The sequence below is a fragment of the Camponotus floridanus genome, unplaced genomic scaffold, assembly GCF_003227725.1.
Source record: "Camponotus floridanus strain SB8 unplaced genomic scaffold, Cflo_v7.5 scaffold96, whole genome shotgun sequence".
In the NCBI taxonomy this organism is placed as follows: Eukaryota; Metazoa; Arthropoda; class Insecta; order Hymenoptera; family Formicidae; genus Camponotus; species Camponotus floridanus.
This window is the reverse complement of record NW_020229867.1, coordinates 1-144,179: the sequence shown is the minus strand read 5'-3', so window position 1 is coordinate 144,179 and position 144,179 is coordinate 1. Positions and strand designations below refer to the sequence as shown.

General features: G+C 27.7%; 11 protein-coding genes and 2 long non-coding RNA genes across 20 annotated transcripts in view; 6 read left to right on the top strand and 7 right to left on the bottom strand.

Moving 5' to 3' along the window:
• Positions 1-5,826, top strand: part of LOC105249433 — a 9,615-nt gene extending 3,789 nt beyond the window's left edge. For both annotated transcript variants that reach the window (XM_011254893.3, XM_025415067.1), the window contains exons 4-8: positions 1-582; positions 887-1,236; positions 1,603-1,975; positions 2,806-2,876; positions 2,988-5,826. The exon at positions 1-582 is cut by the window's left edge and continues 286 nt beyond it. In XM_011254893.3, coding sequence (XP_011253195.1) covers positions 1-582; positions 887-1,236; positions 1,603-1,975; positions 2,806-2,876; positions 2,988-3,987 — 2,376 coding nt within the window. In that variant the 3' untranslated portion in view covers positions 3,988-5,826. The remainder of the gene's footprint in view (positions 583-886; positions 1,237-1,602; positions 1,976-2,805; positions 2,877-2,987) is intronic.
• Positions 5,827-5,948: 122 nt separating this feature from the next.
• LOC109609871 lies at positions 5,949-7,818 on the bottom strand. Its single transcript, XR_002192473.2, has 3 exons — positions 7,219-7,818; positions 6,795-7,131; positions 5,949-6,050 (listed from the first exon to the last, which is right to left on the bottom strand). It is a non-coding gene; the product is annotated as an uncharacterized LOC109609871 (long non-coding RNA).
• Positions 7,819-9,256: 1,438 nt separating this feature from the next.
• Positions 9,257-19,481, bottom strand: LOC105249434 (protein mahjong). Of its 3 annotated transcripts, none has more exons than XM_011254899.3 (16): positions 19,398-19,481; positions 18,080-18,347; positions 16,367-17,734; positions 15,944-16,153; positions 15,417-15,583; positions 15,047-15,287; positions 14,841-14,963; positions 14,452-14,751; positions 14,018-14,215; positions 13,538-13,779; positions 13,220-13,465; positions 12,900-13,089; positions 12,095-12,388; positions 11,527-11,938; positions 10,905-11,144; positions 9,257-10,095 (listed from the first exon to the last, which is right to left on the bottom strand). In XM_011254899.3, the coding sequence occupies exons 2-16, from the start codon at positions 18,338-18,340 to the stop codon at positions 9,875-9,877; spliced, it is 4,713 nt and encodes a 1,570-aa protein (XP_011253201.1). In that variant the 5' UTR covers positions 18,341-18,347; positions 19,398-19,481; the 3' UTR covers positions 9,257-9,874. The 3 variants fall into 3 exon arrangements, with proteins under 3 accessions (XP_011253201.1, XP_011253199.1, XP_011253202.1); XM_011254897.3 differs by having other exon boundaries at positions 19,365-19,473; XM_011254900.3 differs by having other exon boundaries at positions 9,257-10,092; positions 19,365-19,473.
• Positions 19,482-20,344: 863 nt separating this feature from the next.
• On the bottom strand, positions 20,345-21,934 carry LOC105249435 (cyclin-dependent kinase 2-interacting protein). Its single transcript, XM_011254901.3, has 4 exons — positions 21,704-21,934; positions 21,380-21,603; positions 21,120-21,228; positions 20,345-20,603 (listed from the first exon to the last, which is right to left on the bottom strand). The coding sequence occupies exons 1-4, from the start codon at positions 21,735-21,737 to the stop codon at positions 20,407-20,409; spliced, it is 564 nt and encodes a 187-aa protein (XP_011253203.1). The 5' UTR covers positions 21,738-21,934; the 3' UTR covers positions 20,345-20,406.
• Positions 21,935-21,966: 32 nt separating this feature from the next.
• LOC105249436 (coiled-coil and C2 domain-containing protein 1-like) lies at positions 21,967-30,906 on the top strand. Of its 3 annotated transcripts, none has more exons than XM_025415055.1 (13): positions 21,967-22,197; positions 22,438-22,582; positions 23,037-23,149; positions 23,241-23,583; positions 23,839-24,204; positions 24,521-24,865; positions 25,225-25,586; positions 26,035-26,210; positions 26,802-27,068; positions 28,087-28,125; positions 28,497-28,587; positions 28,659-28,861; positions 30,633-30,906. In XM_025415055.1, exons 1-12 carry the CDS (start codon positions 22,141-22,143, stop codon positions 28,776-28,778), a joined length of 2,424 nt encoding a protein of 807 aa, XP_025270840.1. In that variant the 5' UTR covers positions 21,967-22,140; the 3' UTR covers positions 28,779-28,861; positions 30,633-30,906. The 3 variants fall into 3 exon arrangements, with proteins under 3 accessions (XP_025270840.1, XP_025270839.1, XP_025270841.1); XM_025415054.1 differs by lacking the exon at positions 30,633-30,906 and adding an exon at positions 29,248-29,764; XM_025415056.1 differs by lacking the exons at positions 28,087-28,125; positions 30,633-30,906 and adding an exon at positions 29,248-29,764.
• Positions 30,907-48,215: 17,309 nt separating this feature from the next.
• LOC105249437 (circadian locomoter output cycles protein kaput) lies at positions 48,216-63,036 on the top strand. Of its 3 annotated transcripts, XR_889044.3 has the most exons (5): positions 48,216-49,717; positions 52,494-53,058; positions 54,203-54,528; positions 56,626-57,069; positions 62,712-63,036. XR_889044.3 is itself a non-coding variant. In XM_011254906.3 (4 exons), the coding sequence occupies exons 1-4, from the start codon at positions 49,634-49,636 to the stop codon at positions 56,998-57,000; spliced, it is 1,350 nt and encodes a 449-aa protein (XP_011253208.1). In that variant the 5' UTR covers positions 48,216-49,633; the 3' UTR covers positions 57,001-57,166. The 3 variants fall into 3 exon arrangements, 2 of the variants coding, with proteins under 2 accessions (XP_011253208.1, XP_011253209.1); XM_011254906.3 differs by lacking the exon at positions 62,712-63,036 and having other exon boundaries at positions 56,626-57,166; XM_011254907.3 differs by lacking the exon at positions 62,712-63,036 and having other exon boundaries at positions 49,711-49,791; positions 56,626-57,166.
• Positions 63,037-80,690: 17,654 nt separating this feature from the next.
• On the bottom strand, positions 80,691-83,244 carry LOC105249438. Its single transcript, XM_011254908.3, has 2 exons — positions 82,839-83,244; positions 80,691-81,312 (listed from the first exon to the last, which is right to left on the bottom strand). Exons 1-2 carry the CDS (start codon positions 83,195-83,197, stop codon positions 81,243-81,245), a joined length of 429 nt encoding a protein of 142 aa, XP_011253210.1. The 5' UTR covers positions 83,198-83,244; the 3' UTR covers positions 80,691-81,242.
• A 5,597-nt stretch (positions 83,245-88,841) lies between these two features.
• Positions 88,842-95,940, bottom strand: LOC112639877. The gene is made up of 4 exons (XM_025415059.1): positions 95,836-95,940; positions 95,600-95,655; positions 89,174-89,248; positions 88,842-89,039 (listed from the first exon to the last, which is right to left on the bottom strand). Exons 1-4 carry the CDS (start codon positions 95,938-95,940, stop codon positions 88,889-88,891), a joined length of 387 nt encoding a protein of 128 aa, XP_025270844.1. The 3' UTR covers positions 88,842-88,888.
• Positions 95,941-96,974: 1,034 nt separating this feature from the next.
• Positions 96,975-102,481, top strand: LOC105249439 (sodium channel protein Nach). The gene is made up of 8 exons (XM_025415057.1): positions 96,975-97,224; positions 97,788-97,994; positions 98,100-98,265; positions 99,711-99,859; positions 100,410-100,515; positions 100,861-101,167; positions 101,929-101,979; positions 102,217-102,481. The coding sequence occupies exons 1-8, from the start codon at positions 97,076-97,078 to the stop codon at positions 102,411-102,413; spliced, it is 1,332 nt and encodes a 443-aa protein (XP_025270842.1). The 5' UTR covers positions 96,975-97,075; the 3' UTR covers positions 102,414-102,481.
• A 1,416-nt stretch (positions 102,482-103,897) lies between these two features.
• On the bottom strand, positions 103,898-107,802 carry LOC105248277 (caspase-8). The gene is made up of 7 exons (XM_025415065.1): positions 107,523-107,802; positions 106,800-107,380; positions 105,555-105,814; positions 105,279-105,471; positions 104,799-104,924; positions 104,207-104,347; positions 103,898-104,128 (listed from the first exon to the last, which is right to left on the bottom strand). Exons 2-7 carry the CDS (start codon positions 107,344-107,346, stop codon positions 103,920-103,922), a joined length of 1,476 nt encoding a protein of 491 aa, XP_025270850.1. The 5' UTR covers positions 107,347-107,380; positions 107,523-107,802; the 3' UTR covers positions 103,898-103,919.
• Positions 107,803-114,381: 6,579 nt separating this feature from the next.
• LOC109610130 (sodium channel protein Nach-like) lies at positions 114,382-120,815 on the top strand. Its single transcript, XM_025415058.1, has 9 exons — positions 114,382-114,611; positions 115,202-115,408; positions 115,514-115,679; positions 117,182-117,330; positions 117,884-117,989; positions 118,352-118,658; positions 119,276-119,326; positions 119,579-119,774; positions 120,645-120,815. Exons 1-9 carry the CDS (start codon positions 114,463-114,465, stop codon positions 120,760-120,762), a joined length of 1,449 nt encoding a protein of 482 aa, XP_025270843.1. The 5' UTR covers positions 114,382-114,462; the 3' UTR covers positions 120,763-120,815.
• Positions 120,816-126,833: 6,018 nt separating this feature from the next.
• LOC112639874 (sodium channel protein Nach-like) lies at positions 126,834-140,938 on the top strand. The gene is made up of 9 exons (XM_025415051.1): positions 126,834-126,982; positions 127,465-127,671; positions 127,773-127,938; positions 128,891-129,039; positions 129,653-129,758; positions 130,167-130,473; positions 131,286-131,336; positions 132,032-132,221; positions 140,812-140,938. The coding sequence occupies exons 1-9, from the start codon at positions 126,834-126,836 to the stop codon at positions 140,936-140,938; spliced, it is 1,452 nt and encodes a 483-aa protein (XP_025270836.1).
• A 494-nt stretch (positions 140,939-141,432) lies between these two features.
• Positions 141,433-142,395, bottom strand: LOC112639873. The gene is made up of 3 exons (XR_003123711.1): positions 142,268-142,395; positions 141,854-141,929; positions 141,433-141,567 (listed from the first exon to the last, which is right to left on the bottom strand). It is a non-coding gene; the product is annotated as an uncharacterized LOC112639873 (long non-coding RNA).
• Positions 142,396-144,179: the final 1,784 nt, after the last annotated feature.

Sequence of the window (144,179 nt, the reverse complement as noted above, 5' to 3'; positions counted from 1 at the left end):
CGCTTTGATCTCTATTTGGCGGAAGACGGACTGTTTGGCAAACGGAACGGCCGGAGCGGCACGTGGAATGGTGTGATGGGCGAGTTGGTGTCCGGCCGGGCTCAGCTGGCGTTCGCACCTTTAAGTGTGTCTGCTCATCGCGCCGAAGTGGTAGACTTCACCACACCGTACTATTTCAGCGGCGTGAGCTTCCTTACGGCACCGAAGCTCCGTTCCGAGATACCGCTGTTCGCGTTCCTGTTTCCGTTTAGTACGGAGCTGTGGATCGCCGTGTTCACGTCTCTCAATTTCACCGCGATCGCCGTGGCGCTCTATGAGTGGTTCAGCCCATTCGGCCTGAATCCCTGGGGCAGACAGCGTAGTAAAAACTTCTCCATCGCCTCCGCGTTATGGGTGATGTGGGGCCTCTTATGTGGCCATCTCGTGGCCTTTAAAGCACCGAAATCCTGGCCTAACAAGTTCCTCATCAATATCTGGGGCGGTTTCTCCGTTATCTTCGTGGCATCCTATACGGCTAACATTGCCGCCCTTATCGCCGGTCTGTTTTTTCACTCTGCAGTGAGCAATTATCACGATAAAAGCGTAAGTATCTCGGTTCTTTTTTTTAATATCGGTAAATTTGTTAATTACTCAAAGGTGCTGTAAAAAAAAAGAAGAATAAAAAAATATTAGATCCTTTTTTATCTCCATTATATTCACTGCTAATTAGAGAGAGTTATTTTTTATGTTAATTATCGAATTTATTATTATTTATATAAAATATTACCAATTAAATAAAATGTAATTAGTACTAATAACATTTCAATATGAAAGAAAACTATATATTTCATTTAAACATCTCTAGTCTTTCAATCATAAATCTTTGAAACTTGTGTACATTTTACAGCTGCTATCGCAAAGAGTGGCCACGCCAAGAGCGTCCGCGGCCGAATACTATGTGCAAAAAGCGAATCCGCAGTTATGGTCTCACATGGCTCGATTTTCCTTGTCGGACATCGCCGAGGGGGTAGAAAGATTGAGGAACGGCACTCTTGACATCCTGATAGGGGACACGCCAATCTTAGATTACTATCGCGCGACCGATGACGGTTGCCGCTTGCAGAAGATCGGTGACACCATCAACGAAGACACCTACGCGATCGCTCTTACAAAGGGACATCCTTTAAAGGAGAGCATATCTAAAGTCATAGCGAATTACACGAGCAACGGATTACTCGACATTCTGCAGGAGAAATGGTGAGCGATGCGCAAAAAATAAGCGCAAAAATTGAATAATCGATATCGGTTCGCGGACAAACTTTCTTTTTATTTGCATGATAACGGGAGCGTAATAATTACGTTAGACTAAAATACATTAAGTGATAAATAAAGTCTATATTGCGCAGACTGTCCAGGAAAATATGTATAGCGTGCAAAGATCTAAGTTTCATTAATCTTCAATTGCTAATGCAATTCTCTAAAAAATATTTCTCACGCGTATGAAATATAAAATCAATCATTCATTTAGAGATTTTTACAAGAATCATCGATAAGCCACTAAAGAAGATACTACAATTTAGAGGGTAGCGTAAAACAGATATCTTATAAAACGAGTTTTTTCAGGTACGGTGGTCTGCCATGTCTCGGAGGTCGGCAAGGTATGGATGCAGGACTAGATTCTGAGACTGGTGGTCAACCCAGGCCACTGGGAGTAGCATCCGTTGCCGGAGTGTTTTGCTTACTTGGGATGGGCGTGGTGCTCGGTACTATTATACTGGCGGGAGAGCATCTGTTCTACAAGTACACGTTGCCGCGATTGCGACACAGACCGGAGGATTCCATTTGGCGCAGCCGTAACGTCATGTTCTTTTCGCAAAAGCTGTACAGGTTTATCAATTGCGTGGAACTAGTCTCACCACATCATGCCGCCCGGGAATTGGTGCACACAGTACGACAGGGCCAGATCGCATCACTCTTTCAAAAAAGCGTCAAACGAGTACGTGCTATCGAATTTTTTTTTTCATGTAGCATGTGGTCTATGCCAGTTCGCGAATATAAATCTTGATAATAGCAAAGAAATAGATTTTTTTAATAATAATTTAAGAATATAGATATTTACGTATTTTTAAAATAATTAAAATAGAAAAGCATGTTTAAAGACCTAATCTACTTTAGAAAAGTTGGTAATTTTGATGAATTTTTTGTGAAAAATATTAAAAATAGATTTTTAGCGTTTTTCACATATTTTATTGATTTTAATATATTTCATTATTGATGTATGAACAGTATTTTAGTATTTTTAAATCTTGAATGAAGCTTTTTGTGGTCAATATCTGTAATATAATTTTCTGCGCATAGTATTTTTAAAATGCATGATTTGATGATATGACATGCTGCTCCTCATGAAACTGTTTGAAAAAGTACTCGATCTAGTTTTATTCCATAGAATGTTTTTAGAAAACCGAATCTAATTTCATTAGAAAAAAATTGAAAAATAACAAAGTCGTGTTATTTTAAAATATATTTAAATATTTTTTATTTTTATATTTCAATTTTGCTAACATTTTTTCATTTCTTGAAAAAGTCAGAAAAATACTAAATTATAATTAGATTCAGTATGTCAAAAAAGTTCTCTTTCATTAAAAAAGAATTAAAACTATTTGGTTTATTAATTTTCAAGATATATTTGGCCCTCTAAAGTAGATTAAGTTTTTACAAATACAATCGTTTTTTAAACAAAAAATTATTAAAGATTTACACTCACGAACTTACGGACCAGTATGTTTATTTTAGTCTCTAAATATCTACAATGTTTCCATGTTCCAGAAGGAACATGAACAACGTCGTAGACGTAAAAGCAAAGCGCAGTTCTTCGAAATGATCCAAGAAATTCGAAGGTAAAGGAATATTATTATCAGACATTTCTTCTTAATGTACTCTCATAATCAATTATATCAAAATAGAAGAGAAATTAATGCGCCGGATATCTAATTAATCTAATTTTTCAGAGTTCAACAGGAAGAGAAAATCGAAACAGTACCCGAGGAATCTACGGAGACCACGAAGAAAGACGAGAAATTGGGGAAGGGTAGAGAAAGGAGTCGTAGCAAGAGTCCCCTGATGCCTCGTAGTCCGAAACGTTCAGAGAAAAGCAGGAGTTCGACCAATCTCTCAGCGTCTCGTCTCGGATTATCGCCGGTGAGTCTCGACGCGCCGATGAAACCGCGCGAGTTCACGCTCAGCAGCACAAACCTACGCGCAAGAAGCCCACTGGAGACGGTTGGACGTAGATTGAGCCACGGCGATGGCGGTTCGCCGCCGCCGCGTCTGGGCTCGCATCTCGGCGGTAGTGCCACATTACGTCCTACATTGGCGGCTACCAGAAGCGAATCAACTGGTGGTGGTACTCCGACCATCAGACGTGAATCTGCCGTAGGAGGAGGAGGTGTGCCGACCCCAAGATACTCTCGCAGCCCCGCCAAGCGAGGCCAATCCTTCCCGGTGTTCGCTACCCTGAGGCCGCCGCACTCGGTCAAGAGTCCGCTGTTGTCGCCCAACAGTGAGCTCACGTCCGCCATTGGGAGAAAACTATCACGTGAATGGGGATCTGGGACTATCAGTCTTACTAGATCGTCGGAGGCTATAGGTGGTGGTGGTAACAGTAGTGGCGGCGGCGGTGGCGGTGGCGGTGGCAGTGGCAGTGGCAGTGGCAGAAGCGGTGGCTCAACCCACACTCTAAATCAAGAAATGACGCTCTCTCTGACTCGTTCCACGGATGAGGAAAAGGCCCAGGTAGAAACGTTGCCTATCAAGAAACCTATACGGCGTGCTAGGAGCCATGAGAATCGTGACAGCGGCAAATTGATGGTGGATCTGCCATCGCCTAGATTGACTCAGCCGGTGGTGGGCGGCCGATCGGTGAGCGAGCGAACGAAGAAGCAGCTCGAGTCCGAGCTGAAAGCAATTTTAAGTGCCAGGGCTCATCATCGCGACCTGCATCCCCCTTGATAGGAGACCGCCCCTAATTAAAAAGAGAGTTCTCGAAAGAACGTTCGGCTTTGGATGATCGCTAAGCCTCTGAGGGGCTTTGATTTAAGCAATATCAGATTTATAGGTCAATTTGTAGAGGAAATTCGACACAGTTTCGAAGAAATTAAGAAAGAACTTAAATCAGAATCACAGCGGAAAGCGCAGGAGAAATTTTCTGCGTAGAAGGGACAGAGAGGATGATGGGAGGGCAACGGAGAGGAAAGAAAATCTCTTTGATTGTTCATACGTTGTTACGTACATTAATAATATAGAATAATGTCGATAAACAAAAGTGCTATAAACTTTAGTAGTGATGTCTTAAATAGTTAGCGAGATACACACGAGTACTAAGATATTTTCTTGTTGGCATTTTAACTCTACATTAACCGGCAGCCTGGGTGAGTCTCTCTCTTTCTCGATTGCTATGGATATCAGATATTGTACGCTACAGCGTTTCTCAACTCAACTTTGATTTTTTGATGCGATTCTTAGCGCGTAAAATTCTATCCTGAAAATTAAATTAATTCTTAAAGCATTTACTACTAGATCAGAGATCTGTTCAAGTTTATCGAAGCTTCATCATCCGCCTTTGTGTGCTGCCGTAACTCATAACGATCGATTGGCCGCACGAATACAACGAACATTTCTGGATAGCTTTAATATCTTTGTTTTCATTTCCTTCTATTTTAATAAAGTGGAGACGTATTGCTCGTAAACAAAAATTCAGATAAGCCTGTATTATCTGTTTTGAGAATGTAAATATCTCAAAAATAGACTATATTGTTCCTTCATCTCGTTATAACGCGAATATTGTAAATATAATGAAAAATATATGTGTATATAAGGATTTTTTTCGCATAAGACAGAATGATAATGGCAAAAAATAATTATCTCGTGTTGAGAAACGCTGCTTTAACGAACTTCGTCGTCGAATTGGACTGCATACTGCCATATTTAATAATTTTTGTGACTGCGGAAGGAGAGACTCGCTCGATGGACTCTCGGCGTAGAATGACCACTAATCGCGAGATAATATGCATTAATCTTACAATTATCATCGCGTCTGTCGAGGGAAAGGATTACAAAGTGAATGGAATTCTAACCCGAGTCTAATGTATTTGTATAATACACGGGTTATTCAATACGGGAGAGGAGGTGTCACCTGAGGAGATCCTCCCGATTTAAAATAAGACAAAAATTTCACAGCCACACACATGTGTGTATGCGTGTGGTTGCGAATTCTTCGCGTGACTTACGATTATTTCCTAAAGCAGTGCCAAAGATCAATATTACGCGATATAACTCAAATCTCTCCATCCTTTTGCTTTATCTTACACGAAAAAATGTATAATAATAGAACACAAGTTTTAGCAAAATAAGCGTCAGATACAGAGAATCGCGGTATATTATACTAATAATCTTTAATAATCGTTTGTTTTGCTGCGACTTGGTAAACTTCCGACGATTTTACTAGACTGATAGATGAAAATTTAATTCAGGAATTGTAAATGAAACATTATTGGAATTGAATAATTGTTACTGATCGATGTGTATGTCCCATGTTTTTGTCTATCGAATCACTTTGATGAAAGAGGGCGAATTCACACGTCTAGTCTCATTATTATTATAATTCGACTTAGAGGTAGAGCGTGGATGTGTATGGGACTAAATTTTAATTAATTACTTTTAAAAAAAGGAGGATTTATGAGCGAGGCCTTAGAGGAGTTAGTCGTATCCGCCCAAAAATATACTTTACTTAACTAGTACTGTACTAATACTGTACTCGAATATTTCACTACATTATATTACATAATAGAGTACATATATACATATATATATATATATATATATATAGACATTTAGTTTCACATAGTTTCCTTAGTAGAAAATGCTATTGTATTCAGAGAACTTACAGACTAAAAAAATCCCTCGAGTCCTTAGCGGGTAGATATATATCTTCGTATGTGTGAAAGTGTATGTGTGACTATTCACCAAGAATGCAGCATGACCGCCAGGTAGAGGTGTAAAGAAACAGTTTTTTCCTAACAGAAAACAAACGTTGAAAACAAAACATGTTGCAAATTTGTTTCTTTTTCGCGTTATTTTTTAAAATATAATATTTTTTTTCATTTTTTATTAATATAATAAAAAAAGTTAAGTTATATTTTTATTGTTTTTTCGAGAGTAATTTTAATAAATTAATGACATTTTTAGATAAATCACATCAAATATGATTCAGGGAATTTTCAGTTAAATGCATAATGGAAATTTTTGTTATGCATCTAATTGAAAATTATCCGGTAATCATCATATCATTTTAATCGCAAAAATCTCATTAACTTATTAAAATTACTTTCGAAAATAAATAAATTAAAAATATAAGAACTTTGGTTTTTTTATAATATAAAAGAGTAATTAAAGTACATTTTTAAAGATCACAAACGATATTTTTGTATCTATAATAAAGACAATTCATTCAACTTCAATTTTATTTTTGAAAACTTTACCTAATTAAAATAGTAATTATGTAACTATATAGCCAATTGGAATACTATTTACACTTAAAAATAGTGGTAATTAGTTTAAATCTATCTAAAAAATCAAAAATAAAGATGAAAAATCAACTTATAATAATCAAAATAAAAAATATTAAATATCTGAAAAAAATTTGAGAAATTTTGAAAGTAAATCATCAATCAAGTTTATCTTTTTTTTTTCACAGAAAAAAAAACATTTTATTCTTTCTATTTACATCTCTACCACTAGGTCGAGAACAGTCTACATACTTCGGTAGCTCATAGAAGAATGTCATTGTCTTTGTTAGTGATTGTGATTAGGTAGTTTCGAGAGAGAGTTTCGATTACGATGCGCCAAAAGCTACGATCGATGAAAGTGATTCCTGAATGATTGCACTAGTCGTGCCGTTTTACAGACACGCTAAATATGTAATCATTTCGCTGAGTCTCTCTCGTTCGCCTATGTTCCATTCGTAAAGTTCCCCATAAAAGCACCTCGGGTAACTCAAGCTAATAACTCCTTTCTCTTTCTCTCTTTATCTTCTGACATTTATCTCCTTTAAAGTACTGATACTGATTTAAATTATAATGTCGCTTTAAAAAAGCTCTGAAAAGTAAAAATTTTTTTTAAATTCTCTATAGCGTTTAATCTGTGTGTACTGCAATTAATTCAGGAAGTGATCAAAATACAAACATAGGGGGCCAGTCTAGAGTCACCCGCGCCTAAGGAAATCAAAGATAGACTTATCGAAATTAATTTATAAGCTGTAATATTCTTTATAATATGTGGGTTCTGCCGGCAATTTGGTTCAGTAGGGCTCTCTCTCTTTCTCTTTCTCTTTGTTTTCATTGCATGTTCTGTTTTTGTAAACATCTCGAGAAAGCCTGGCATCCTTCAAGGATCCCCCTGTACATATGTGTCTTCTACTAGATACCTGAAGGAACACTATTGCACTGAATTAAAGGTCGAGCCCCTTCCTATACAGCACAGAACATTGCAGCAACATTGTTACAATATTGCTACAATTTTCTGTACTGTATGGGCTACTTCTTTGTGCGCCAACAAGAGCCTGGATTAGTTACACATTATACGTACGGAAAGATGAGAGCAAACTGCACTTGTCTCGTTTGTGAGAAAGTTCCAAAACGGTCTCAATAGATACAATTATATATTATCATATGACAGTAGATTGAACACTTGAGAAGCAAATTTCAGATTTGCATTATATAATTTAGAGTTATTTCAATCATTATTTCTCGCGTTGGAAAAAAAACGATGTACAAAGTTTGAAAAATTATTTTCAAGACATATATTTTAAGAAAATATGAAAATTTTTCTTTAAATAATTTATAATTTATAAAATATTTTTTAAATTTATCTCTTAAGAGAGACGCTTACTATTATCTCATTGCAATGCACACATACAATACGCGTTATAATATGGGTCTTGTTATAAATATATATATATATATATATATCTAGAATTGCCGGCCTACATACAATACACAAGATTTACTATTTTTATATGAATCACGTATTTTTTTCTGCGAGACTTAAGTTTTCAAGTGCGCTCGCTCTTCTCTTTCCATCACGATTCTCTCGACGTATTGTTTTCCGACAACAATGCGCGAGGGAACAACTCGAATGTATTACTTGTGCAAAAAGAATTGCGAATTAATATCATCGAGAAAGTACAGACGTAATAGAGAAAACAAAAAAGAAATTCGTGAGAATGGGAAGCAAACGGATACACCAATTAGCGAAAACGAGAATTCATTGTTTCGAAGAATACGTAACGACAAGTTGAATTATCAAATTACACAGTTTATGCCTCATCATCTCTCATCTTGATTAACGGCATCATATTAATTCATTCACTAACCGGCAATAAAATTATTCTACAAAGCACTGCCATAATTTGAACTGTTGTTACGTTGATTTTAAAATCCTGCCAAATAATACCACTATTTGATATTGTCTAACAAACGGGTTTTTCCTGCGATAAGTGATGAATTAATATGCAAATGCCTCTGTGCTGTTATCAAAAATATTTTTCTATAGAATGTATTAACTTATATATTTTTTTCCGCAAAGATTATTTCTGTATCCGTCAATAATTCTTCATTATTTCTTTATATATATATAAAACATTTAGTTACATGTTTTTAATTCTTTAATTATTCTTTTAATACAATCTTTAATTACTGATTTCAGACAGTTACATATTTTTTTCTTGTTAAATACGTAGTAATTAAAAAATTGTAACGTTAAAACATTTTTTTTCTAATTGCAAAAAATTAAAAAAAATCTTACCACGAGATTGAGACATCGTCAGTTTTTATTCTGGCATGTGATATTGTTGATTTGTCACTTGATAAGCAGACATCGGCTATAACATATAATATAACGCATTAGAATTTTATGGAATAATTAAACATAAGAAGTTAACACATAGAGCATGGCTTCTCCATTTGTATGATTGCAAATGGGTTACCATTACGCGTATATCTCATTGTTTTTCACATATACATACTTGAAAGCAGACAGTTTAATCGATCACGCTGGACTGCACCAACTCATGGACAGCCTGCGAGTGAATAATGGGATACATTGTGTTTCTCATTTCGTTTCTCTCACACGTGGGGCTAGAAAATTGAATATTCTGCGTATGAACATTCGACTTATCGTAAATCAACGATAGCCATCGATATCGTAGACAACGTTTAAAAACTGGAAAGAAAAAAAACGAGGATCCCCTCCAATCGTGGTGACTTGTTGGCGTACGACATTAGGATAGGTTCCTCGTAACCTACCTACCTCGTCTCTCTTGTTACGCCTACTGCTACACTGTTATTGTTGATGAAAAACTCCATATTAATAAGAAATAAATATATTATCTCAAAGCTCTCTACAATGCTCTTCATCCTCGTCTCCAAAATCCGTGAAAACTCCATGAAAAATTGAAGAGTAAATTTCATTACAAACATACTTAAGATTTGATTGAAAAGAATATATAACAGGTTTTTATTTCAATAATCAAACAAAAAGCTGGTAATAATCATTTACAATTAATCACATCTGTAATTTTAGAGTACAGACACATATTTATATCCTCGTGTAAAACGAACAAGTATTCAAATTACATTATTAAATCAATTGGAAATATTTATACATTTAAAGAGTGCAAATAATGATACACTATAATAAATTTTTTTATAATACTTATTTGTATATATATTGAATGCGTGCGCGCGCACGCATATATGAGTGTGTGTGTGTGTATATTGTGTATGTATGTGTGTGTGTATGTGCGTATGTGTATGTATACACAAGGAATTATCAATGATATTCACGAAAAGAATATCTCCAAATCGTCCATGTCAGATAAAGAAAAATCATCGGACAGATCATGAATATCGACACTAGGATCGTAATCCGCACTATCATCGCCAGAATCATCTCCATCTCCGCCATCATCATCATCACCGTCATCGTCATTATTTTCCCTATCGTTTTGATCATTATCATCGCCATTGTCTTCTGCACCAGCATCTGCATTATCACCATCTGCTTTAAAAGTATGTGAATAAATTCTGGTCTCAAGTTTAAATGTTATATGTACAGGGTGAGACATTTTTAAAGTGTTACAAGATTTTCTCCGAACTTGACGTAGTAGTAAAAAATGTTTCAAATAAAATTTATAGAGTTCTGAGAGAGAAAAAAATTGATATAATCTTAATTTTAATTGATATAATCTTATGATCACACTTTTAAAAATCATGTAAAGATCAATCTAGTTTTTTAAATTAAAACTACTTTAATTTTTTCGATTTGTTTTATCGATTCTTTTATTTTGTGTATAAAAGTATTGAAATAAGATAATCGAGAAATAATCGAGAATAAATATCTTACGAGATATTTCGTAATTTATGTTAAACTATAAAATATTTCATAAATTATTCATTTTTTGGATTTCCTGCCCTTATAATTTTTTAAGCCGAATATTGTGAAGAACCGACTTATATAAAAAAATTCAAATAGTTTTATTTAAAAAATCTGATCTTTACATGATCTTGGTACCCAAAATTAAACTAATATCTGTTTCCTCCTTTTCAAATTAAACAATTTCTATCTAAAATATTTTTGCTGTAATGTATATACTTTCAGAAATAATAACTTGTAACATTTTAAATGTCCCTTTATATATATATATATATATATATATATATATATATATATAATTTAATTTAAAAATCCGATAATAATATAAAGATAATATAAAGATTATTGAACATTGATTGTAGAACAATGATACAAATCATAACAAATAATAGATCCCTGATACAAATCACAACAAATAATGCAATATCAATTTTTACCATCTGCATTATTATCGTCAGACGCAGAATTGGAACCATCATCATCACTGGCATCAAGATCTTCCTCTTCATCATCCTCATCAGCTTCATCTTCGTCGTCTCTTCGTCTTCCAACATCGTACAGTCTAACGCATGATTCCTGTATGCTCGAGAAGTCTCCTATATTCTCCACTATAGCAATCTGAGTGTCAAATTTGTTGCATGCAAGGCCATAAATCCCTCTTTTTACATCACAAGTTGCTGCAAATTGTATTTATAAAGAGAATAAGTTATTTATATATATAGTGTTCGGAAAATCGCCCGCAATACTTCGGGAAGTGATTCGGGACCCCAAAAAAAGGAAAAAAGCTATATAAACATAGATCCGGAAATAAGTCGTTTCCGAATTATAGTCACTTTTATGTTAAAAAAATCATAATTTATAGTCCATTTGGCTTTAAATTTAAATTTTTAAATTTAATACTTAATATTTAAATTTAATTTTATACAGTTTTTTTCCTTCTTTTTGGGTCCCGAATCACTTCCCGAAGTATTGCGGACGATTTTCCAGACACTATATAGAATAAAATAAAATTTTATCATTTATAAATTCTAATAATATAGATTTTTTTCTTTCTCTTACCAATATTACTATAATCTAAAGCATCTAGAGTCTTAAAAGAAGTCAAATAATGAGAATCATTTTCAGCCTCTTGTGCATCTAATGCAACTGCATATATAATATTGTTGACCGGCGAAAAAATCACTTCCATCTCATCAAGGGTAGATATTGTTTTAAGTAAGTGAAACGTCCTCAAATCCCATACTTCAGTATTAGAAACAACTTCGGTCCCATTTGGATGAAAAACTCCGTTTAATGTTTGATTTAATTTATCGAATTTATGGATTTCTTTGCCCGAATTAACATCCCACAATATGCCATCACTAAGAACCAATTCATCATTCATACTGAAAGTCGCACGATTTTTAGTATATTGATTTGAAATTGATGGCGTCAAGGTTGTTAATAATTTTCCAGTTCCTATATCATATATCTAAAATAGAAAGATACATGAAATATATAGAATTATTTTAAGATTTTTTTTTATTAAGATATAATGCAATTATAAAATTTGATATAAAATCCAATGTAAGTGCAATCTTTTTTGAACACCTTACATATATACACATAGCATATTTATAATATTTACCGTTGCGCTTTCGCCTTGCGTGCCAATTATTCTATCTTGTAACTTTCCGAATTCAACATAGTCTTCATTCTCTAAGGGTAGTTTCATTTCAAAAAATGCTCCTATATCCCAAAGTGCTGACATAGGGCTTCTCCAAGCAGTTGATGTCAACAAAAGATTACCACGTTGATTACATTCCATATGATATACATATGACTCGTGACATTGATAAGTTGCTTCCTCCATGCCTGTATGAATATTGAACATTTTGATGTCTCCAGCATGGGTGCCCAAAATGAGATATTGTGTACAAGGCTGCGTTCAAAGATACAATTAGAAAAAGATGTACAAAGTAGTAGAATTCAAAAAATAATTTACAGAGCTGGAAGTTAATTGCAATTTTAGGTCCCCAATTTCGTGATTAATGATCAGTGTCTTTCCTCCCTTACCAATATTTTAACAATGATTCAATCTTAAAAATGATCACAAATGCACTAAAATCGTACTCCTTTAGTAGAACTACAAAAATTCTTTTTAAAGTTTTTTTTCCTTTAAATATTTTACACTATTAATAATCAAAATATTATTTATAATGTTTCCTACACAAATTCTTGTACATACAAAGCTTCAATTCACTATTGCATTAACAAGTCTTTTGATTATTAATAAAATATAAAATACTTGTGAGGAAAAAAAGGAAAACGAGAACTTTTGCGATATTATTAGAGAAATATGATCCCATTGAACTTGCAATATATCTGTTACTATCAGGATTAAAGTTGCAACCAAATTTCCGCTCTATTTAGAAAAACAAATCAAAATTTACCGAGAAAGTACAACAAGTGAATATTCCTCCCACATCAGTAGGCCGAAAAGTTTTTATAGGACAGAAGCGGCTGTAAATGTATCTTCTATCTAATGTTCTACTATCCATTCCTAATGCTCGTCTTGTTAATCTCATTGTTACATTTGTAGGTGAAGAATTTTTTGTACACGGGTCTGGGCACTTATGTGGCCTATAATAATAATTAAAACATACTGATTACTTTATCTAATCTTAGCAAAATAATCACATTCTATATTATATAAATATATATAGCTTTCTTTATATATATATAAAAATTTTAAATATATTTTACTACTTACTCAAAAAGGTTGAATTGTGGACAAGTTACCATAGGATTTTTACAAAGTGCATGTTGATTGGTTAAATATTCTGTAATAATAGAATCAAGAGTAACAGATAAATTGGAGGTAGCTACACCAGGTCCTCCACCACCTCCAGGATCTCTGGAAATCTGTTTTTGTAAAGATCTACAACTGATTGGTTGAGTCATAGATTGATAACTAGTTGGATTGACTAGAAGTTGTCTATCGGACGATATTGATTTCCTACAATAATGTTAAGTCAATATTAGAAAAAAATAGATTATAAATATATATGAAAAAAGCTATACAACTTACTTCTGATTAATTTGTAATTTAATTGGTTGATTCACATTATTCGAAATAACATTTTGATTCAGGCAGTCTGTAAGTTTTAATCGGATATTATTGTTCACAGATGGTGCACCAGTGCATGCACCTGTATGAGATATAAATCGAGATGATGATGTGGGAGTAGCATTATTTCTGGGTTCTCTTTGTGTACATCTGCTTGTGTGGTATAAGTTGACAGGAGCACCAGGAGAAAAGCTATTTCTTGGCTAGAACATAAAAAAATAGTATTTGATATATATATCTAATATAATGATTTTACATAAAAAATAAAATTGATTATCTTATAATAATTAAAAAAAAGGATGCACATAATGATAATTATTAACATCATGCAATTTACATTAGAGGATCGAAACCTGGTGGTAAAATCTAATCTGTAAAAAGAGATTAAATAGATATTATCAATTTCAAAAAATTAAACTACTCAAAATTTTAACTACTCACAGTTACATTTGTAGGATTTCGGTATGTAAAAGGTTGATATGTTATTGTAGATCTCATAATTGCAGATGATTCCAAATTTCCCTCTCTATGTAATGTGTTAGCCGTTTCAATCAAACCTTTTGAAATCAGATGCTGATATATTAATTGATTAAGTTGTTGTTCATTATATTGTATCCTTGTTTGCGCTACAACATTCGCCTATAAAAAAAAATATATATATATATACATATGAATTTTTTTTCACTTAAAAATATTTCTGAAAAAAAAAAAAAAATTACAAGAAGAATACTTCTCCTTCTCCTTATCTCTCATCTCTCTTTTTTGAAATTATCATACAATTTAAAAAAAATAATACTAAAAAAGAAAAAGAAGACGAAGAAACGTTGCTTTGAAATATCCTACATATGTACAAATGTAAATTAAAAGTAGCTTACCCTGTGTAAACTAACTAAGGAAATTTCATACTCTGCGCCTGTTGGTTTTGCTTTACCAGAAACTCTTTCCATTAATTCGAGAGCGTATTTTTGAAAAGTAACATGTTCCTGCCGTTTCTCTTGTAAAATAGGATCTTTCATAAGTGACTGAATTTGTCCATTTGTGAACATTGGTAATTTGCTAATTATTTGCCTAACTTTCTCGCTACGTGCTAATCCAGCTAACGCACGACACGCTAACGCTCGTATACTATCGGCATCAGTGATAGGTGTTTTCACCATCATTAATTGCAATAATACCTAATTGCAAAAACCATTTTATGTAAATTGTGTAATTAAAATGACTATTAAAATAATTACAAAACATAATTATATACACACAAACATACCATTATTCCATTGTTTGACCTAATACTTTCCCATACTTTTTGTATTAATTCTTCACTATTGTGCATGTTTGCTTTTTTCTTAGTAGATCCAGTTACAGAATATCTGGCTACATTTCCTCCGACCTTGAAATAGTTACCAAATATTAATCTCATTAGCATAAAAATATAAAAAAATATAAAAGGAAAATATAAAAGGAAAAACGTACTCTGTTTATAGGAGCACATACACAATTAATTACAGCTCTAAGTGCTGCTCTCTGTACATCAGCATCTGCAATAATTTCACATTCAGCTGCAGCTAGCAAGAGATTGATCGCCATTGTCATTGACATATCCGGCATATCGACTCTTTCGCATAGTAGCAACATAACTTTAGGTACGACAGAACAAATTGCTATTACGTCCAAACATGATCGAACCGTTTCCGCACTGGATGTTGCATGTACCCTAAAAATATCAAATATTTAGAAATCTTAAAAGAAAATAATTATACGATTTTTATAGTATAAAAGAGATTCCTATAAATTATATAAATAATTTAACAAATTTTTCTTAATGTACATGTATACGTCTTACCGTCCGCTGTAATTCCATTCACGAGCAAAAGCTATGATTTGCAAAAGCAATGTGATACCACCCAAGCGATGAAGTTCTTCCACTGGTGGCCACACTGCTCTGACTGACATTAATTCTTGAAGGAGTTCCACCTTTGCTTGAACTTCTTCACTGCTAAGTTTGCATGCCTAGAATAGACATTTGAAGAATAGTAAATGTTCAATTTAATATAAAACACTTGCAAGTGTCCTTAATCTTGACATACATAATCAAAGTAGTAACTTCCAAAAGATAGCATTTGATTTTATTATAAAAAAAAATTATTAAAAATTTATACAAATCAAATTTCTTTCTCTCAAATAGATTAATATAACAGAAAATTTAAATATTAGATACAATATATTACATACACTTAATAACAAGCATAGATTTTCATATAAAATATTCAAAAATATCAAAAATTAAAAAGCGAATTTATGGGAGAGATATTCATATAATTACTATGTAATTAAAATCAAATGCATAATTACACAAAATATTTTTTATACCTTATAAGGTGGTAACGAAGGTTGCCATGTATCGCGTTCAGCCCTAACATTTTCTGCTCGTTGTAATTGTTCTGCTTTCATGTGCAAATGCGCTTCCATGTATCTTTTTAGAGCAACAGCTACATGTCGTACAATCTGTCGCGATGCACATTCTTCATCGTCGTTTATAGTCGATTCTTCTTCAATGTTTAAAATTGGTAATGTAGATATCTGTAAAATTTAATTTAGTAAAATTGTATCTTGTAAAATTATATTTTAGTTTTTCTTACATGCAAAGAATAGTTTAGATCTGTTTTTATATTCTTTTTTGCAATAAAACTATAATATTTTTCTTTTAAATAAAACAAGTAGATAGAAGGAAATAACGTAAAGTTTATTTTGCAATAAACACAAACATTGATTGATAATATATATTTTCCTTACCACATTAAATAATTTTCTCAAGCCATCTTGCGCATCAAACTCTTCCAATATGACTTTGAATGGAAAAGAAAAACCAAAGAACATAGTCGCATGACATCGCCCGGAATCGTGACTGCGTTCCAGTAACCACAATGCATAAGTTACAAGATCGGATATTATGTGTTTTGGCAATAAACACACTCGTTCCATAGCGTCTTCGCAGTACGCGAGATAATACAGACATATAGACACACCTGTTGCTGCGACGCTCGGTCTTGGCACGTCTAACAGCCGTTGTAAACCGCCGACGTTGAGAAATTCAATCGAAAACTTCTTATGACACAATAAGGACGCGAGATATTTAAGAGCCTCGAAAGCGAGCCTGCTGTCTTTAGTCTCTCGTACATTGATATATTTCAATATTAAGTCCAAAGCGCTGTGCTCGAATACGTGACCTAGGAATTCCTGATATTCTCCCATGGGAGTTAAGTAGCGTAGGATCAACATCTGTCGAGTCGCCAGAGTAGGAGGATACATTTGAACATTACCAATGACGTACGATTCCATTTCGGCCCAAGATGAATTCGAGTTACCTTCCAGCAATGTGCTGGAATTCTGCGACAGATTGGATAACTTCTGCAAATTACATCTGGCGGACGCCGGTACGTTCGCAAGCCTCAATTGCAGATTGTTTTGCTTGGATGGTGTCACCCCCGAGTTAACAGAATTGTTTGTATTTTTCGGAATAGACAGAGGCGGGGACATGATCTGGGGATACAAATCACTGTTTTTCACAGGTGTTTCACAACCAGAATTGCTTCTCTTCTTTTTTATGGCTGGCATATCGTTGGAATGGTGCGTAGAGTCATCCTCATCAGAAGAGAGCGATTCCTGCTTCCTTACATTTCCGTTTCTCCGCCACTTCTCTCGCGCCTTATGTTTCCCGGGGATAGCCTTATCTTCGACATCGACAATGCTGTTTCTATCCTGTCCGAAGTGAGCGAACGGCCTGGTATTCTTCTGACGATCTTCGTGCGCTTTCTGTTGACGATCCTCGTACGCTTTTTGCTGTAATTTGTGTAATCGTTGCAGCATCAACGGTACCATTTTAGCATTCTGATCTCTAAATCCTGTAGCGATATCTTGTACTTCCATAGCAGCCGCCAAAAGACCAGTTGAGTAGCTCTGTAACGGTTCGACACTTTTTTCCGACCAAGAGAATAATCTGTGTATAAGGCCTTCCATATCTGGTTGAAATACCGCTGATGTTTCTAATCCTGGAAGTATATCTAGCATCAAACGGCAGGCGGCGATATTCAATTTTCTGACATCTCTTCCAGTTATCCCTGCACGAGACCAGTATGTATCCCTCAAATAGTCATTTATTAACTGTAAATCAACGTTATGTTATTAAGACATTGATATAATGAAAAAAGGATGAAAATTTTGAGGTACTTATAGTGGGGATAATAAAAATAATTTAAATTATTAATCAAATCTTGCGTGCTATCTGTTCAAGCTATATAATTAATAAAATCTTTTTTTAATTATATTACATTTTTTGATAATTATATTATGTTTTTATTTTATTTTATATTAAAATAAAAAACAAATTTCTTTCATATAAGACTTGATAGGATAATTATTTTGAAAATATTCATAAATGTTGGCCTATATATTTCTGTGTATGTATACATATATGTGTGTGTGTGTGTGTAACATATAGACAATTACCTTTGTCATAAAATTATCCTTCCTAAATAAAATTTTTAATATATGCCCAAAATTACATTCTGGATCAGTGCGTGAGGGATGTCTTTCATCAAATGGATCTGGATCCATCTTCATATAGTTTTCTGTCTCGAGTTCTATTATATCCGCTAATCTCTGAAGAACAGGAATAGGATCATACATTGGTGAATTATGCTCATCTTCCCATTGTCGAAGAATTTGTACAACATCAGTTACTTCTGCAAGCGATTCTGCATTTGCCATTATTTACCTGGAAATATCAACATATTATAAATTTTATTTTAAAGAATTTTATTGCAATAAGGTCTTATCATATCAATTTTATTAAATTCTATTTTAAAGATTAAAATTCTATTTTCATTGCAATGAGATTTCATCGTATAACAAATTTTATTAAAAATTCTATATATATATATATATATATATATATATATATATATACTATATTAATTAATGAATAAATGTATAATACTATCTAAATTAATGTATAAATGAAGTATTTTTATATATCTAATATATAAAAATCAGCTGAAAACATTATTAAAAAATCTGCCCCTTACAAAAGCTATATATATGTGTGTGTATATGTGTATGTATAAATAAATATATAAATCAATTATTAATATATAATCAATTATAAATATATAATCAATTATTGCATAATACACGCATTTCTTTAAAAAAAAAAAGAAAAAAGAAAAAAATACAAAAAAGTTTCTACTAATAAAGTATCTTAATTGAAATTTATAAAAAGTCCAACAGAAGCAACGCGCGAATATATATTTCATCCGACTAAAGTACGATATAAAATTATCGTCCTAAAGCAAACAAAATACATTTTTATGGACAGTGACTTTAAGCATGTCAAAGCCACATCGAAGAGAAACGTCTTGCTAATAAGCGCACAAAAGATTCTCACTGTCAATATAACCATCGCTATTAATTATACATACGAATAACCTCAAAGTAACGGTGACAGTAAACAAAAAGCCCGACACAGACGGAAAAATGATTAGGAGACACTCGAAAGCGAAAAGTAAGATATGTCGCGCGAGGTAGATGAAATCGCGTGACGAGACTCGAGCTGTCAAACCGGCCGGCTACATCGCCAGGCATCCGCGTGCGCGCAAAATTGTACGATAACGATCTGTAGCGCGTGTCTTCCGCGGAGGTTAGGATCGTCGTAATTTCGCACTCGAAAAGAGAAATACATCCGACAACTTTCCCGACATTTCTACGAGTGATATCGTTCTATTTGGATACATACTTGAGTAATTTCAAGATTTAGAAATGCACGTACGTTGTTTTTTCGTTTTCCTCTCGTTCACTCCGATTCACGAAATAACGTACGATCCAGACGGATCTTTTATGATGAGTACGTATGTAAGGATTTTTGCACATTAATGCATGAAGCCGGGTCTACAATGAGTTTTATAATTCGTGTCGGATGTCGAGCATCCGATGATCCAATGAGAGAATTTCTTTTTGAAAAAAGAAATTTCCTCATTGGACTACCGATTACTCTGGCATACGAGTCACTAAGCTTGATGCTCATTGGTCCAGATGATTTTATATTATATACATATATATATATATATATATATATATATATATATGTTATGTCATTTTGTATGCAATAACTCTTAAAATTAAGAAATTAAGGAATTTAAAAAATTAAATTAATTAAATAAAGAAAATTTTATTCTTTCTATCTTCATTCGTCAATTAATCGAACAATTTGAAGCATCTCTAGCATCTTCCTGACTACCCGTGTCAACATGATAACCAATCATATTGCCGCAAGGACAAAGTTAAATATGATCCAACTTTTGCGCGATAAAAAAATATAATCAAAAGACATAATTTTCAATTATTTTATAATGGTAGAATCTTAATAAATATTTATCTTTACAACCAGCTATAAAAGGTAAGGCAATCGAAAAAAACGTATTTTAGGAAATATTTTAATAGTTTATGTAATTGTCGATTTGAAATATAAACTATTTCATAAAGTATTTCATATATATATTCAATTTTTGGCTATCCTTACAGCTATTTACACGTATAAAAATTAAAAGAAAAACTTTCCAAATATACAAATATTCAGTTTAATATATTAATATGCTCCATCAATATCAATTAATGTTTCGAGAATTTTTCTACAATATTTTGAGTTGCAAACTTCACTATATACATTTTTTTATTATCAAATCATATGACTTAATTTTGTCTAATTTATTATTTTAATTCATTAAATAATGACACATTAAAATAAGGAAAAATTAAATATTACTATTGAGAAACTGTCATCATCGATGACCAGTTTCAACAAGCAACGAGTTCAATAATATTGTTAAATTTTCAGGTAATAAAGGTTGATGTACCCATGCTGCAAGATGAAACATTTTCCAAGATTCCGTATGATGGTGAGCAATATTTTCAAGTAAATTACGTTTCTGTTTAGCTTCCTTATGATATGCCTCATATATAGTTTCTGCTATCTCACCTAAAAAATTTGAAGCATAGTTAAATTATATTTAAAATAGAAGAAATAATTTTTACATTATAATTAAAATATATCAGTTATTGAATATATTATAGATATAAATACAAAATGCTATCAAAAAGTTTCTGGAAGCTGCATGGCTCAAACTATATCAAATTTCACTTCAAAATTGACTGAAAGTTATAGGAATCTATAAAATGTTTAAACAAACATTTAGAAAAACTTAATGTATGCTCTTTTTGATAAAAATCTGCTGCTATATTCATAGTCATATTCATAGACAACATATGTAATGACACAAAAATGATATGACAAAATCTGTACTTGCACCATCTTATTAATCAACACACTGATATATCATAGATATATATTAGCTTATATATATATATATATATATATATATATATATATATATATATGTTTAGCAAAAGATACTAATATTATAAACAGTTTGAACCTACGTCTACAGAATCTTTTAAATTGCAAATTGTATAGTACAAGTTATAAATTCTTTACCAAATTTGTTTATTGGCCACGTTATGAACAATTTATTTGCAGTTTCCTGTAAGGCTGTTATAGCTGTCAATTGATTTTTAATTTGCTCCAAGTTTACAACAATGCTATCCTATAAACAATTATTTTTATTTATATTGCTAAATTTCTATTTTTATAACTTTTAGAACTTAAAAACTAAATTTAAAAAATTAAGTTAATTGATTTAAAGCTTTAAAAGAAAATAGATAATGCATAATAAAAAGTTAAAGGAAGTACCTTACCAGATTATCACAAACATTTTCTAACTTGTCACATAGATCTTGTAAAACTACAGAATAATTTTTGTCACGCTTTACTTGTATTATGTTCTTTAAATAGTTGACTCCTTGAATATGAAAACTGTTCCATTGTTGTATATTTGCATGAATATCTGCAGCTAAATTGTATACAAAACATTCAGTTCCTGTCAAATTTTTTCCTTGAAATGATTTATGTGAAGGTAATTCTGTAAATAAATTTATTACATTTAATTATATTTTAAGAATATATTATTTATTATATTTTAAGAATAACTATTGATTAATCTAAATAAAAGTTAATCTTACTGATAGGAACAAATGTTTCCTTCTTTGTTGTCATAGTGAGGTTAAGTATTTCGTTCTAAATTTAACACTTATAAAATTCATATATTTTGAGAAAATTTACTGAATAATGTGTGTATAATTCTGATATTATATTATATACATTTGAATATGTATTTCGCTAAATAATTAAAGTCCTCGTTTTCATATACACGTGTAATCATCATCGTTACGTCACGCATGCGCCATCGAATAAAACTGTCACGTGATTCTGGCCTCCCTTCCCCAGCCATACTTAACGGACTTAATCATGGCGTCTCTTGTTCTTCTCTCTGTACTTACTACGTCTATATATTGATAAAGTGTGCGATTATAATAACAATTTAATCCTTCAGATTTCAGTGTTCTTTCCAAATGAGTCTGAATTCCTAAACACATTTGTGTATTATATCGCCGTTAATATGTTTGGCAAGAAAAAAGAATTGAAACGACCCAGGCCAGTCGGTGACTTAGAACAGGTGACTAATAATATTCTTAATACGTAGTGCAAAGTCTTTTTCACATACTAATATTTTTGAAATTCATATGTTTGTATATTATATTTTAAATTAAACTATATAATTTTAGTTTTCTCTTTCGGATCTCAAATATATATATATATATATAAATATATTTGTCTCCTTTTAAACTCGATTTATGTATAAAAATGTCAGTAATGTTTGTAATGGATTTCCTTTTTCATTATCTATAATGTTTAGTTTGGCATCTTTGAAGTACCTGATATAAATATGGGCAATATTGATGATAATACGATAAGAGATGATGATAACGATGAAGACTTAGAAGCTGAATTAGCTGCTTTGGCAGCTGGTAATGATACAGGCTACAAAAGTAGACGCAATAGTAAGTTAATAAAGTTTTACAAATTTCATATATAAAATCCATATCTATATAAGATGCAGTAAAATAAAATTGAATGAATGAACATATAATACAATTTAAATAAAATATTGAAAAAAAAATGGTTTATGAAAAATTTTTGTATCATTTTGCTAATTTCTCTCTTTGTATATATGTTACTATTATGAAAATTTTAATGAAAAAAATTTCTTATTAAGGTTAAAGAAAGAAAGAGATACTTATTGAGATTATACTCATGAAATTAAATAAAGAACATTGGTTTTTAATAATTATAACTTCATAAAAAGTTTCTAGTTTATGTTTGTGATAAGAATATTTTGAATAAAGAAATATTAGGTTTCTCTTAGGATATCTTATATTATAATTGTTGGATTAAAAGCATAGTCTATATTGTTAGTCTATATTTGCATTTGTATAATATATATAAATGTTATAGTTACACGTAAAGCTGTTACGAATGTAAATTTGGATGAAATGATAGCTGAGTCCATGAAGGATACAAATTCTGATGAGGAACCATCTGAAGAAAATGATGATCCTACATTACTAGTATGTAATAAACAATATTTGATTATACTACAACATTATAATTAATACGGTGTAAGGCTTGAATTTAATATTATTCTTTTTATTGTTTTAGAAAGAATTACAAATGCTCACAGGAGATGAAATTATAGCAGAAGAGACAGAAATTCCTGAAATAGTAGAAGAACAAGCAGAACCTAATGAACCTACTGCAGAAGAAAATAATTCTATGCATGAAATGACCAAACTATTGCAAGAAAGACTAATGATTTATGAAAAAGCTGAACAAAAGGCAAGAAATGAAAATGAATCTAGTAGGGCTAAAAGATATAGCAGAGGTGTAAAAACACTCAAGGAAATGTTGGTTTCTGCACAATCAGGCAGAAATATAAATGAAGCTGATATTCCTCCACTTTTGCCTCCTTCTGCAACTGCAGAATCTACAGTTAAAAATGCAGGTAATTTATTCTTTGATATGCATATGCTATTGTTATCTTTATTTATCTATTGTTATCAAAAAATCAAAAGATTACTGTTCAGTACTAATATTCAAATAATATACATTTTAAATAATTAAAACCTAATATGATAATATATCATGTTATTTAAAAAAGCACATTAATTATTTTATCATAGCTCTATTTTTTAAGCGTTGTTTGAAAATTTATGACATCAATTTTCATTTTATGAATACTATATTACTTTTTTTGTAGCAAAAGAAATATCACCAACTGAAGTTAATGAATCATCTGCTACGTCAGATGCAGTTTCAAATGATGGTCTTTCTGAACCAACGGCAGATGTCACAGTTGATCAAGAAGCTTTAACTAAATTAAAAGACCAACAACAAAAATATAAGACTGCTGCAGTTGCATGGAAGAAGGCGGGTAATAAAGAGCAAGCACTGCAGTATGTAAAAACTGTGAAACAGTTCGACATAGTTATTGCTGCAGTTGCTGCGGGTGAGAAGATTGATTTGTCAGATATGCCACCTACTCCAACTCTACCTTCTTCAGCAGATATTGTACCACCAGTGATGAAAGAAGAAAGCGAAATTCAGCAACAATCTACAGATACAGGTAACACACATAACAGGCAAAAATAAAAAAAAAATTATATATATTTATTATAAAAATATTGCAAATGCAAAAAAAAATATTGCATTATCGATTTGTGCTTTTGAAATGGGGAAAAATAAAAATATATATACATACTAACAATTAATATTTCCAAATTTATCTCCATATTCTGTTCTTTGGTATTTACTTGTATGTACGAAATAATTGTTTGCATATTGTTTAAATTGTAGTAGATAAAAAAAGCATATATTTATATTATATTATATTTTATTTTATTATATTTTATATTAACATGAATGTGGATTATTATTAACAGCTGATTCACAAGCAAAACTTGGTCTTGAAGATATTGAAGGTGCTCTTAAAGAACGTTTGGAAGTGTACAGGAGAACAAAAGTGGCTGCTGAAGCTGAGGGTAATACTTCTAAGGCACGCAGATATGGTAGAATTTGCAAACAATTTGAAGATGCTATTAAGTCACACATAAGTGGAAAACCAGTACCTCTAGATGAACTTCCTGTTCCACCTGGTTTTCCACCACTGTCTACTTCGCAAAATAATGATACCACTGCACAATCTGTAGCTCAGCCCAAATCACCTGAAGATAATATTGTAACAAAACCTATATCACCAAAAGCGCCCGTTCCTTCTCCTAAAATAGGTAAAGAATAATGAAATATATATATTTATTTATTTCACAAAATATAAGCAAAATTTTGATTGAATAAATGCTTTTCTACTTTAAATTTAATTTATAATACTTATTGAAGTATACATAAATAAGTTTATAACTTTGGAAAAAAATTAGATTAAATAAACTTTTTGTTATTGTAAACTTAATTTTTTAATTATTTTTATACTATTAAATTTACATATTCTTGAAGTTGTTTTTCCAATTTTAAATTTAAATTAAATTTAAATTTTTTTAATTTAAATATATGTGTATATATATATATATATATATATATATATATATATAATATTTATGTATTATATTTCTTTTACTATATTTTTCATTAGGACAAAAACCAAGTCACAGAATTACATCGCGTGCGGAAAAGCAAATGATACAATTACAACTGCGGCAGCGCGAATTAAAGCAAGCTGCTTTAAATGCAAAACAAGATGGGGATATGGATTTGGCGCGTGATTATCTAAAGCAAGCTAAAGGGATACAACCTTTAATTGAAGCTAGCAAAGCTGGATTACCTGTCGATATGAATTCGATTCCGTTGTCACCTCTTGAAAAAGTAGAACTCAGTATAAGTCAGAAAGATGAAAATTTTGTATTAGTATCTACCGAAGATTTTTTGGAAGGCTCGAGTGGAACAAATGATCAAATTTACGAAAATCTTGAAACTCAATTAATTAAACAAATTAAGGTAATAATAAAATATTTTTTAGGATTTTAATAAAAATAATTAACTGTCTAAACATACAACACACACATGCACACTTACATACATACAATATTTTAGAACAAAATTGTTATCTGTTAAGGACAGATTTTTGAAATCATTTTAAATAAGATCTGATTAGAAGATCAAAGTTAAAACGTTTAATCGCGAAACACTTTATATATACATTTTACATAACTGTGTGCATAATTATTTAACTAGATTTCGTTAAAATTATTTAAATTAGAGTAAAATTTTTTTATTTTTATTTTGTTAAATAGATTAAAGTAATGAATAATATTGAAAATATATATTTTACATAATTATTGAAACTACTTGAGTATCAACATAAGCCATCAATAGCATTATAAGCCAACAATTGTACAATTTATATTGTACAGTTTATATAACTTTTTATTATTTAATTTCGCAGTGGTGTTTATCTACACGAGATCATTCAAAAGCATTAGGAGATGTTCCTGCATATAATAGATGGGAACGACTAGCACTTGGTTACACGCGAGATTTAGATATGCTAAGAGTTCGAAAACGCGATTTACTGCCACCACCGCAACATCATTATGAAGTGAAAACCTATCAAATAGTACAGTTAGTATATATTTATTTTCTTTACTATTGATTCAAATATAAATGTATATGGATAAATAGAAATGAGAAGAGATGATATCAGAAAAAAGTATATTTTTAAAAGTTTACAAAACAATTCAAAAATTATTTATTTTAAAAAATCCATATTATGTTTAATGCAATGTATTTTCCAGCTTAAAAATAATTTCCAAAATGTTTCTTAGGGATGGTTTTTAAATGCTTGTCATGTGTTTTTTAATTAGAACAAAATATTACACCAACAAATAATAATTTTTTGAATTAATTTTTCTAAACATTTTTCTAGAATTAATTTATTTATCCATAATGTCGATTTGTTTAATTATATTTTAGTTAAATTTATAACAATTTGTGAACAGAAAATATAATATTTCATTAACAAGTAGACTTTTTATCTTTTTTTTTAAAAAGAAAAGCTTACAATAAGAAAAAATTAAATAACTAATATTTTTATTCATGAAAAAATGTACACTATTATTTCAATCATTTTGTTCAATATCTTCTTTGCCAGATTATAGAGAAAATAAATTCGTATTATTAAAATTAAATTTGAATAAAATTAAATTTTTTCAGGTGTTCCATTGATTTAAATGACAGTGATATCGAAATTTCTATAATTAGAGGAATCAATTATCCTCGAGAGGCAGACACATATGTTATGTTTGAATTTCCATTTCCGTCGGATAATCATCCTACAGATAGAACATCGACAATCAAAGATTCTGCCAATCCTGAATACCAAGGTGTATTTCCTCTGAATGGGATTATAAATCGTACTTCTAGACAATGCCAAAGAGCCTTTAAACGGCATGCTTTAAAATGTGAAGTTTGGGCAAAAGGGTAATTCAATATTAATATCAATAGCGTTTAACATTAGTTTTTATTATTAATTTGAATTTTAATGTATTACTGCTTGATAAAATACTGTTAAAAATTCACAATTGCATTATGCACGTAAATTTCATGATTATGAAATAGTTTGACCACATTAGTGAGCATGAAAATGTTAAATTTGACATACATTAATTTAATATCACATTTTATAATTTATAACATTTATAGCATATCCAGAATATTATTAAATTATCTTAAACTATTGATTGTTATAACAAATTAATGAAGTTTATGAAAAGATCTAAGATATAAGTGTTTTAGATTTAGGAAATTATAACATTTTTCTATGAAAAAAAGAGAAAAGGAGCAGGTAAGGTGATAGAAATGGGGGAAAGAGAGCAGAAAGGGGAAAAGAAAGATGGAAGAGAAAGAAAGAAATATTTCTTGTCTTTTGAAAGAAATATTGAGTTTAATTTTTTTAACAAATTCACATTTAAAAACCTATAAATTAAAAATCTGGAATAAAAAACAACCTATAATTTTGTATAGAAAAATTGTTTTTATTTGTCTGGGAAATAATTTTATTACAGACACACATTAATAGTTACTTGCTATTGTATACAATAATAGCAAGTATATACAATAATTTTTTATTAATTTAAAAAGTTTTATTTTTTTGTTTTCATAATAGTATTTTGTATAATAGTGTTATAGTGTATGATAGTTTATATAATGCTCTTCCTTTTGCAAATATCTGTATTTCTTTCTTGTTTAAAAGAAGTAAGTTGGATTTCTCTCAGACAAATAATCAATGTCTTTAGTGATTGTAATGTAATTGCTATATTTTTTAAAATTTAACTATAAAAATAAAAATTAATTATTCCTCTTTTTTGCTTGAATTTATATATATACATGTTAGATGTTAGAAGCTAGTTAAATATGAGAGGACAGTTAAATATTAATTATATTAATATTAAGAAGCTGTACTGTGAGAGTATCATAAAAAATAGAACGTTGCTTGCAGATGCTCACTGAATCCCATTTTATGCTGCTCTCATCCCAGGTACGGCATCCTACAAATCCTGTAGAATATACAATTTGTTACATGCACAGAGATTTTGATGATACATTTTTAAGAGCAATCCTGGCATTATTATACATACTATGTTCTTCCTATAAAAAGAAGCAATAGCGTTTGCAAGAATAAATGTATATGCAAAATTATTGTAATATTTGTAAATCATTGAATGAATTATATATGTGAAATTGTATTATGTAATAATGATAGATTCCATTGTATTACATGAGCAATCTGTAACAACGTATATCTGAATTTCTGCAACATGAAAACATGCTTGATGTGTTTCTTTTTTATATTTTTATATTAATATGTATTTTTTTATATTTCTTGTAATATATTCTGCAATGTTGCAGAGGTTTCCTCCGAAGTGACAGTCTATTGGGTACAGTGACGGTTAAGTTACAACCTCTCGAGTCCCAGTGTACTCTACATGATTCCTTTCCGGTAATTAAATAATTTATTTTGCACTCTTTCTATGTCCAGAATAAGAAAGAAAATTTATTATATTATTTCAGCTTAAGGATGGCAGAAAAGTAACAGGAGGAAAACTAGAATTAAAAATCCGTTTAAGAAATCCAATTCTTTTTAAGCAAATAGAAAACGTCACAGATAAATGGTTAACTATTGATCAATGATGGATGATTGAATGCAGTTTAATAATTTATTGTTAATTTGTCATTTTTGAATTATGGGGCCTTTAAAATAATACGCATCAGAAGTAAGTTACTGTATTTTTTAAATATATATATTAATATATGTAATTTAAATATATATGCGCGATATAAAAAACATATATAAGTAAATGTATAACAAATAAGATGCAAACATGTAAATATTCTGTATGAAATTACAATAGATGAACTACAATGCAATTTATAATACATAAGTGCGATTTTGACTTTTTGCTTGTAAAGTAAAAAATGCCTTTAGGGAGTAAATTATTTTTATTTATATATAATGAGTGAAAATGATTATTTGAAAAATAAAAAATTATATGATATATTATTAATACATTATAAATATATTATTAATACATTATATATATATATATATATATATATATATATATATATATATATATATATAATGTATATATTATTTTAGGAACATCTATATATGTTTTATATAGGATGTCCGATTGTGGGCACCCAAATTGAGCTCCGGACTCAAAATCTAGATTTATTTGATGGCTTCTCTAGATTTTACAACTTTTGATTTGAAAAATTTTTTTAATGCATTATGTTTTCGACATGTTATTAAATTTATTCACATTAAAATGACAGCCTGTATATTAGTATGTTGCGCGCGTAAGTGTATGTGTGTACGTATATATTTAAGAGCCAAATGTCCGTCGAGATGATAATTTTGCAAAAGTATGAAAAAATTTGTTAAATGAAAAAATTAGATACAGAAATAGAACTGATTAAATAATGTTCAGAATATGCAATGTAGACAGAAATATACTCAACAAATTATGATGATAATTTTGAAGAGATCAAACAGGCCTTGGAATAATTGCAACGTAGTTATGATTAATGACAGAACACAAGTTCAATGGGAATATTGATTAATCGTTGACGCCAATCTGCTAGCAAACTTGCTAATATTTTGTTTATTCTGAGACTATATATATTTATAGTAATATATAATTTATAAAAATTTATTTTTATATATACGCTCTTTTTCTTTTCCTTCTTTTCTTATTAAAAAATTTTATGGAATTCATTGTGAAACATTTCTTCAATTTTTTTGAATTTCATCAGTTTAATAGTTTATAATTACATGTATAATATGAATAATTATTTTCTTAATTTTCAAATTCTATATATTTTTATAAAATATATATACAATTTTTGAACATAATTTAAATTTCTGAATTAAAAAACTAATGCTACGAAAAAAAATTAAAAATTGAAGAATATGTTAAAAAATGTTTTATTTTTCAAAAATATATAATATAAATATATATAGTAATTTGCGCGAAAAATAATACAAATTTAATAACAACATTAAAGAATTTGATTTATAAAATATTTAAATATCTATATAAAAAGACAAAATATAAAAAATTTGTACATTTCTGTACAGATTATATGATTCAATTATATGGTTTCGAAGAGAGAAGAAATAATAGTTATTTTCTTAGAGCAATTTTTTCAATATTATTAATGCTCTTGATAAATATATTGATTAGAGAAATCAATCTCGTATATACATAAATAAAGCATTTATATGAAATAAATAGTAACATTCTCTTAAATATTATATTTTTTCTTATATTAAAATTAATAAAAATTGACGATTTTATGTTTTATTATATGTAGAAACATATTTCATTATCATTATATATGTAGAAACATATTTCATTATCATTATAATATATTTGAACTTTTTTAGATTTACATCCGTTTTATCATTAAATGCAAAAATATAGTTATGTGATACATGCCTCTCTCCATCATTATTGTAAATTATTATCATTATTATAGATTGTACTTAAGAAGATAGCGCGAAACGATTTCTCGGATTTTAAATAGATATGTGTATTATGTGATTTACACATGGAAACAGAATAATTCGTACGCTAGAGCTGAATCCACGTTTCTCGGAGAACAATACAGCAGGTGAACCTCACTAACAAACTATTGTCCGATAATCGTTCAACTCTGCCTCTTCCCAGTTAGCTATGCTATTAGTTCATTTCTCAACCTGTATACGGGTTCCTATTTTAAGAATATATTTTAGAAGCTCTTCTCTTTTACAAGGCCGAATTTTCATACTTGTAATCATCTAGTTATTTCAAAATATATGCTAATAAGAATTCTTTTTTATTCTTGTTTTAACATATTAAGAGATTGTTTGTTTTTTTATTAGAATTTTTCTTTCATTAGTTTTTTTATCTTTTAAATATATTTTTCTCTTTTTCTGTTTCACAAAGATTACAATAATATCAAACATGATATAATTCGAATAATAATTTTTTATTAGATGTATAATAAAAATGTTTGTTATGTATCTAATTAAAAATTCATGTCATGTTTGATGTAATTTGATATAAGAATGTTATTAACTCATTAAAATTGTTTTCGAAAAAAGATAAACATATAATAACTTCAATTTTTTTAATTATATTAATAAAAAAATATAAAACGTAATATTGCATTTAAACAAATAAAGAAAAAAATCAAATTTTGTCAATGTTTATTTTCTACTTAAAAAAAAATTTTTTTTATATTTTTACTCACTGCATGTTGTTCACGTTTAAAGAAACCTTTAAAGGCTTTGAATCACTGAAAATTCGGAAGAAGGATTGTGTTAAATCAAGTGCTGTACATTGTACATCTATCGCATGATCGGAAAACAATGGGATTTATTTGCCAATTAGACAATTAGGTCGGCCATAGAGGGATCTTTCAGTTCTCCGACCGTCTGAAAACTCAGAGCTTCGATCAGGATGAACGTATACCCTCGGGGTGCTTGGTATTTGCCATGTATACACGTAACCGCGGGTAATGTTGACCTTTTAGCCTCCGCCCCAGAATCGGTTGCAAGTTCCCGCGTACAAATTAATGATGTTTATTCGCTTAACCCTTTACCTCTATCTCGATTTGTACCACCCGTTGTCTCATTCTTTCGAGCGCGATGAGAATTATCAAAAACGGCATTTCCTTTCACATTTGTTGCTTTTTTTTGCAAATATTCTACAATGTAATCAATCATTTTATGGTTTTCAATAAGCGATTAACGTCTAGATTTTCTTTTATATTTAAATATTACCGTATATATGTTTAATATTAATGTCAAAGTTGATAGATTATCTAACAATTAACAATTTTAATTTTAAGTCTTAATTTTTTTTTAATCTTGAGAAAAGAGATTCTCTGATGGCAATAAAAAAATGGAAATTAGCTACAGAAATAATTTTCATGGATTTTTAATCATGTATTATATATCTTGATTCTTTTCAGATGTTTGTATTTATCTCAAATTTTGTTATTATTTTATTACATGCAGTTACATTTTCGTAGATGTACTTATTGCTAATTAATTTTTTAATTGCTCTAGAAATTCTCCGAAAAAATTAAGAACAAAGTAAAATAGTTTAATATTTTTTTCTGATATTTTTTTTCTGTTTTATTTATATATTTTTTAATTACTTATAGAGAGATCAACAATAAGAGGAAAGGTTTAAACTTTTATGTTAAAAGAAAAAGAGAAAGCATTATTATTTGTTTAATTCTCAAAATTATATTTTCCTCAAAAACATAATATTTTAAGAATAAAAAATTATTTTATATTTTCGATATTTTTGCATAAAAAAAAATCAATTTTTCTATTTTATACATATTACAGTGGATATATTATATAGTAATATTACATATGAAAGTAAAAAGCTGCTATGTTTCTTCCAGTATACATATAAGTATGTAAGATTTCAATAGAAATCTTTCTCTAAATATTCAATAGAAATTTTGGACTCATTATACACATCCACTCTCAAACGCACGTACTTACGCATAAACATACATACATAACAGTTACAAGAGTGAAAAGCTTCAAAATAACAAAATTATAGTATTCAATTACAATTTCATAAGGAGATAATTATTTCAATTCTAAAGCAGGAACACTTTTTTTTTCTTTATATTGATATATGTGAGATTCTCCTATTATTTAATTTATACAAAATTAAAAATTTGCATAAAGATATATGAGTTCGATTTAGATAGTGGTCTATAGATTAAAGATCAATAAACATTGTATTTGGTATATATTTACAAATAAAAGTTAATCTAACATAATTTTGCAATATACACATTAATTTGAAGATTAACTGATATATTTTGCATATATGCAGTTTAGTTATAAATAGCTTTCAAATTAGAAATTTGAAATTATGAAGAAACAACTGTTTTCGATGATGTTGTGTATGTGGAATGTAAAAAAATGAAATATTTTTGAGTCATGTCATAGGATAAACTTTGACATTAGCAACTATTTATCTCTCCAAATATGTTACAATGTTCTTATTCGAAGTTCAATGATGACATGAAATCTCAGTTGCGAAATAAATTATGAATCGAGATAAATCAATGTTATGTGTATTAGAAGATTAAAGGTTCGGAATTATAGCACATACATAAAATATTACAAAGTGTTTTCTCCAAAATTATTTAAGCGAGAAAAATTTTTTTGCAATTTATTCAGTTTGTTCAGATCTATTAAATAGAGAAGTACTTTCTTTTCATCGTCTTTTAAAAAAAGGCAATATACTATTTCCTTTTTTAAATGAAATAGTATATAAATTTTTGTATTTTTTAATAGATCTCTTTTAATATAATCTATTCGAATTTTTTTTTAATATTTAAAACGTTATTTCATATTTTATAGTTCAAAAGTTGACAAAAATATTTTTTAGTGATTTGAAAACCATGGTTGTTAATATAAAATTATTTAATATTTTTCTTAATAAATGTTACAAAAACTATTATAATAAATATTAAATATTATCCATTCATTTCCAAACATTTGTTAATTCTTTCATATCATTTTTCGCTGTTGGAGATTGTTTCTTAAATTATGTGAAGCTTGTTTACAAACACTTCTTCAAAGAATTTATCGACATATCTGTCAACTTGATTGGTTTGATAGAAAAATAATTGCAATAAGTGAGGTAGATGATTCTTTAAAAGATGCCAAAATTTTAATGAAACTGTGAATATGTTATTAATATTATGCAAATGCTAAAAAAGTTAATATTCAAGAAAATATTTTAAAAAATTAACAAAATGTTCGGAAATTAATGTATAGATTATATTTTGAACAATTATTATATATAATATTTATTAGAAAATAAATAAAATGAATTTATATGAAAACATCCAGTAGTCTTCAAGTCACTGAAAAATATTTTTTATCATAACTTTTATAAAATATGAAAAAAACATTAATTAAGTAAATATTATATTAAAAAGATCTATTTAATACAGGAATTCATATACTATTCCATTTAAAAATATTAACAATAAGTATCATCTTTTTAGTCTCTTTTAAGAGATTTTTAGGAAATAGCAATACTTTATCTGTCATTTAAAAAGTCCCAACAAATCACATAAAAAATGCTAAAAAAATTCCATCGCTATCTTTAATAGTTTCGGAGATAACATCTTCTAACACTTTATGTGATACATCCTATGTATCGCATACACGCGCGTACTAGCTGCCATGCATTTTATAATTCTTATCAGGCGAAGTAAATATGATTAAAATCCCCACGTGCCATAACTGCTGCTTATATTTGCTATGAATTGCATACGGAGATCTTATTTGCTTATTGACAATTTTATTTTCGCGGAATGTTGCTGGTAATTTCATTGATTATTTTTAATTATTTAAATTTTTAATCAAAACTATAAAATTATTATTAAAATTATTGCTTATTTGAAGTTTTCAAATATGCAAGTAAGAAGTATTTAGATTTTTCCTTATTACAATATATTGTAATAATATTTCTCTTATTACTCTCTCTACTCTTATTATTCTCTCTCTTAGAGTGTATACCAAATAATGAACCTTAGCAAATACTACATTGAATTGGAATTTAATAATTTCAATAATTTATAATGTTAAGTTATGCATTAATAATTATTAAATGTATAAAGAATTATAAGAAATATGATTAATGTTAAAAAATAGAGAAAATTACTAAAATCAATCTATAATCTTATTTTAATTTAATTTAAAATCTAATTTAAAATAGAAATATCTACCATAATATTTAAAATAGAAATTTTTATCTACCAAACATTTGCCAATGATTATCAGACTGTATCGCAATTTTGATAACATGATTTCTAATTCTGAAGCAAATAAAATCCAAATGGGAAAAATATGTTTTTAAAACTGACGAATTATTCACTATACTAATACATACTAATACATATATATATATATATATATAATAAATAAAAATAAACATTGTTAAGAATATATAAGAATATATTTTTTCTTTTTTGAAATTACAATTATTAACATATGATGTTTTTGTGTGAGTTGTCTATAAGAAACAAATAGAAACTTAATCAATTTATATTCTTTTAACATTTCAGAGGACACAATTTTACATTATATATATGAAATATAGGACAATTTATGGAATGCGAGAATGTCACAGATATCCCGAGTATATTACACGCGCGCTACACATTTTTTATTACTATTTACGAGATCTGATCAAGAAGTATCTGACTTAATTTTTTTTCTCTTAAACTAGGTCAAGATCGGGACGCGCTCTTGAACCTTGGTGTATATGCGTGAATTTCTGCGTTCTGACATGAACGGATTAAGCAGAAAATCTGCATTAAATTTTTGCCAGAAACTCAGCAACATACTACTAGGAAAAAATATCGAAAGATTAAGAAGATTTTTAGAAATTACTATACAGGTAAAAATTTAATACCGATATTAGACATACCCATATAAATATATGTCATGTTTAAAACTAAACAAAATAATTTACATAATTTAAGGCAATCATACACATACATATTAAGAATAAGCAAATAACGTGTCTTTTTCCATTTTTTGAAGACAAAAATTGGATATAAGAAATTTATATATTTAATAAAATCAAATAAAAAAAGATATATGCACAATAAGAAAATATGCATATATATACCTTCATCTTAGAGTAATTTTAAACGATGTTGTCTCCTCTTTGTTTTCTCCGTAGGTTGAAACATGTCGCGTTCCGACACGACGTGTCTCCCGATGCGACACGTGCTTCATGGCGGTGTATCTCTTCTTTTTCGAAACCATTCCCCGTGGATAGAGTTCGGTTACGCGGTTTCTGCTTATTCGGCGCATACGACCGGACGTGACGTCACTGGAACTACGTGGAGTGTTGATTGCGGATGGCAAATGCGACCTGACACCCGAGGAGTTTTGCCGCCTCGTTGTGATTCACTAACGTTACCGCATTGTTACCTCGCTTCTGTGCAACATTTTGATCAGATACAAGAAAATCGGAAAATTTTCATCGGAAATTTTCATCGGAATCGATGAAAATTTGAAGATATTTTCATATAAATATATTATATGTAATTATTCTTACTATTAGAAAGTAGTATATATCAACCTATTATAAGACAACCTATTTATTTAAGATAAAAATAGCTTTTTATTACTTAATATCAGGTATATATAATATAGTATAATAGTACTCTCTCTCTCTCTCTCTCTCGCTCTCTCTCTCTCGCTCTCTCTCTCTCTCTCTCTCTTTCTCATATTTTTTTCTAATTATACATATATTTAACTATATAAATATATATTAAATGTTGGAAATTTTTCTCTTGAAACTAAAAGTCTCGATGCATAAATATATCAAGATTGTATTAATGAAGAACCGTTAAAATGTATCATGAATTTCTATTTCGTAAAATTAAAAATATGTAATAATTGACTTTTTTAAAAAATTTGCTTCATCGAAAATCGAGAAATTCTCAGAAAAAAAAAATGAACTTATATAAAAATCCAGCAATCAAGTTTTTATTTTCTTAAATAAGAATCGAGTTATCATATTGCTATCTTGTAGTATCTATGGTATGAATTTCAACTATGTAATAGTGTAACAAAGATATTCCACTCTAATCTGTCGTGATTATTGTTATGTCTTCACTGTCCACGTAAAGAGCTTCACATATCGCGTAGGAAAATTACGTCATTCGAGACCTCCCTGAGTTGATCGACTCCAATATGCATGCGAAACGGATGTACATACATATAAATGAGGTCGTGTCCTTTATTGATCTTTTTGAATCTATACGTATCGATACTGTTTAGATTAAAGAACGCGTGCCTCTCTTTCTCTCTCTATTCGCACAGTTAGAAAGAACGTCGCAAAAATGTCCTCGCGCGTGCAATCTCGGGTGCACGAAGGTCGCCCTCGGTCTTCAAGATACCACGATATAAGAGAAAGAGAGAGAGAGAGAGAAAGAAAGAGAGAGAGAGAGGTATCTGATGCGATGCAACGCGATGCGATACGTTTCTCGTTGCATCGCTGTAGTCAGCAATTGGCTTACAAGAGCTCGCGGCCACCGGTTATTAATAAATTCGTTACCAGGAAGTCCAGCCCCTGCAATGCGTGAGCGAGTAGAATTAATTCAACTGCAAGCGATATCATTAAAAAAGCTATAACGTGTCGCTTAATACGTATTATCGAGACCCGCCTATCTTTGACCGGAGAATTGTTTTACACGGGAGGATAATATTGCTCTTTGCCATAGCTTTACATGTATATGACTTATATTCCTCTATCTGTATGCGATTTAGAGTAGAGATGTAAATAACAAGAAAACTAAATGTTTTCTTTTCATAAAATATGATTTTTTTGTTGTGAAAGAATCTCTTCTAATTTTTCTTTCTAATTTTTGTTTCTTTTTTCATCTATTCTTTTTGTATCTATTTTTGATATCTTTAGTATCATTAAAGAATATCGAGATCTTCTGTAATCGGCTTCCTCTATCCTTTCGTAATGTACAAATTTTATTACACTAAAAACTAATTCTTTTATTATTTATTTTAAAATAATTTTTTAAAAACAATAGATTAATGAAATTTTCAGTTAGAGCCATAATAAAAATTTGGCGGAATAATGTGTGATTAATATATAATATTAATAATAGACATTTGGCGTATTCTTTTATACGAAAATATACATTTTTATAAGAGAAAGAGAGAGAGAGAGAGAGAGAGAGAGAGTCTTATTTTTATTAAGTCTGTTATCAATTTCTCTTAATCTTTTAAATAACATTTGTTAAATTTTTTTATTATTGTACGAGATACAATTTAAAAATCCTGTTTCATAATTTAAATCATTGTATTAATGCACGTGCATTATTTGAACATATTATAACAATTAAAAGAAATCCTTGAATGTTTATTAGCGATAAATAAGATATTAGAGCAAAGACATAAAAGCGCCTTGCTTTGACGGCTATTAAATTTAATAGCTATATAGAAAAAGCTGCTTTCGATCGTTCGATTCTCAAAAGCTCATCTTTTACGTCGCACCCTCTTCTTCTTACGCTAAAACAATAAAAATGTGCCATTAATAACGACTGGGTGACAAATATGACGGAACTTCCGACGTGGGCGGAAATCGCTAAATGCATCCCAGGATCCAACCGCAATTCCCACAAATATAGCCCGCTATTCTTTGGCTCACGATTCCGCTATATTCCATCGTTTCCTGCCGCCTCCGTTTTCCTTTCTTACGCTTCTTTCTTTTGATATATGATTTCTCTGATATATGTCTAGCCATCTATTCATAATCTGATATGCGAAAATTTAATTTTTTGTTTTGACGTTTAAACTTTAATCAGAAAAATCAAACATCTGAATTATTCTATGATTTTCTCTTTTTTACAGATTTTTACAGCAAAAATCAGAACGCACAATAATTATATATTAAAAAAATAGAAATCTAATAAAATAAATTATCATATGAAATGAATATTACATTAAAAAAAAATAGTTAATTAATTATTTAAGTTAGAAAAACCCAATAAAATAAAATTTATTGATAGTGATAGTGAACGTACATCGTAAAGTAAAAATAAAACAATGAACAATATCAAGTATATGTAATATATAATACATTGAAAAAAATAAAAAATATTATCAGCCAATATCAATTTATCCAATTAGATATGACTACCCTTGCATCAATTTTAACACAACGCTGTTCTAGTATAATATATAGAAATCTGCGATTTGGAACTAACATTTGTAATCATGACGACATAACGACGGATAACGGCATTTGATTGTTTCTGCGACCGATACATGACGATGATCCGAGAATAATTGAGGCACGAACGGCAAACAGGTTCCGCACCCCCTCTGGCCATGATTTCTACTTCATTGTCATCTGTCATCGCGCCCGGAACAAATGAATGCCTCAACAGCAAACACCCACCCATTCATACACATACACACACATACATGAACAATTTACTCGAGGATTATCCGTTGGAAATGTAGGCAGAGAAAGTAGGGGTTGCGGTCCTCGAACGTCGCGATTAGATATTCGATCACTACAATTGGAATATCTAAGCTGATACTCATTGAGTACTTGTGACAATATAAATGTCATGGATTTTCAACAAATTCTTTTCATTCAGATGTTATCGAACATCTGACGAAATATTTTTGAATATCTTAGCTTTAAATAAATCTTTGTAATTATCAAACAAACCTTCATCTTTGTAATTATCAAACAAACTTTCTCGATGATTACTGAAAAGCATCTACAGTTGTTTTTAAGAAAAAGTATGCAGATTGAAATGTGTAATTATATACCTCGAAAATAATTTTTTTTTAATAAAAATATTGAGAGAAAGATTATAATTTTTTTCAATTTATTTTTATCTTTAATATTACTTTTATTATATATAATATTACTATTATTATATTAAATATATTTTTATAATTAATTGTATTCAAATAGTAAATCACGATTTAACATAAAATTTGATGACCAAATAATATCATTTAACATGAAAATAACATGCTTGCTATTTGAATGAATTTTAAATTCCAATTTTAAAGTAAGCTCTTTTCAAAATTTATTAAATATATATTTATTATTTATTTGCATTCCTAAAATGTAGTTTATAAAAACGCTTTTTCAATTTTAATAATTATGTAGTTGTTTAATAATTCATACCTAAATATTTTTATAAAATATTTTATAAAAGAAAAATCAATTCTAAAAGATATGCTACTTACAATTAATTATTCCGCCATTAAGCGCAAACGCGATAATGGCAGAACATCTTGTATTAAAATTATCATATACATAAATATTTTCCAATTTTGTTAGGAAAATTACTCAATTATTATATATTAATATTCATTAATTCTTCAGATCCCCTGTTGAAACATTCTACGATAGATGACGCCAAAATGTCCATATAAATTAGCAAAAATAATGATTGTTGCAGCGACAAATAATGCTGGCTCGGCGAACGAGTTGTTTTTCTAGTGATAAATGCAGCTGTTATAGCAAAAATTTAACACGTGCTCTTGGATGCCGTTACCCAGTTTCATGCCATGATATATGTATGTGTGCAAGGTCGCCGCACGACCGATCAACGTGCGCATTTTCTATTGCGGAAGTAAAGGATAAAGTTTTTAGATAATCCGCACAAGCTGGCGCAGAGTTCTATTTATAATTTTTTATAAATTGTAATTATATATATTGTAAAAAATTATTCTATACAAAATAATATTATTTTAACTTTGTACAAAATACTATTTTAATTTAATAATGATATCACACAAGAAGCTGCGTTAATTAAATGAAAATTATGTCATACAATCTATTTTTTTTTATTTAATTATTTATTAATTATTTATATTTGTTATGTATTATGTATTATGTGTTATTTATTATTTATTATTAATTATTAATTATTTATTATTAAATAAATTTAATGTTATTAAATTAAACAATATGTTAATAATATTAGCATATTTCCTACATTTATATATTATAATTATTGGAGTAATGTTAAATTATTAATATACATTACTATCATTAACATAAATTTATATTGTAAATATATATTCGGATTTTAAAATAAGGCATGAACGCGTAAGAGAAAAATCATTTCTTTCATCTTCAAATCTGTCATCTGTCATCGTGACATCTCAAAATTAGACTAGCGCACGAAATTTAATAGAGATGATATAAAAATTATTTATTTCTTATACATATATACTCTGTTAGCAAACATATTTTCATAATACTTATAAACTGTCATAATTATCAATAATTTGTGTCGGAAATTACATAAAATTAAAATTTTAAAAATTGTATGATTATTAAATCTGTTAATTTTTATTATATATATTATATATTATATATTATATAATGCGCACTTTTCTAAAGATAGAATATTAATTTTATATTTTAGATTATACGATTTTGCAAATGTTTTCTACGTATATTGTTTGCAATATATTAAATTATATTAAATATATAAAATTTTCTTTTACATTCTATTGCAATGGATAGTTTGAAATAGGTTTAAAAATCTATTGCGATAGTAAAGTATGATAATATGGCTATCGTATGATAACCTTAGGACTTTTGTGACATTGCTGCACAAGGTAATCTTTATAAAACAGGGAAAAATGTTAGTGAAAAGCAAGAGGTATCAAAAAATATCCCAGAAATCGTGATTGCCATATGTATTCTGTAATAATTTCGATATAATGGGAAATATAAAATATAGAATTTATTATTTGTAACAAAATTTTCATATTATAATTTTTATAAAAGTATTTATATATAAAATAAGATTTACATATATATGTATATATAATAACGCAAAAAACAAAAAAAAAATATATATATATATATATAATAATACGAAATGATGCTTTTCATAACAAAATATAATCTTTTAATAGTTAATTTCAAATTTCTTTTTAATAAGATTTTAATTTGAAGATTTATTATACAAACGTATATAGAATTAAAATTTTTAAATTAGCTAATTATCTTTTATTTATTCTCTGTAATTAATTAAAAGTTGATTTTTCCTTAACAAAGTTTAGATAGTTTCCTTAACAAAGATTTAAGCCGCGAATTTTTATTTCTTAGTATTAAATATTTTTTTAAAGCTAATTATATAACTTTGTTCTGCTTCATTTGAAATGTCATTAAGGAAAACGAATATTATCTTACTTATCTTTTATTTTTAATAATTTGTAGTTTAAGAATTCATTCTCTTTTGTTCATTTATTTTTATTTAAAAAATCAGATAAAAAATTTGTGGATAAAAGACAATACAGCATACCTAGAAAGAGAGGGAATATCAAACTGAGAAAACTAGACAATTATAATAAATGATAGTTGCTTGAGATATTTACAAAACATTGTTTGAGCTTTTTAATAGAAGAGATTTAATTTGAAAAAATTCAATTGTGTTTAAAAAACACTTGATTTTTTTTTAAATTCGTACATTATATAAATACAGAAAATAAATAAAATTAAGAAATAAAGAAAAAAAATTTATAATAAACAAATATATTCTTACAATACTATATTGAAAATAAAAAAATGTTTGCATGCGTTTCTTCTAATATGCAGCATTAGCTAAGAAATGAGATTATTAAGCGTCTAACACAGTAGTTTCGCGAAATGGTGCTGAAGAATCAATTGAATGATGCGTGAAATTTCGATTGCACTTGGATCAACGCGTACAGTAACACTTTCTGCTGGGAAGAAAAATTTCTCTATCGATTGTAGAGGTGGGTTCATTGGTAGATAGGTTGGTTTGCCGGCTGACTGGTTGGTATCGATGTGCAGGCTGGCAAGCGGGCTATGCTGGCTCAGCACTCTCCCTCATTCCTCCTCTTCTCTTCTACGTCCTCCACCACCTTTACTCCCAATTCCGTAGCCATAGCCGTAGCCTTAATCTTGCTGTGTGAGCCTCATCTCGAAATTTCTCCATAAACTTTACCTCTTTGAAAGCTGCAAAAGCCAGCCACAGCTGATTACTTTTAATTTTGCGAGGGAGGAAAAATTAAGATTTTTTTATGCACTTTATTGTCAATGTTTATTTCTATACGGAATGAACAACCCTTCAACTTGATAGATCATTTCTTGCTAAAGAAATAAGTAGTGATTTCATTACTTGTCGCAATTTTTTAATTTATAAGTAGCTTTATCATTAATCTTTTAATTTCAAATCTTTTTCTTTTTCTATTTAATTTATAACTACTACTATAACTATTTTATATGTAAAAATTAAAATTTTTGTTATTAATTATATTTTTCAAAAATTGTTATATTCATGAAAACACTTTTTCGATAATTAGACTACAAATTTAAATGTCTAATAAATGTCTGTTTAAAACAAATAAAAGAATTGATTACACGTAACAGATAGTATTTCAAGAGACTTTTTCTTTAAATAAATGACTTTGAATAAATGAATAATAAAATATTATTTATCTTTCAATTTAAAACAGATATTACTTTGAGAGAATTTTATGTTTATATTTTTAAATAAAATAAATAATTAATTAAATAAATAAATACATGCGCGCCCATACATGATACACATATATACATAATGTACGTATAATTAAAAATGAAGAGTTTATTAAAAATGAAGCTTCAAAGAGATGAAAAACATATACATATATAGAATAATGGAAACACTTAAATTCATATTTTCATTTTTTTCATTACTGATAATTACTGATAAATTGTTTTTTTCTTAATAAAGAATTTTTTTTAGGATTAATGACGTGTACACGCAAGGTTAATGAAAATATATACATATAAATGTAATGTATATATGTGTGTATGTATGTGTGTAAAATATATGTTATAATAAAATTATATAAAATTAAAAAATATAAATTATAAGATAAGTAATAAATTATTAATTTTTTCTTAACGTTTTTACTTTAATTTTTTTATATGAGCTGTTTACAGGTTAAACGACTAATTCCACTTTCTGAATATTTTAAAATTTTAGTGTCAAAGCTCTTAATTGATCAGTCAAGTGGAGTTAATCGCTTATCCTGTGAACGGTTCATATGCTAAAGAATAAAAGAATCGTGCAATCGAATTATATAAAAAATATAGATCAATTTTTAAAAATAAAAATGATTTTGAAATCTCGGTAAAATTTTTAAAAGAACCAACTCTGTATTAACCACAGCATCTTTCTCAAAACCAAGCAACTTTGAAACTTGTTTGCAAAACATATTAGCCAGGAAACATATTTTCATAAAACGTTTATTTTAGAATTTAATAGAAAGATGTAATAATTTTTAGTAATTTATCTTATATTCAAAGATTTCTTTGTAAAATATTCTTTTTAATAAAATATTTGTATATTTATATGTCAAATATTTCAGATTAAAAGATTTCGACAAAAAATGATATAAAATTGATTCTAAAGTTGTTTAAAAATTACAAATATTAGTATATGCGATATTAATTCTCTAGAAATTCTGTATGTATATAAAGATGTATATAAAGATGTTACATATACTCTGTATATATAATATCTTTTATTTTTTTCATCTATTTATGTATTATTTTTATTTTTAAATTATATGTTCTTGAAATTATCTACTTAAGATGGAATATATACTACCATTATCTATTAAAAAAAGAGAAATAGAAGAAATAAAAGAAATAAAAGAAAGAAAAGAAGATATAACAGTTAGAGAATTGAAAATTAATGTTGTTATAATATTAATTAATAATAATATTGATTTGTTTTGTTAATAATAATTATAAAATATAAATAATTAATATTATTCATTCATATATCCAAAGCTTCGCTTTAATTAATTAATGTGTGACAAGGAAATAATAATATAAATTACAGTCTGCAGAATATATTTTATATGTATATAATGTGTTAATGTAGCAGCAATAAACGAGATTTGAAAAGTTTTGGTTTTTAGAAATTTGAAATTGATTGTTACAATCGAGTTATATAGTACTAGAAATTACGATTGTGTTTTTGTGCGAAGGAAACTATGCTATTAGCAATTTCAATTATGCGCTTCAACGAGCATAACGAATTGCAACAAGGGTATATCGCACGCGACCGCGTTGTAATTAACGAAAAGACCTGACATAGAATACAGTGACATACTGATTATATTCAAATAGATCACTCCATTTTGCTTTACGTTATTCTACTAATTACAATTGTATGATTAATATAATCTATATTAATCAAGTCTCTCTTAATAACATAATAACGTTATTAAATATATCTTAAGTATGTTATGAAATATATTATAAATTGGTGAAGCAAAAAGCCGTTTTTTCCTGTTACTTTATATTTTAAATAAAATTATTAATTTCTCTGTTAAATATAAGGGCGTGTGTAATGTTTTCAAGTAAAATACATTATTTGATCAAATTTCGTAAAAATCTTCTTTTAAAGTAGAAAAGATGTATCAGGTCGACAATGACTCTATATTAAAAAAATTATTGGGTTAATGTTTTGAGAAAACTGATATATTTCTCAATAATATATTTTAGATATTTTCCAGCAAAAAAATTACATACAGGATGCATCATATAAAATATTACAATGCGTTTTTTCCTATTAAAGGTTGCAAGGAGATTCTTTTGCTGTTTTTATAGTTTCTTAAGGCTATTGTTGATGCAAATAATTTATTATTATAGCATATATACTTGTGATAATGCATTTTAATGTGATCCAGGTACACTAAGCGTCTTTATATCTTGATATCTTAGGCCTACTTTTAACGCAACTTAAAATTTGCATAAAATAATAAATTTCTTTAATTATTAATTATTTAAAAAACAATTTGTTCTATAGGTTGTACAAAAATGTGCATTGAAAAATTTCTTTTATTAGAATTTAAATATTCATAAAAACTGAATAATATTTCTGTGGCTTTCATTTGACAAATACAACAATCTTTTTTGAATGGATTAAATTTTAATAATTTTAAATAGTGCACGTATTGTGGGCAGGTGGCTATATTTTGTGCAACTAGTGCACTCTCGGTGAGTGGAAAATTTTCGAACACTTGTTACACTAAGAAATCGAGTGGCATATATCGAGCGCGAATAAATGGCGATGGTAAAACCGGGGAAGGAAACGGAGGATGTTGAACTGCAGCGTCGACAAATTCCTTGCGCTCAACGAAATGGCCAAACCTATTGTCACTCGCTCGTCACTATTTCGAATTTTCGCTGGACGACAATGCTCAGTGATGACGAGATTCTATCTTATTGAAGTCATCTTGCTATATGTTCGGTTAAAGAAGAGATAGACCTTAAAGCCTAAGATAAAGCTTCATCGGCTCGTTGAAGTTTTTTTTGACAAATTATTATATAAAAAATAATAATTTTTATAGAGTCCTTACTTGGCGTGCATTATTTTTTTAAAGATAAATACTTCAATTAAAGTTTAGAGAATTCTTTTTAGTGAAAACATCGAGGCGCCAATAATTTTCGGTTTATAACAGATTAAAGTTTTCTTATGTGAATTAAACCTTTTAAGATTAAATAAATTACAGAACTATATTTTCTATTAATTTTAGGTCAAACTTTACTTTAAATTACTTTAAATTGAAATATATGAAATATTAAAAATATATTTATTAATTAATGTTTATAATAACATAATTAAAATCAGAATGAGTTTTATTTATTTAGATATTAAAAAATAAGAAATAAAAAATAGTATGCATATTATCCAAAAAAGATTCTCTATTTATTTCATCATTGTATCTATTTCATTGAAACAAAAAATTAACTTTTTTTAGAAAATATTATAATTTTATATTTATTTTCTACGACGTACTTAAATGTAGGAAATAAATATAAATCAAACAATGTTGTATGATTACATTATCAAATAATACATATTTTATATCGAAATTATAACAATAATGGATTATTATTTGTTTGAATAAATTTCTGTTATTTATTTCATACGCATTAAAATATGTATGCAGGATTTTTTAGAAAGATTTTTAAACTTTTAGCAGAGAAATGATGTAGAGAAGATGTAGAGAATATTCATAAAATAATAACTATAATATTTAGAACTTTATTGAAATATAAGCGATAATAGAAATATCGCATTATATTATATAAATATAACATAAAACTTATTTTATTAAAAACATGCTTTCTTAAATAAACAAACATTGTTAGAAATATATATAGCGAAAAATCTTTTTATAAAATTGACGATAAATACATGACATTTTTAACAATTTATGAATAAAAGTATAGCTTTTTTTACTTACGCATTCTTTTATAATGAAGAGTTCAAATTTTTATTAAAATAGAAGGAAATAACCTGGATATGTATGGGTAATATGAAATTAATCACATTTCAATAAATATTGATTTTAGAAAATACATTTTTATTAAAATTTTCATGCTTATTGAATATATGCGTATTGAATATATGTCACATAGAGTGAACAAATTAGAATTATATAAATTAGGTTAGATTAAATCAGGCAATCTAATCAAACCTAACCTGAGATTATTTAACCTAACCTCAGGTTAGGTTAGATAAGATTTATTACGGTATATATTTGCAACATCAAAAGTGAAATATTGATATGAATTCACATAATAAGAAATAAGCTCATTTTATTAACTGTGTCAAAGATGATTTACATAAATATGAAGGAAATGACGCGACGACCAAGATAAATCTTAAATTTTGAAAACCAGAAATTCAAAAATCAATCTCTTCTCTCTCTCTCAAACAACAAAAGACAAAAGTCTTAAATTTTGAAAACCAGAAATTCAAAAATCAATCTCTTTTCTCTCTCTCTCTCTCTCTCTCTCTCTCTCTCTCTCTCTCTCGAATTAACGATCAGATGCCTGTTTCGTGGCAAGATTATATTTATCTCGCACTTTTGTCTCCATCCTTCTCTCGGACGAGAACGACGCGTCACAGACGCGATACCCCGTGACCCCCCTATGTCCTCGACCGCCGTGATGTCCGCGTGGAAAATCGTGCCTCATTTGGATTGGGAGATCGCGATTGTCAGATAAAACCATCACCCGTACCGACCGCCAGTAAATTGAAATTCAGAAGGAAGGAAATGAAAAAAAAACGGCGATATATACGACGTGTAAGAGAAGACGAGAGAGGAGGGAAGGTGGCTTTGTCGGAGCAATATCGGCGACGGCTCACGGAAAAAGGGGAAGAAGCAAGAGAAGCTGCAAGAGAAGGGAGAGGGGGAAATAGAGGCGCGAGGGTAGAACTTGCACGCGATCTCTCCGCGCCCGAACTGAAAAATTATAATAATCACTTTAGAAATTAATGGGCACCTCGGATGACCGGGAATCTGCGCGGCGCGCGATCAAAAGGGATTCACACCGGTTTGGTGGGAAAGGGAGGGGGGGTGAATGGGCGGAGCGTGCAAATGGCGGTGCTATCCGGAATGCGCCAATCGTCGAACAGCACCGGAAGCATCGAATAGCGGATCGCCACGCCTACCGCGTGTGACGTCACGTGATTGTCTTGCGCGAAGCGAAGACACGACCCGCATTTACTCCCGGCATTTACGGCTGGCCAGTCATCACTCTGACGGCGTATCTACTGCCGTCTGTCACGCGATCGCTTTTTCTCCTTCATCTTAAGCGCGCCTTTTTCTTCCTCCTCATCTCTGTCTCTCTCTCTCTCTCTCTCTTTTTTTCTGTCTTTTTCTTTCTCTTCTCATTAGTCTATCGTGCTTTTGGTAATTTCATTCTAAGAACGCAAAAATCTAAAAAAAAAGTATAGTGTATACGCGTGGGATCGACGGAGGTGGAGAGGGAGGAGACGTTGTTCGATCCACGAATCGATTTCGGGGGGTGGAGTCAACAGCGTTCGATCTACGATGTTTCGCTAATTAGAAGAGTGCATATTTCTCGATCTTGTCGAGCAGTACAAGAAAAAAAAAGCATGATCCACGATTGATCGCGAAGACACACTAGTCACGGATAGAACTGCGAGACGAAAAGATCGCTTTTTAGCGGGAAAAAGTGTTTAAGTGTTAGTGCGTTTATGAATGGATATCGAAAAATAATATTGTGATTATTGTGAGATCAACGCGTAGTGTTGGAAAGTGAATTGATAAAGCAGAATAGAAACATCGTCAAAAAACGAGTAAGGTCACTCCTTTCCGACTCGAATTCTCTCTTCTTGCGAAGAGGTATCTTTTTAATTAATACACATCAACGACTTCGTATATAATATTGCTTCGTATCTACTACAATCTATCTTGACTTTGCTTCATTGTGGGATTCCGGTAGAGTGAATTAATCTTTCACTCGACTTGCGAAAGGCAAGTTGTTACAACGCCATTATCTCCTTCCGAGAGGAGGACCCCTCGTCGAGTCATTTAATCTATTGCCGTCCAAGCCTGCGCAACCCCGTTTGCATGCTTCTTAGACAGATATCACAAATAAAGGGATTTTTTTTATAATCACGAAAATCTGGCATTCGAAGCAAAATCAAAGGATTATGCGAGCATAATTAATAATAAAATTTAAACGAACAAGAAGCTAAGAAGCTAAACACATACATTGATAAATCAGGATTTCCCTCGGTGAATTTATTTTAGAGTATCCGAATCTCTCTTCAGTGATAAAATTCAGAGCAATCTCATCGAACTTGGGATCTTGAGTTTGCGCCTCACGTGGCGTTTCCGATCCGCACATCGTGTCATCCTTCTCTTCAGCGGAGTATTCGATAAAAAAAAAGTGGTCTCAACGCAACAAACGATAGTCACGCGTTGCTCGGGTGGAGGCGGAAGTGGCGGCGGCGACGGTGGAGGCGGTGGCGGCGACGGCGACGGTGGTGGCAGCGGTGGCGGTGGCCAGGAGACGCTCGCGTATGCGACCGCGTCTGACGCGGTAGAGGAAGTGGAAGTAGAGGTCGACGAGGTTAAGATGGAAGCCGAGGACCATCTAGCGAGAGAGTACGTGCAGGAGTTTGTTCTCGATCATCTGGATCCCGCCGACGTCAAACGAGAAGTGAGTGTTCTGAACGTTTCTGAAAATATCTTCATGATCACCCGCACCCCGTGAAATTGCTTCGATTTAAGAGGGTAGGAAAATATTTTGATTCGATTGCATATAAATTTGATATGCGCGAAGGATAGATCTCAATTTATTTCTTCTCACAGTTTAGGATAGAGACAAGTGGTAGGAAAAAAAATTGAATGTGTTTAATGACGCCTAACTTTCTATGTGACGTTATTCTTTTTTTGCAAGTATTATATTTGTAAAAGGTAATTACACTTTTTTCAAATTATTTTATGATTATTTTGAATTATATGATACGTTTCATATATAGAAATGAATATTTCAATATTCTATGTAAAAAAGTATTTTTTTTAAATAAGATGATATAATATATCTGCAATGTTTAATTGACACCTGTTTTAAATGTTTATAAACTACATTTTGTTATTAATTAATTTTTCTGTGATTTCATATAATAGCAAAACATTATTATAATCGCAAACTGTTTCATATTTAACATATATTTGCAAAGAATAATGAAGTTTGAAAATGATAACAATCTTATCTTTTTTAACGTATTAAAAACGAAAGTATTAGTTTTAAAACTAAATTTTAATTTATGCATTTGTGTATATAACACCATTTCAATTAAGAAATTATACATCTTTAAATTAATTATAATTATGTTACATATAGAAAATATAATTTATTTTTGTTTCTGGTTTATTTTTTCTCATAATTTTCTATAAAAAACATTTGTAATTTAAAAAAAAATTTCTAAGTTTGAAATGCAGATTAATAATTTAATTTAAAAGTAAATAATTTAATTTTCATAATTATAATAATATGTAAAATAACATGTAAATACAATATAAATATATATAAAATAATGTAAATATATAATGTAAAATTCTTTTGTTTTATATCTCACTATTTATACATATAGAATACAATTAGTATTATATACATAAAATTATTATTAAATTAATATTAATTTGAATAATAGGTTACATTCACGGAAATATAATAATTTAGAAGGTATTAAAATAAAAATTAGATTACATCAGAAAAATAAAAAGCTTTTAAGTAATTAAACTTTACATATATGCAAACAAAAATAATAAAATACAATTATCTTATTCTTTTATTAAATCTCGATCGGATTTTATTTTAATAGATTTATAATTTTAAGATATTTTTCGCATTAAAAATTGAAAAAAGTTTGCGACAAACAATAATTTTCTTCGACGTTTTCTCTAAAAAAAATTCTAATTTTAAGGTAAATAAAAAAATTTGTAAATGAAATATAGTCCTCCCCCGTCAGATAGAACATTTTATATAATCTCACTACTCGGACAAGAGAGAAAGTATTTTATATTATATTATCATTCAGACATGCAGCACGTGCCGCATATAAACGAAATATAATCCGTTATAATTATGTAAACCAATTATGTATATCACGGTTTTGCAAATAAGATCGACATGTGAGTATTTTTTCATGAAAGAGTGTAGTCAAAAACGTAATGATTTATATGATATTGTTACATTGACATTTCTATTATAATATTTTACGAAAATATGAACTGTATATGATGAAGATATAAATCTACTTATTCGTTAATGATAATTTTATATATAATGTGATAATCTCTCTCTTGTTTATTTTAGAAAAGATATATGTGATTAAATAAATTTTGTTTTTGATCAAAATACTATGATTAGATCTTAAATAAGAGATCTGTATGATCGAGTGTATGATGTATGATTACATTGTTTGAACAGTTCGAAGTAGAAAGTTCTCTGCAAATAATAGATAGTTCGAAGAGAACCAATAGTTTATTTAATCGAATCGAAGAATTAGTTCGATTAGTTTGGATTTTAAAAGATTTCAATACAATTAATATTTATAAAATATAAACAGTTCCTATTTGTTTTCTATTCATAATACATTTAACTTTGGGTAATATATCATTTAAAGATAATTCGAACTATTTAAATAAATCTTTAAATTCAAGAGATTTTATTTTTTATGTAATTATGATTTATAAGAGTGTTCAGATTTAAATTCGATTAAATACCAAAATTCTATAAAATTTTGTTGTTGTGATATATTTATTTTTTGAATTGTTTTTGCATCAAAGCATATCAAATAAGATGAAGCAAAGAGAATTGTTAAGTAAAAAAAAAGATTCTTTTTTGTTGATTTATAATGTTGATTGCTGCCACAAATCAAAATAAAAAATTTTTCATTCTTGTCTATTGTCATTAATAATATTTTGATTTTTAAATATTATAAACCAATATTGTTTATGTGTTTATATATTTAAATACATTATTGGAACCAATCTTCTCAGTTATGCTATTTATTTTCAAAATCTTTATAAATTATACTAAATAATTTTATTCAAATCTATAGAACAATCATTTAATTTATTTTCGGAAAATTTTCGGAAAATTAAAGATAAGAAATATTTGCATAATTGTATTGGAATGTGATCTACTAATATATATTAATTACTAATATATATTAACGATATTTAGTTCAAATCTATCATCTAAAAACATATATAATGAAAAATCAACTTGCAGTAATCAAAATATAAAAATATAAAGATGTCAAACGAAAACAAAGAAATTTTTGTAAAAAACGAAGTTTTATTTTGATTTTTTCATAAAAAAATAATATTTTGTTTTTTTTATACAAAAGTCCGAAAAATCACAATTTTGATTTTTTGCTCGAATCTAATTATCTAACATCGAGGCATCAATGCATGAATTGTAGGTACGAATGGGTTCGCCGACGGTAATGGTTAACAGCAGCGTGGTGCAGCTTCCGGGACAGGTACAGTCGCATCAGGGTCTGACTCTGGCGCCGCTGACGCCACCCGCGCACGAACTGGAGCAGCCTCATCCGTTGTACGGTCAACCTCACATTCAAATGCAACACGGCGTCCTGGTGAAGGCGCCGCCGGTTGCTACGGCACATCTCACCACGCTGTCGCATCCGGGAACGCCGCCGGATACGCCGCCCGTCTCGGCCTCGCCGCCGCCGCTGCAGCTGCATCGCGGCGACCGGGATCACCGGGATGCGCGCGATCCCCGCGATCGCGGGGGTATACTGCTGCAGCTGCAGCAGCCGCCGGCCACACTGGTCCAAGACGAGATACAAGTGAGCACGGGTGGCATGGGCTGGCTGACTCAGTCTTTGAGGCAGGAACCGCTAGACCTAAGACCTCACTGTCCTCAAGAGCAAACCCCGGAGCCCCATCATGAATCCTGGTCGGCCGCGCCGGCACATCATCATTTCCAAGAGTTGCAGCATTTACAGCGTCCCACCAGGCACACAGGTGAGTATTATTGTAAGGAAATATTTTTGCACTCACTTTTTGCGAAAGATTTTTATGAGAACATTTTTATTTGTAATTGCATAGAAAAGTAAGAAAATTTTTTCTATTAAAGAAATATTAAAAGTTAAAGAAATTCTTGAAAATAATTTTTTTTCAACAATACATATTATTCGTAAAATTCTAACATTAATAAATATCTTGACTTTCAAATCGAATCGTTTACGAATAAATTGATAACTTATTTGTATATTATATTGTATTATCTCACAACAAAGTGTCAAATTGACCGATGTATGTGTAAATTTTAGAAACATATTTATAAAATTTTATTTTGAAAATGTTTATAACTTGAAGAATATGTATTTGAAATAATTTGATAATGAATATTAAAATATTGCTTAATTAAATTTTTGCATACATTTTAGATGCGTATGCAAAACATATCTTTATTTTTATAGCGCTACAATAGCAATGTTTGTAAATATATTTTCACATTTAAAACGTTGGTCATAACAAATAAAACGCTATGTATTACGCTCGTAAATCTCCCGCAACATTCTCATTATTCGCGTTTACGCGCTCAAATAAAAAAACGTTTTTAAAAACATACTAATAATATTTAATTCAGAATTTAGTAAAAAAATATAATAACAGAAATCAAAATAATAATCATAATTTGATCAAAAACTGATTTTTCTTCTGATAATGATGACTTACTCGTTGTTATCAAAATTTTATTTATATTATCAAACATATAATTCATATAATTCAATGATGGAATTTCAGAACTATATTGATTCAAAGAGTGCTGATTTTATTTCTGATATTATTCTTGATTTTTTTATAATTTTTATATTAAATTTTTAGAAAATCTTGAATTTTATTTTTTTACTTAAAATCTCATTTTTTACTGTTTTTCGATATAAGAAAAGTGTGCAGTATTATATACATAAAATAAAGAAGAAATTTAAAATTAAAAAAAAAGAAATCACAAGAATTTAGTAGTATTGCTTGACGGAAAAAAAAACTGCATATCTAACAACTGATTTTTTAAACTAACATCTTGAGCGTGACTTCTCATAGATAACATTTTTATTATTTTCTCCGACGTATTTCTTTATATTCTCTATTATCATTGTCATAGGGGGATACCTAGCGATGTCGAATCATCTGGAGTATTACAGCGGTTCGAGCGCAGGAGGAGGAATGCTTCCTACGAGCGGAAGTGTGATGCAGGGAATGGAAGACAGTATGCAGGGAATACCGATGCAACCGGGCAGACCGTTAAGTGTCTGTTCCGTGAGCTCCTGCGGTGCCAATGGACCCAATCCAGCCCATCGTGTGAGCAATGGCCTGTACTCCAATTGCAGCAGCTCAAATGCTCAGGAGGAACTCATGGACGATGAGCTCCTGATGTCGCTTTCGGTGCGCGAGCTCAACAAACGTCTTCATGGTTGTCCGCGAGAACAGGTAAATGAAATCTCTCGTTCTATTGTTCGCATCATAAATTTCTGTATATTATATTAGACCGCTGATGCTATAAAGCTGATGCATTTTCTGGACGAGTAGAATATATTGAATAAAATGTTCATTATAGATTTTCTATCATATTCATTGCAAGTCCAATTTTTTAATCGCATTCAGACTGTCAATTGAATCCTTTGAAAAAAAATCTGTAATATTTCATAGAAATATATAAGATTCATAGAAATTGATTTATAAATATTTGTTGTATTTAACAATACATAAAAAGTATTAGAAAAATTTAATTTAAAAATAAGAGAAAAGGATTATACTAAATAAATTTTATAAATCTTTCTTTAGAATATTTATTTGGGCAGTCAAATATACTATACGTATATATCTTATTTTTCTACGTGCGTATATACACGTTTGATTTTTTCACAGTATCAGTTTTTTTTTAATGTACGTTTACTATTTCATTATCAAGAGACGACATATCGAATTTTATGATACCTGGTATAACATTCTACCCATCTAGAAAATGGCTGCCCTTGTATCATATTTCACCACATGACACTTAGCCATGTTAGTGGTTTTTAGTATGATACATAAAAGTAAGTAACCCGCACACGAGAAGATGCATCATAACATATATACATATATCTTCAAATAAAAAATTAAAATCGGTGTAATATCGTAGAATAAACAAATCTTAATCTGAAAAAAATATGTAACAATGGTTTATTAAAATTTACTGTGTGAAATTGATATAATTTCACTAGTAAGTTAAATTTTCTATATTTTGTCTTTTTATATCTCGACAAAATTCAATTGATTTAACTTGGCGGATTCATCAAATTTTATCAACTCTTTATAAGATAATTTTTATGATCATTACAAAGGAAAAAAACTTCATATAAATATAGATCTGATTCCACTTGTTTGTACAATTTAATGAATCGTTGCAAGTAAATTAATAGAATCGTAATAAAACGATAGGACAGTATTTTTTTGCTCCGTTACAATAACTTTTAAATTTATAATTTATAATAGAATATATCACATAAAGCATGCTAATGTTAAAAATGTAAACGCGTGTGGTTTACATATAAATTGCATTGAAATGAAAAATAAAAATAATTTCATACAACATAAAATATTACAGCAACATTGTCGCAATGTTATTACAATATTCTGTACTGAGAAGTTTATAAAAAACTCTGATTTAAAGTGAATTGAGAAGGCATATCAATTAAATGATATTATACATGTATAATAATACATAATATATTATACATGTATAATAATATTTGTATATGTAAGTAATTGAGATTACTGGCAATCGACTGTTGACAAAATAATATAAACAAATGAAGCATGGTAATCGGATTTATTTAGGCAAAAGAATCCGCTAAAATAATTTTATTTTTAAATTGTTTATATTCAGTATTAATATTTAGCAATAATTTCGAAAACTTACTGAAAAGATCGTTCGGAAATCTTGTAATAAAGAAATCACTATATTAAGTCCGCCATTTTAAATTTTATGAGTATCACATAAAAATCCCATGGTCCTATCAGTTTCAAAATTTTAAAACGATTTATTCGCATTCAAAAATTCTCAAAGTTTAAACTATTAATTTATTTTATGATTCTATATGTTGTATGTCTATGCTTTATATATTAGATTAAAGATGCATATATGTAAAGTTACACACATATTATTAAAAAGTTTATAAGAATAAAAATAACTGTTCTCCTCAATATTATATAAATTTTTAAAAAATCTTAGATACAAAACCGTAAACTGCAAATAAACCATTAAATAATATAAACGTGAATTAAACTAAAGAAACAGCGCAAAAAAGTAAGTTGTTAATAAAAAAATCTAATCTTGCGTTTTCTTGAGTTTTATCACAGTTTATTTTTTAATAAGAAACAAATAAACATAAACGTTATTGCTATTTGTCAATATCATTTCTGTAACTCAAAAAATTACATCGGTTTTAATTTTTGTTATAAAAATCTATCATAAATATCTACCGCTCTAAATTGTAACGTATTCATTTAATTTTATAAATTTATATCTAACAATATGCGAAGGTTGTGCGATTGAAGCAGAAGCGGCGGACACTGAAGAATCGCGGTTACGCTCAAAATTGTCGGAGTAAACGGTTGCAACAACGTCAGGACCTCGAGACAACTAATAGGAATTTGCAAAATGAGCTTCAGCGTACAAAGATCGATGTGGCGCGACTTCAACAAGAACGCGATCTTTACAAGCAAAGATACGAGATGTTAAGGGCGCGACAAAATCACCATCATAATCACAATCATAGCCATCATCAACAGCAGACATTGCAGCAACAGCAGCAGCAGCAACAGCAGCAACATCAAACTCAAAATCAACCATCGCATCCGCAGCAGCAACAGCAGCAGCATCAACCAGCACCCGCGAGTCCCGAAGTTTATCTGTGACATCGACAGCGCCGAGGAGGCGCTTGTTGGACTTGAAGTCATTTGTTACGTCAATGGATTCTTCCATTGGTGAGTAAAAACATTTCATAAGTCACCAATAAAAACAAACCATACATCGCAATGCGATGTAACGTTTGCATAATTTAGGGGAATAAAAATATTTCACATTTAAATAGTGTTATACTTTATATATTATATATATAATTTATCTCTATATAAAGTTATGATATATATTTTATAAGTTATGTATTATTTATAAGTTATATATTTTATAAGTTATAAGTGGTGATATATATTTTATTTAAATATATATGAAAAATTTTATATTTTTGTTTTAGTGATAAAATTTAATTATAATCTCTTCTGGAAAAACGGATAAGATATATGTATATGTTCAAAAATTACTGTACAAAAGAGAGGAACTTCTTGAAATAAGACAATTTTCTTTTGCAATTCTAACTTGATAAATAGTCGAGTATATATAAATTAATATTATTGATGAGATGTTTCTCTCTCGTAAGCTTCATTTAGACGATCTATACATAATTCCCGACAAAATTTACAAGACAGAATTATATTTATAATTCTTATGTGTCATATAATAGAAAGAAATTTTTGAACATATAATTCAAAAAACAAACTTATACGTACAAATCAAATTATATCAAAACACACATATACATTAAAACATGTAACATACAAAATTATAAACTATAGAACTTTATGGTAAATTTCATCGTGAATTAGAAATCATCTAAAAAAACCTTTATATTAGTGTTTTAAAAACAGCATGAGTATGTGATTAAGCGTGTATCGACATATTTGAAAAATGGTTCAAATAACCAATATGTTGAAAAAGTTATTGTACAGAAAAGTATTGTTTTATTATATATTTTATTACATATTTTTATTATACATATTAAATTTTATTTGTTTATATATTATATTTTATTACATATTTTGCTTCATTTGATTACATCTTATACTTTATATTTTATTGTATAATGTACTTTATATTTTATTACAAAAAAGCAATAAATTTTAAATCTGTAATGTTTTACATTTTAATTTATAATCGGAAACTCTAAAGAGTATTAAGTTTAACATAATTTCTAATTATTAAATAATTAACTAATTAATTAATATTTTGCTACACAAAAATAAATAAAAAAACAAATTAAAATAAAAAGATAACTTTGGGAAAAGATTAAACTTAAAAATTTTTTTATTTTAGCCTATTTCTTTAATAAAGCGATAATGGTAGAGAATTCTATCAACTAAAAGTGAAAAATGTATGTATACCACATAATTTGATTCTTTCGGAAAACTCTTTATTTTTAGTATAATTTAGAATTCAAAATTATTATTATTATTTTAATATTTTCATAAAGGAAAAATAAATTCGAAAAGTGAAAAAAGGATAATTTGATATCAAGAAAATAAGATAAAGAGACTTTTATTTCCACAAATATATATCTTATTCTTAACACGCAACCGAAACTTTAAAATAATTAATATCTAAAAAAAACAATATTATCTAACAAAGAGTATTTTTTGAAGAATTAGAAAAGGAATATATACATATATACATATTATATATATATTAAAAATATATACACATACATATATATGTACTAAAATGTATTACAAGTTTGGCAAAGTCTAATCGAAATTGCTATCATAGCGGCAAATAAATCTTTCGATTGCATAAACGGTCGACTGGTTTCACTACTTGGAAACACGAGCACGATTTCATGAACGAACCGGTGGCGCGAATCCGCCGGTCTTTCCCGCTTCCCTCGCTTTATTTGCAACGCCATTTCTGCTGACATCGCTGTTCGGCGATGAAACCATCGAGATGGAACGTCGGTAAACAATACGTTCACCTCTTTCACAGTCTCGAAACTCGCAGTCTAGCTGAAAGCGAAAGAGAGAACCGGAGCTGCCAAGAACGCCCTACAAATATACAGAGCATTCTAGGCATCACGCATCTCTTCTGGATTGCCGACATACTAAAGAGCTAGCCATTTTATTTTAACAGAGACATCCATTTATGTAAAAATAAATAAATGAAAGAAAAACTCACTTCTTTTTAATAAAATAAAAAAAGTAAAATGGCTTTTGATATCTATTGATATAAGAAGTCTGATAGAAACTCTCTTTCTTATTATTTCGATTCTTTTTTCAAGAGAATTGCATATTTAATTATAGAAATCATTATCGTATTAACTCAATTTTTATTAAAGAAACATGAGCAAAGAATAAGATATCAAAACAAATAAAGTCATGCCGTGCAAATATGAGTAAATGTAAGTGTTCAATTTTTAAACACAAAGATGGATGAAGTTCTAATGAGGCTTTAACAGACTTGTCCACAAGGGTCGTTTGACAATGGATCGTTTTCGACCCTCGATGATCCCTTGAGCAGATGTAACATGTCGTCGCATCCGTCAAGTTGATGGATTGATTAATCGTTCGTTTCAATAGATTTATATTACTTTTGCATCTTGTTACGATTGACCTTCGCTTAATTAAACTGTACATCAAAATTTTTGAAAATGCTTATATTATTTAATTTTTCATATTATACGATTTAAATTCAATTAGTATAATTTAATTTTAATAACAAAAAATTTCTATAAATGAAAATTTTATATTTTTTATTATATCATACACTATAGAATATTGAAAAAAAAGAAGTTATAGAATAGATAATACTTATTAATGAAACTTTGTTATATCATTTCATCACGGAATGGAATGCATGCGTGCAGTTGAAAGGAGGACACCTTTTATAAACATTTAAAGGGAATACATACATAAGATAATTATTTGTTTTTATATCGTATGTGATAAAAAATAAACCACGACATAATTTTCAGTTAGATGCATAATAATTTTTATGAAAATTGTTCGAATTATGTTATATTTTATTACAACTTATCGTAAAAGTTATTAAAATTATTTGCGAAAAAAGATAAGAATATAAAACTTTAGTTTTTTGATTATATTAATAAAAAAATATTTAAAATAAAATTACATTAAATAAATAATGGCTAGCCATCGGTCTATGAGTGATAGGCAAGATAGCCAATGATGTCGCGTGTGGTGTGTAGAGGTGTCATCGATATATCGACGCCGAAAACAGGTGGGAATGACGAAAGAGAAGCTTCGAGAATGAGCTGGAGATGGGAACTTCATTGTCAGGTCACGCCGACAACGTGGCCTATCTCTATCTTCTACAACGATCCCTCCGCTTTGGGAGCTTCCTCTCTTCCATAGACGATCTACCCCCTTCACTTTCCAGCGTTCTTCGCAAATATACATTTGGGTATATAGTAAGAAAGAAAGGCGAATAAAATATTTCAAAATTTGAATAAATTCGATTAATTATTGATAAAAATAAATTATTTACTATTGGATTACTGTAAACATGATTTGAGTAATATATTAATATATATATATATATATATATATATATATATATATTAATATAATATATTAATATACAAAAACATATTATTAATTTAAGGAGACATTTTATTATAACGGAGATCAATAGAATAGTTCGTAATTCATATATTTCAGAATCAAATTTTAAATATTTTATCACTCGAGTTTGAATTAATATTCAAATAATTTCTCTTTCTATTCAAATTTATTTCAGGCAATATATCGCGTAAAAGTTATTAGCGATATATTAGCGTAATATCAGATGTGAATAAAACGTAAATAAAAGTTGATTCGATCAAACAGATTGACTATTGCTTTTATTTGAATACTTTTCTTTAAACCGTTTAAACAAAATTCGTTCAGAATCTTTTATCTAAATCCTCTATTCTAATCTTTATCGGTAAAGCATGAGAATCAATTGGTAGCATTCATTCCGTCCGGCAGCTTTAAGTTGGTGACGTCACGTTTACTCTCACTGCGTATAAAAGGTGGAGAAAGGAAAGATTTGGCGACGCCAGCATCTTTCACTTCTGATGACGATGTGGGTTTGCGGTGGTTGATGACGCGGCACCGTAGGTTATATCCGTACCTATATAGAGACACTAACACATACACAATCGGGGTATATACATATGTACACCGACGGGGTCCAGCGTTTGTCGAATGAACGAAATCTGCAGATACGGAAGTAAGAAAATCGCAAGAAGATGGCCACCTTGACCCAGTCTTGCTCACTCGGTTGAATAATCGCGCGCGCGCGTGCATGGGAGAAGCAAAATACTATATTAACATAAGTGCTTAGAGACGTAAATAGAAAAAAAGACAAAATGTATTTTCTGCTCATAAAATACAGTTTATTGTGAAAAACAAACAAACCTTATTCTTTTTTCAAAATTTCACTTTATTTCTTTCAATAGTTTATTATTTTGATCATTACAAGTTAATTTTATGTCTGCATGATATTTTAAGTGATAGATTTGAACTATCATCACTATTTTAAATTAGATCGCATTCCACTTGGTTATAGTTATATATTTGCTATTTTTAATTAGATAAATTACTCAAAAACCAATCAAAAGATTGAACTTGAATGAATTGTTTTCATTACAAATAAACATAGTTTGTAACTTTCAGAAATGAAAAAAATCATTGATAATTGCTAAACTTTTTAATTCTCATTATATATATTTGATTATAACTATAATTAAAATTTGAAAATAATATACTTTATATTAATTATATATTTTATTATTATATTTTTTCCTGATATCTTCTTGATTATAATTTTAAATTAAAATTAAAATTAAATTAAATTAAAATTAAAATTATGAAAGATTTTCTATATTATTTAATGATTAGAATTATTGGATGGAAATTATTGATTTAAAACATTGGCAGATAGCACATTATTCGTGAAAGAAGTAATACAATCGCAATGTTTCTAGTTTAACGACTCTGAAGAAGCCACCCTGACCCAGTCGGATAATCAGTTCGTCAAAAGAGATCGATAGTCGCTAATCTGATCAAATTACTTTGTTTTTTCTTCCATTGCATACACATTTTTAGGGTCAACAAGTTCAGCGCAGTTTAAGCTGCAAATTATTGACAAATTAATTATCAATTCTCGTGCGAATTATAATTTAACTAAAACATGCGTAACTAATTATTAAATATTTAAGAAAAGCATAATATTATTTTTAATAAAAAATGATAATTCTCTTTTTCTTTTATTATGCGGAAATCCTAATATAAAAATACAATCCATTTTTTTTCATTTTTCCCTATCAATCTCCTGTTTTGAAGTTAATATTTTCCTATTTCCAGAATATAAATAAAGAAAATAAAGTTTTGATCATATCATTTTTTATTCGCGTCTGTAAAAAAAATAATAATAAATAAATATAAGAGTTAGTATTATGTGTACGTAGATATAGATTAAAAATTCTGTTATCAATTATTAGAAATAATTTTATATAAGAGAATCCTTATTATATAAACAATTATTTACAACATATTATTTTAAACTTTTATATTTTTCTAAAAGATTTAAAATAACATAATAATATAAATAATTATTATTTAATTTAATATATAAAAAAATCTTAAATAATTTGTTCGTATTTATGAAATCACACAAAGGAAAGTATTTTATTCTCCTAAATTATGTAAATTTTATATTTGTGTATTTCTAAAAATTGACAATCATTAAATTACACCTTATTTGTTTATACATCTTGATTACGTGAGCAGTTTTTCAGGTATCACTCAGAAGGCATGCAGGACGTAAGGCGGTAGAACTTCAGCTTCCCTTTCATCGATTTCTTCTATTCTTCGTCATCGTGTCACTATACATCGAACCTTATGGCCGTCTATTGGCTGTGAGGGGATGCGGCTAGTTCCTTCCTAGGCGTGTACTGACTGGTGATTTAGTGAGATCCGATCAGTTGGACCATAAATATCAGGTGTTTTTTTGCTCGCATACAAACACACACACACATACACATACGCATATACTATTTCTTCTTCGAATAGAATAAAGCGTCTGACCAGGGGGTAGTTAAGGGGACGGCATTCGTCTTCTCGTTAGTGTGTTCACCACTTTCTTCTCTCGAATTTCTTTCAATATTCGAAATGAGACTCTAAAACACATTTTATATTTGTCTATTTAGTGTACGTAAAGAAATTGTGCGACATAAAAATTTTCTTAAATTTTTATTTATATTTTTTATTCTTTTAAATATTTTTTACAATCAAGTTGTCTCGCTACGAATCTTTTCAAGTAAGAACGTTTCGCGACATTCTTTTTCTCGAAAAAAAGTCTACAAAAATATATTAAATTAAGAAAAAGAAAAAGAGAGAGAGAGAATAGATAAATTAGAAGAATTTAAAAAAGTCTACCTTATTAAAATATCTCAAAGTTGTGCATCCTTTTATTGAGATTCAAATAAAGTCAGATTCTTAGGAGAAACCGCACAGAGTAGGTTGACGTCTTAATTTCAGCAATCTCTAAACGCGGTTATTTACTAATTATAGTTACCGTTGCGTACGAGAGGAATCTACGAGCGATCCGTTGGAAAGCTTAACTGCACTTTTATAGCGCTTCTCGACTTTAAACGGATAATTTTTATCCGCTAAGCTGCCGCCGCCCGGCGTCATCGCGCGTTCCACCCTTCCAATGCCGCCCTCGTCGTTCCAGGCGACCCCTCGTAAAATTAAGTCAAATAGTCACGGGGTGCTGAGCTGCCACTCGCTTTTTCGCGTTCACTGTTCCCGTTAAGAGGAACGCTCGAGCGACACTGGTCGCTTTCGCAAACGGCGGAAAGGGACAGTTTGTGAGTCGTTCGTGACACAACGATGATGACGTCTCCGCGAATGTCATCAAAAAGCGACGCAGAAACTATAGGGACCTTTGTCATAAACATTATAAGTGTTTCTTGTTTCTTCCTCTCCAGTTTAAAGATAATTTCTGTGTTAATAATTGCAATATTGAAAGAGAATAACAAAGAAAAAAATCGACTTTCGTATTTATTTATTGTATATGTTGATATTTTACGAAGAAAAATATATATGATACATAAAATTGCATTTCTTGTATATAATTTGTCGCACATTATGTTAGAAAAAGTCTGTAAAATTATTTAATCTTCCTTAACATATACAATAATTAGAGATGTAAATAAAAAAAACAAAATATTTTTTCTCTAAAATATGATTTTTTGTGAAAAAGACAACAGCTTCTTCGTTTTTTTCAAAATTTTGTTTTCTTTTAAGACATTTAACATTTTCATATTTTGATTATATTTATTGCAAATTTATTTTTCATTATGTTTTATTTTTTTAAATAGATTTGAAACAAACCACTATTATTTTAATTGTACATTGTATTCCAATTGGCTATTATGTAATTACTATTTTTAATTAGATAAATTCTCCAATATAATACTACAAAGTATTGAAGCAACTTTACGAATGTGTCAAATTTACGATTTTTTCTTCATTTTATTGAATATTGTCAAATAAAAATAATACCTACATAAATGTGTTACTATTTTCTTACATATACATATGCTTATATGTATGCAAATCGTTATCATTATATTGTACAATATGTTTATCATTATGTCGTACAATATATCATACACGCATACAATTAGGATTATTTATCTTATGATCAGTAGTAGACTATAAGGTAAGAGAGATAATGGCTGTCGCCGCGTATAAAATACAATATGAACATAATGCGTATAACGATATTCAAAATTTATTTTTCAAAAATGTGATTTTGGAAAGCAATATTAAATATGGATTTGGCAAAAATCTAAATGCTCTTCTCTTTTTGTTTTAATATAAATTTTATTTATAAAATTTAACTAGTAATAGGGAATATATTAAAAAATATATTTTGGAAATATATTTTGGAAAATCTAATTATGTACCGGATGTTGAAGTACATAAAATGCTATAAAACTAGTGCTTGCCTTTTTTTGTCTATTAAATTATTTCTAACCAATTATAATGTTAATTCAAAATTAGATATATCAAATTATATATAAGATATATTTGAGAGAATAATTATGTATTACATATATATCTTTATTTTTAAAAATTGTCTTAACTTTACTTATAATTATTTTTAATATTTGAAAATATTAAAAAAGAAAATTTTTATATTGGTAAAGTTTCTATGTAAACTCGTACAAATTTGTATAACATAATTTACCTTGATATATTAAAGGTACAAATCTATAAATCTTTTGTTTTGCAAAAAGCATCTTGCAGTTATATAGAAGAATATTTCTTATCAAATAAATAAAAACAAATGTAAGAGAATAGAAATCTTTTCTTCTTGTATAAAAATATTTTTAAACTTTATAAGCTTCTCTTTTTCTCCATATTACATTTATACAAATTGTTTGTATGGGATTCCAATCATTGATGAATTTAGGAAAAGGCTTGTCAGAAAAGAAAAAAATTATAAATTATAAAAATTATAAAGATTATTCTTTGAATGTTTCATTGAACATATTGTGAATATAGCATGTTAAGAATCGTGATTTCTAAGTAAAAAAAAAGTTATGAACATGTAACTTTTTTTTAGTAATTATTAATTAAAATAAAATTGTTTATTATTTAAAATTAGATCAGAAAAGATTACTTCATATTATTATTTTCTAATTTAATGAATGTAATAATAACAAATGTCACATAGGATAATAAAATTTGTAATAAAATGTAATTCATCGTTTATATTAAAGTTCAATTAATTACAAATTAAACGTGATTAATTAAAAATTAAGATTATTTATTTAAAAAATAAATTCTTATAATAAATCAATATAACTTCTTTTTAAATTTTAATTTTTCAAGAAATCTAAATTCTGCATATAAAACGTAAACACACATTCCAGATTATTGTTATTCTAATTATTTATCTTTAACTCTACTTTTCACATAGCACTGTTTGATTAATATTACTATCATAAAATAAAATACATGTTAAAGTGCTTTGAATACATGCTCACGAAAATTGAATACGAGCATCGAAATCGTCTTGAATCTCTGGTTCGCGACATTGAGTTATAGAAAGGTTCGTGGGGACACAACGCGAAAACTCTTTCTCTCTCTCTTTCTTTCTCTCTTTCTCGTTCGGATTAAATTACTTTTATCGTCGTGACGGAAAAGTAGACGGCGATTTAATTCGCGGTCATTCATGCGAGTCGCAATCGGGAAGGCCTGTTCGCTCGTGTGTCTGCCTCGAAGGCAGATTTGATCGCGTTTTCCGGCATTACACCGGTATAATTTTTTCCTTTTTTTCCTTTGCGCACCGGCCGTCAACCGTCAACGTGATTGACGAGTGATATCATTAACGACTTTAAGACACCCTTCTTTTGCGCCCGTCTTACTCCTCCCGTATCACGGTGAGTGCAATCTACTGCGATAATCTTATTAGTGGTTTTATTTCTCATTCCACGGAATCATGTTTAATATGTTTCTTCGAGCATGTCCTGTTCCTGATACTATTTTATGTACCTTAATAACTTGACTTTAGAGGGATAAATAACTATAAAGGAAAAAATTTATATCATTCTTTTGCATCCGAAAATTTTCTTGTTGATATTAAATTCATTTTATTTTTTATTAATTTCTTTCTTTATCTATTCTAAATCCATTGCTGTGTATGTATGTGATAACATCAAGGGTTATTATATGTTTAAAAATAATTTTAACATATTCCTATATAAAGAACACTAGGTTAACAAGAATTAAACATTTAGTTTTGAAGAATGATAGGGGAAAAGATGATAATATGGACCACTGTTTTGTTTTAGACGAAATACTTAATTTTAAATATAACTATTACATCAATAATCATCAATAACGTTAGCAAATATGTCTCTTATCATGTATTATTAATAATTAAGAAAAAAAATAAAAAAACTGTTTAAGGAATATAAAAATTTTTGTTAATATTTTGCAAAATGTGGGTCTTAAAAAGCGAGGTGGTAATATAAAACTGGCATAAAAATAAAAGCAGAAATATATAATTCTGTTATTATGAAAGATTCTACCTTTTATCATTAAAACAATCTTTTCATTGAATTTTCTTTAAAGAATATTATATTTTTTAAAAATTTTAAAATTAAAAATTAAAAATAATTAATTCAAATTACATTCATGAACAGAAATCGTAAATAAAAATCAGGTTCAAATTGTTCAATACATAAGCCTATTTCTATCACATCACACATTCAGACATTACAATAGTTTTAGGAAAATTCCACATGCTATTTTATATTACCACCCTGTTTCATATTCCCAACCTTTCCCCTATATATATATGTGATAATTAATTTTGAAGCAAAACTTGGTGAAGTACAAATTAACGATCATTTTTTTAAATTTAAAATGCATAAATACTCTCTTTTTATACACCTATTCGAAATAAATTTATTAATCAAATCTATAAAAATATGTGTTGTTTGCCAAAATAAAAAAGTTTTACTATATATAAAATAATTTTATAGGAATTATTCTAACAATAAATAATTTTGTCTTATTTAAAATGTATAAATTGATAATAAAATCCTATATGTATTATATATATAACATAAGTGTATATAACGAAATAATATAATTTACTTATTGAAAATTGCAAGATTGCTGCATTGATTGTTTGTGCAATTTATAATTCCTTAAAATATCCTTTATACACATAATTGCGATTTTTACCATTCATCTTAAAATAAAAATTGCTTTAAAATGTGCGAAATAAAGTGGTGTTAATCATGTGCCGATGATGAGATGATGGCCGTAAAAAGGGTACTCGCGCGCGCGCGAGATGATTGCAGCAGCATAGCTTGGGAGAGGGAGAGAGCAGAGAAGGGAGGGAAAGAACGATATATCTATCCAGGGTGCAGGGATATCCGGTTGCGCACATCCCGCACACCTCGTACACCTCTATCAACTTGGCACCCAGTAGCTCCGCCTACTCTCACGATACAACCTTCAACTCCTCGTACATACCTGAGAGAGAGGCGACAATCAGTTATATTACATATTATTATATCTTCCTTATCGAGCTCTTTTCTTTTTCTTTCCATTTTTTATTATTCTGCTGTAATTCCTCCACGATCTTTAGAATTTTTTAAATGGAAGCGCGGATTGTGATGTTAATTATTATATTTATCTCGTAATTAAAAATAAAGAAGATTAATTAAAATTCCTGTTCACGTTCATAGTCACGTTCGCAGTCATATTTATAATGTTACAAATGTAAAAAAATTGTAATTGTTCTTTTCTTACATTATATTTATACAGAAATTTGCTGCAATATTGTTGAAATATTCTAGACTGTATGGATAAGAAAAGAGAAAAACTATATACGATTTTTTTCACTTCTGACATTATAAATATAGATGATGAGTGGGAACAAGAATTTTAACTAATCGATTTTTCTTTATTTTTAATATTACTGCAATGTTTTATGCTGCATGACTACGGCAAATAAATTAATTTCTTCGAACGTTCTCATGTTTTTTTTTTGGGATGGTACAGATAGTATTTAATCGATAGTATTTGATATAATTGCATTGTGGTTTTTATATTTATTCTTTTACCGCAAAAGACTCATACATAAATTAATTCTGTGGGTTATATGATCAACTTGATCTCATGTATGACCCTAAGGTTAAATGTCTCGGCAATGATTTACAGAGGCGGGTAGAGAGAGGGAGATACCTATCGACACTGCATTTATCATCGATATGATATTCACGGCAAACATGCAATGCTTTAGTGCAACAACACGATATATTCTTAACAAAAAACAATTTATACTGCTCTAATGCAATATTAAAATACTTTTAAATAATCAGATTTTATATAGAAGAAAGACAGAGTTTTTGTATGATAATTTATATAAATCAATAATAAAATAAAATTTAAGTCACTGATATAATTTATATAAATTAATAATAAAATTAATTTATATTAATGTTAGATAGTAAAACTAAAACTAAATAACTAATATTATTTTGAGTATTTTTAACATAAACATTTTAAACAATCAACATGTCTCAAAGTCAGTTTAACATTCTAAGAAAAGTTAAAGTGAATCTTCAAGTAATCTTAAATTTTGACATATCAAAATAATCAAATTTACTAAAATCAAATGTTTCTATTACAAATAATTTAAGTTAAAATAATTACTGTTATATATTAACGCCCTCAACATTTCTTACGAGTTATTGTAACTATTTTTTCATGTAATTTTTAATTAATTTGTGTGTTTTTACATTACACTTAAAGTTACAATAACAAAAATAAATATAAAGTATTGTGTCCATTATTTAACATTTTTAGTTTGTCAGTAAGTAACATACAACCAATGATTTATTTTAACTTAAAATTTAGAGTGGACTTTCTGGGACATGTGAAAAATGTTATAATTAACATTTTATTTTTTAATGTGTATATATACTATTTTTAGTTAAACTAAAGTAAACTAAAGTTTATGTATGAATAGGAAAAAAGATTTATTAAAATCTGTAAGGAACTTCTCTGTAAGGACTTTCTCTTTTTAACGCGTGTATGGAGAGGAGACGATGTCCGACAGTCCCCGATTTTCTTCTGCGGAACATCTGCACGGCAATGCGGACGACGAGGCTCTTTAGCATTTTTATGCGAGCTGTGCCACTGACAGTTGATTTTATTATATTGCTAGCTGGCTGCCCATCGTGTGCGCGTCCATTGTCCAGGAGAATTCATAAGTCAAACTTAACGTAAGTGCACTCTGAACGAACAATTTACACGTTGGACTTGTTCTGCCTTATTTCTAGATCGTTTTTTACGGTAGCTATAATAGAATTAATAGTTATTGTAATATTAGAAATAAAAAGTTAGATGTGATATTATCGAATTGGTGAGTGTTAAAATATTAAAAAAATGAAAAATATGTTTAAAATAATGATGATTAATTTAACTCTATCATCTTGAAATTCAAAAATAATAAAAAATCAACTTGCAATAATGAAAATATAAAGATGTTAAATATTAAAAATATACAATATTTTGATAGAAACAAGACTTATTGTTTTCACTAAAAAAAACGTATTTTGAATAGAAAGTCATCCAGCTTATTTTCTCCGAGTTCTTGAGGTTTCGTCAGAAACTGCTCCCACGAAGCTGCACGCGATTAGCATGACAACTGCCCGGGAGCTAGCCCGATAGTTTGTTACTCAGTTCTCTGTGCCATATATCGGGTGAGCCCGGGGCCGAGGGTGGTCGGCTGGCTGTCAGGCAGTATTTTTTATCTAGTCACGGTCAACTGGCTGATCTGCTCGTCCGCCCATTATTAGCGCAGCACACAACGACGCGCCGTGGTTCCGTTGTGAGGGACTTGTGTGGGTGCATGTGCGAGAGTCTGTCCCTAGGTCCATCTACGGTAAGGTCGGTAGCTTATGGACCACCTAGCCTCGGAGCAATAGCTCGCTCCCGAAGGGTGGACAGCACCATCGCGCCCCTTCTCTCTCCCGGAGGTCTTATCTTTTTAGTATTATTGCGTGATCGCCACAGTGGCCAACCCCCGAAGGACGGATGGACGGATGGAGAGGAAGCGAGGGAAAGAGAGAGACATTGTAAGAAGAGAACTAGCGACCTATGAACCGTCGTTTCGATCACTACGGAAATTTCTCATTAGCATAAAGGTGCGATGAGATCTTTGGTATTGTCATTCGTATCTAAATCACTAAATTTGGCGTGGACTTTTTGTCGAAATCTTCTATACAACCCATTTAATGACACATTTATAAGAATGTTTACATCATTTTAATATATAATCAATGCAATGATCAAAATTATCATATAGAAAAAATTACATAATTTATAAAAAGATTTCAAAACTTACAGCGACGAATAAAGCTAATTGAACATTGCTCATGATCGTAAGTTTGATCACATGTTTCATAGTTATTGAAATCGATAATCATCGCTTTTAATATTTGAAATATTTTTTTGTATCCCTATCGCAAAAACAACGATATAAATTCCACTGTCAGCGAATTATTTTCTGTAATTAATTTATTCAGTGATGTTTGCACGTTTCTGAATTTTGAATCGATGCTTTTTTACAGATGAAGCAATATTTACACGGAATACTATAGTGAATTACAATTATTAATATAAAAAACAATCTTCGCGTAACATATGGATTGGCATTATTGAAGACTTTTTTATCGGATCGCTTTCTCTTTCATTTATATTTACCGACAATAATTACAAACAGTTAAAAAAATAACTCCACACATTATTAAAATACATTTCATTAGAAATTCAGATATGACTTATGTACGTGAAGCTTCAGTATATTTTAATATTGCTCGAAAATTTTTTAATGATAAATTTATCAATCGATGAGATTTATTAATGCTATTTAAAAATATTTTAATCAATTATTACTTTTATTATATCAACTCTCGATTATATAATTAATCAATATTAGTTTTTATATTCTAGTATAATCAATATTTTTATTAAGTCTGAGTGCATCTATTTGAATGTATATACAATTGTGAGATTGAATAATAACGGATGAATTCGTATTGGACATATCAATAGGATTCCATATCGAAATGATCCGATAGCCGTGTGTAAGCCTGCGTATACGCGTATCCAGTGCGTGCGTCGTTTCATATATTAAGTCACATGTATACATAACTGTGTGTATGCGTCCTCCCATAAAGATAGTGCTCATGGGATAGCGGGGTCTGATCGAGTCTCGATCTTTTCTTCCTTTCGTAAATACACCCGTACACGAACTTATTCTTTGTCGCAACAAAATATGATGTACAAATATACGTAGATCATAGATATGATCAAACTAGAAATATTATACAAATACATAATAAAAAGTTTAAGTATTTACGCAATGAAAAGTTAAAAAGAATGTTTATATATTTGAAAATTTAAATATATTTAAAATTTGAAAAGAATATTTATATAATATTTTTGAAAAATACAAACGCAAGAGAAAAAATGCTTTTAAAAACAAAAAGGTAAAAAATATGTATTTAATAAAAAGTAATAAAAAATATGTATTTAAACTTGTAGTTGGACATACACAAATAGTGATTTAAAAAAATTAAATGTAAATACGTATCTAAATATTAACTATTTTAAAATATTAATTGTATTAAAATATTAACTGAAAGATATTAACTTTCATTATTGTCATTATAAAATTATTATTGCCTTTTCAAATCTCTCAATCATTTTTTTTCAAATTCCCAAAATTTCTAATTATTTTTTCTATTATTACTAACAAGTTTTATTATTATTACTAACAAGTTTTCTTTGAATTTTAAACAATTTTTTTTTCATTTTGTTTGAAAATGAAAAATTGCTCATATTTAATATTATCTTTGATTGAAATAATAAAAACTGTACAACAATTAACTGTGACATGTTCAAATTTCTCAATTTGAATGCGTTTCAGCGTCTTACAAAGCGTCAAAGTTAAATAGGTACAGATTGAATCGAGAACTGAAGCCTCACGATATAATGTGGGATAAGAGAAATGGAACCAATCGCTTCCCCTTCTTACACTCTGTTATAAAATTGAAGCCTCACCGTGCGATCGTAAACTGCGAATATACTCTCGAAAACTGCACATACTCAGCGCTAGTTCTTACATCGATAGTCAATGGCAAGTCATATATTGGCATTATTGTTAATTCGATCAGCTGATGTTATGATGGAAAAGAAAAACATTACAATTTTAATGTACAAACTGTCTAATAGAATATCCGATATCACATTTTACAATTATTTATATTTTCATATTGTTTTTAAAACATTGATATACAATCAATTGCAATTTTATTAATTTAATTTCATATTTCTACGTATTATGACTTCGCAACATTACACATTACTTTCTACATTACATTTATAAATTTTTCTATAAGATTCTTTTCTTAATTTTTAAAAATTTCATTTTTGTAATATTTAATCAAAATAAGTGCAATGAAATCTATATCAAGTTTTATTTTTTCTATGTGTTGGCGATATTAATATTTTTTATATAAATAAAAAATATATTTATAGTATCTATTATTTTTATACTAAATATATAATAATTGTAATGGTAAAAAACAAGTCATAATTGTTAATTAGTATTAAATTTAAAGGCAACTTTTTTATATTTAAATTTAATGTGTTAAATTATTAAATTATTAAATTGTTAAATTATTAAAAGAAGATAAAATGAAATCGATGATAAACATAATTCATACAAAAGCTAAAAAGATTACTATTACATTTTAAAATCAAATATTCGAGCTTGTTGCTTTAAATAATCGAGCAGAAATTTTCCAGTCAAATTCATTTTATTATCCAAAATGAAAATAATATATATATTTATATTGGGACAATAAGTACACAAGAGACGTTCATAGAAACGGATGATAAACTCTATGACGCGTTTTGAAAAAAATAAGAAACGGAGTAATACACCAAAGTCAATCTTAACGAAGCTAATACTCTTGTCACGACCTAAACGATCTACCAGACATGACGTTCTGACTTCTGACGCGTTATTAACGTCGAGCTTCGTGACGCGCAACACAACTGTTGAACGTCACATTGACGCGTCGCGATACGTTGTACGACGAGGGTGAGAACGTTAACATTGTTAAATATAGAACAAAACCGCTCATTATGATGCGACGAGCAATTCATGTGATACATTGATATATGTGGAAGAAAAAGAATTTTTATTAATATTTCTTAATTATGGATTATTGTAGATGAATAGATTTTGATCTCAAGATAAAATATATTATTATTTAATTTTACATTATTATATTATTATTTAATTTTACATTATATCACAATTTTTATCACAGTTTAGCATGTGATTCATATATATCGTATTAAAGTCATCTAATTTAAATATATTTCTCTAATATTTTTCATTTTTATACAAATTTCTGTTTATACATGTCATACGATTTAAATTTTTTGCATTGTTTTTTTAAATCTGATAATTATTTTGTTATCTTAGCTCTTTTTGCAAAATATAAAAGCATGCATACAATATCTGCCAATTATTATTATCATTGCTATCTGAAAGATTATGGAAATAGTCTAAGGAAGCAATGTAGGATCTCGCCAATATCCAGAGAACATAAATGTTTTACATGCAATAAGGCGTTTGTCCCGGATGGTCGAAACTGCCCACAGTCCGATTTTATTACTCGACCGCAAAAGAGGCTTGAAAGAAAAGCGACAGGAACAAGAAGTGTTAAAAAAACTTTCGCATAAATGTAGAAGATAATTTTGTATTTATAAATTTATGTCTCTCTGTCTCTCTCTCTCTTTCTCTTCCCTTTCCTTCATTCCTTGTTTTTCACTTTCTTTCTTTTCCCCTCTTCTTTTCTTTCTTCCTTCTTTCTCTCTGTCTTTGCTTTTTTTCTCTCATTTTCTTCGTTTTTCTCATTTCTTTTTTTCTTCCTTTCTTTTTTATTTCTCTCCGTATTTTCCGTTTCTTCTCTCCTTCTTTGCTTATCCCCACTTTTTCTTCCTTCCTTTCACTCCCCTTTCTCTAGCAAATAAAAAATTATTTCAAATATATAAACGCTGAATTCAATAAATAAATAAAACAATATGTTATATTTTCCAGATAATATATTACAGAATTTAGTGAAATTTGAAGTCTATAAAAATAAAAAAATATACATATATATTTATTTATTTATATTTGATTTTTTAATTTAGAGTTTTATAGAGACCGCATAAGAATGAACTACGCGAAAATTTCTTTTTTTGAATTTGATGCGCATAGATACAACTTGTAGAATGCAGACGTCATAAATGACAGTCGGTGCATGTAAATATATACGTGGACTCACGGTATGTAGCACATACGATTTATGGCGGTCAGTTTATTGAAATGGGCAGCCCCTGCCTTTATCCCCTGCCTTCGACACTCGCCAAAATCATTTCTTGGCTTTCGCGCACATATGTAGAGACCTATAAGAGATATAACTTTTCTGCATCCGGTGACACATTCTGCATTCGGCTAGATCGGCCGAACTTGGCTGCTGTTGTCTCCTCTGAGCGCTAAATCTTTAATATTCTATTTAATATCCCGCTTCTCTCGCCCGCTCGCCCTCCCATCCCCTCCTCCTAGCATTTTCTGCACCACGAGTGTCCGCGAACGTATAAATCAAATAGGAGATATTAGTCGTTTTTTTGCCGGCGCGCCGGTTCGGACGTTCCAACGCGACCTTCTATAATTGTTTTTCCGGATTATAAATTTTCTTTTTTACTCCTCGTAGCGACAAAACCTTCTTCCAAAGAGGTAAATGCTTTTTCTTAATCAGGCTATCCATTTCCCACGAGTGTTCTTATCTGTCTAACTTTCCTGGTCAACTAATTAACGTTGAATATTTAGGTATAGATAAAGTCACTTAATTAAAATTCACCTAATCAATAGAAATAAAAGTATAATTTATGAAAAAGATTCTTGTAATATTTATTACATATAACTTGTTTTTATGAAATATTTATTTTATATTAATTCATTAATTTTATTTGTAAAATTAAGTTCTTTTACATAATATAGCAAAAAAGAAAATTATTTAGTATATATTTTATTTAAAAAAGATTTTTCTTTTTGATATTATATAAATGTAATTTATTTTTAAATCGAAATATCTAAGTTAGAGAATATTGCGATGATTAATATATTAAACATCTTTATTTGTAAACATAAAAAATGAGCATTAATTCTACAAATCACATGCTAAATCTCACGATAAATCTATCAATGAACCTTCCATGACTGAGTACGATTTCGGAAATGCTCCGTAATCGTCTATCGTTGCATAACAGACACCCATATTTATATCAAAATGAAGGAGCAGATAATATTTATAGGATATCTTCGTTCCTCGTCCCCTTCGTTCTTACTCGGGGAGACGGTACCCGTGATACAGTATCATTTAAACGGGAGAGTTCAGGGGTTAAGAGGAGAGATTTTGGGGTCGCGTTAATTAATACCGTAGTACCGTTGGCGTCTTCCCTCCCTCCTTCCATCCTTCTATATCCACGCGACACTAACTATATAACTTAAGCTGCCATTAATTCACATCAACGTCTTTCTACCGCGTTAGGGGCTGGTGACTTGCATCCTTATTGCTGAACCGAGATAAGTGAATGGATACTCGAAAGGAAGCGCACCGTAATTTTACGTGTCCTTTTTTCGAGTGCCGCTTTAAACGTAAAAATCGACGGCGAAGAAAAATACGAAAAAATATCTTAAGTGTTATCAAAACTTATGAAATCTCTTTATATGTGTGAAAAGATATTCTTAGTTTTCTTATTAACAGAAGCATATCCAAACATTAATGATTCTTTTTTAATTACAAAGTTTAATAACTGATTATAAGATTAATTGGTCATCATCTTTTATATATTTTAATTTTAATATTTAATCAAGTGATATTGATTGAATGATTTTACATTCTCGAATCACAATTTGAAGATATCAGTCAAGAATTCCATCGGTTAAGATTGTTGTCATAATGTGATACATATGCAAATGTAGCTATCCAGAAAATTCCTTGAAGAAAAGTCAGAGATAGCAATCTCTTATGGGTAGGTTCGCAATACCTGATATCATTGAGCGATAAGAAACTTAGGTTTTCGTCACGCACGTGGTCTCATATGACCCATGAATCTAATCTTTGTCACTTTTAAAAACAAGCGACTTTATAACTTGCAACATCTTTATCTTTAATTGCTCTCTCGATCGAATGGTATCATTCAATATTGAACTAATATGAGCTTTATTAAAAAAAATTAATATAAAAGGTATATTATTTTCTTCGATTTATAAATGTAAATAAGAAAAAATTACTAGATAAAAATATATGTCGATCATTATTATTATATATTGCATAAAAAACAAATTAATGCAATTTAAACGTTTTAATATTTAAAGGGATTTTCAACATTTTTCATGGAATTCTCACTGAATAAAATATTTTTTTAACGTGATTTATTAGATTAATCGCAAGTCTCTCGAGATACATTAGAATTTCATAAGAAGTCAAGTATTTATTAAAATAAATCCAATCACACGCATCCAGGATTCTCACGGTCGGGATCAATATCAATTTTCTCTTTTACAGGCCTTCACATTCGGCGATAATAAATTCCGCGAGGCAGCTTGAATCAGAACGAATGTCTCTGGCAGTCTTATGGGAAGGGAAAAACGCTGTTGACACGCGTGTCCAGCGTCCGACGCGACATCCCGAAAGTCCTAGTACGTCTGGGTGGATCTTTTCCGTTGGTTAAGCCGATCATTGCCACAGTAACAAGCCGGCTATTGACAGGTCCTCGTCTGCCATCGTGATGCGTAGGTGTGTGAGTGTATCCTAGGTATACGTCTTTGTACAGGCACGGCCAAGGGGGGAAACGGTCGGGACAAACCGCAGTTTGACCGCCGCACGGTGGTGTGACTACGGGTTCCACATACTAATGGGGCATTACCTTAACACCCTCTATCCAGGCTCTCGGTTCGGTTAGTTACTCCTCGGGGATGTGAAAGAAAGGCTAGAAGAAGAAAGAGAAAGAGAATCTCGGTATCTCTCCCGATTCACCTCTCTTCATTCGAAGACGAAGGCGGGTGGCTTCTCCTCCCCCTCCCTCTCCCTCACCCCCCAGCTCCATTGCCTTCTTCTTTCGTCTCGGTTTTGCCCCCATTTTACTCCTTTTTGATCGATTGCTCGGGAAATAGCACCCCAACATAAATCGTTATCGCTGTTCGACGCTTCGCTATGTTCCACAGTAAAGTTGAAATGCAATCTAACTGTATAAAAATCAAACTTTTCAACAAACAAATATAATATATTATATCTTTAGTTGACATGTCAGAGATGCTTTTCATATAGAGATTAAGCAATTGTGCCGAATATTTGGAAATAATTGGCAAAAATTTATAGCGGTTTTAATAAATAATATTCTATTCTCTTTTCTATGAAAATCTAGAAAATTTTGCTCCTTGTTCGAAAATATCATATTTTTAATATTGCAAATTATTAAGTATTATATAAATGTAATTCTCACGCGCGCGCAAATTGAATAAATCTATGCATGTATCAAAATGATATATATTATTATCTCCATATAATAAATATCATATTAGAAAAAAAATAATGAACAAAAATAGGCGTTCTATTTTAGCTATGAGATCGAATAAAAGTCGCTATTTGTGACAAAAGTGTCATCGGATATCCTCGGAATACAATTCTTGCTTGAGAGAAATCAGTTTTTTCCCAGATGAGAGGGAAAGGCGTGAATCTTTCTTTATCCTTCCGTTTCTCGGCGCCAAGTTGTGCCGACATTCTGGATTGCGATTTCCGAAGGATTCGACCGGAAACAATGCGAGAGGTACGATTTGCGATGGCGATAGCCGGCGCCCAAAGATAGCGGCGACGGTGGCGGGGTGACGAATTGCATGAATTTCAATCGACGTCTTATCTGGTGCACGAGTGAGATTCAAGTGCCGCTGGATCGTGATCAAGTGGACCGCCATGGTGAGGACAATACACCCCACGACCGTCAAGCGACAACGTTATCAAGCTCGTTGAAGCGTATTGCTCTTTTGTTCGGGTCTTTCATTGCACCTGCCGCATATGCGATGATCGAGATGCTGCTGTGAGACTCTGTAAAAACACAAGACAACGTAAAGATAAAATTAATAATTAGAAGTTTTCTTAATTATATCGTATTTATCGTATTAATATAATATTATTTTTCTCCCTATTTTTTCGTTAATATAATAAAAAACTAAAGGTTTCATAATTTTTCGTAATTTATCTTATGAAAGTTTAATAAATGATTTTATCTTATTATGAAATTTTTATAAATTAATGACACTTTTGTAGCAAATGCGATCTACACTTAAAATAGTGATGATTAATTCAAATCTATCGTTTAAAAAATCAACTTACAGTAATCAAAATATAAAGATGTTAAATATTTGAAAAAAAAATATTTAAATAAAGAAGAAAATTTTTTTCTGTTTACATTTCTAATTAGCATATATAATTTTCATATTAATATAATGAAAAAAACTTTTGACAACAACAACACTCTTTTCTTGTTGGAAAATTGAAAAATTTCTTCTTATGATTGCAAATCATATTTATTCATTCGTATCCAAAAATAAAAAAACGTAATCTTTTTGCTGCTGCTTTATATATCGTTACATTTTGAATATAGAATTTATATAAGCATAGATGTATTATACAATGTATGAGATTTTAATTGGACGTAACAATTGAGAACGCGACATTGATGATTTTATTATTATATATCATTCTAATGTAGAGATTATTTATTTAAAGTTGTAGCACATTGTAACATTTTAATAAACAATATAAACAAATATTAAGATAAGAAGCGATAAAGGATAACTCTCCAATTTTTTTACATATATCCGAAACGTTATCTTCTCTCCTGGTCAACAGAATCCTAGTTATGGATTTCGTAAAAGCGATGTGACTGCTACCATATTAAACCCATCTCAAGACTATAGTGCAACTTTAAGACCTCACATATATTCGAAGCTCCGACGTCTCGGCCCCTCTCCCAGACTATGTCAACCCCTATACGGTTATACGATTCGGGACTGCTAAGGGGTAGAATGGTACAGCATCCGATAGGATTTACTGCCGCAGACATATTTCAGGTTCGATCCGAGGATTTCGGTCATCGGCGGACACGCGCGTTTCCTAATGCGTCTCATGTTTGCCTCTTTCAGCTGTTTTATACTTTTGTCATAATATTCGAAGTGGTATTCGGGTATCGGATAATATAAAGTAAGTATTCGGTTAATTTTTACAAACATAAGAAAGAGATTTATATGATAGCTTATTATTTTAGCTTATTATAATTTATATTAAATCTTCAAATCTAAATTAAAAATTCATCTGTACATATGTATTGCCAAATTTAACATCATATAAGATATATATCTATTAGAAAATTATTATTAAAAAATAATACAAAATAGACTCGGATATATTAAGTTTCTATATTTTTTATTTTAAGATTTTACTTATTTAATAAAAATAATATTTGTTATAAATGTGTATGATCCTAAATTTATTTGTGTTTTGAGATTGGAGCAATTCTTGTGCAACATTTCTTCAAATACTGCAACAGTTCTTCTATGAAATCATCATGAAAGCAATTAAGTAATGCACTGTGGGGAGTAAGGTCCACTGGGATCGAATAAAATGGAAAACATTCGAAGATAAATGACAATCAACAAAACCTTGGAAATACGCCTGATTAATCGCACATTAGTTAAAATAATGTTAGATATTGCTATGTTTAAGAAAAAAATTCAATAATTAATTAATACTTTTTTAATCTCTTATTTCATAAATATCATTTCTCCCCTCAAATATATTTATTATTAATAAATGCCACATAACAAAAAAACTTCGCACCTGTTAAAATTGTAAGTACTCGCTTTTTCTCTCTTTTTATAAATATTAAACATTTTAAATATCCTATAAAATATTTGATAAATATAAAAAATCCTTTTTTTAAATTTATAGAACAAGAAACATGTAAATTTTAAATTACATTATATTTGCATAATTTCTTTTAGTTTTATGTGTTGAAAGAAAAAAGGAGAGAGAGAAAAAGAGGCGAAAACTCGATAAGTATAACGCGTTTAAAATGTCTAATTAGTATTCGTATCGCGCGAGGGAATTAATATATATATATGTTACTAAGAAAGAGAATAAAGGAAAAATAAGTGACCGAAGGAGGAAAGATTGAATCAGCTGGCAAATTAGACGACGATTGTTCTCTCTCTCCCTCTCTCTTTCTCTCTCTCCAGAATCAAGAAAGGCTGCTAATCAAGACTTTGCACTTGGCCTTTTTCACCGAAACGAATTTTGTTCTTCCAATAACGTTCGGATTTTGTCTTCTTCCCTATCGTTTCCCCTCCGTCACCTTCTCACACTCCGGAACTCTTTAACTCGTGAGGACTCGTGAAAGTCAGAACTGGCGCTAACTTGAGTCCACTAACGGGGCAATCAGATCGCCTATGTTGGGACAACAAACTGCTCCATCGCCCTTGCGAGCGAATGCCGATGCTTGTATGGCTTATTTATCGGAGAAGTTTCCGGGGGTTAAACAGCAGTAAATCCTTCTTCCCTTACCGCCTACTCGCACTCCTTTCCACGAGAAAAGGATACTACGACTTAATTGCAAGAGCAATCCTTGATACTATGTTTCATTGATTGGATAACAATGATTTGTGAAGCCGCTAATCTGAAAATAAAAATAAATCAATTGATGAGAGAATATTAATTTTTATTTTATAAAGTTTTATTATTTTTAATTAATTTAATTGTATCATATTTATTGATATATGTTACGATTTAAGAGATTCTTCATCTTCAGAGAATATATTTTGTTGAGTCTATAATTATCTTAAAATGCATATAAATATTTAAATAAAATAAAAACAAGGAGAAAAATATACTAATGAGAGTTAATGAGATCTATTAAAGGCTAATGAAGACCAGTGCAGAAAGCGTGAATATCTTCATCTTTTAATTAAATTTAAGTTTTAATTCCTCTTTAAATCTTCGATAACTATTAATAAAAATTATTTGTGTCATATGTAGAAACAATATACAAAAAACGAATAATACTAATTGCAAGTAAGAGAATTTACTATAGAGAGTTCACATAAACTAAATCAATTTGAGTTAAATATCGTGTCTAAAAATTTATTCTATATTGTTTATGTGTAAAAAATATTACAAATTAAAATATTATCTTAAATTGATATGAAAAATTGATTAGAATTATATTATATCTTAAATTAATGTAGAAAAATTTTATTCCAAAATAAACCTCACAATTAAACCAAAATAAATCTCATTGTATCATTACAAGATTCCAAGCAAGTTAGAATTGATGCTGTATCTTTATAGAGATTTCATCGCGTGAAGAAATGACCACGTGTTCGTCGGAAAAAAATAACGAACCAAAGAGATGATTGCGCGTGATATGGCAGGAGCAAAGAAGACCAATGGACTATGTACGATTCTTTACGAGTCTAATTGAGCGCGGAGATAACGCGATTGATTCCCACTAGGCAATAACGTTTCCTTGTTTCCGTTCTCTTTAATGGTCGAGCTAATCGCTGCTGGTACCTTAACTATACTCAAGCATATATAGCGCATTCTACCCGCGCGTTGTCATCGATTGTCTCGAAATCGACCGTTTATCACTAGGATTCATTCTGTATAAAAATTGGTAATCTATTTGATCAATAATCGAATTTTATTTTACTTAAGATTATTTTATTCAAATCTCAATAATCAAAATATATAAATTTATTTTATAAAAATATATAAATTTCTGATTATTCATTACTGCAACTAAATTAAGTCATGATATTAGAAGTAAAAAATTGTATGAATTTATTTTTTATATTCTACACACATAAATACAAATAATAAAAATATAAAACTACATAAGAATTAATTTTTTTCTATACATTAAACAAAAATACATTTTTTTTTGTTCTAAACTGATAATATTGTAGAATTTAACATTGATTAAAACTATATAAATTTATAATATTTTTAATAAAAACATTAAACATTATAAAATTCCAATTATTATAAGGTTAAAAAAATATTAATTAATTTAATATAAATCTTATGTATGATTATCCAGTGAATATCTGTGTTAATAGATGTGTTAAATGTGCGAGGCAACTTATCACTATGGCTTTAGTAGACACTCGTACGAGCATAACGTTGTGTACAAAAGTTACCTACGGGACCTCAGAAAACACGTGAAGCTCGATCGCCACTGGATATATAAGTATTCCCGAAGGCGAGGGGCAATTTGTCCCGGTCATTTGGCGAGTCCACTGGGACTCCCTGACTGTAATCCAATCACTGGCCACACTCTTTCTCTTTCCACTTCCACCCCTTCTCTCGCTCTCTCCTTTCGCCCCTTCTTCATCCATCCTTGTCACCACCCTCCTGTGCTTCAACAACTCCCCTATTCGATCGTCATTGAGTCTCCTGCAATCTTGACCGAGTGACGCGACGACTGCTCCAAACTGTGCAGGAATTCTACTACTGCAAGTGCAATCGAAAACATACATACTGGCTATACGTATTATGGTCATGGTAATTAGTGTATGATAAGATATTGTGATGATAAAAAAAAGTTAGCGCAATAATCTTTCCAATTTATTAGACATAGAATTTTATATCTGTAGAGTTTCATAAAATTACCATCTGTATACTATTAATATTTTGTCAATTTTTTATTATGTTATAAGTGTGTACAATATTCTTTGAAAGTACTAAATTGTTTTAATATCTCTTGTGCTTTGTTTTTAGTAAAATGTAATCTGTACAAAATTTATGTATCATTCATATTCACATTAAATTATCCTTTTTATTTTCAAGAAGCGTAACTATTTGCAATAAATTAAATACTGAAAAACGACCATTTTTTCAAACTGGAATTAAATCCAATATAAAAACAAAAAATTTTTATTAATATATACTATCCATTTTAGTAGAGTTTTAAAAAATTATTTCTTTCAAATCTGTTAATTTTATAATAAAAAAGAGCAACACATTACACTTATTTCTATATTTTATATGTAATATAATTTAAAAAAATTACTTTTCTAAACCTAAATAAGATGTTTCTTTTTTTAATTAAAAGCAATTAAAAAAATTATTGTTAATTTTAAGAATTATTTTTTTAAATTCATCTATTAATTTTGTAATTAAAAAGCAATTTGTAATAAAAAAGCAAACGTTGTTACTTATTTCTATATTTTATAGATATGTGGTTTACCGTAGTATTCCTTTATGTTTTTCCGTCACTGAAATATATATGAAGATGTAGCAAAGTAAAACGCGAATTTTCACCAGAATCGTGCCTGCAGGCGAATGCCATACGTGATGTCGATCTGTAAAAGGGCTGTGCTACGAATTAGCCTTGTTGTGAGACCCGCGGGCCCTTTATTCTACCGCCTCACGTGCACTTTTCTCTTTTCTCAGCCTTTAAACTGACCGACCCCGCTCCAAAGTACGACGTGGAAACGTGGCTTGACGTGCCTTTCGCACAGAATTTTATTTCTTTCCCGTTAACATGCGAATATCCTTTCTTCCTTTATTCCGAGAAACAGAAGGAAAAATGTATTCTTCTCAGTCGAGGGTGGTTCACGCGCCACGCGTTTTTTCCTTTCTCAGTCGCATCCTCCGTCATGGTCTACTGCTGGAAAAAATCGAATTCAATTTCAGATAATCTACATATCAATGAACACATTATATGTGATAAATCATAAAGAGAATATTACTGAAATATTCAAATTCCATATTATTTAAAAAATTACAAGGCATGATCAAAAAAAATGATAAAATGACTAACAATAATGAAAGTTAATTTTTTATTCAAATCACAATGAAATTCAGAAAGAGCTACTTACAATAAGGGTAGTAAATCGATCGAAATATAGCCAAGCATATGAGAAAAAAAAATAAAAATTATTCTCACATATTGATGCAATGTTGAGAAAAAAAAAGATAGTGGATAGTATTTTGCCAAATGTAATTTCGCAATTACACTTTTCCCTTGAATGTAGAATAAAATGTTTCGTTCAATACTCTCATCTATTAAACAGTTACGGTACATGTACAACCGCACGCAGATCCGGCCAAGCGGTGCCGCAATTACCACGCTGTGATTTAGGACTCACCCGTTATAGAGTCAAGCGCCTTTGATTTATGATGCTACATGCTGAAATTAATTTCAATACGATATACGAATAATTCACGCTAGCTATAACCATAATGACATACATATATTTAGTTTTTTATTTACTTCTTTATTTAAAAATTACAGTTTTTGAATTTTTTTATTAAATTTATTAATAAATTTAATAAATTTAGTAAATTTTAATAAATCTAATCTTACTACTTAAATGCAATTAAGTGTGTATGCAATTACACGTTATTATTCTTTATTAATAAAAACTTTGAATAAAGGGATTTGAGCATTTCATTTAAATGAGTTTTTTTGTTTAAAATTAGCCTCACGCAAGTATAATGTTATATTTTTTATTGAAATAAGATTAATCTTTTTATTATCCTTGCATACATATCCAGCTGAATCTTTTATCTGAAATCCCTTCGCTATCATAATCTTCGAAGAAGACCTGCCCATCGTCTTTGCAGTTGATCATGATCAAACGCGAGTTTTCAATCACGCAATATATATCAAAATTAATTTCGAAACTACGTAGATGGATACGGCAAGACGCGCTACGCCTCGTTGATCACGAATGCCGGTAAGATTGAGCCGATCGGAATGAGAAGCTTCTTAGAGCGGTTCTCCTCTCTGCCTCAAGTCGAGTATATATATGCCACCCTCTCGAGATGTCCGCGCATAAGGAGTAGGATAGGGAAGGACAATCCGGGGGAGAAGGGGTGGTCGGTAACGAGATTTGCTCGATGTCCACGAACGATTTAAGCTGGGATCACGTACGAACGTTTAACCCTCTTTCTCGTTCTCATGCGCTACTAAAGGACATTTCTAACCCCCCTTCCTGTCCCACCCCTTGCCCCCAGCTCTCTCCCACTCTTTTCCTCCCTCGCTCTCTTTTCCTCCCTCTCTCTCTCTCTCTCTTCACGTTTCCCCTTATTTTTTACTATCCTCGCACTCGCCCTCGTATGCGTATATATCCGCCACCCTATTCTATCGCGCTACGATCGAGATAAAACGGATAGATCGCGCGTGCACCAAGAAAGAAGGAGGCTCGGCGTACCGGCAAAACGCTTTCGACCGCCCGCACGTATGATTTATTCCGGCGCGAAGCACCCACCAGAAATATCAGATACCCCTAATGAATTTCTAGGTCCGCATGTGTGTACGTGTGTGCGTGCACGTGTATATATATGTATACATATATGCGAGCACCAAAAAGAAGGAAAATATATAGACACACATAGAGCATGGCAAACGACCTGACCAAAAATGTTTTTTCCTTCCTTCGAGTGGTTTTGACGATTTACATGCATGTATTTAAAAAATTATATTAATTTTTCACAAAAAAACAATTCCCAAAAAATTTCTAATTGAATTTATTAATTGATTATTCTTTCTAGTATTATAGCAGCAAACAAATTTTAATTATATTAGATTATTCTACAGTATTATAGTGCAATGAAAATATTCTTTACATACAATAAATAGATATACTAGACACAGCGCTTAATTATGTATTATATAATGTTATATTAATAAGAGTAACAATTAGACATTTCATTTAAAACATTATTAGAATCTTTTTTTATAATTTATACATAATAATAAAATACATATTTTATATATCTATTAATTATTATTCTCGCTTTTTCATGATATATATTAATCTAGATAAAAACACGAAGTAAATTTCATATTATCAGATTATATAACTCTATTTAGATTTTAAAACGTTATTTACAGATTTAAAATTGTCCATTTTCAGATCTACACATTAAAATATTTTGTTTGTATATATTTTATTTATATTTTGCAATAAAATTACATAAAATTATTTTACAATTCTGCGCAACTTTAATTTTAATTTTAAAAGATTTCATGATATATAAATTTTTTTTAAATAAAATTTTTTTATTAACAACACTGAGAAGAATTTATCTCTTATTATTGCTATTTTTTAATTTTTAATAAATGTTCGTCGAAATAATCCTAAATTAAAAATGAGCAATAAAGTTCATTTTTTTTATATTTTAGAAGTTTAGTTTTTTGATGAGACTTTAATTTCCAATCACACTATGAAAAAAATTGTTGTAAATATAATATATATAAAATAAATATAAAAATATACGTAATTATAAAATAATAATTGTTATTAAACGTATATTATATTCAAGATCAATAGCTTTTAATATTTTATTGCGTAATCTTAATAATGATCTATTTTTGCAAAAGTACGATATAATAAAAAAAGTCTCATAGGAGTATCAATATAAGTCGATATAAGAAATAAGACGCTGTAAGAATTCCCAACTCCTATGAGATAAATGACACGTGGCCCGCATGAGATTGAGAACGAAGAATATTCAGCATAGAATTCGCGAGAAATTAGGCGTGAAATGTAACCATGTGCTTTGAATATTCTTACCACGAACCAGAATCCAACCTCTTGTGTCAATCCGTGAACGGGATGATTCGTCGATAGAGTTTAGTATTCACAAAGTGTTTCTATTCTTTATCTTTCTATATATAGGGTGTATAAAAAGATCCCATAATCTTTAAATATCTTCAAAATTAAATAAAATTTCTCGATAGGTATTATATAGATATATAGATATTATATAAATAAGAAATTGATATTAAGTTTCAAATTCTAAACACAATTCATTTCCTAATGAAATATAAGATACAGAAATAAATAAAAATTCTTAATAAATAAAAATTCTTTTTCAAATAAGCTGGCTATATATAAATTAAAATCAAGTTATTAAAATTATCTAACAGATCTAATAGATAAAGTAATAAAAAGCTATTCCAATAATATAAGAAAATAATTTCGATAATAAAATTTAAAATCAAATCTTACTTAATATATTCAAAAAAAAAATATGATAAATTATTATGATAAATATATATAAATATATAATAATATATTTTGAAGAAATTATTCGAATAGATATTTATTTCACCTTATTTGTTAATTGCCATGTAGTTCAATTTAAACACACACACAATCTAGATTAATTTTGAAATGTACTATAAAATTGCACATAAAAATAAAAAAATTATCTGAATATTGCTCAAGTGATAATTTTGGACATCCTAAGTGCTAATATTGAATAATGTGACAAGAACTTTAAGAAGAAGATTTAAATAATCATATATATCAAGAAGAGCAATAAATTCTACACGTCCATTCAGCCCTCCCAGCATCACCACCCTAACTACTGCCTTCTATAGGCAATGGGGGTGAATCAGTGATATATGTCTTCCCTATAACAGCCAGAATCAAAACACCGATCTCCCTCCATGGCGATGTTTGCCCTTCGGACACCAACTTCTGCAGCAGACAGCATCGGTAATATCATTATATTAATTACAAATAAGTTATACAATCATGTCAATCAGCATCATTTGTTAAACTAGACGTAGTTACATAAAATCAATTGTTACTTCTACATTTGTTTATTTTATATTTTTTTGTTTTGCAAAATGTATCTGAAAAAAATATTAAATTATCATTTTTTATTTACTAAAATATTATTATCCATATTTGAATTATTATCCGTATTTTTATTATAACAATGTAAAAAAAATAATGTCAAACATAGTATTATATAATTAAATTAAAAAAAGAAGAGTTGGAAAGCTTTTTTAATATGTTTTTTATATATCCAAATAAAATAAAATATGAAATATGTGTATTACGTGTATATTATGCAAACTCGAAACTTCAATATTCTTTTAAATAATTTGAAAATGTATAAAAGCTCCCTTAATCATGCTAACACATAAATAAATATTATATCAATGTTATAACTATGTGAAATATTTTTATATTTCTCTACATATTACGCAAATTTTATGCTGTATGATACGATGTATGCTATAATCCCTGACATCTCAAAAAAAGCTTTAATACGCGCGACATTATGCTCGTGAAGCACTTGAGGAAAGGCGTTAAAGCGGCGCGATACACGCTGAACATTATTATAATTTCAGTACGGGACGCGACGTGCTGTATCTGGGCAAGGGTTGCGGCTCCTGGCGCAGAGGAGATTACGGCGATGACCGGACACTGGCCACTTGACTGGTATTATAGATGTAATATCGTAAACAACGTCCCTCTCTCAGCTTTCTCTGCACGCGAGAGACCGCGTTTATGTCCGCGCGGAGTCCATGGCATGGTGACCTCGCTGCCGGATCGGCCAACGGGTGCTCTCAGCAGCACCCTTTGCCTGGACCCTCTACAAGCGTAACCAGTGTTTACTGTTGAATATTCATTCTTCAGTCGCGCGCGCACTCGCGGCAGCCCGTGAGCGGAGAACACGAAGTGTCCACATATTATTCGATCTTATACCGGGGCTGACCATACACTTACCGTAATCTCTCGCCATGTTTTATATCGCCCAGAATTATCCAGCCGCGATAATCCTCGCATGAACGGCTAGCGCACCTTATGTCACAGATAATCCAGTAACCGCTGTTATATTAATGTTATATAAAAGCAATAAAATAAAATGTTACAAGTAGTATACATAAGTGTTATCGGTAAAAGTGTCGGGATTAATTGTAATTTTTCTTTCATAAATATTACATGTAATATACGTTATATCGTTGTTATATCGTAATTATACTCCACATAAAGTTGGGATCCATAGAATATTAATTCTATGTAAAGTTCGTAATTAAATAAATAAAATGAATTGTATATATTTAATTTATAAAATTCAGGATTTAATTTATATAAAGATTTCCATTTTTGTTTAAATAAGTAACAAATGGACTTTTATCTGTTCAATTTAAAGTAACCTGTTTAATTTCCTTTGTTTAAATTGTATTAAAAATTAAACTTAATTAAAAAAATTAAACTAATTGTATTAAAAATTAAAGGCAATTTAGATTTTATTTAGTAACATTTTCATCCTTTGTAGGTTTTATATTGACTTCATGGTGAAAAATTGAATACTAATGCGATTTTGTCGTGTAACGATAAGTGAAGGAATATACATATAATAGTATTATTCACCTTAATTACAGGTTTAACTGGTAACAGGTTTATCTGCGCGTGAATCGTATATACTAATAATAATGATACATATATGTTTCACAAAGACGACTGTTTAATATCCTGTGATTGAATAGCTTTAAACTTTTATATCTCGAAAACTATTACTTGGAATAAAAAATAGCAAATAATTTTCTTCAAGAACTTTTTCACTAGTATTTTGCGTGCATTTCAGAAGTCATATATATATATATATATATATATATATATATATATATATTGTCTAGTAATAATCGCATATCACGTTTCGTGTGCAAGTAGAGCGAATTAAACGATAGAGTTGAAAAGTTCTCTATCATTTTATGATTTTTGCATTAATTAATGAAAAATTAAATTTCGTAAATCAGTCAAAAAGTTCCCTCAAATATAAAGCGAAAAAAAAACATTTCACTTTGATGCTAAACACAATACATAATTAAACGCTTGATTATTAATCTCGACGCTTCGTCGCACGAATTAATCTTTTTAAATTAATTTCTCATTAATTATTGCGCAAATTGTAAAATGATAGAGAATTTTGTTTAACCCACTTTACCGACATACTATTGGTAACACTGTTATTATAATCTGGATTGTTGTTTATAGAGATATTTTCTCGCATTCTCTTCATATTATCAAGATATTATAAAATAAAAATTGACTAATTTATTATCGATTAATTACTTTGCTAACTGCAAAATATCTTATATTTCAAGATATTAAATTGATATTTACAAACATACTTGTTCATACTTAAACTTTTAAGCTTAAACTTTTAAGCATAAGAAATGTTACATATAAAAAAGGTACATATATAAAAGGTAAAAGAAATTGGTTAATAGAGCCAAATATTATTTACAAATTTAAAATAACTAAATCTAAACTAACTAATTTAAAAACATTTTCTAACATTTTTATATGCAAGATGAAAAACTGCATCGATTAATATATCTAAAAATATGAAATTATTTTAAAAATATGTAACTCACTTTGCAACTGCACAAAAATATATAAAAGTAATGCAAAATAATGGGACGAATTTAAGCCCATTTAATTATCTCTTATTTCCTTGATCTCTAATCATTTTGAAGATACAGATCTGTCCATTTACATGGCATATATGCATATATACAGGATGTTTCAAATTTCTATAGGACAAATTTCAAGAAATGTGGTAGGATTTATAAAAAAAATAAATTTTAGTTAAGAAATTCGTATCCCTTCCAATGCGTTTTTAATTAAGGAACTATATGTCCTTGTTTAGATCGCCTATAAAATAGACAACCGATCATGCGACAGCGTTACACGTGACGTCTGACAATTCTAGTCCACGTCCTTTAAATAAATTTAAAAAAAAATTAAAAAAGCAAAAACAAACTCAAACGATTATAATTATTATGAATTAATATACAAATTAAGATATCTTGTTTATTATAGTATATTATATTTCTCCCTCTTTTTCTCCTTTTTTTAGAATAAAATTGTGCTGATCATAAACCATATTAAAGCAAAATAATATTATTCCATAAATATATTTTTAAATAATTTCACTAGATTTAGCAATAATCATATAGAAAAATTATGTATACAAATATTTTATATTAAAGCTAAATTAAATATTGCATATTATGAAAAAGAACTTTATGTCAAGAATTTATTTAATTTTATTTTTTAGAAAATATCTTTAAATGTATTTCAATCTGTAAACAATTTTTAAATTCTTAAAAATATTTTTATGCATAGAAATAGAAGATGACTGTTTATATAAATATTTATGAAATTATATAAAAATAAAATAAAAGAAATTATTGAAATTAATTTTCTTACATAATGCGCATTTTTGAGATTCATATACGAATCATCATGTATTAAGAATCATTTATGTGATCATCATTTTTTATATACAACATAGATTCACTATGTTGATTTTAAGAAGAGTCAAAATTTCAAGAAAACAATTACTATTATATATCTTGAATACACCTTTACCACTGTCTTTTTATATTCTTCGCAAAGATTCGATGCCGCCATATCATTGTGAAAACAATAAAATAAATTTATCTGTTTAAGTGTATCTCCGCGAGTTACGATTAAAAGATCGGCACCAGGGATCCGCCCAGGCCATGTCCCGAATTCTCAGTTCTTGGCAAGATTTTCGTAAGGTATTACGGGAACTTTAGAGAACGATCCGGCGGATCTAGCCATACTCAAGAGAACTAACCATCAGGATACGCCTCAATACTGAGCAAAATGCGATCCCTCGAAAATCTCTTCTCCGAATTTATGCTTATCGTAAACATCGCAAACATACTTTCTGTAAACTAATCGGAAATAAAATGTTCTCCTCGTATTATGGTGACCCTGAATAGAGTGCGACAGATAGACTTTGTATAGCTAATGACTAAATAATGGATAGATTATTATCTTACGACAATGATTTACTACAGTCTCGTTGTTCGATATTAATTCTATTTCTATTTAAATGGTAAAAATGAAAAGTAAAATTTCTTGATATAATGAATGAATGTTACAAAATATTGTATTCAATTCATGCTGCATATATATGAATATTATTATGAATATTATTATGAATATTATTATAAAGAGTTAAAATTCGTATAACTTGCAAGTGCCATAAATTTTCGCCATATAAAGTATCATCAAACGTTATCTATCGGCATGTACTCTAGTTGCGCAGTTCGATAAGGGAAAAAAGGAAGATACATAGAAAGAAGGACAGAGTGGTATATAGCAATGGTACATATATATAGGGGTTTGCACGCGCTGAGAGACTTTATGGGGGCCCCTGAGTATATTTCCTGATTGAGCGAACTAATCCACGCAAAGGAGGTTTTATCGTCGAGGTATACGCAATCGAAAGGGTCTCGTCTTCACGGATGTCACATCGAGTGAGAACGTTCGATTAAGACGGAGCAATTCGTGTTGGAGCGCATCTCTTTCATGGCCTATTCGAAAACATCGACACTTGATATTAATTCACTTATTATATTAGCAAATATTAGTATTTATTTCTAGAAAATCAAAATTTTGCATTAAATTCGCTCAGACATAATATATAGTGTATATACAAACAGTGATTCATTCTGAATCACTGTTTGTAATAAACTTTAATAGATTGTGTAAAAGATTATTAATTTTCTTATTAAATAAAATAATTGAATGAAAGAATTAAATTAAAAATTTATAATATAAAGAATCATGATTTAATTTAATCAATTAATAAAATTAAATATTATAAACAGTATTTAATTAATTAATTTAATTTTTGATGTTTAACTAAGATAATCAATTAAAATATTAATTAAATATGTAATCATATATGATTTAATCGATTATTGAAATTATTTAAACACTTATAATTGCAAAATTAGTAATCGTTAATTCTTATTTTTTAATCATGAATTATTAATCCTTAAATTTTAATCATCTTTCGAATAAAAATTATATTTATCATTTTTATAATTCATTATTATTTTTTCTTCATTATGCACACAGAAAAAATAATTCAGGATTAAGGATTCATTTTTCAAAGAGTAATGTCATTTAATTAGTGAGCACTATAATTATAAAATATTTTGCGTAAAAAAAGAGAAAAAAAAGCAGAGGACACAGATAGGAGAAATATAATAATTTATATTATCAATAATATTGCACAGATTTCGCACGTTCAGGTTCGTAACTATTATACATATATCAATTTATTATATGTTATTGATTATTACGAAACAAATAATAAACGAATTTATTTGTATAATCATTTTTCTTATCAAACTAAAAATGAACCTCATTTTTAAACATATGAGAGTAGATTTATAGTTTTATTTAAATATAATAATTAATCAATCCCAATTAATCAATCCCATTAAATTGTTATTTAGGAAAGAATTTAATATTTGTATATCTATATCATTTGCAACTCGTTAATTAACTGATTGTTGTAATACGACATATCATAAAAAATGATAAAATTAACTGTGTAATAAAAATCAATAGTACCTGATTTGTAAAAATCAATAGACAGAATTTTTTGAATATATTATATTTTTACATATATTTTTTAAATAAACACAATGTTACTGAACATTTATTATTATATTAATCTCTTTTTTTTCTTTTTATTATTAAGAAAAATTGTGATTCTATTTTTTTAAATTAATTCATTAAACAATAGTTAACAGTTTCAATTTATTAATATCATGTTCGCAATATTTGATATATATTTTAACATATCGAATAGTAAATCAAGTATTAAATTTACGATGTTAATGTACCTATTAAAGTATGAAAAGAGCGCGTGAGAGAAGGGTCATGTCCCGTGCGTTTTGTGAAACGGATTTTTTCCCATATATACGATTCGGAGATTCGGTTTGGAGCTATTTTAAAGTCTGTGGACTCAATGTGCCGCGAAATGCGTTACCCCTTCTCTGCCTTCATCATAATACAGATGCCATATAGATGGGTACAAATCCCCGGGGAAACTCTTCATATCTATAACCGTCTTTCTTTCTAAACTACCTATCTACCCCCGCAATGTACACCGTGTCCCAGGGTAGTTTTAAACAATTCGCTGCTCAACTCTTGCCACGCGATTTAGTACTATATATTGCCATTTAATATATTGCTATTCAAGGATATGATGTTACGATATGGAAGATTTCTTTTTATTTCACTTAAGCTAGAAATTTTGCATAAATAAAACTTTTATTATTTTATTATAAATTGTATATTAAATTTAAAATTAAGTTATCAACAATTCTAATGAAAATTTTTGGAGTGAAAAAAATATTGCATTTACAATTATTTACAAATATTTTATATAATTATTTATACTAGAAATTCGTTTATCTTGTGCATCTTTTTAAGTTTTTGTGAATAAATTGTTTTATTTACATTATTATATTGTTTTATTTGTATTATTTTATATATACTCTTCAATTCATATATAAATATAAAATAATATAAAATTTATTCGCCCTGCATGTCCACTAAAATTAAATCTATTAGTTTTTTATTTTCTCGCTATCTTGTTTTAATCATGTAATCATTATGTCATAATCAATAAAACACATCATTTACGAGCAGCAATTATCATTTAAGCAACAATATATGTTGTGTATGTGTCTGTATGACAAGGTCGTCACGTTTTAATGAGCGTACACTTTGAAGTTACTGGTGAAGTCAATTCAATAGCAGTTAACAAATTGTTGGCAAGAGAAGGGTGAGTAGGAAGGGCTTGCGGTTAGTGCGAGGGGGTTGACAGGGAAATGTATAATACGTTGTTACCCCATCTACGCCAGATTCATCCCTTCCATGAGCAGTAATTTTCTCTACTTGAAACCTCGACATTGGGATGAACTATCTCATAATTAAAATTACCCTACTGGTGACCAACTCAACCTAAATGCACTTGAATCTGTCCTTTTATATTGTTTATTTGATTATTATTATATTTTTTCATAATAAAGTGCCCTTTACATAAAATCAAAATCAAAATAATTTTAAAGCATATTTATTACGTTTTTGTTTATAGAGTATCTTTTGCCTGCTAATAATATAGGAAAATACTAAAACTATTCAAGCTATTAATAATTCTGATTAAAATAAGATCAATAATATTATAAATAATATTTATAGTAAAATTTATTGATTAACATTTTATCGTCTCATTCTCTTGACCTTAATTTATATAATTTTAATTTTTATACATAAAATGATTCTTAAAAATTTTATGCAACTTACCCAGTTGAAGAAACGATCGCGATTTTCTTCAAGTGATTCCGAATTCTTTTTATGATCTAATCACTTATTCTATGGAACTCATTTGAAATAAAGTCGCACTCGCGAAGATACTCGATTCCGAGAGATATTGAAGACAAAGATCCAATGATATTGGTATAAGTATACACTCGGCAAGAGACTACAAGTAGCAGGACTTCACGGCTAAAAGCGACTCTTCAGTCGCGTGGATATTAAACTTTGAAGATGTCGCTTGTCGCCATATCACCCCCGCGTCTCGCGACGTCTGACTCAGCTACTATCATTAATAACTTCGAGGAAGCAGATAAAGTGCTAAACACCATGATCATGCCGTGTGTGAACACGTCATTACCTTGGCTAATCAGAGAGTCGATAAAGATCCTGATCCTATCCCTCACGATGACTTGTTTTATGAATATGATCGAATTTGATTGTACACATGATAAAGTGCTATATCACAGAAGCAAAATATCTTCAATTTAAAATTTTTTAGTGAGAGCGTAAACAATTATTCCGATACATATGAGATTCTTTTAAAAATATTTGCTTATTATTTGCAAACTTTATTGTCAAAATATTTAACATGTAATTGTAAATTATACATCATGACTTAAACATGATAAACAAAGAATCGATTTGTAATACTGAATAAATTTCGATATATATCGTGGCTATTATTAAAATGAAATCATTTTCGAGATTTGAAGATTATTTGTATTTTTCCTTTTAACATAATTGTATGCTTTTTTCTAAATTTATGATCATGTAAAAATCAAAGAGAGTTACATAACAAAAATACATTAACCATTTTTCCTTTGAAACAAAATAATTTTCCGAAAGATATTTTTTTTGTAGCTACTAGTTTTGAAAATAATTGCAAGAAAGATCACTCTGCATATAATAAAAAAAGACTAATTTTCTAGACAAATAAATTATATAAAAACCTATGTTATAAGCTATATATCATATAAATATAGTATAAATTTCATATTTGTATATAATGACAATATTTAACAACGTTTTATCTTTTCTGATCAACTCGCAATTATCATTAATGTTCACTAGATAAACATTTTGTTGGCACGAAATGTAAACGGAAATGTTACAATGAGAAAAAGTAGAGTCGCAAATGGCATGGAAATGTATAATGTTCGCATTAGTTGTGCTTTAATATTAAATTTAATGTTAATAATTAATTATATGAGGATAAAATCGCAAGACTAGAAAAGTAGAAATTATCGTGCATCTATCGACGGAAGGTCGAATGAATTTTTTATGTTGCGCGCGCGCGCGCGCGTGTACTTTTGCATTGTATGCTTTTGCTATTTACTCCATAACGCAGCAGATAACGCGCTAACGTATCCATGAAGAATTCTTTATACTTTTTCCAATTTGCATATCCATATATCACAATTAATATTTGCAATTCGTTGGAACTTTATACATAATCAATTAAATATGAGGAAAGTCAGGATGCAAAATCGATTTAAGTATTCGAAAATAGGATGGTGGAATATTCTGAAAAAACAGGCCGCCGACTTTTGCTCCAACACTGGATTACACGGTTACAAATATATCAGTCAAACTCAACATCCTAAAGCGGAGCGGTATGTATGAATTTCTTATGTTTAGTATTTTATAATAAACAGATAATTAAATTAATTTATTCTATATATTTATATATTTATACTTATATATTAATACATTTATATATTTATATAATAATATATTTATATATTAATTTATTCTACGTTTATGTTTATATTTATATTTAGATTTATATTAGATTTATATTACAGCCTCTTGTGTGTGTTTGTGTTTTTATCCCTCTTTTATACTCTATTTTATTAATTATCATTGTTTATTTATACCGTTATTAAATTGAGACTGTTATTTAGTTTTAATAATAGTTACAAAGTTATAAATAATAATTCGAATAATAATCGTTATAATAATTACAAAGAAAGAGAGAGAGAGAGAGAAAAAAAAAGAGAATGTAAACAATATTTTCTTTTAATTTAAAAAATCTATAAAAATATATATAAACTTAAAAATATTATCATTGAAAACCAATTTCGATTTACAAGCAATGTGTGCGAATTTTTTTATGTGTTTAACTTAATATTTAGATAAATACAATTATGCGTGTATTATCGACAATTATTTATAGGATTATTTGGGCGATAACGGTAATTACATCATTATGCTGTGCTTTCATTTTAATAAAAATGTCTTTGAATTATTATATTAGTCATCCCACCTTGACAGTTATCGAATCAACGCATAATGGAATAGGGAATTATCCATTTCCTGCAATAACAATATGCGATATTAATCGCGTATCTTACAAATTGACCGAGGAATTCGTCAAAAATTTGTGAGTATTTGGCATATGTTTTATATTAGAGATTCTTGCTACTACCCATAATATTGCTACAAAAATTATTTATCTTTTGCTGTGTCAACCGTATTTTTTTTTCAGGAAGACACCATCCAATATGTCGAAAAAATTTTTAATTGAAGAAATGCGATTGATAAATGAATTGTTAATACCAGGAATATTCGGATATGACGTTGAGAAAAATCTTACTCGCTTACAAGATATTATAGATGATAACAGTATGTCCATTCTTGATGTAATACAATTGGTATGTATTAAAAGTATTTCTCATGTACATATGTACATAATATATCTATAAAGAGTATATTTATATATAAAGTACATATGTATATATGTATATGAGATGATGACTGTTATTATATCGCATTTTCTAAACTGATGTGTATCTTAATTTATAATTAACTTCATAAAATTATTAATTAAGTAAGTCAATAAACTGAATATGAAATAGAAACTGAATGTAAATTTCACATAATTTTCTTGGTACATTTGTTACATAGGATTATATCAATTTTTAGATAACAATAAATATAGATAAAAAATTATAAATAAAAAGATAAAATTTATAAATTGAAAAATTTGTATGTTTTATATATATATATATATATATATATATATATATATTAATAATTTTTATTTTATTTTATTAGTAATATTATTTTTTTAAAATAATATGTACTGGGGGGGAATAATGATCATAAGACTCTCTCTCATACAGCTTTAGAATCTAAAAGAAATGGTGAATTGATAGAATTAAATTTTTCACCGCTCTAACTGCCACCAAGATGGCCATAATCTCTAACAAGAAAAAAGGAATCTTGAGAAGTCCTCAAGCTATCTGAGACAGACTCATGTATGAAAATCGCCAAAAAGTCTAAGAACTTCATATCTGGAATCTTGGATTCGTTTGCAAATATAAAAAAAACATTATTTTACTCTCAAAGTTTTTCAAAAAAGGAGCTGCAATTTTTTAATTTACCGAATTTTAAACCGTCTGTTAAATTAACTATAAATTGATAAATAATTACATTTTTAATGTAAAGTTTAATTGCATTTAAAAGTATTTATATTAGAAGACCTCTTTTGCCCATACTTTAGAAAGATTTATGAGATGTTTTATACTATCCAATGTTGTGTGATACGGTTCGCATAGTTTTCCCTCAGACTCCTGAGAATAAAAGCAAATTAAAGAACATGTTGAGCTTTTCTATTCCAATTTTTAAAAGTTTACTTGTTGTGAGTTCAGGTCTAATAACAAAAATTGTAATTCTCTGGAGTTTTTGAAAGAGTGGAAAGTTTGTCATGTTCTTGGAAAGAATTCTTGATTAAATAGCAGAGATCTGTCCAATGACTATCCTTCTTGTTTAAATATATGAGGAATATTATTAAGAGAAACATTATTTATTTCAGAAATTACTTTGTAGGAAGAGCAATTACGATTTAAGAGTAGCGATCTCCGTTACAATTTAGGCGCGTTAGTAGTAATTAAGAGATTTCTGTTTCAATATAAACTTTTCGAACATATCGCGAATGTATAAAGAAAATTATGTTCTATCTCTTTAGTTTATTAAATTAATGATTTTATGATATTATTATAAATTATGACTATTATAAATTAAGACATACTTTATACATTGTATTTTAACTTTCAGCACTGCTGTTTTGAAAGAACTAATTGTTACTTCTTTCCAGATTACACAAAATTGCAGTACCTTAATAAGAAGATGCAAGTGGAAGGGCACAGTCGATCATTGTTACAAATATTTCCAGCCAGCTTTGGCACGGGATGGCTTATGCTGCAGTTTTAATTATTATGTTTATCCAGATACAATACCTAAGAAGTATAAATTTTTATAGAATTAAATTTTACATTATAGGCATGATATTTAAGACTTATGAAACAATTTATCTTCTTTTTTTAGCATTAAAAATTTTGCTTTCATTTTATCTTTAGAATATGCTATTAAAATATTGTCCAGAAATTATGAGATGCGAGTGTGTGTGTGTATATGCGCAATAATTACATTAAATTTTAAATATGTTCAAATAATTGCCATAAGTTATAAATATGTCATGTTTATGTTTTATACACATACAAATATACGTTTAAGATGCGTATATTTTCATAGATACAAACATATACGTACACATACATAAAAAAAATTGTGGAAGAAAAAAAATAATGCACAAAAATTTTATTATTACAATTTAATTTGGAATAAAAATATTAATTAAAAAAACATCGTGTTTATCTATTTTAATATATTATATAAAAATTTATAAAACCTACGAAGATTAAAATCCAGTTCTGTATTTAATTTATTTAAATATAATATCATCGTATTAATATTGCATATATTTTTTGATTAACATATTTTTTTCTTGTTAAAGATTGGTGCGATCTACTGCCTGTGGTTTCGAGACTGGTATGACTGTAATACTAGATAATGATCCCAAAGATTATTATTCTACTATTATCGGGGGATATGGAGTAAAGGTAATTTAAATAATTTTTTTCTTTAAGTTATTTAAAATAACATTTTTAAAAATAAAATTTCTATTAAAACAATTCAATAATCATATTACTATAATTAATCGGTGGAAAAATTACAATTAACCGATTTCTCATAAAGCACATTTATAAATTTGTAATATTTAATTTTATATATATATATATATATATATATATATATCTACTATTTTATATATATATATCTACTATTTGTATAATTCTCTTTTTATTTGAGTTTTATGTATTATTTTTCAAAATTTCAATTATAAATTTAATTAATCAATAAATTTAATAAGTAAATTTTTAATAATGTATTATTATATGTTTTAGGTCATGATACATTACTCGTTCGATTATCCAGATTTTAATTCCGAAATTCAGTTAGCACGAGCAAATAGTGAACATTTCCTGAGTATTAGACCCGTGGAAATGTATTCAAATTCCGATATGAAGAATTTAGCGATTTCTACACGAAAATGTATACTTAGTGATGAAGCAAACAAAACACTATATACAAATGTCAAAAAGAGAAATTTAACTTTTGCGATATATACATATCACAACTGCCTTGCAGAATGTCGAGCTAGCATTGTAAGAACAAAATGCGGTTGCATCCCTTATTACTTTCCACAAAATAGTAAGTAGAAGAAAAAGTATGTGTAAAGACAAAAATAGAAAGTTAATTCGAACAAATTTATTTTTTGATATATAGAAAAATTTTTATAACTTGTAATCTCTTTCTTCTGTGCCATCTATTCAATATAAAATATATTATTGAAAAATTTTGATTAATAAAAAATAAAATCGTTTATATAAATAAAATGTTTTCATTTTTTTATGTATTTTTACAGTGAAAGTTAATTCACTAATATGTTTTTTAATCTTTTATTATTAAAATAGATAATATAATATAATAATATTATTAAAATAGATTATATGCTTACTCAGCTGGATAATACAATTATAATTTAAAATAATTCTGTAATTTTATATAAAACAATAAATTTTTTTAAATTCCAGATCGTAATATGAGGTCAGGCACATGAATAATAGTGCATTAGTTTCAAAGAAAATTAATTTTTTGAAATTACACATTCTATTATCCGCGCGTCTATCTCTTACTGGCAGGAAGAATTTAAATTGCGTTTTTTTTACATTTATACAATAGAGCCGTATCAGTTTCTTTATTTCAAGTTTAAAACAGATATTAATATTTTTTAAAGAACATAACACATAAAATATATTACATAAAATGATTTTTTTCATAACAATCTCAAATATTTTCATAACAATTTCATACAATCAATATTTGTTAAATGTATTTTTACACTTTAATAGTTATTGCACATTGTAGACAGGGGATACATTCTAAAACAAGATAAATATATTTTACTCCAGGTACCAGAGTATGTAACCTCAGGGATGTCCAATGTTTACTAAAATATAAGTGTAAGTGCATACATATATATATACATACATTCATATTTAATCACTCTAATTTTGAACAAATAATTTATTTTAAAAAATGAAGTCTCATATACATATAAATATTATTTTACATTTTTGACTCATTTTTTTCAAAAAAAACCTTTTCCCTTTTTATAACCCCTGTTCCCAGACATCTTGTATTTATCGATTAAAATGAATTATCTTGTAGTTTATTTTACATATATTTGTTTCTTACAGCGTTTTTCGATGCTTCATGGCCAAATGTGGATGAAAATGACAACAAACTATCACAAAAGATAAAGAATATGGAAACAGGACCTTGTGGATGCATACCCGATTGCAATCTATATTATTATCCTTTGGAAAGCTCTTTTGGAACGCTCGATTCTACTACTTACTATAACGATAATGGTTTTTTAAAGAACTCTCGGTAACAAATTAATTTATATATAATTTATATGGACAAAATATTCTCTAACGTAATTATCGCCTTCAAATACGATGTATTTCTTATTATAGAAATATCGATGTAAAAGATTTTTTTATTTCTAACAAAAAACATAAACTGAATAAAAAATATATTTTTGTTCATTAAAAAAAAATAAATTTAGTTTTTATTTAATATAACATTATTTTTCTTTGTCATTTTTAGTTAATATATTAAAAAAACTAAAATTCATGTATCTTTATCTTTTTGAAAATAATTTTAATAAATTAACATGATACACTTTTATAGCAAATCATTCCAAATATAAATACATGGTTCGGATAATTTTCTTAAAATTTTAAATATGTAAAAATGTCTATGTAACTCAAAATTATCTAAATTTATCTAATTAAAAATAGTAATTACATAATTATATAGCCAATTAGAATCTTATTTTAAAATAATAGCAAATAATTCAAATCTATTATCCAAAAAATCAAAAATAATAAATAAAAGATCAATTTATAACAACCAAATATAAAAATATTAAGTAATTGGAAAAAAACAAAATTAAAAAGAAATATGTTTTTCTTTTTTCCACAAAAAATCATATGTCATAAACATTTTATTTTTTTCTACTAATAACTTTGTCTAGAATATATATATATATATATATATATATATATATATATATATATATAATGTACGCAAGTGGCTATATGTAGTAATTGCGCAAAATATACAATATTTTTAAAACATTCTTAAAATCTATGCACGTGAGAATTAACATTAACCTGAAAATAATTAATATAGATTTAAATATGTCCATGTAGGTACTAATACTATTATTATATTTTTGCAGTAACGGCACTAGCTTACTCAATCACACTATAGTACATGTATTCTTCAACGATTTAGTTGCCATTAAGTATCGACGATCAGTTATTTATAGTTGGCGTAATATCTTCGGTAAGATATATATATAAACATTCAGGTTAAAAAAAATTACATATACAGATAGTAATATGTAGTAATATTTTTAGCATCATTCGGTGGATTACTCGGATTATTTGCTGGTTTCAGTCTCATGTCAATCTTTGAGTTTCTATATTTCTTTATAATACGCGTAATAATTGATGCATATTTCAATTCAACAGAAGACAGTAATGTACAATAATATATACTCATAAACTAGTAACATAGAAATAATTATAATATTTAGAAATAATTATCATTTACGGATAATTAGTAATAATTATAATCATTATCAGTAATTGAAATAATTCTTTCTATTATGTCACACGTGAAAATAAAGTTTAATACATAATCTTATATGTACAAATATGTTATAAATATTATAAAAATTCTTATTATTAATATTATCCTAAAAAACTTTTTTCTTGATTTATAAATAAAATCCTCATTTAAATCTTTAAATTATATTATTAACATAAATTATTTATTTACATATGTATTTATAGCAAAAAAAATATTTAAAACGTATAATTATTACTTAAAGTGCAGGAGTAATTATGTTTCTCAATTGAAAGTCTGCATCTAAACGATCAATACGTATTTCTGGCAATTGTACAATTTGAACCCCTTCTATTTCTCCATTTTTCTCTTGCATAGATGCTATTATTTTTCTAACGCATTCAATGAAAGGTAAATGATTTCCATAAGTTTTGAGAATTTTACAAATTTCCTGTATAAACCATGAACCTGAATAAAACAAATAATAGATTATTACAAATATTAAAACTCAATTATGCAAAATATATTTCAAGTGTCATTATTTACCTTCATCTTCGTGACGTACTGATACAAAACCTTGTATTGTTGACATAAATATTAAAAATTTTCTAAACTGACGAATATCTTCTAATTCCATAATAGAAAAATCAGATAAACCATCAGTAGTCAAACAATTATTTATACTTCCTGGAAACAAAATCTGCTCTTTGTAATTTTAAATATACTTATATAATAAAATTATATATATATATATATATATATATATATATATATATAATTATATACTAAATTATATATACTATACTATAAATATATATATATATTATTATATACTATACTATATATACTATATATATATATATATATATATATATATATACATACATACATACATACATACATACATACATACATATACAGACACATACATACATAAAGAGAAAAAACATTAATGGAAAGATTTGAAAAATTTAAATATACTACAACTTATATGCAACAAATAGTTTTCCTCATCTTACAAAATTATAATATTCTTATCAACATACAAAAACTTTACAACTTTTTATTATGTACAATATTAAATTTTTATTAAATATAATTTTTTTTATTACAATTTTGTTTAATTTTGTTTTCTTACCACGTGTCTTTCCTTGACAAGCTTGAATAATAATAATTTTTATAACATCTTTCAATTCTATACAACAAACAGCTTTTTCAATTGCTTCCAATGAAACTTCTTTTTCATCTGATGCAATTACACCTCCTGTAATGTAAATTCATAATTTATCACTCAACCATTTAACTAGTTGTTGTCAATAGATGAGTACGAATATATAAACGTACTTAATATATACCTATATAGCACAGAAAATTGCAGCAATATTGCAATGTTACAACAATATTAATAATATTGCTGCAATATTCTGTGCTGTATCGGTATATATATATATATTACTCTCATTACTATTTTATCTTATTTTATAAGATACATATATAATATTTTATGTATTTTCAGATGTAGACAACTTTCTTTAAAAAAAATTGCTATATTGAATACTTGCCATGAAGCAAATGGATGATACTCTACATATGGAAAGAAAATAATTATTATTCTTACCTTTATATCCATGACTTAAAATGCATAGAAATAAACAATCATACTTATTTCCATAGTCTTTTGAAATATTTTTTATTTTTTCTAACATTTCTTTTTTCTTTAAATTTTCAAATATCTTGATTTTGAATCCAAAAGATTTAAATGTATCAGATAAATTATTACGGTCTGTATTAGTTCCAAATCGTGTCTTATACTAAAAGGAAAAAGAAAAAATACAGAATTAAATAATTTCTTTTAGATTAAACATTATAAATAATATGATAAATAATATAATACCTCTTTTTCAAAATACATCTGATTTATAATAATACAGAGTCCATTATTAATAAATTGCATTTTATTGTTATTTTTTTCTGTAAAAAATGGTTCTCTTGGAGAAATTGGATGGAGACAGTTTTTATCATTTGTTCCAACATTCCCACAAGTATCAACAACATTCGATCGATTTTCAAATTTCTCCAAATCCATAGAAATTATTTTTAAATCTTCAAATTTCTTCAAATGTTTTAATAATTTTTCCATATTATGCTTCTCATCTAAAATAGAACTGTATTATAAAAATTCATGACAATAAAAATTATATAACTAGTTATAATGCTCATACATTAATCTATTAAACTTAATATTAGTCTAGTTCTATATAAAATATTGCTCTTTAAGTGTAAAAATTATCTTTTCTTTTGTTGTATATGTAATATTTCCAAATATTCATATATTATATATTCATATATTTATATATTCATATATTATTATATATATTATATATATATATATATATATATATATATATATATTATCATATATTTATATATATTCATATATTCATATATTATATATTTAAATTTTTTGCATAAAAATCTTTTGCATAATATACAATGATGATATGATAACATGCAGAACTGTATATATTGAAATTATATGAATAAATAGAAATAAGAGTATTTGTAGTTATGTGGTCTAAACTTTTACTGATTTACATTTATGTTTTATCTATAGCTTTATTTATAGCTTTGTATATAAGAATCAATTGAGTATCATAAAAATAAATTGCCAATTAGAAAATTCTTGAAACTACTCTGCTGTTATTTGAAGACAAATATAAGAAAAATTATTTAAAAATCAAATTATATTTCGAATACAAGAAGTTTATCAATTTTGTTAGTCTAAAGTACAAAAATTGTGTAAACAGTTTGATAATTAAATTTTGCAATTATTTTTATTTTGTTTAATGTAAAATTTGATTATTAAATTGTTTTATATTTTATATATTGTATTTTTATTGTATTTTTTCTAAGTTAATAAAAGTAATAAATCTCTCTTGGATTCAAAATAATTTGATTTTTGAATTGTCACGTGTATATATTTTGAAATATATACAAACTGAAATATTTTTATCGATATCATATCTACAAAATTTCTATCTTTTGTGACATGTTTTCAATTAATTTGTATGAAAAAAACTGTCACAGAAACTGTTACATAAAACTGTTTCAAAAATTATATAATAAATTAAATATGTACTTTTTGAAATTGTAATATACGTAATTTGCATCCAATAAAGCATATGCAATTCAAGATAATCTATATTATCTAATAATAATTCATAATTAGAGTTATCAGATTTTATATAGCTTAATAACTGTTTTTGCTCATTTTCATTCAAAGATTCACATAGTTTATATAAACATTTTGCAACTATGTTTATATTTTTTGAATATGAGTTGCAGTTTGGAACGTAGTGTTTATCTAACTCTTCGAAAGATGTTCTTAATTTTCTTATTACTTCTCGATTATTTAGAATACATAATGCTTCTAAAATTTTATCTTCCCAATTTTCCGGATACTTTTTTACATAATCTACAATTATGTATGAATTTTCTGTCTTTTGTTCTTTTTGAAAAAGATCAAAAATATCTCTAAATGCATTTGCATAATCTTCTATTATCAAAAATAATACAGAGATCTTCTCATCTATATCAAGATCTTTTTCTATTTGTCTTAAAATATTTATGTTTATAACTGCCTTTGCTGGACTATGGGCAATTGCATCCACCAACAATGACATCATGAATTGTATATCTTATTATAATATAATTGTTCACCTAAAATACAAATTAGCAAACTTATTAACAGTTTTATTATGCTTTCTGTAATAAAGTATAATATATATTAGGTATAGTATATTTTTTAAAAACGTAATAATTACACATAATAATTTATTTTAAATCATGAAAGTATACTTACAAAGAATAAAACAATATCTTTTCACAAAATATTATTATTTTTCTTTCTTTTATATCTTTAATTCTTTACATATACTAGAAAATGAGTAATTCCTTTGTTGGAGGAAAGGAGAAGATACAAATAAGAGAAAAGAATACAGATAGAGTTGGGACATTCTTGTGTCATTTCAACTTAGGCTGCGGTCGGGAAGACGCTCTGGATGCTTTGAAACATAATTCTATCTTTGTTCTACATTCCATGAGAATAAAGATAGAATGATGTTTCAAAGCATTCAAAGAGTCTTCCCGACCGCAGCCGTAATACTATTGTTTACTAAAAACATTGGCTGCGTTTAGCAGGAAAAGAGAGTGCCTCATTTGACCACGTTGCGATTGACCACAGCCAATTATATCGACCTGTACCTAGGGTAACTAGTAACGATTGACCAATTAGAGAGTCCTATTTTGAATCGACCAATTAGCGATGTGGTCAATCGGGTGTCATCCGCAGGAAAAGCTACTTTGCTAACTGTGTAAAATTCATGAGTCTGATTGGTGTATACTCTTAATTTTGACTGAATCTAAGAGAATACACCAATCAGATTCACGAATTTTATACAGTTGCAAAGCAGCTTTTCCTACTGAATGCAGTCATTTGCTTTAATTAACATCGGTTATTGATGCACGTGGCACAATATTATTATTAACAGTAATTTTCTTTTTATAAGAAGATAATCATGGTAAATTATTGTTAAATCATTTATAAATTTTTTTCTTGAATGATATCGTGAAATATTTTTATAGCGTTTTCGACTGCTCGGGTTCAATCACTCCGGAATAGTTTACTAGACGTTATTGACCAATCACAGTCAATCTTCTGAAGAATATATGGTTACATTTTTCAGAAGAATGGCTGCCATTGGTCAATAACGTCTAGTAAACTAGAGTAAACTATCCCGGAACGATTAAACCCGAACAGTCGAAAACGCTAATAGACAATGTTTTTTGAGATAGATATTACCGGAAGGGTCCCGTTTGCCCACGAACCCGATTGCCCACTACCAATCATATCGACTGTGCCTAGGGTAACCATCAATGATTAACCAATCAGAGAGGCCTATTTTGAATTGGCCAATTGGGGCTATCGGATCCCGTGGACTATCAGATATCGTCTGGTTTTACCGAAGCAAATTTCGATGGCCGATATTCATAATCCGGTTTCATATTTAAGATCATCTTAAGAACTCATTCAACCAATCAAATAGCTACAATGCATCTATTGATCGGTGGAAAAAGAGCTTAAGATGACTTAAAGCCAGATCTACATTGGTCGTATCGTAACGTCGCAAGTCATAAGTCATAGGCAAATTGTCCAATCATGGTTGATTATTTTTGAAATAATCGACCAAACTCCGCAACATTTCCTTAACTAAGGAGCTATATGTGTCCTTGTTTGGACCGCCTGTAAGATAGGCAACCGATCATGCGACAGTGTTACACGTGACGTCTGACAATTCTAGTCCATATCCTTTAAATAAAATTAATAAAAATAAAAAAAAAACAAAATCAAACGATTATAATTAATATACAAATTAAGATATCTTATTTATTATAGTATATTATATTTCTCTCTCTTTTTCTTTTTTTTAGAAAAAAATTATGCTAATAAACCCTATCAAAGTAAAATAATATTGTTCTATAAACATATTTTTAAATAATTTCACTAGATTTAACAATAATCATATAGAAAAATTATGTATACAAATATTTTATATTAAATACAAACTGAATCAAATTTCGCATATTATGAAAAAAAAACTTTGTGTCAAGAATTTATTTAATTTTATTTTTCAGAAAACATCTTTAAATGAATTTTAATCTGTAAACAACTTTTAAATTCTTAAAAATATTTTCGCGCATAGAAATAGAAGACGACGGTTTATATAAATATTTATGAAATTATATAAAAATAAAATAAAAGAAATTATTGAAATTAATTTTCTTACATAATGCGCATTTTGAGATTCATATACGAATCATCATGTATTAAGAATCATTTATGTGATCATCATGTTTTACACAATATAGATTCACTATATTGATTTTAAGAAAAGTCAAAATTTTGAGAAAACAATGGATAGATTATTATCTTACGACAATGATTTACTACAGTCTCGTTGTTCGCGATATTAATTCTATTTCTATTTAAATGGTAAAAATAAAAAGTAAAATTTCTTAATTATAATGAAAGAATGTTACAAAATATTGTATTTAATTCATGCTTTCACTGCATATATATGTGAATATTATTACGAACAAAGAGTTAAAATTCGTATAACTTGTAAGTGCCATAAATTTTCGCCATATCATCAAACGTTATCTATCGGCATGTGCTCTAATTGCGCAGTTCGATAAGGGAAAAAAGGAAGATACATAGAAAGAAGGACAGAATGGTGTATATATATATATATATATATATATATATATATATATATACATACACATATATATATATACATATATATATATATATATATATATATATATATATATATATATATATATATATATATAGGAGTTTGCACGCTGAGAGACTTTATGAGGGCCCCCTGAGTATATTTCCTGATTGAGCGAACTAATCCACGCAAAGGAGGTTTTATCGTTGAGGTATACTCAATCGAAGGGGTCTCGTCTTCATGGATGTCACATCGAGTGAGAACGTTCGATTAAGACGGAGCAATCCATGTTGGAACGCATCTCTTTCAAGACCTATTCGAAAACATCGACACTTGATATTATTTCATTTATGTGGATATTAGTATTTATTTCTAGAAAGACAAAATTTTGCATTAAATTCGTTCAGACATAATATATAGTGTATATATAATAGTACAAACAATGATTCAGAACGAGTGTAATAAACTTTAACAGATTGTATAAAAGATCATTAATTTTCTTATTAAATAAAATAATTGAATCAAAGAATTAAATTAAAAATTTATAATATAAAGAATCATGATTTAATTTAATCAATTAAATATTATAAACAGTATTTAATTAATTAATTATATTTTTGACGTTTAACTTAAGATAATCGATTAAAATATTAATCATACATGTAATCATATATTATTTAATCGATTATTGAAATTATTCGAACACTTCTGATTACAAAATTTGTAATCGTTAATTCTTATTTTTTAATCGAGTGTTTATCCTTAAATTTTAATCAATTTTTATTTTTTCTATATATTTATTTAATCATATTTTATTTTTTAATCAATTGTTAATCCTTAAATTTTAATTACCTTACGAGTAAAAGTTATATTTATAATTTTTATAATTCATTATTATTTTTTCTTCATTATGCATTAGAGAAAAAATGCAGGATTAAAGATTCATTTTTCAAAGAGTAATGTTAATTAATTAGTAAGCACTAAATAATTATCAAACATTTTGCATAAGAAAAGAGAAAGAAAAGCAGAGGACAGAGAATAGAGAATATAATAATATATATAGAGAATATAATAATATATATATATATATATATATATATATATATATATATATATATGCACAAGGTGTCTCAAAATTCATAATAAATAATCTTTCAAAAACAGATTCCTGGGATCATTTGGATAAGATTTTTCCTCAGCGAAAATGTCAATGAAAGCCATTATTTTTTACATGTTCCGGATTTTTGTCATCATATATCTTTGCAATTAAGCCTTAAATTAAAACTCAACTAAAGTAAACTCTATTTAAAATTAATCGGAGAATGTGGTTTTGTTAATATTTTATTTCTACAAAGAACTTAATTTACAAAAAACCCCTTATTTCCAATCACTTATAATTCAAAAATTATAAGTGCCTCGACATTTTCGTTGAGGAAAAATCGTCTTCAGATGATCCCAGGAATATGTCTTTGAAAGATTCATTATGAGTTTTGAGACACCCTGTATATACGAGGGTAGTTCGAAAAGTTCTCGGCCTGGCAAAGAAAACACATGATTTCCAGCAAAAATCTTTTTTATTTTTCAACATAGTCCCCTTTCAACTCAATACATTTAGACCAACGATGTTCTAATTTTTTTATACCCTCAGTATAATACGATTTGCTTAAGCCTCCAAAATAAGCATCCGTCTCAGCGATGACCTCCGCATTTGACGTGAATTTTTTTCCAGCAAGCCATTTTTTCATATTCGGAAACAAAAAGAAGTCACTGGGAGCTAAATCTGGCGAGTACGGTGCGTGTGGTAACAATTCGAAACGCAATTCATGGAGTCCAAGCACTCTTGAGAAATGTTCGTTCGAATGCGTTTCTGATCGACCGTTAACAAACGCGGCACCCATCGCGCTGAGAGCTTTCTCATATGCAAATGTTCATGTAAGATATTGTGAACACGATCTATTGAGATGTTTGCAATGTTAGAAAGCTCACGCACTTTTACTCGTCGATCATTTAACACGCTATCGTGGATTTTTTGAATGATTTCCTCATTCGTGGCGGTTTTCGGGCGACCCGAACGTTCATCGTCAAAGATGGATGAACGGCCACGTTTAAATTCAGCAGCCCATTTCTTCACTGTTGAAAATGATGGAGAAGAGTCTCCCAAAGTGGAATCCAGCTCGTTTTTTATTTCTGTTGCCGTTAATCCTTTTAAAACGAAATATTTTATGACTGCGCGATATTCAATTTTATCCATTTTTGGAGAAGTATCAAATCTTGTCTGTTTTACTCGAGCACAGTAAACAAACTAGCGAACGAATCTGTCTGAAACTGTGCGGTACGCCCTCTGAGGGATTAAACTTGAGAAAAATCATAGCCATTTGATATTCTTAGCGACATTTCTATATTAGGCCGAGAACTTTTCGAACTACCCTCATATATATGTATGTATAGGGTATCTTACAACCTCCTAATATTTTAATAACGTGTCTTAAGAATAAAATAGAATAAAAAATCGTAATATAAAAATATCAAGAATTATAATAGTTTTTAAATTATAAGTGACCAATCCAATCGCATGATATCGCATAGAAACTGCACGCTCAGGTTCGTAATTACTTTTACATATGTACCGATTTATTTCCTGTTATAGTGATCATTACAAAATAAATAATAAATAAATTGATTTTCATAATCATTTTTCTCTCTACTTGAAACCTCGACATTGAGATGAATTATCTCATAATTAAAATTACTCTACTGGTGACCAACTCAACCTAAATGCACTTGAATCTGTCCTTTTATATCGTTTATTTGATTATTATTATATTTTTTTCATAATAAAGTGTTTTATATAAAATTAAAATTAAAATAATTTTTAAACAAATTTATTATATTTTTGTTCAGAGAGTATCTTTTGCCTGCTAATAATATAGAAAAATACTAAAACTATTCAAGCTATTAGGAATCCTGATGGTTTTCTTCAAGTGATATCGAATTCTTTTTATGATCTAATCACTTATTCTATGGAACTCGGTTGAAATAAAGTCGCACTCGCGAAAATACTCGATTCCGAGAGATATTGAAGACAAAGACTCAATGATACTGATACAAGTATACACTCGACAAGAGACTACAAGTAGCAGGATTTCATGGATAAAAGCGATTCTTCAGTCGCTGGATATTAAACTTTAAAGATGTCGCTCGTCGCCATATCATCCCCGCGTTTCGTGATGTCTAACTCAGCTATCATTAATAACTATCATTAATAACTTCGAGAAAGCAGATAAAGTCTTAAACTCCATGACCATGTCGTGTGTGAACGTCGTTACCTTAGCTAATCGGAGAGTTGATAAAGATCCTGTTACATCCCTCACGATGAGTTGTTTTATGAATATCGAATGATCGAATTTGATTGTACGCATTGTAAAATGCTATATCACAGAAGTGAAATATCTTCAATTTTAAATTTTTCAGCAAGATGTAACAATTGTTCCGATACGTATGAGATTCTTTTAAAATATCTGCTTATTTTATCAGCTTATTATTTGCAAACTAAAATATTGTCAAAATATTTAACATGTATTTGTAAATTATATATCATGACTTAAACATGATAAACAAAGAATCGATTTGTAATACTGAATAAATTTCGATATATATCATGGCTATTAAAATGAAATAATTTTCGAGATTTAAAAATTATTTATATTTTTTCTTTTAACATAATCGTACGCGTTTTTCTTAATTTATGGTCATCATGTAAAGGTCAAAGTTATATTGATTAAGTATGTTTTTTCTAAACTTATGATCATGTAAATATCGAAGAGAGTTACATAATAAAATTACATTAACTATTTTTCCCTTGAAACAAAATAATTTTGATCCAAAAGATATTTTTTTGTAGCTACTAGTTTTGAAAATAATTGCAAAAAAGATCACTCTGCATATAATAAAAAAAGACTAATTTTCTAGACAAATAAATTATAAAACCTATGTTATAAGCTATATATTATATAAATATCGTATAAATCTCATATTTGTATATAATGATAGTATTTAACAATGTTTTATCTTTTCTGATCAACCCGCAATTATCATTAATGTTCATTAGATAAACATTTTGTTGACACGAAATGTAAACGGAAACGTTACGATGTGAAAAAGTAGAGTCGCAAATGGCATGAAAATGTGTAATGTTCGTATTAGTTGTGCTTTAATATTAAATTTAATGTTAATAATTAATTATATGAGGATAAAATCGCAAGACTAGAAAAGTTGAAATTATCGTACATCCATCGACGGAAGGTCGAATGAATATTTTATGCCATATTATGCGCGCGCGCGCGTGTACTTTTGCATTGTATGCTTTTGCTATTTACTCGATAACGCAGCAGTTAACGCGCTAACGTATCCATAAGAAGAATTCTTTATACTTTTTCCAATTTGTTTATCCATATATCACAATTAATATTTGCAATTCGTTGGAACTTTATACATAATCAATTAAATATGAGGAAAGTCAGGATACAAAATCGACTTAAGTATTCGAAAATGGGATGTTGGAATATTCTGAAAAAACAGGCCGCCGACTTTTGCTCCAATACCGGATTACACGGTTACAAATATATTAGTCAAACTCAACATCCTAAAGCGGAGCGGTATGGATTTCTTATTTTTAACATTTTATAATAAACAGAATTAAATTAATTTATGCTATATTTATATATTTATATATTTATATATTTATACTTATATATTAATACATTTATATATTTATATATTAATATATTTATATAATTTATTCTATCATATTTATTAATTTATTCTACATTTATATATCTATTTATATTTAGATTTATATATAGCCTCTTGTGTGTGTTTGTGTTTTATCTCTCTTTTATTCTCTATTTTATTGATCATAATTTTAATTATCATTACTTATTTATACCGTTTTTAAATTGAGACTGTTATTTAGTTTTAATAATAGTTACAAAGTTCGTTATAAATAATAATTCGATAATAATCGTTATAATAATTACAAAGAAAGAGAGAGAGAGAGAAAAGAGAAGAGAATGTAAACAATATTTTCTTTTAATTTAAAAAATCTATAAAAATATACATAAACTTAAAAATATTATCATTGAAAACCAATTTCGATTTACAAGCAATATGCGCGAATTTTTTTACGTGTTTAACTTAATATTTCGATAAACACAATTATGCGTGTATTATCGACAATTATTTATAGGATTATTTGGGCGATAACGGTAATTACATCATTATGCTGTGCTTTCATTTTAATAAAAATGTCTTTGAATTATTATATTAGTCATCCCACCCTGACAGTTATCAAATCAACGCATAATGAAATAGGGAATTATCCATTTCCGGCAATAACAATATGCGATATTAATCGCGTGTCTTACAAATTAACCGAGGAATTCGTCAAAAATTTGTGAGTATTTGGCATATGTTTTATATTAGAGATTCTTGCTACTATCCATAATATTGCTACAAAAATTATTTTATCTTTTGCTGTGTCAACCGTATTTTTTTTCAGGAAGACACCATCCAATATGTCGAAAAAATTTTTAATTGAAGAAATGCGATTGATGAATGAATTGTTAATACCAGGAATATTTGGATATGACGTTGAGAAAAATCTTACTCGCCTACAAGATATTATAGATGATAACAGTATGTCCATTCTTGATGTAATACAATTGGTATGTACTAAAAATATTTCTCATGTACACATGTACATAATATATCTATAAAGAGTATATTTATATATAAAGTACATATGTATATATGTACATGAGATGATGACTGTTATTATATCGCATTTTCTAAACTGATGTGTATCTTAATTTATAATTAACTTCATAAAATTATTAATTAAGTAAGTCAATAAACTGAATATGAAATAAAAGCTGAATGTAAATTTCACATAATTTTCTTGGTACATTTGTTATATAATAAGATTCATTTTAGGATCAATTTTTAGATAAAAATAAATATAGATAAAAAATTATAAATAAAAAGATAAAATTTATAAATTGAAAAATTTGTATGTTTTATATATATATATATATATATATATATACATATATATATATATATATATATATTAATAATTTTTATTTATTTTTTATTAATAATATTTTTCTTAAATAATATTAATACTCTTTTTATTTAATAATAATATGTACTGGGGGAATAATGATCATAAGACTCTCTCTCATACAGCTTTAGAATCTAAAAGAAATAGTGAATTGATAAAATTAAATTTTTCACCGCTTTAACTACCTCCAAGATGGCCATAATCTCTAACAAGAAAAAAGAGGAATCTTGAGAAGTCCTCAAACTATCTGAGACAGACTCATGTATGAAAATCGCCGAAAAGTCTGAGAAGTCATATCTGGAATCTTGGATTCGTTTGCAAATATAAAAAAACATTATTTTAGTCTCAAAGTTTTTCAAAAAAGGAGCTGCAATTTTTTAATTTACCGAATTTTAAACCGTCTGTTAAATTAACTATAAATTGATAAATAATTGTATTTTTAATGTACAGTTTAATTGCATTGAAGAGTATTTATATTAGAAGACCTCTTTTGCCCACGTACTTCAGAAAGATTTATATGATTTATACTGAAAGATTTATGATATGATTTATACTCCAATGTTGTGTGATACGGTTCGCAGCTTTCCCACCGACTCCTGAGAATAAAAGCAAATTAAAGAATATGTTGAGCTTTTCTATTCCAATTTTTAAAAGTTTACTTGTTGTGAGTTCAGGTCTAATAACAAAAATTGTAATTCTCTGGAGTTTTTGAAAGAGTGGAAAGTTTGTCATGTTCTTAGAAAGAATTCTTGATTAAATAGCAGAGATTTGCCCAATAACTGTCCTTCTTGTTTAAATATATAAAGAATATTATTAAGAGAAACATTATTTATTTCAGAAATTACTTTGTAGGAAGAGCAATTACGATTTAAGAGTAGCGATCTCCGTTACAATTTAGGCGCGTTAGTAGTAATTAAGAGATTTCTGTTTCAATATAAACTTTTCGAACATATCGCGAATGAATAAAGAAAATTATGTTCTATCTCTTTAGTTTATTAAATTAATGATTTTATAATATTATTATAAATTAAGACATACTTTATACATTGTATTTTAACTTTCTGCACTGCTGTTTTGAAAGAACTAATCGTTACTTCTTTCCAGATTACACAAAATTGCAGTACCCTAATAAGAAGATGCAAGTGGAAGGGCACAGTCGATCATTGTGACAAATATTTCCAGCCAGCTTTGGCACGGGATGGCTTATGCTGCAGTTTTAATTATTATGTTTATCCAGATACAATACCTGAGAAGTATAAATTTTTATAGAATCAAATTTTACATTATAGGCATGATATTTAAGACTTATGAAACAATTTATCTCCTTTCTTTAGCATTAAAAATTTTCATTTTATCTTTAGAATATGCTATTAAAATATTTTCCAGAAATTATAAGATGCGAGTGTGTGTGTATATGCGCAAGAATTACATTAAATTTTAAATATGTTAAATATGTTCAAATAATTGTCATAAGTTATAAATATGTCATGTTTATGTTTTATACACATACAAATATGTATACGTTTAAGATGCGTATATTTTCATAGATACAAACATATACGTACACATACATAAAAAAAATTGTGGAAGAAAAAAGATAATGCACAAAAATTTTATTACAATTTAATTTGGAATAAAAATATTAATTGAAAAAACATCGTGTTTATCTATTTTAATATATTATATAAAAATTTATAAAACCTACGAAGATTAAAATCCAGTTCTGTATGTAATCTATTTAAATATAATATCATCGTATTAATACTGCATATATTTTTTGATTAACATATTTTTTTCTTGTTAAAGATTGGAGCAATCTTCTGCCTGTGGTTTCGAGACTGGTATGACTGTAATACTAGATAATGATCCCAAAGATTATTATTCTGCTATTATCGGGGCATATGGAGTAAAGGTAATTTAAATAATTTTTTTCTTTAAGTTATTTAAAATAATATTTTTAAAAATAAAAATTCTATTAAAACAATTCAATAATCATATGACTATAATTAATCGGAGGAAAAATTACAATTAACCGATTTCTCATCAAGCACGTTTATGAATTTGTAATATTTAATTTTATATAATAATAGATAATATATATATATATATATATATATATATATATATCTACTATTTGTATAATTCTCTTTTTATTTGAGTTTTACATATTATTTTTCAAAATTTCAATTATAAATTTAATAAACAAATTTAATTAATCAATAAATTTAATAAGTAAATTTTTAATAATGTGTTATTATATGCTTTATGTTATAGGTCATGATACACTACTCGTTCGATTATCCAGATTTTAATTCCGAAATTCAATTAGCACGAACAAATAGTGAACATTTCCTGAGTGTTACACCTGAGGAAATGTATTCAAATTCCGATATGAAGAATTTAGCGATTTCTACACGAAAATGTATACTTAGTGATGAAGCAAACAAAACACTATATACAAATGTCAAAGAGAGAAATTTAACTTTTGCGATATATACATATCACAACTGTCTTGCAGAATGTCGAGCTAGCATTTTAAAAAAAAAATGCGGTTGCATCCCTTATTACTTTCCACAAAATAGTAAGTAGAAGAAAAAGTATGTGTAAAGACAAGAATAGAAAATTAATTCGAACAAAATTATTTTTTGATATATAGAAAAATTTTTGTAACTTGTAATCTCTTTCTTCTCTTTCCTCTATTCAATATAAAATGTATTATTGAAAAATTTTGATTAATAAAAAATAAAATCGTTTATATAAATAAAACGTTTTTATTTTTTTTATGTATTTTTACAGTGAAAGTTAATTCACTCATATGTTTTTTAATCTTTTATTATTAAAATAGATAATATAATATGAGGTCGGGTACATGAATAATAGTGCATTAGTTTTAAAGAAAATTAATTTTTTGAAATTTATGTATTCTATTATCCGCGCGTCTATCTCTTACTGGCAGGAAGAATTTAAATTGCGTTTTTTTCACATTTATATAATAGAGCCGTATCTGTTTCTTTACTTCAAGTTTAAAACAGATATTAATATTTTTTAAAAAACATAACACATAAAATATAATATATTACATAATATGATTTTTTTATACAATCAATATTTGTTAAATGTATTTTTACACTTTAATAGTTATTGTACATTATAGAGAGGGGATACATTCTAAAACAAGATAAATATGTTTTACTCCAGGTACTAGAGTATGTAACCTCAGGGATGTCCAATGTTTACTGAAAAATAAGTGTAAGTGCATATATATATATACATACATTCATATTTAATCACTCTAATTTTGAAGAAATAATTTATTTTAAAAAATGAAGTCTCATATACATATAAATGTTATTTTTATAAATGTTATTTTACATTTTTGACTTATTTTTTTCAAAAAAAACCTTTTCCCCGTTTATAACCCCTGTTTCTAGACATCTTGTATATTTGTCAATTAAACTGAATCATCTTGTAGTTTATTTTACATATATTTGTTTCTTACAGCGTTTTTCGATGCTTCATGGCCAAATGTGGATGAAACTGACAACAAAAGATTATTACAAAAGATAAAGAATATGAAAACGGGACCTTGCGGATGCATACCCGATTGCACTCTATTTTATTATCCCTTGGGAAACTCTTATGGAACGCTCGATTCTACTATTTACTATAACGATAATGGTTTTTTAAAGGACTCTCGGTAACAAATTAATATATATATATTTCGTATAAAGCATTAAAAGTTACACATATAATTTAATTGAAATTATTCGAATGAGTAAAATCTTTTGAATTATATTTCAAAATCCTATACAAAATGATATAAACTAACTTATATGAAATATTTTATTTATATTGTTTTTTACTTATTTACATATAATGTATATAAATAGAAATAATTAATTATTAAAATAATTATTCGATGATTTGTAAACATCTTTAATATTCTTTAAACATATCTTCATATAAAATACAAACAATTTCATAAAGTAATTTTTTTTTAATCATTAATTATTAATTAACTCTATATAAATTTAAATATATCAAGTTTCATGAATTAAATACAATTTATTTTATTATTTGATTTTCTTATTTCTAAATCAATTATTATAACAGTGCGATAATAATGAGATATAATAACGACATATGTTATGTTACAATAAAATAATTACCCAGAGAACATTAAAATGTCTTAAGATGTTTAAAAAGACATCTTAAAATTATTAAAACTTAATTTTTATAAGATGATCAATATGGACAAAATATTCTCTAACGTAATTATCGCCTTCAAATACGATGTACTTCTTATAGAAATATCGATATAAAAGATTATTTTTTTCTACTAATAACTCTGTCTAGAATATATATATATATATATATATATATATATATATATATATATATATAAAATGTACGCAAGTGGCTATATATAGTAATTGCGCAAAATATACAATATTTTTAAAACATTCTTAAAATCTATGCACGTGAGAATTAACATTAATCTGAAAATAGTTAATATAGATTTAAATATGTTCATGTAAGTACTAATACTATTATTATATTTTTGCAGTAACGGCACTAGCTTACTCAATCACACTATAGTACATGTATTCTTCAACGATTTAGTTGCCATTCAGTATCGACGATCAGTTAATTATAGTTGGCGTAATATCTTCGGTAAGATATAAATAAACATTCAGGTTAAAAAAAATACATATACAGATAGTAATATATAGTAATATTTTTAGCATCATTCGGTGGATTACTCGGATTACTTGCTGGTTTCAGTCTCATGTCAATCTTTGAGTTTCTATATTTCTTTATAATACGCGTAATAATTGAGGCATATTTCAATTCAACAGAAGACAGTAATGTACAATAATATATACTCATAAACTAATAACATAAAAATAATTATAATATTTAGAAATAATTATCATATGGACAATTAGTAATAATAATATTAATATCTATTATGTCATACGTGAAAATAAAGTTTAATACATAATCTTATATGTACAAATATGTTAAAAATATTATAAAATTCTTATTATTAACATTATCCTAAAAAACTTTTTTCTTGATTCATAAATAAAATCCTCATTTAAATCTTTAAATTATATTATTAACATAAATTATTTATTTACATATGTATTTATAGCAAAAAAATATTTAAAACGTATAATTATTACTTAAAGTGCAGGAGTAATTATATTTCTCAATTGAAAGTCTGCATCTAAATGATGAATACGTATTTCTGGCAATTGTACAATTTGAACCCCTTCTATTTCTCCATTTTTCTTTTGCATAGATGCTATTATTTTTCTAACGCATTCAGGAAGGGTAAATGAGTCCCATAAGTTTTGAGAATTTTACAAATTTCCTGTATAAACTATGAACCTGAATAAAATAAATAATAGATTATTACAAATATTATAACTCAATTATGCAAAATATATTTCAAGTGTCATTATTTATCTTTATATTTGTGACGTACTGATACAAAACCTTGTATTGTTGACATAAATATTAAAAATTTTCTAAACTGACGAATATCTTCCGATTCCATAATAGAAGAATCAGATAAATCATCAGTTGTCAAACGATTATTTATACTTCCTAACACTAAACATATTTTCGAACGCACTAAAGAAGTCATTCAACCAATCAAATAGCTACAATGCATCTATTGATCGGTGGAAAAAGAGCTTAAGATGATCATAAGCCGAATCTACATTGGTCGTATCGTAACGTCGCAAGTCATAAGTCGTAGGCAAATTGTCTAATCATGGTTGATTATTTTTGAAATAATCGACCAAACTCCGCAACATTTCCTTAATTAAGGAGCTATATGTGTTCTTGTTTAGACCGCCTGTAAGATAGGCAACCGATCACGCGACAGTATTACACGTGACGTCTGACAATTATAGTCCATATCCTTTAAATAAATTTAATAAAAATAAAAAAACAAAAATAAAATCAAACAATTGTAATTAATGTACAAATTAAGATATCTTATTTATTATAGTATATTATATTTCTCTCTCTTTTTCTTTTTTTTAGAATAAAATTATGCTAATAAACCCTATCAAAGTAAAATAATATTGTTCTATAAACATATTTTTAAATAATTTCACTAGATTTAACAATAATCATATAGAAAAATTATGTATACAAATATTTTATATTAAATACAAACTGAATCAAATTTCGCATATTATGAAAAAAAAACTTTGTGCCAAGAATTTATTTAATTTTATTTTTCAGAAAACATATTTAAATGTATTTTAATCTGTAAACAATTTTTAAATTCTTAAAAATATTTTTGCGCATAGAAATAGAAGACGACGGCTTATATAAATATTTATGAAATGGTATGAAAATAAAATAAAAAAAATTATTGAAATTAATTTTCTTACATAATGCGCATTTTGAGATTCATATACGAATCATTATGTATTAAGAATCATTTATGTGATCATCATTTTTTATATACAATATAGATTCACTATATTGATTTTAAGAAGAGTCAAAATTTGGAGAAAACAATTACTATTATATATCTTGAATACACCTTTTTCACTGTCTTTTTATATTCTTCGCAAAGATTCGATGCCGCCATATCATTGTGAAAACAATAAAATAAATTTATCTCTTTAAGTGTATCTCCGCGAGTTATGATTAAAAGATCGGCACCAAGATCCGTCCATGCCATATCCCGAATTCTCAGTTCCTAGCAAAGTTTTCGTAAGGTATTAGGGGAACTTTAGAGAGCGATGCGGCGGATATAGCCATATTCAAGAGAATTAACTACCAGGATATGCCTTAGTACTGAGCAAAATACTCATGCGATCCTTCGAAAATCTTTTATCCGAAATTATACTTATCACAAACATCGTAAATATACTTTCTGTAAACTAATATGAAATAAAATATTCTCCTCGTACTATAATGACCCGGAATAGACTACGACAGATAGATAGACTTTGTATAGATAATGACTAAATAATGGATAGATTATTATCTTACGACAATGATTTACTACAGTCTCGTTGTTCGATAGTAATTCTATTTCTATTTAAATGGTAAAAATAAAAATAAAATTTCTTGATATAATAAATGAATGTTACAAAATATTGTATTCAATTCATGCTTTCACTGCATATATATATGAATATTATTACGAACAAAGAGTTAAAATTCGTATAACTTGTAAGTGCCATAAATTTTCGCCATATAAAGTATCATCAAACGTTATCTATCGGCATGTGCTCTAATTCGCAGTTCGATAAGGGAAAAAAGGAAGATACATAGAAAGAAGGCCAGAGTGTTATATAGCAATGGTACATATATATAGGAGTTTGCACGCTGAGAGACTTTATGGGGGCCCCTGAGTATATTTCCTAATTGAGCGAACTAATCCACGCAAAGGAGGTTTTATCATTGAGGTATACTCAATCGAAGGAGTCTCGTCTTCATGGATGTCACATCGAGTGAGAACGTTCGATTAAGACGGAGCAATCCATGTTGGAACTCATCTCTTTCAAGATCTATTCGAAAACATCGACACTTGATATTATTTCATTTATGTGGATATTAGTATTTATTTCTAGAAAGACAAAATTTTTCATTAAATTCGTTCAGACATAATATATAGTGTATATATAATAGTACAAACAATGATTCAGAACGAGTGTAATAAACTTTAACAGATTGTATAAAAGATCATTAATTTTCTTATTAAATAAAATAATTGAATTAAAGAATTAAATTTAAAATATAAAGAATCATGATTTAATTTAATCAATTAAATATTATAAACAGTATTTAATTAATTAATTATATTTTTAACGTTTAACTTAAAATAATCGATTAAAATATTAATCATACATGTAATCATATATTATTTAATCGATTATTGAAATTATTCGAACACTTCTGATTACAAAATTTGTAATCGTTAATTCTTATTTTTTAATCGAGTGTTAATCCTTAAATTTTAATCAATTTTTATTTTTTCTATATATTTATTTAATCATATTTTATTTTGTAATCAATTGTTAATCCTTAAATTTTAATTACCTTACGAATAAAAGTTATATTTATAATTTTTATAATTCATTATTATTTTTTCTTCATTATGCATTAGAGAAAAAATGTAGGATTAAAGATTCATTTTTCAAAGAGTAATGTTATTTAATTAGTGAGCACTAAATAATTATCAAATGTTTTGCATAAGAAAAAAAAAAAGCAGAGGGCAAAGAATAGAAAATATAATTATATATATATATATATATACACAAGGTGTCTCAAAATTCATAATAAATAATCTTTCAAAGACAGATTCCTGGGATCATTTGGAGACGATTTTTCCTCAACGAAAATGTCGATGAAAGCCATCATTTTTTACATGTTCCGGATTTTTGTCATCATATATCTTTGCAATTAAGCCTTAAATTAAAACTCAACTAAAGTAAACTGTAATTAAAATTAATCGAAGAATATGGTTTTGTTAATATTTTATTTCTACAAAGCTTAATTTACGAAAAACGCCGTATTTCCAATCACTTATAATTCAAAAATTATAAGTGCCTCGAAATTTTCGTTGAGGAAAATTCGTCTTCAGATGATCCCAGGAATCTGTCTTTGAAAGATTCATTATGAGTTTTAAGACACCCTGTATGTATGTATGTGTAGGGTATCTTACAACCTCCGTAATATTTTAATAACGTGCTTAGAGATAAAATAGAATAAAAAATCGTAATATAAAAATATCAAGAAATATAATAGTTTTTAAATTATAAGTGGCCAACCCAATCGCATGATATCGCATAGAAATTGTACGCTCATGCTTGTAATTACTTTTACATATGTATCGATTTATTTTCTGTTATAGTGATATTACAAAACAAATAATAAATAAATTGATTTTCATAATCATTTTTCTCTACTTGAAACCTTGACATTGGGATGAATTATCTAATAATTAAATTTACTCTACTGGTGACCAATTCAACCTAAATGCACTTGAATCTGTCCTTTTATATCGTTTATTTGATTATTATTATATTTTTTTCAATAAAGTTTTATATAAAATTAAAATTAAAATAATTTTTAAACAAATTTATTATATTTTTGTTCAGAGAGTATCTTTTGCCTGCTAATAATATAGAAAAATACTAAAACTATTCAAGCTATTAGGAATCCTGATGGTTTTCTTCAAGTGATATCGAATTCTTTTTATAATCTAATCACTTATTCTATGGAACTCGGTTGAAATAAAGTCGCACTCGCGAAAATACTCGATTCCGAGAGATATTGAAGACAAAGACTCAATGATACTGATACAAGTATACACTCGACAAGAGACTACAAGTAGCAGGATTTCATGGCTAAAAGCGATTCTTCAGTCGTGTGGATATTAAATTTTAAAGATGTCGCTTGTTGCCATATCATCCCCGCGTTTCGCGATGTCTAACTCAGCTATCATTAATAACTATCATTAATAACTTCGAGGAAGCAGATAAATTGCTAAACTCCATGACCATGCCAAGGTAACGTCGTTACCTTGGCTAATCAGAGAATTGATAAAGATCCTGTTATATATCCCCCACGATGAGTTGTTTTATGAATATCGAATGATCGAATTTGATTGTACGCATTGTAAAATGCTATATTACAGAAGTGAAATATCTTCAATTTTAAATTTTTCAGCAAGATGTAACAATTGTTCCGATACGTATGAGATTCTTTTAAAATATCTGCTTATTTTATCTGCTTATTATTTGTAAACTTTATTGTCAAAATATTTAACATGTATTTGTAAATTATACATCATGACTTAAACATGATAAACAAAGAATCGATTTTTAATACTGAATAAATTTCGATATATATCGTGGCTATTATTAAAATGAAATCATTTTCGAGATTTTAAGATTATTTGTATTTTTCCTTTTAACATAATTATATGCTTTTTTCTAAATTTATGGTCATGTAAAGGTCAAAGTTATATTGATTAAGTATGTTTTTTCTAAACTTATGATCAAGTTAAGATCAAAGAGAGTTATATAACAAAAATACATTAACTATTTTTCCTTTGGTACAGAATAATTTTGATTCGAAAGATATTTTTTTTTTGTAGCTACTAGTTTTGATAATAACTGCAAGAAAGATCACCCTGCATATAATAAAAATAGACTGATTTCCTAGACAAATAAGTTGTATATAAACCTATATGTATTATAAGTTATATCATATAAATATCGTATAAATTTCAGATTTGTATATAATGACAGTATTTAACAACGTTTTATCTTTTCTGATCGACTTGCAATTATCATTCATATTCACTGGATAAACATTTTGTTGGCACGAAATGTAAACGAAAATGTAAACGGTTACGATGTGAAAAAGTAGAATCGCAAATGTGTAACGAAAATGTGTAATGTTCGCATTAGTTGCTTTAATATTAAATTTAATGTTAATAATTAATTATATGCGGATAAAATCGCGAGTAAAGGTTAAAATTATTATGCATCAATCGACGAAAGGTGAAATGAATTTTTTATGCCATGCTGCGCGCGCGCGCTCATATGTATTATTGCATTGTGTGCTTTTGCTATTTGCTCGATAACGCAGCAGTTAACGCGCTAACGTATCCATGAGAAGAATTCTTTATACTCTTTCTAATTTGTTTATCTATATATCACAATTAATATTTGCAATTTGTTGGAATTTTATCCATGATCAATTAAATATGGAGAAGGTCAGGATAAAAACTCGACTCAAGTATTCGAAAATAGGATGTTGGAATATTCTGAAAAAACAGGCTGCCAACTTTTGCTCCAACACCGGATTACACGGTTACAAATATATCAATCAAACTCAACATCCTAAAACGGAACGGTATGGATTTCTTATTTTTAATATTTTATAATAAACGCAGATAATTAAATTAATTTATTCTATATATTTATACTTATATATTAATATATTTATATATTAATTTATTCTACATTTATATTTATATTTATATACAGCCTCTTGTATGTTTGTTATCTTTCTTTTATGCTGTATTTTATTAATTATAATTTTTATTACATATTATCGTTATTAAATTGGGGCTGTTATTTAGTTTTAATGAATAATAGTTACAAAGTTTGTTATGAATAATTACGAAGAGAGAGAGAGAGAGAGAGAAAAGAGAAGAGAATACAAATAATATATTTTTTTAATTTAAAAAATCTGTAAAAATATACATAAACTTAAACATATTATTATTGAAAACCGATTTCGATTTATATGCAACGTGCGCGAATTTTTTTACGTGTTTAACTTAATATTTAAATGATCACAATTATGCGTGTATTATCGACAATTATTTATAGGATTATTTGGGCGATAATGGTAATTACATCATTATGCTGCGCTTTCATTTTAATAAAAAAGTCTTTGAATTATTATGTCACTTATCCTACCCTGACAGTTATCGAATCAACGCATAACGAAATAGGGAATTATCCATTTCCTGCAATAACAATATGCAATAATAATCGCGTGTCTTACAAATTGACCGAGGAATTCGTCAAAAATTTGTGAGTATTTGGCATATGTTTCATATTAGAGATTCTTGCTACCATAATATTGTTACAAAAATTATTTTTCTTTTGCTTATGTCAACCGTATTTTTTTTCAGGAGAACACCATCCAATATGTCGAAAGAATTTTTAATTAAAGAAATGCGATTGATGAATGAATTGTTAATACCAGGAATATTCGGATATGACCTTCAGAAAAATCTTACTCGCCTACAAGATATTATAGATGATAACAGTATGTCCATTTTTGATGTAGTAAGATTGGTATGTATTAAAATGTTTTTCGTGCACATATGTACATAATATGATTATGAAATTTCAGAACATATATTATTTGCTCTTTTTTTATTAATTATATTTATTGTTCCTTGAACTTAAAAATATAATAAACTTGGAAATATGTTTGTATTTTATCAACTTATGTATGTACATAGGAGAGTGTATATATATATATATATATATATATATATATATATATATATATAATCCATTTGCATCATACGAAAAAATAAATAATAAGCCCTTATCACCAAATTTTTTTTTATTAAATTAGATTTAGAAACATTGTAAAAAGTATTAAAAACTTAATTTTCCAGTGATTTGTGAAAGATAAAATGATCGATCACTTCATAATAAGAATGTGTCGTGTGTCATATGTCGACTTCATGATAAGAATCCGTGCTCTGTAATAAAAGGATGAAAGAATTAAAAAAATAATTATATAAAATGAAAGAAGTCTCAACGAAATTATTATGTACATACATATAACTACAAATGTTGATATTGATGAGAACAATCCACACTAATTGTTTTGTATGATAGTATTTGAAATGATCAATGGATATAGCTATTTGGCAGTTACCGCTGATAAATTGTTCTCATAAATTATTTCTCTTCTTTTTTTGTGATAAATAAACTACATAATGCTTTTGAGCTTTCCTCGATGTTGTTTCAATCTGAATTAAAAAATGTTGACTAGTAAATCTTTGATCTCCGTTAAAATTTAGGCATGTTAGTAGTAACTGAAAGATTTCTGTTTCAATACAAACATACTTTTCAAACATATCGCGAATGTATAAAGAAAATTATTTTCTATCTCTTTAGTTTATTAAATTAATGATTTTATAATATTATTATAAATTAAGACATACTTTATACATTGTATTTTATCTTTCAACATTGCTGTTTGAAAGAACTAATCATTACTTCTTTCCAGATTACACAAAACTGCAGTACCCTAATAACTAGATGCAAGTGGAAGGGCACAGTCGATCATTGTGACAAATATTTTCAGCCAGCTTTGTCACGGGATGGCTTATGTTGCAGTTTTAATTATTATGTTTTCCCAGATACAATACCTGAGAAGTATAAATTTTTATAGAATCAAATTTTACATTGTACGCGTGATATTTAAGACTTACGAAACAACTTATCTCCTTTTTTTAGCATTAAAAATTTTGCTTTCAGTTTTTTTAGAATATGTCAATAAAATATTGTCCAGAAATTATAAGATGTGTATGTGTATGCGCAATAATTATATTAAATTTTAAATATATTAAATATGTTAAATATTAAATGTTCAAATAATTGTCGTAAGTTTTAAATATGTCATGTTTATGTTTTGTACATACATATACATACGTATATGTCTAAGTATGTGTATATTTTCATAGATACAAACATATACGTACACACACATAAAAAAAATTGTGGAACAGAAAAAAATAATAGACAAAAATTTCATTATTACAATATAATTTACAATAAAAATATTAAATAAAATACATCGTGTTTATCTATATTTTAATATATATTATATAATATATATTATAATATATATTATATATATTATATATTATATAAAAATGTAAAACCTACGAACATTAAAATACAGTTATGTATTTAATATATTTAAATATAATCATCGTATAATACTGCATATATTTTTCGATTAACATATTTTTTTTTCTTATTAAAGAGTAAAACGATCTGCTGCCTGTGGTTTAGAGACTGGTATGACTATAATAATAAATAATGATCCCAAAGATTATCATGCTACTCTTAGAGGAGGATATGGAGTAAAGGTAATTTAAATAATGTTTTTTTAAACTATCGAAAATAATTTTTTCAGTAATAAAATTTTTATAAAAACAATTCAATAATTATATTACTATAATTACAATTAATCGGTAGGGAAATTAAACGGTTATTCATCGGATAACATTTAATTAGTAATAATTTATTTGAATTTGTAAGATTTAAAATATATAATATTATGTTATATTTATAATATTAATATTATCTATTTGTATAATTCTCTATTTGAATTTTACATTTTATTTTTCAAAACTTCAATTATAAATTTAATAAATAAATTTAATTAATCAATAAATAATTTCATTAATCAATTTAATTAATCAATAAATACTTTTTAATAATAATGTATTAATAATTTTTATTAATAATGTGTTATTATATGCTTTATGTTATAGGTCATGATACACTACTCGTTCGATTATCCAGATTTTAATTCCGAAATTCAATTAGCACGAATAAATAGTGAACATTTCCTGAGTGTTACCCCTGAGGAAATGTATTCAAATTCCGATATGAAGAATTTAGCGATTTCTACACGAAAATGTATACTTAGTGATGAAGCAAACAAAACACTATATACAAATATCAAAGAGAAAAATTTAACTTTTGCGATATATACATATCACAACTGCCTTGCAGAATGTCGAGCTAGCATTGTAAGAAAAAAATGCGGTTGCATCCCTTATTACTTTCCACAAAATAGTAAGTAGAAGAAAAAGTATGTGTAAAGACAAAAATAGAAAGTTAATTCGAACAAATTTATTTTTTGATATATAGAAAAATTTTTATAACTTGTAATCTCTTTCTTCTGTGCCCTCTATTCAATATAAAATATATTATTGAAAAATTTTGGTTAATAAAAAATAAAATCGTTTATATAAATAAAACGTTTTTATTTTTTTTATGTATTTTTACAGTGAAAGTTAATTCATTAATATGTTTTTTAATCTTTTATTATTAAAATAGATAATATAATATAATAATGTTATTAAAATAGATTATATGCTTACTCAGCTGGATAATACAATTATAATTTAAAATAATTCTGTAATTTTATATAAAACAATAAATTTTTTTAAATTCCAGATCGTAATATGAGGTCAGGCACATGAATAATAGTGCATTAATTTCAAAGAAAATTAATTTTTTGAAATTACACATTCTATTATCCGCGCGTCTATCTCTTACTGGCAGGAAGAATTTAAATTGCGTTTTTTTTTATATTTATACAATAGAGCCGTATCAGTTTCTTTACTTCAAGTATAAAACAGATATTAGTATTTTTTTAAAGAAACATAATACATAAAATATAATATATTATATAATATGATTTTTTCATACAATCAATATTTGTTTAATGTATTTTTACACTTTAATAGTTACTTTAACAAAGATAATATAAAAAGTTATATTATGATTTTTTTAACTACTTTCCAAATTCTTTCCTTTTAAAATCCATTATACATTGTAGAGAGGGAACACATTCTAAAAAAAATAAACATATTTTCCTCCAGGTACCAGAGTATGTAATCTCAGGGATGTCCAATGCTTACTAAAATATAAGTGTAAGTGCATATATATATATATATATATATATATATATATATATATACATTCATATTTAATCACTCTAATTTTAAAGAAATAATTTATTTTAAAAAATGAAGCTTCGTATACGTATAAATGTTATTTTACATTTTTGGTGAGCGTCGGCCTTCTTTTGGAAAATGCATCTTACTATCAGATATTAATAATTTTTTAAATTTGTTAACAGCTTAGTGCTTTCGTCACATCTTTTGTTAGCGTTTCAAAACGTTTGACCATTATTATTTTACATATTGTTTATGTTGCCTCCTATCGCGCCCATCTTTGAGTAATCGCGCTCTGTTTATTAGTTAAATTTATTTTGTTTATATTCTAACGACTTCTTAAGTATTGAAAAGGATCTTGAATAGATCGAAATGTATGTATACGTATGTATTTTATACGTAAATACGTATGTATTTTATATCTAATTGATTATTAATATATTACCTCTTACTTAGAGTCTTTTATTATTACTTTTTATTTTTACGTTCTAACACTTTGCGCCACGGTCTCGTAGCCTTTTAATTTTATTTCGTATTTTTACATTTTTGACTTATTTTTTTTCAAAAAAACCTTTTCCCTGCTTGTAATCCCTGTTCCCAGACATCTTGTATTTTGTCAAATTAAAATGAATTATCTTGTGGTTTATTTTACATATATTTGTTTCTTACAGCGTTTTTTGATACTTCATGGCCAGATGTGGATGAAAGTGATAACAAACTACAAAAGATAAAGAATATGAAAACAGGACCTTGCGGATGCATACCCGATTGCACTCTATATTATTATCCCTTCGAAAGCTCTTATGGAACGCTCGATCATACTATTTACTATAACGATAGGGGTTTTTTAAAGCACTCTCGGTAGCAGATTAATTCATATATATTTCGCATAAAGCATCAAAAGTTACACATATACTTTAATTAAAATTATTCGAATAAGAATCAAAATCTTTCAATTATATTTCAAAACTCTATACAAAATAATAAACTAACTTATATAAAATATTTTATTTATGTTATTTTCTATTTGTTTATGCATAATGTATATAAATAGAAATAATTAATTATTAAAATAATTATTCGATTTGTAAAGCTTTTTAATATTCTTTAAACATATCTTCATATGAAATACAAACAATTTCATAAAGTAATTTTTTTTTAAATCATTAATTATTAATTAACTCTATATAAATTTAAATATATCAAGTTTCATGAATTAAATACAATTTATTTCATTAATTAATTATCTTATTTTTAAATCAATTATTATAACAGTGCAATAATAATGAGATATAATAACGACATATGTTATGTTACAATAAAATAATTACCCAGAGAACATTAAAATGTCTTAAGACGTTTAAAAAGACATCTTAAAATTATTAAATTATTAATTATTAAATTATTAAATTATTAAAATTATTAATTTTTATAAGATTATCAATGGATTATCAATGGATAAAATATTCTCTAACGTAATTATCACTTTCAAAAACGATGTATTTCTTATTATAGGAATATCGATGTAAAATATTTTTTTATTTCTAACAGAAAACATACACTGAATAAAAAATATATTTTTGTTCATTAAAATATATTTTTGTTCATTGAAAAAAGAAATAAATTTAGTTTTTTATTTAATATAACATTATTTTTCTTTATCATTTTTAGTTAATATATTAAAAAAAATCTTTATCGAAAATAATTTTAATGAATTAATGATACACTTTTATAGCAAATCACTCCAACAAATACATAGTTCGGATAATTTTCAGTTAAAATTTTAAATATGTAAAAATTTCTATTTAACTAAAAATTACCCAAATTTATCTAATTAAAAATAATAATTACATAATTTTATAGCCAATTAGAATCGTATTTTAAAATAATAGCAAATAATTCAAATCAGTTATCTAAAAAAATCAAAAATAATAAAAGATCAATTTACAATAACCAAAATATAAAAATATTAAATAATTAAAAAAAGAACAAAATAAAATTTTAAAAAATGTTTTTCTTTTTTCCACAAAAAAAAATATATTTCATAAAGAAACATTTTATTTTTTTCTAGTTATATTTCTGTCTACAAGATATATATATATATATATATATATATATATGTATATATATATATATATATATATATATGTATATATATAATGTGCACAATTAGCTATATAGTTATGTAATTGCGCAAAATATACAGTATTTTTAATACATTCTTAAAATCTATACATGTAAGAATTAACATTAATCTGAAAATAGTTAATATAGATTTAAATATGTTCATGTAGGTACTAATACTATTATTATATTTTTGCAGTAACGGCACTAGCTTACTCAATCACACTATGGTACATGTATTCTTCAGCGATTTAGTTGCCATTCAGTATCGACGATCAATTAATTATAGTTGGCGTAATATGTTCGGTAAGATATATATATATATATATATATATATATATATAAACATTCTGTTTAAAAAAAATTACATATATAGTAATATATATTATTTTTAGCATCATTCGGTGGTTTTCTCGGATTACTTGCTGGTTTCAGTCTCATGTCAATCTTTGAATTTCTATATTTCTTTATAATACGCGTAATAATTGAGGCATATTACAATTCAACAGAAGACAGTAATGTACAATAATATATACTAATAAACTAGTAATATATTTAAAAATAATTATCATCTACGGACAATTAGTAATAATTATAATCATTATCATATTAATTGAAATAATTCTTTCTATTATGTCACACGTGAAAATAAAGTTTAATATATACATAATCTTATATGTACAAATATATGTTATAAGTATTATAAAAATTCTTATTATTAACATAATCCTAAACAACTTTTTTCTTAATTTATAAATAAAATCTTCATTTAAATCTTTAAATTATATTATTAACCTAAATTATTTATTTACATATGTATTTATAGCAAAAGAAATATTTTAAACGTATAATTATTACTTAAAGTGCAGGAGTAATTATGTTTCTTAATTGAAAGTCTGAATCTAAACAATCAATGCGTATTTCTGGCAATTGTACAATTTGAACCCCTTCTATTTTTCCATTTTTTTCTTGCATAAATGCTATTTTTTTTCTAACATATTCAGTGAAAGATAAATGATTCCCATAAGTTTCGAGAATTTTACAAACTTCCTGTATAAACCATGAAACCGAATAAAATAAATAATTATTATAAATAATATTGAAACTCAATTATACAAAATATATTTCAAGTGTCATTATTTACTTTGATCTTTGTGACGTACTGATACAAAACCTTGTATTGTTGACATAAATATTAAAAGTTTCCTAAATTGACGAATATCTTCCGATATCATAACAGGAGAATTAGATAAACCATCAGTTATCAAACAATTATTTATACTTCCTGGAAACAAAATCTGCTCTTTGTAATTTTGAATATACTTACATAATAAAATTATTTATTTATACATACATACAGACATATATATAGACACACACACACACATGTATATATTCATACACATATAAATAAAGAGAAAAAACATTAATTGAAAGATTTGAAATATTTAAATATTCTACAACTTATGTACAACAAATTATCAAGAAACAAATAGTTCTTTTCATCTTATAAAATTATGAAATTCTCATTATCAACATAAAAAAAAATTGTTTACAACTTCTTATTATATACAATATTAAATTCTTTTTAAATATAATTTTTTTTATTACAATTTTGTTTAATTTTGTTTTCTTACCACGTATCTTTCCTGGACAAGCTTGAATAATAACAATTTTTATAACATCTTTCAATTCCATACAACAAACAGCTTTTTCAATTGCTTCCAATGAAACTTCTTTTTCATCTGATACAATTACACCTACTGTAATGTAAATTCATCATTCATTAACTATTTAACTAGTTGTTGTCAAGAGATGACGAGTACGAATATATAAATTACTTAAATAAATTTTTAATTTTATTAAATTTATCGCCTAGTTTTATAAAAATAATTTTTTTCATGAGGAATGTGGGGCGCACATTTATGCATTTATTTATTTAGATGAGATTTACTTTAGAGCACATTCAGTATTCAACTTTAATTTTATTTTCTCTTTCTTATGATATATAAGTATAACATAATTACCTGCAAATGTTATCATTTTTGTGTGCTTACAGTGATAGAAGACGCGATCTAGATTATTTTAAATATAAATATATACATATATATATATATATATATATATACATAAATATATATGTATATGTATATATATAAATGTTTCGTGTCACGATAAATCTTGTAAAATCATTGATCTTTAATAGTATCTCGTCAGTGAAAAAAAATGCTTTCGAATGTTACACTTTATGTAGCAAATTTTTTATATTGTTCTATTACAATTTTCATAACAGCAAAATATTTAATGCTTGATGTTTTATATGTATATATAATACAATGTGCTAAATTATAAAGTGTAACATAATTAAAAAGTATTACTATTATTAGTCGACTTAATTGCAAGCTATTCCTAATTACTACACATGTTTATCCGATGCATCTTCTTCTTCAAGTCTTTGCAATGTTGTGATCTGTCGCATTCCCAAGACTATAGGGACTCGTGCTTCTTTCTTCTTATCGTTTTATCATTCTTTTCTCTCTTCCATCTATAGGGACTATAGGGACTCGTGCTTCTTTCTTCTTATCATTTTATCATTCTTTTCTCTCTTCCATCTTATTCAAAATATATAATAATTATTAACTAAGTATTATAATATAATATAATTATTATATTAATAATTAATATGTATAATATATATTAATATATAATATATATTAATAATGTATAATATAAATTAATATATAATATATATATATATATATTAATATATATAAATAATTAATAATTATTAATATAATAATTATAATTACGGTATCTCTCTTAGTCTGACTCTTTCTCTTTGACCTATCCGGCATGGGTGACCCTACCAGTAATTAAGGCCGGTATTTACACAGTCTTATATTTAAAATTGTTTTAAGTAAAATTTAGAAAATGTTTGTTATTTCATTGAGATTGAACAGAATTTTAAGATGCGATCTAAGATTATATTTAAGATGATTAAATATAAAAACAAATTGTATGAATACCGGCCTACGTTACCGCCGGCATAGCTCTCCGGATCATTAGAGTACTCAAACCTCTTCACCCGGCAAATGCCTTCGTTAAGGTGGAGATACCATCGAAGAGGTACAATTTTTTTATTTTATTTTCTTTTAATAATGTAGGTTTTTCAAATTTTCCAAATAGAAAATATAATACAAAGGATGTATAAAATATACATATATTATATATATATTATATAATTATATAATATTATAATGCATAATTACATAGCTTGCAGTCATATAAAAATATATTACAAAATATATATTATAATTATAGTACAATTTATAAATTGGTATCAACATCAAATAAATATGTATTCGAATTTATTCAAATATTTTCAATAATACGGATAATAATGTTGAAAGCACATACACATTCTTGGACTTACAATAATACTATATATATATATATATATATATATATATATATATATAGAAAGAAAAAAAAGGAAAATTCGGAGAATAAAATAATTTTTCGAAAAATGAAGATATATTTTCCATTTTTCGACATTTATTCAAGATTTATTTTCTATTGTTATAAAATCTTTTACACATATTTTTGTTATCATTTTCATAATAGTATAACTTAATATATAATATTTTATTTTAATTCTAAATACAATAGAGTTATAAAATATAAATTAGAAAATTAATTTAATATATAATAATACAATCAAATTGAAAATATATAATGTATAACAATAACAATAATAAAATATATATACATAATACACACATATATATATATATATATATATATATATAATACATAAAATTGTTAATACATAAGATAATACATAAAATTTTTCGTTAAAAATATATAGTGTAATACATAACAATAAAATAGATATTATATATAATACATAAAAAATTGTTATGTAGAATATATACATAGATTACTTTACTATATTACACGAAAATATCCGCAATACGTACAACGTAAAATTGATTAAAAATTTTTAGAAAATTTTTAGATTAGTAGCTGATAATCTATCGCGACTAAAAAAATCATTAATAAATTTATCGCTTGTGTTCCTCTCAATTAAGAAAAAGTAATTTTAATGCGAAATTTTAATTCATTTTATAAGATTTTCTAAAAGAAATGTTTGATGACGCGGAAAGATAAGTAAAACTTTGATGTTACCCAACAATTAAATCAGAGAAAAAATTAAATTTCGCGGTTTAAATTTCGCGAATATATATGATAAATAAATAAATTAATAATAACAGTAATATTTAACCATAACAATACACATAATTTCTATAATAATCGGAATACAACGTGCGCAATATAATTATTATCATTTTGTGCGACAATCAAAATATTGCAACATTAGAGACGCATTTCATATAATTTGCACAATATTATAATATACGTAAGGAATCAAACGCGGATGCAGAATCTAATAGTCGATTTCTTTTCAAATATACAATTTCATGTAAATTTCGCGATCAAAAGTAAAATATATATCTTGTTCCGCGAACAATTGCAAACAGGCTAAACTTTAATATCCTTATGCCTTAAAATAATCGCGTTATCGCCACGCTCAATGAAGAATAACTGGCCCAACGATTAGACCAAATCAAAATCCCTCTGCCGAGTGACACGCTGGTTAATATCTGACAGAGAGAAGAACGATCCTAAAAGTGGGAAGCGACTTCAATTTGTCTTATTTCTTCTATTTCGGATCTCGCGAAATCGATCCACAACGGATAGTTAAGTGATTAATTAAACATCAGAAGCTTCTCTACAAGAAAGAGCGAAATCCCGATCTTCCTGACTGCTCCCGATAACAGCGATTTTGGCAGCGGATAACGACTGTTACCCTTCTTATCATTTTCAATATATAATATTAAAATTCGCGTAAAAAAACATCTTCCATTTTAAGAAATCTTTTCTTTTTACTAAAAAATGACTGGATATAATAGTTTTTATATACATGTTACAATCAAATATATTTAAAGATAAAATGAAATACATGCGCTTTTATCGTTGCTTGATTAAATGTGTGAATAATAATAATTTTAGGGTACCAAATTTGCTCAAAATTCGAGACAAATCAAATCTGATAACAGCAAGATTAAAAAAAAATTCAACTTGAATATTTAGCAACATCAAATGAAAGATTATCAAGAAATTAATTTTTCTGTTGCATTTAACAGTTAAGACTTAACACGTAACAATAATTTGCAGATATCTTACTGATATCAGAGTACCCATCCGATTTGTCTCGAATTTTTTAATTAATCACACATTTTATATTATATCATGCATTCCTAATATATTATTAAGAATAATATTAAAAAATAGTTTTTCAAATATGTCACAATTTACGCACATGTATTTTATTATATGTACACTCTTATCTAAAATAAACTAATTATAATATATATAAGATAGTGGAGCATCCAGTAATTCCTGCAAGTGGTTTCTTAAAAGAGACCAAAAATAAAATTAACTCAAAATTAATTAATAAAATATACTTGTTTGTAACCATAATTTTTCAAATAATAAAAATTTTGCACAAAAAAGTTTGCGCAAAAACTTATTAAATTAAATTTATATTTGAAAAAGTGAATTTTATCTATTATATCCATTTTTGAATTATTATTTTCATTATTAAAATAATAGTCATATTAATAGGAGGATATTAATGGAAGAACATTTTTAACAAAAAGAGAAAATATATCTTCTCTCAAAGTATAATGAATTTTGTAATTCGATTTCAAACAATGTACGGTGATTGTCGTTAAATCACTGCCAAAACATTGTTTCCAGGAACCGCCACGAAAACCTGGGTTTAATTCCTACTCTGTAATGAAACTTTCAATTTTCAATGAGGCACCGAACTAAGCGTTGCGGATAGATCTCACAAAAACCGGCGAGAAATAACTTTCCGCAATGAAAATCGTTTCGATTCTCCACCAGTACAAACCGCGCATTTGCTAGCGTCCACCTGACATGAGGGACAGCGATAAGGCTTCGTCGTCGAGACAGCGATCACATCCAAAAACGTGAAAAGAACGCAATTGTTTGCAATATAATTTATTATAAAATCGTAAATCAATAAATCGTAATCTATAAATATTTAACGCGATGCGAAATTCTCGAAATACATTAAATTAAAAACGATAATCAAAGAAAATTATTTTGTTTTACAGATTTAAATTTCCGCATGATTGATAATGTTTAATATTTCGCAATATTTTATTTTCGAATATACTTGTGTTTTCTATAATATTAAAAGAACGACAAATTTTACGTAAAAAGCTAATATCTAATTATTGGGTTAACATCGTGTTTTTCTTGATTCACTTTTATTTAATAACCTTTATATTATGTAAAAAAATTTTTTTTACAGTATTTGCGCGATTACGAAAGTTTCTTGAATTTATTAATAATCTTTTAGTATAAAAAATAAGCTATCCAAATATTTGAATAATTTTGCAATAAAAATATTCAAATAAAATATATCAAATGTGTTAATTAAACAAATTTTGTTATTGTATGTATTTACCTAATTTCGTGTAATGTACAATAGATTTCTTTTACATTATTACAATTAGATTATAATTTCGATACAATTGCAAAGAAAATTATGAAAAATAAAAAATAATATAATTACAATTTATAGATATAATTATAATGTTAATTACAATTTAATAATTAATGCTATTAGTATCAATATTCCCAACATAAGAAAATTGCAAAATTTTTATTATTTAAAATGATTATTCAATGATAATCAATGTATATGATTTCAAATAAGTTAGAAAAAAAATTATTTAAATTGAATTACTTTTGTCTCTCAATATTTTATCAAATAAATATTATCATATTAGATACTAATAACATTCATCTTTGAATTTAAAATTATAATTTTTAAAAAAATACAATTTTTAGTAGTGATAAAATAAAATATTAATACAATTTACAAAAAATAAAATATTAAATTTAGTACATGTTATACGTATAATAAAATGCAACTTAAATGTACATTATGTATTTAAGTTACATTTTTTACATTTTCCATACATTAATTTTTTATTTTTATTTATAGTTTTTTTTATAATTAATTTCAATTCTTTATATATAATTTATTTAATTTTATATGAAATAAATTATATATATATTTAATTTTTATATGCCCTAATAGCCCTAACAATCTTAACAATCCTAATAGACCTAATAGCCCTAACAAGCCTAATACAGACCCCTAAAAATAACATATTTTCATGTTTTTCTTCTTAAAAATAAATTTAATTTTTATATGCTTTAATAGCCCTAACAAACCTAATAGGCTTAACAAACCTAACAGTCCTAACAGCCCTAACAGACCTAACAAAGACCTAACAGCCCTAGCCACCCTACTTGCTGGCTTACGCCAGCAGAAATTCACGATCAAGTGAAATTTGGGGAACCCTAATTAGGAATCCGCGATAATGAAAAATTTAGGAAGCCCTAACCGGAAATTCGCGATAAAAGGAAGCCTTAGCGACGCAACACATCTTTTGGCCAATATTGCCAATATTGATGTATTTTCCAAGCCAGTTATCTCTGCTTCTGGCTATATTCATTTTGACGACTATTTGTTTAGTCGTCGACTATTCGATCGTACGATATTATCGATCGTATTTTAACGTGCGTCATTTAGTCGTCAGAAATCGCAAAATAAATTATCATGCATAAAATATAATTAGCATGCATTTTAACTCTCGGTCGGTGGGTTGCTTATAAATATTTTTATTTTTTAGATTAAATATTTAGAAATTAAAAATCTATTTTTAAAATCGTTTTGTAAAAGTCTGTGTGTCCATATATATATAATGGAAATAAATATTTCATGTATGTCTATATCTATTGTTATTTTACAAATATTTTTTCTTTTACTTTAATTTTTACACGTATTATCCCGCCAATCAAGAGTTAGAAGCAACGGATTTCTTCATGCATTTACAAATCCTTTGCTTCAAAATAAAAAGTTGTCACTTACCGGCACTGATGCGCAACAGCGGAATTGATATTGAAGCTATGTTGTCTGTAACATACAAATATAAAATGCAAATTATATCAATGTTCAAAATAATTAATATTTTAAGAAATTATTATTGGACTCATTAAATTTTATATCCGATGTACGCAATTATAAATAGATGTATAAATATGAAATAATTTTATAAGTAATTAATTTGTTTAAGTAGAAACTTTTATAGAAAGAATCATTATAAAAAATTGTCCAATTTTTCCATGTTTAAGTCATTTATATAAATCAAATTATTTAATTAATTAATTTATATAAAATTAATATAAATAATAATACACACCATCAGGTTGTTCCGCTGGTGCAAGATGCCTTTCCTAGGCCTGCTCCTCCTCTCAGATCATCTGAGTTGGTTACATCTATAACATACACATAAAAAATCCAAATTATAATAACGTCCAAAATAATTAATATTTCAAAGAATTATTATTGTATGTATTGTGTATCTTATATTCAACCCATATAATAATAAGTAGATTCATAAAATAATTCTATAAATTAAAGAAAAACATTATTAATAATTTTATAAAAGCTTATATCTTTACAAGAGATTATAGCTTTTATTTAAAAATTCTTTTTCTCTCTTATTTAAATCATATAAATAACAAATCAAATGAATTGTTGGATTAATTGTTTGATTTAAATTATATAAATATATTAATATTTATATATAATTGCAAATAAATAAACTATTTACCAGAAGATTGCTCTGCCGGAGCCTGATGCCTCTCCTAGGCCTCCTCCTCCTCTCAGTAGACGCGCGATACTTACGGCACTCCCGCATTCACGAGCGATATTTTTTATATCGCTATTTCGCACTTTTACGCGCGATACTGAACGGCACTCCCGCACTATTGATACGATTAAAAATTTTCTGTTTTGTCTCGCGCGATGTATATATTTAATATATATAAACTTTAAACGGCACTCCCGGTTTCGGTACGAGCGAAAATCCCGTTTCACTTGTGAAAGTGGGAATTGCGAAAAAGTCCAACGCGAAACGCGATACACGCGAATGACGCCGAAAAAAACTAAACGCGAAAACGCGGTATCGAGCACGCCGCCGCCGCGACAGTTGACGGCACCGACGACGAAAAGTAGACGACGCAATATATATATATTTCTTTTTTTAATAATATTTATGTTTTTTTTCTCTGAAAATAAATTTAATTTTTTATATTCCCTAATAGCCCTAACAAACCTAACAGCCCTAACATCCCTAACAGTCCTAGCAGTCCTAACAGCCCTAGCCGCCTTACTTGCTGGCTTACACCAGCAAAAATTCGCGATAAAATTTAAAGAGCCTTACATCGCGCAACACATCTTTTGGCCAATATTGACCATGTATTTTTCAGGCCAGTTATCTCCACTTCTGGCCATTCATTCTGACGACTAATTTATTTCAAAAACGATCATGCGATATTATGATCGTTTCTTTACGGACGTTATTATCGTCAAAATTACAAGTTATAAATTATCATGCATAAAGATAAAAAGCATGCATTTAACTCTCAGTTGGCAGATTGGTTAGAAATATCTCTATTTTATAGAATAAATATTTATCGATTAAAAATTATAATTTTATAAAAATTGTTTTTATAGAGACCGATATATAATAGAATTTTAGAATATTTCATGTATGTTCACCATACAATTGCAACAAAAATATCATCTATCTTTAATTAAAATATTTTTCCTTTACTTTTCAACTTTAATTTTTACTCGCGTATTATCCCGCCAACGGAGAGTTAGAAGCAATGGATTTCTTCATGCATTTATAAATCCTTGCTTCAAAAATAAAAGGTTGTCCTACCGCGGCATTGATGCGCAACAGCGGAATTGATATTGAAGCTACGTTGTCTGTACATACAATATAAAAGCAAATTACATCAATGTTTAAAAATAATTAATATTTTAAGAAATTTATTATTGGATTCATTAATTTTATGTCCGATGTGCGCAATTATAAATAGATATTAAATATAAAATAGTTTTAATAATTAATTAATTTTTTCAAGTAGAAACCTTTAGAAGAATTATATAGAAAGAAATATAAAAATTTTCCCAATTTTTTTCTTGTTTAAACATTCACATAAATCAATTATAAATTAATTAATTCATTTATATAAATTAATATAAATAATAATATTCACACTCAGGTCGTGTTCCGCTGGTGCAGGTATGCTCTCCTAGGCCTGCTCCTCCTCTCAGATCATCTGGGTTGTTCTATAACATACAAATAGAAAGATCTAAATTGTAATAATGTTCAAAATAATTAATATTTTAAAAATTATTATATGCATTGAATTTTATATCCGACGCATATAATAATAGCAGATTAATAAAATAAATATACTTAATAATTCTTGAATAACTTTAATAAAACCTTTACAAGATTATAGATTTTATATAAAAAATCTTTTTCTTTAAAATTCGTATTTAAATCTATGAATAAAATCAAATTACGATTAATTGCTTATTTAATTATAATAAATATATTCATTTAATTTAATTATATATATATAATATTATATAATAATAAATATATGCAAATAAATAACCTATTTAACTCGCAGAACGGTTGCTCTGCCAAGCTTCGAAATGCCTTT

Bases quoted from the DNA above. Each gene is read 5' to 3' on its own strand.
- LOC105249434 (XM_011254899.3), bottom strand. From the start codon at position 18,340: ATGGCAAATGCAGAATCGCTTGCAGAAGTAACTGATGTTGTACAAATT. The intron at 15,584-15,943 runs GTATAAAAAATA...TGTCTATTCTAG, and splicing joins CTTCGTTACCACCTTATAAG to GCATGCAAACTTAGCAGTGA. The intron at 13,466-13,537 runs GTAAGTTGTATA...ACATTATTGTAG, and splicing joins AAATTACAAATTAATCAGAA to GAAATCAATATCGTCCGATA.
- LOC105249435 (XM_011254901.3), bottom strand. From the start codon at position 21,737: ATGACAACAAAGAAGGAAACATTTGTTCCTATCA. The intron at 21,604-21,703 runs GTAAGATTAACT...ATTTATTTACAG, and splicing joins GGAAACATTTGTTCCTATCA to AATTACCTTCACATAAATCA. The intron at 21,229-21,379 runs GTAAGGTACTTC...AATTGTTTATAG, and splicing joins AAAATGTTTGTGATAATCTG to GATAGCATTGTTGTAAACTT.
- LOC105249436 (XM_025415055.1), top strand. From the start codon at position 22,141: ATGTTTGGCAAGAAAAAAGAATTGAAACGACCCAGGCCAGTCGGTGAC. The intron at 22,583-23,036 runs GTAAGTTAATAA...TAAATGTTATAG, and splicing joins CTACAAAAGTAGACGCAATA to TTACACGTAAAGCTGTTACG. The intron at 28,126-28,496 runs GTACGGCATCCT...GCAATGTTGCAG, and splicing joins TTATGCTGCTCTCATCCCAG to AGGTTTCCTCCGAAGTGACA.
- LOC105249437 (XM_011254906.3), top strand. From the start codon at position 49,634: ATGGAAGCCGAGGACCATCTAGCGAGAGAGTACGTGCAGGAGTTTGTT. The intron at 49,718-52,493 runs GTGAGTGTTCTG...CATGAATTGTAG, and splicing joins CCGCCGACGTCAAACGAGAA to GTACGAATGGGTTCGCCGAC. The intron at 54,529-56,625 runs GTAAATGAAATC...CAATATGCGAAG, and splicing joins ATGGTTGTCCGCGAGAACAG to GTTGTGCGATTGAAGCAGAA.
- LOC105249438 (XM_011254908.3), bottom strand. From the start codon at position 83,197: ATGACCATAATACGTATAGCCAGTATGTATGTTTTCGATTGCACTTGC. The intron at 81,313-82,838 runs GTAGGTAACTTT...TTTTATTTTCAG, and splicing joins CACGTGTTTTCTGAGGTCCC to ATTAGCGGCTTCACAAATCA.
- LOC112639877 (XM_025415059.1), bottom strand. From the start codon at position 95,940: ATGGTGTTTAGCACTTTATCTGCTTCCTCGAAGTTATTAATGATAGTA. The intron at 95,656-95,835 runs GTTTAATATCCA...ATAAGTGATTAG, and splicing joins CGACAAGCGACATCTTCAAA to ATCATAAAAAGAATTCGGAA. The intron at 89,249-95,599 runs GTAAGTTGCATA...CTGTGACATAAG, and splicing joins GCGATCGTTTCTTCAACTGG to GTGCGCTAGCCGTTCATGCG.
- LOC105249439 (XM_025415057.1), top strand. From the start codon at position 97,076: ATGAGGAAAGTCAGGATGCAAAATCGATTTAAGTATTCGAAAATAGGA. The intron at 98,266-99,710 runs GTATGTATTAAA...ACTTCTTTCCAG, and splicing joins TTCTTGATGTAATACAATTG to ATTACACAAAATTGCAGTAC. The intron at 101,980-102,216 runs GTAAGTGCATAC...TGTTTCTTACAG, and splicing joins ATGTTTACTAAAATATAAGT to CGTTTTTCGATGCTTCATGG.
- LOC105248277 (XM_025415065.1), bottom strand. From the start codon at position 107,346: ATGATGTCATTGTTGGTGGATGCAATTGCCCATAGTCCAGCAAAGGCA. The intron at 104,925-105,278 runs GTAAGAATAATA...TTTACATTACAG, and splicing joins TTTAAGTCATGGATATAAAG to GAGGTGTAATTGCATCAGAT. The intron at 104,348-104,798 runs GTAAGAAAACAA...TTTTGTTTCCAG, and splicing joins TTGTCAAGGAAAGACACGTG to GAAGTATAAATAATTGTTTG.
- LOC109610130 (XM_025415058.1), top strand. From the start codon at position 114,463: ATGAGGAAAGTCAGGATACAAAATCGACTTAAGTATTCGAAAATGGGA. The intron at 117,331-117,883 runs GTATAAATTTTT...TTCTTGTTAAAG, and splicing joins CCAGATACAATACCTGAGAA to ATTGGAGCAATCTTCTGCCT. The intron at 119,327-119,578 runs GTAAGTGCATAT...TGTTTCTTACAG, and splicing joins ATGTTTACTGAAAAATAAGT to CGTTTTTCGATGCTTCATGG.
- LOC112639874 (XM_025415051.1), top strand. From the start codon at position 126,834: ATGGAGAAGGTCAGGATAAAAACTCGACTCAAGTATTCGAAAATAGGA. The intron at 129,759-130,166 runs GTAATTTAAATA...TTTATGTTATAG, and splicing joins GAGGAGGATATGGAGTAAAG to GTCATGATACACTACTCGTT. The intron at 132,222-140,811 runs GTAGCAGATTAA...ATGCTTTAATAG, and splicing joins GGTTTTTTAAAGCACTCTCG to CCCTAACAAACCTAATAGGC.